The sequence below is a fragment of the Amblyomma maculatum genome, chromosome 11 (genome assembly GCF_055883805.1).
Source record: "Amblyomma maculatum isolate TAMU_Amacu chromosome 11, ASM5588380v1, whole genome shotgun sequence".
Lineage (NCBI taxonomy): Eukaryota > Metazoa > Arthropoda > Arachnida > Ixodida > Ixodidae > Amblyomma > Amblyomma maculatum.
Genome location: NC_139354.1, coordinates 46,303,963 through 46,448,141, shown reverse-complemented (window position 1 = coordinate 46,448,141; position 144,179 = coordinate 46,303,963). Strand labels below are relative to the sequence as shown.

The following is a 144,179-nucleotide window of genomic DNA, read 5'->3' as shown; positions in this document are numbered from 1 at the left end:
AGGGCTTTCAAGCGTCGTTTCCACACTGAAACATAGTCAAGAACATTTACGTGAAACGTGACACAATCTCCCCAGTACTATTCACAGGTTGTTTAGAGGAAGTATTCAGAGACTTGGAATGGGAGCAGTTAGGGATAAGGGTAGATGGAGAATACCTCAGTAATCTGCGATTTGCTGATGACATTGCCTTGCTAAGCAACTCGGGGGATGAACTTCAAATAATGATTGATGACCTAGACAGGAAAAGTAGAAAGGTAGGCTTGAAAATCAATATGCAGAAGACTAAGGTAATGTTCAACAGCCTCGGGAAGGAACAGCAGTTTACATTAGGTAGCGAAATACTGGAAGTAGTAGGCGAATATGTCTACTTAGGACAGGTAGTAACCGCAGATCCGGACCATGAAAAGGAAATAACAAGAAGAATAAGATTGGGATGGAGCGCATTTGGCAAGCACTCGCAGATTATGACTAGCAGCTTACCGGTATCGCTCAAGAGGAAAGTATACAACAGTTGCATCTTGCCTGTACTCACCTATGGGGCTGAAACGTGGAGGCTAACCAAGAGAGTTCTACTTAAGTTGAGGACAACCCAGAGGGCTATGGAACGAAAAATGGTAGGGGTAACATTAAGAGATAGAAAGCGTGCAGAGTGGGTCAGAGAAATAACTCAAGTTACCGACATTCTAGTAGAAATTAAGAAGAAGAAATGGGCACGGGCAGGACATGTAGTGCGAAGAGAGGATAATCGATGGTCGCTAAGGGTAACAAACTGGATTCCAAGGGAAGGAAAGCGTAGCAGGGGGCGGCAGAAAGTTAGGTGGGCGGATGAGATTAAGAAGTTCGTAGGGGTTAAGTGGATGCAGCTAGCACAGAACCGGGTTAAGTGGAGAAATATGGGAGAGGCCTTCGCCCTGCAGTTATTATAATCAGGCTGATGATGATGATGATGATGACGTGAAAGTGTTTGATTTCTGCTAGACAAACCTTACTAGAAAACGACAATAAAGCGTCCGCTAGAAATAGCTTTTTAACCGGTTTGTATCGCGAAGTTAATGCGTAACGCTGCGAAATGAGGCGCATGGGCTGCAAACGATGCGGGCACTAATGTAAGGGTTTGGTGAATATCGGTATGAAGGGCCCGTGATCCGTTTCGACGATCACATCTGCCTGACCGAAAATATAATCATAGAACTTCACTTCGGGCACCCATGTACTATTACAATGGTTTCTTTTAAGATCTGCGCATATGCTGCAGCGTTTCTCTTACAGATCTGGGTGAGAAGCTACGGGATGGCCTTATAACATCAATATAGCCCATACGCTCGACTGGCTGGCATCAGCAGAAAGTGTGCCGCCTTTCTGCAGGTCCCGGTTGGAAACAACTGGCGTTGTTATCAGTGTCTTTCGCAGCGCTTCAAAGCTGGACTGCTGTTTTTTCTGTAAAAAAACATTAGTTGTCTTTGCACATTAGCTCTCTTCGCGGCTCGGTCCAGACAGAAAAGTTGGGAATGAAATATTACACATAGTTCAATGTGCCGAGAGAAATGTTCTGTTGCTTACTTGTTTTAGCCTCGGGCATTTTTAGGATGTCCTGAACAAGGTTTCGTCTATGAGCATATCTTCTGTAGTGAGGATGTTTCCCAAGTAACAAAGCTCCATCAGCAGGAAGGTTCATTTTTGAAGGTTAAGTTGCAGATTGTGCTTCCGGCAGCGCGTTAACAAGTGCGCCAGGTTGTGGTCATGCTAGTCTTTTGTCTTTTCCCAGACTAGTTTATTATACATTCCTACTTATACACAGGGCATATATTCTAACATTCGATGCATCGCAGCTTGAAAAGATTCTCGGGTCGTCGATATTGCAAAAGGCAGTTGGAGGAAGAGACAGCGACCGTATGGTGGATAAAAAAAAAAAGGTCTGCCCATATCGTGCAGATCATCGAACCTTCCTCCGTTAGCTTAATTTTCCAAAATCGCGATTCCGCATCAAGCGTAGAAAACATCGTGCCCTAGACATAGGCATTAAATATATACTTTTGTTATGTATGAAATTAACGCGTCTGATGTACAATTGTAAGTCTTGCTTGATATTTTGAATATACATTTAAAATCTGTCAACGATTTCAGGCCTGGAAATATGCTCGAGCATATTTCAAATACCTGAAAAATACGTACGTTCTTTAAAATGTTGGCAATGTATTGAAAGTGTACTTTACAGTACAAAATTATTTCGTCTCAAGTACATTTCAAGTATGACCCGATGTCAGAAATGTATTTTTAACATCTTTCTAGAATGGTCATCTTGAAAGCACGCTTAATAGATATTTCGAATACGTGTGAAAAAATACAAATGTGTTTTTAACATGTTGGCAACGTATTCGAAATGTACTTTGGATATAAGAAATTAGTTCCTCTGAAGCACGCTTTAAGTATTGCTCACACTAAAACTTGTATTTTAAATGCGCAAATATTCTTTCAGCTCTCATCTCTATCGCAAGTTGCGCGTTACTTTACTGATAGCTGTATGCTATTTTAAACGCTTTGTCGTATGGCAGTACTCAGAACGCTTTGCTAAGATAGGTCTCGAGAAACAAATGATGTGAAAATTCTCATAACTGGTGCCATATTGATGTCCGCGACGGATGACATCAATTGCTACACAGTACCTATTGCTCTATAAAGCATATACCCGCTACCGGTAGGTGGTGAAGGGTGACTGTTCCTGGCCCTATAGGGGGCTGGGACGGGTAGGCGACGCCGCTTGCGGAGGGGGCTAGCCTGCCACTGAATTTTTATTTGTGGTAGGTCGTGATTTTACACGCCCCTGCTCGGTGGTGGACGACAATAGGTGTGACGTGCGTATTTCTCACGCTCTTCTTTTTCTTTCTTCTCTATTTTCTCTACTATCCTCACGAGGCAGCGGAGGTGACTTAGCTGCAGAGCCTGTAGCAAGCCCGAGCAGTTTCTTTTCCTTCTTCCTACAGTCGCAACAACAACCTATTGCTCCCGTTGAGTGTCGGAGTCTTCACACGCACGTACAGAGACGGATATTTATCGTGTAATGAAATGTATAAAATGTCCACACGTGTAAACTTTACAAAGCCTAATAGCTAGGGCACTCAAATGACTACAAAAAACATCTATGGGTACATTGGTGAATACTCGCATTTTTTTTTTGTTTCTTGTTAGGCAGGTCTCAAATTGCTTAGTACATTGCTATTTTCTTAGAATATTGCGAAGTTTATTTTTGGTGTATTTTTTGGAGTATTTTTTGGAGAATTTTTTCATTTGTAAAAGTGCATCGTAATTCTTTTGCATTGTCAATGCATTCGAAGGACGTTGGAAATATATAGTGATGACATATTATTATTATTCGTGTATTTTCTGCTAGCCTGATCGAAAACGTCATGAGTAAATTTTTTAAGCCTTAAAAGTAAACCGTCAGTCTATTTGGGGAACAATTTTCATCCCTGCATAGAAAGCCGTACTGGATGAAGTTCTATTTTAGCGTGTTAGAAATGTACTAAGCGGGCAAAATGTACTTTAACATACCTTTAATTATAGGGCCTGTATTACGCTTTTTATGTATATATTGTATTTGGTCTTCATTTTAGATAGAGGGGCCATATAACATAAAATTAACATTAAAAAATACAATGCAGTTTAAATACTTTTTTGGCCCAGTCGTTTTTCTCTCTGGTCTCAGAGCTCGACAGGAAATTTTGAATGCCATAGCACGATAGGTTAGCCATATTCTATCAATTTTTCGCATTTTCAACATGGTTGTTTGATTCTGTACAGAAACATGAATGCGGTAGATGAATGTTAGCATTGGCAGTGTTTGCAGACATATAGATTAATTAGCTTCGACCAGTTCGTTTTTTTTAGCTTCACTTCTAGACATGGCCATGCGTTCTTGCACTCCGCACTTATGTGTGTGGGCCAGCGGTCTGATCAAATGAGAAGTTTACATTACAGCTTTTTGGCACTCGTTTTGCCAAGAAAATAGCCTGGACGCCCCCAGAGCCTCGCTTAGTACACGAGGATATTTTTGTGACAGTCATCTATGATACCTGTGAAAGGAATCCTTGACCACCTCTCAGGGGTAATAGGCGTTCAATGGCACCACGTATGCCTTAAAAAGAAAGTTACACTTGAACGTGCGAGGGTGAGGACAGAGCGCGAAAGTAGGAACACCGAGTGACACCGGAGTAATCTACCACATATTGTTTACCTACGCATGCGCTGCACCCGGAGCGCTGTTTTTCTGTATACAAATATCCCTAATTTTATTTGCTCTTCTTATTCTGAGTGCTGGAGCCAAACCCAGCGTTTAGAGGAACAACGAATGAGCAAAGTGTTCCATTTCAAGCACAGATTGGTTCTTCTCAAAGAATTGCAATCAATGATTTCGATCTCAACGGCAAGAAGGGCACATAAAAGCTGATACCGGCCAGCGCTGCACTGAGTCAACATGTTGGATTTACCTTTTGCTCTAGCATCCCCAGTAGCACCGGAAAATCCGAAGTTACGACAGGTGCGTCATCTACCGTAGTGCTTTAGGAATTTGAGGTACTGCGTCGCATTGCGCATTATTCTACAGTGCATGAATTCGACAGCGGTAATGTCTAGGATGATAGAGAATGTCAAATAGCCAATAGAATGTTTCGTTTCTACCGGTGTTCGAACCTATATTTGTATCTTCGAGGGCCATAGTAATGGCTACATGATCTAACGTGTCCTTGAAACAGCTCCAGGCTTCTAGTTTAGTCCATTAACTTGCGTTTACAGACGTCATTGAAAAATTCTGAGGAGGCTAATTGAAAGTGTTTTGACTATGGCCTCAAAAATTGATAACAATTCTGTACGATGTATAAGTCCAGCTTCCATAGACATCAGTTTGATTTGGTAAAACGTTTAATATTGGAGGAAATTTATAGTGCTGGTCCAAACTTGTAAAGCGTACCAAATCCATACTTTTCAAGTTCGTTCTTTGCTCCGAATTAAGGAGATTAGACTGCCTTTAAAACATTGGGAGTGTTTTTCTGTTATTCCCGGGAATTTCTAAATAACTATGCCACGTTCCTTTACTCTGTATACCTCACCTACAAGTTTGTGGGGCTTGCATCAGTCAGCCAGTCGCTCATTGGTACAGTGAGTTGTGACTGCTCCCGTTTTCCTGATGGAGCAATGTTTTTTCTTAGAAAATGTACTGCACACTTTCAAGGCAAATCGTCCCCCAGGTTTGTGGAGAAACTGAGGGCCCTCTTCATCGTTACTGTTTACTGATTGTTCGTGTCATAACAAAGTCGACAACGGCAAATTCATCCGGAACTGAAGGAATGTCTAAATTTAGAGGAATGCTCGATGATGCAATTAGTGTTGTAACTGATCCTTACTTCAGCTAATACGTTCACATATAGATTTCTTTTCAGCCCTCGTAACAACTGGCTTTTAGAATGCTGGCAAAGGATGGGAGAGCCTAATCACAATGCTCTTTGTATGAATGAACACAGCCTTCGGTTCTATATGAGGATGCCATTTCGCCGCTTAGTTAAAAGGACTGTAATACCAATTGGGAATTAACGTTTTGCTTAGAAAAGCATAGTAATAATACAGATCAGTAATATTAGTTATTGCTTGTTTTCATGTGCTGGCTGAAATTGAGCTGCAGTTATGAGCAAATGCAGTAATCCAGAAATATTTTATCATGAAATGGTTTCTCTTTTATCCCATGTGTTTACGGAACGAAACTTGACATGATTACAGCCGGAGTCACATAAGCGCATAGTGGTTGTGCTTTAGGAAGAAAATATTCTCGTATGAGATCGAGAATGGAAACTCCTTAAACAAAATGACCGCTAGCTTTACTTCTTCTTCTAAATTATGCAAATTTTGAAGAGGAAGAGGTGCACGAGAAACATTTCAGGCAGTGACATCGTGATCGCTGCGCGTGTTGGACCTGACTGTGTTCGCTGTCGCTGTGCACGCCGCTTATCGGCCCAGTCCTGCTGATCGAGTCCTGCGGATCTGCTAAATAAACCCCATCTTACAAAAGATTTAGCTTGAACTTTTTCTTTTCGGAGTTAATAGCAGCTGAGGGAAAAGAGAAAATTGGTTTCGCTGCTACTGTCCAGGGCTCCGCTCACTTCGTGTAATTTGAAATTGATACTCTTCCATGGAAACTTTGTTTCCAATATTTAAAATTACAACATTTATAAAGGTGGGTCATTGTAATTTGCTAGTGCAGAGGGTGAATGAGGACGATTCTTACATTAAACCTACATTTTAATCTAAACTCGCCGCTGTGTACAAAAGTTAACATTACACTGAGGCTGTCAGTAAACTGAGATAGGGCACTCTCATAAATCCACATCAGTCTTAAATAAAACATTTTGCTTTAGAGGATGGCTTCGTGAATAAGTGTGCATCACAATGCCACTCCATTTGCACACATAACCTTCTTTTACCACTGTTTCAATCGCGTGTTGCAAAGACAGACATGATTATTACCTTCTATTTATGGTGTCAATCTGGTATTATGAATTTCAAAAATGAATGGTAAGCTGACATTTATCCTCACCTCTGTTTGCATCTTTCAACACACACACACACACACACACACACACACACACACACACACACACACACACACACACACACACACACACACACACACACACACACACACACACACACACACACACACACACACACACACACACACACACACACACACACACACACACACACACACACACACACACACACACACACACACACACACACACACACACACACACACACACACACACACACACACACACACACACACACACACACACACACACACACACACACACACACATACACACACACACACACACACACACACACACACACACACACACACACACACACACACACACGCACGCACGCACGCACGCACGCACGCACACACACACACACACACACACACACACGCACACACACACGCACGCACACACACACACACACTCACACACACACACACGCACGCACACACAAACACACACACACACACACTCACACACACGCACGCACGCACGCACACACAAACACACACACACACACGCACGCACGCACGCACGCACGCACGCACGCACGCACACACACACACACACACACACACACACACACACACACACACACACACACACACACACACACACACACACACACACACACACACACACACACACACACACACACACACACACACACACACACACACACACACACACACACACACACACACACATATATATATATATATATATATAATTTAGAAATGAATCACCAGTAATATAAAAACATAATGACTGATTTATTTCAATGTTTCAATCGGGGCCTGGCCTATGTTGCAATAAGCGTTCATGCTTGATAAAGATCGGTCCCCGTTCGCAACGTTGAAATAAATCTTGCCTTTTCTAACTCCCGGTAATTCATTTCAGTATTTAATATTCAGCTGCACACCTGCTTGCAATATATATATATATATCAGACCAGTCCCCAATCGAAACGTCAGTATAACTTTGTTATGTTTTTAAGCGCGTGTCAGTCTACTTTATAATAATATTACGTCTGGTTCATAGTGCTTTCTTCGAACCGCTAAATACACACACACACACACATATATATATATATATATATATATATATATATATATATATATATATATATATATATATATATATATATATATATATATATATATATACTTGAAAGTCCATCCAAGGAGACAATAAAGATACTAAGGAGAGATAATCAGAGAAATGATAAATGAGATAATAAGGAGATGTTCGAAAACCACTTCTTTCTTTTTGTAGCGATATTTTTTTATATGCCCAATGTAATACTAGACTTTACTACCCACCTTTTTTTCTAACCTAAATTATATCTTTTATTTTTTTTTAGTTTCCTCAGCATTGCTTGCTGACCAGAACTGGATTTAAACCAGCAACAGACAAGGGTAGACGGCTTTTCCTTGGTTTTTAAAAAAACAAAGTTTCGTCATTAGTAAGTCCAGACCGAAGAAACGGGGCAAGGTGTGTGCACCGCTCAATAAGTAGATTCCTATCTCGCTTAACCTACGTTATATTCTACGGCTTCACCTACGGTCGGTACAAAAAACTGGCTCTAGATCGCCCGGCAACAGTAGTCGCAAATATATGGGGCTTACTCATACAATAAACGGCGCGTACGAAGTGCGCAAAAAATAACCAACAACCAGGCGTCACTTGGGCACGGACATTTTATCTGGAATGAGGCTTGTGCATAAATAAAGCACTCGACATCTCTGAATAAGGCAAGGCTGACATCGCGTCACCATAGCAGCGGCTGCCTTTAACCACGCCCCTGTGGCGGGATGCATGTGGCTCCATTCAGACTTCCGTTGATAGCCTAGGGGTGACTGTGCGTCACATCGCGTGACCTCTACTAACGGGACTGTGGAACTCTACTTACAGGACCGTGAAAGTGGTAAATGCTTCTAAAAGGTTTCGGTGGAGGCAGTTGTAATCGTTAGCGTTGTCAGGGTTTTCACCTTAGTCGCATCTAGTGCAAGGGGAAAAGATTACAAGGAGAGGTGAGTGTTGTCACGTTATTGTGCTTATTTGGAGCGCTCATGACAGCACCGTCCTGAGATAACGGCACTGGCTGTGGATATACGGCATGCACTTTGCCACAAAAGGAGACCCTTGCTGTTGGTACCCGCTGTGAAGCCATTGCCACAAGAATTCCGTCTCTGATAGAAGTTTTGAAGACCTACTTATACCAAATAGCCTTAGAAAAAAATCAGCATATATATTTCAGCCTATTACTTGCCTGCTGAAAAGGACACCTCGAAGCCGACACAGTGAAGGTATTTTTCATCAATATTATCTTTGCATTGCAGAACATAGTGACATCCAGGGTCATATCCTGTTTCTGAAAAACAAGTGTATTTTATTAAATAATTGATTTTCTTCAAGCGTCCTGAAAGCAAACCTTTATTTACGTGTTTATATAAGACGCGCTTTATTATAGTTTGATCTTTGGCACAGCTTCATATTTGTTTCATGCACAGCTAGTCAGTGAGAATGCAAATCTCATGCTTCTTTTGTCAAAAGTTTAGCTTTCATCTGTCTGTATGCTTTATACTGTCTAAAATTTTGCTTTGTCATATTGTTTTTATCGCTCAAACTCGCTTCATATATTACCAAAATTGTTTCAAGATAGTGAAATTCCACTGCTATATAAAATTTTATCTAAGACATCCCATGCTTAGGTTCCTCTAAATTGAATTTTAGAAATAACGCTACAAACGGCACCAGCCAATTTTACAAAGAATTACATAAAGAAAAATATGGACAATCTTAAGTGTATCATATATCCTTTACTCTTGAACGTTGAAGGAATCTTAAGGGGCTATTTCAGTTAAATCTACCAAAGAGCTGGTTTCATTCTGCACTGAGATATAGTGCAGTATTTGGGGAGTATAGTCGTCCAGAGACGGGTGGGGAGGAACGCTGCAAACGTTTCAATTATGGTGGTAAATACCATGAATCTCTACATTTTAAAATGAAAGTTGTGAACATTTGTATAAATGGCTATTTTCCTTTGTTTTTGCAGAATAAAATGTGTTGTACAAGACAAAAATGTTATGTCTGTAAGATATAAATTCTGTTCCTGAAATGTGTATTAGCAGTAAAAGGAAGAGCTTTCATTAGGGGTATATTTAAGAGCTTTAGCCAAATTCGTTGCGCTTTATATTTTATATTGCTGTCACTTTGTGTTGGTGATTTTTAAATATACTGCACTATGTTATACTGTCTGGCCTTGACTACAGGTGAATAATAAGTAGATGGGGAAGATATATTTTCGCGACAAAGAATGTGTAAAGGAAGATACCAGGAAGAAGTAAATCAAGAATAGTTCGGAGGAGAGAATACATATGTTGTGGGTATAATAGTAAGCACAGTAAAATAATTTTAAGATAAACACTTTTGAAAAGCAGCTTCCCAACACCTTTTGTAAAAGTATTAAAATATTGTCACGTGCGTGCTAATTAAGTTTCGGAAGCGAATAGGAGGAGAAAGAGGTGAAGAAAAAGGAAGAAGCGGTAGCTGCTGAACATTGGACTGGCGGTTACCCCAACTGAGAATAGACGCCTTGTTAAGTACTCAGTACGTAACAGTAAAGTGGAGCGTGCGGGATAGCCCAAAACGGATCCCTCTGACCTCCGACGCAGCCGTTCCTCACTGATACCCCCGCTGCTCTTGAATATCAATTAAAAGGCAACGCACAACAAACGCCACTAAGAGTGAGCAAAAACTAGCAGCACAATCTGGAGTCTAAGATTCACAAGGTTCCGCTGCCTCTTTTTTCTTTCACCTCTTTCTCCTCCTCTCTGCTTCCGAACTTTAATTAGCACGCATGTGACAGTAGACCAACGAGAAACACCAAAATAATATTGTTACGTACTGAGTAGGTAAAAATGTTATTTTGGGGATTCTCGTTTGATGTGCTTCTGGGTAAGTGTTACTATCCTATGACGCAGAAGACTAATAAGTGAAGAAAATTACCAGCATCTGCCTGAAACTGTTTCTTGAACCTGACATTGTAAAACATCCCATTTGCGTTCATGTGAATTTATACATCATTCATAAAAAAGCATCAACGGCGGTTCTGAAGCTATTTTGCATCTCAGCATAGTGTATACTGAGAGTTTGTCCGATATGCTGAAAAGGTAAATCTGCAGTTTCACTGAAAGCAAGGAACGATGAAGAAAAAATAGAAACATTGATGAATTTTTAACAATAATCTTGAGAAGTAAGGAACATACTTGCATTGTACTGCGAGTTATTGAATCATTGCTTTTATAGCAAAAGCAAAACTGCAAATTTCGCAAGACGGTATTTATGAATTTCTTCTTTTCTAACATATCTTTTTTTAAAATACTGCTCATACGAACATGCTGCAATACTTTAAAAATAATTTGCAACTCGTTGTAAATACTCCTGACCTGAAACTTTAAGGAACCATGTAGTTATCAGTGTGAAGAAATTATTTGTTTAAATATATAGCCTTTGGTTGACAGCTATTGAGAGTAAAGGTTTAATTTCTACACCGTGCAAGCATAATCCAATCTTTGTTAGGTTAGTTTTTAGGCAGATAAAAGTTCGCAAAGGCGGTCAAGATTGATGGGCATACAATTTTCACTTATACATAGAAGACGCATACATACATTTCGATAACTAAGGATACTATCGGGCTCTCTATTACACAAAGAGCAATCGACCTTGCTAAAAACTAATGCGCCGTTATAGGGCCGCAAGAAATATTAATACACTAATGTTTGAAAATAAGGTCTGCAGGAGTCATTGCGATAGAGTCATATACCCCATTAAATCTGTGTGAATTCGTTTCAACGTCCGCTTAGATTGGAAGTACCAGCGTTATTATTTCCCCCGTTTTAACATTTAGTTTAAAACCTACAAGATGCTTTAATAATTTTAATCTCTCTCCAGGCGTGAGCGTGTCATGCATGAATTAATATCGTTATTATTTCTCCAAAATGGCTGTTAGGAAAACATGGCCAGCCTCGTCAGTAAGTTTGAAACAATAGTAAATATTGCAGCCTACAGCCTGGCGTGCTCATAAAGCCACCCGGAGATTTTGTTTTCATTTTGGCTTGAAATGTACACTTGGCTGCTATGAAAGTTAACTGCCCAATTCTTCAAACATCCCCTTTATGGCATTCGCTGTAAATGGCTGCTGGATCATTGCGAAGGCAAGGTGCCAGCAACACACGTAAATACGCACCTCCCAACGTTCGTGCTTAGGCTCGCAACCCCTGGTAAAAAAAGGCTTCTGCACCGACATCTGCGCCCTTTACTTTCATCATTTTATTATTATTACCTCAATATTTCCCATATTCAAAAAATTTCATTTATTCCTTGCGTTATATGCGCTATGGCACATGCAGACATGTGCGAATAAAGCCTACATAAAAGCGATAGCTATTACCAATAGTATACACACTTCCTTGCTACAGTGGTGTCAAGTACAGTTCAAAAACTTTCAAAATAAAAAAAAAGAACTTCTATGAAAAGGGTATATCAGTTAAAAATGTGCTGTAATGCTTTTATCATGATAAAGCTGGCTAAACCTTCTCATACATATTTATTATGACACCCAAACTCTCCGTTACAACACTGGCAGAGAAGCGTACAGATGAAGAACACTTGTCATATATCTTGTCTGCAGGTATCAGCACAAGAGCTAAAATGAAGGCATCAGCGTATGATGTAATGATGGCGAAGCTCACTACAAAAGGCCCCACCGCCGTTGAAGTAGTGCCCACCATTGGTGACAACAGCGGCTACCGCAAAGAGGACAAGCACAAAGCATCGCGATATAGCAACATGCTCAGAAGCTTTGCCCTTCAAGCCCGCCTTTATCGTCTCTGTGGCTGCCTCTTCGTCAAGGACATGCTTTCCAAGCCTCCAAGGTAAATGCTCGGAAGGGATGAATGTTTGCTTTATATTGCACTGCAAGACTACGTAGGATGAATAAGGAAAAGTTAATAACTCGCAAACTCGGCAGCGGAGTTGCATGATTTCCGTATTTTGTACTTAAAAACATGCGAGTATGAAAAAACAAACAAAATATTTAACGTTAGCCCTGTTATTCATTCTAATCGAACGCCATTCAAGCATAAATGTGATCTATTTTATGTGATTAATAACTAAATTTTATTGCTTCTTACGCTTCATATTTAATCACCTGCTATCTTTAGCAGTGAAGGTACCGTATTGTAACCGCGAAGAGTATCTGAAAATTTTGAATGACCTTCAGTTTGTGAGCAGCATATGTTACCGAAGAGTAGTCATTTTCTGTTTCCTACAACTTGATACCCGTACATGCGAACGGCCTAATTCAGTGGCAAAGCTTAGTGCTACAATACATTAATACCGTTCATGATGATAATAAAAGCGAAAACATAAAAACCTTACTGAAACATTCTGAAATCAAGTTGTAATCTACGAATCAAATCATTTGGATTTATTTTACTTTGCGGTTACGAAACTTTCTTTGCAAATAGTCACTCTGATCAAGCTTTTAGTATGAAATGTTTAATAATCTCAACGTTCTATTTAATTCACAGACGCTGCTTCTATGCTTGCAGGTCTCCTAAAGTAGTCTGGGTCCACTGGTACAGCCTTTACTCAGCTGCATGCTTCACCTTCTACCTGTGGTTCGAGATCGACGTTGTTACCCGTGGCGCGATTTTACTGAGCGACACATACCGATTCTTAACCAAGTCCCTTCTCGTTCTCCTTCATGTCGTCATCGTTGTCAATGCCTGCAGCAACGTCTTGACAATGGTATTTAGCTGCCGAAAGATTCTCGACTTCTTTATGAAAGCCAACAGTTTCGAGAAGGAAATAAATATTCCAACATGCAAGTGCTGTAGCCAGAGGCACTTCTTGTGGTCCGACCTCACAGCAGTAATGATGTTTGTCGTTTATTTCTCAAGCTACACGATGGCACTCTTCCACCAACAACTGAAGGTTAACATCGACGGTGTACTAACTGTTCGAGAGATCATTGACAGAGTTTGCTGCTTTTTTGCAGCTGTCCTCTTCTTTGCGTACGACAGTGCCAACTTTCTAACTCTGCGACACTCGGCAGAGGTGCTGGAAAGTTACGTAACCTTCCTCAAGGAACAGTTGGAAGGATATGTAGGACATAATGTCCTGCCCTGCGAAGAGGAGGCTGCGAAGAAGGTTCAGTCAATGAGGATTCAACTTTTGACCCTTTTAGAGATGAAGAACGACATCAACGGTATCTGGCAGAAGTCGGTTGTAGTATCAGGCATAGGAATTCTTCTGGTGACATGTATCTCTCTGTACACCATCGCCACTCAAGGGATGAAGAGGACTGAACTTTGGATAGCGATCGGCTACTCGGCGTTTGCTTTCTACGAGTTTTTGAGGCTCGCTTACGTCAGCCAGTCATTGTCCAGTGCTGTGAGTGATTATATATTTGTACACACCTTTAAACGTTTGTGATACCACAGTCTGTGCTCGTGGAGGCTGGAATGAACGGTCAGCTACTCATCGTGCACAATTCACTCAACATGCTGCATTCAATAAAATACCCGACATCACTTTTTAGTATTTTCAGTTTTACATGCATTCAGACCCTATGTTTTTCTAAGGAGATGCGGGATACAAACGCTACACAAATTATTAAAGGGTACTGCATGTCTTAGGCGTTCTGTAGAACAAATAAATGTATTTCTAAAGGATTCGATCTCTAAATTACACCTAATAACCTTGAAAAATGTGTGTGTGGCACGGCAGTATTATATTATGGTAAATAATCAATTAATGCGCTTTGATGCAGCTTCACCGTTAAAATAAATACTGAGTAATTTTAGTGTCATAAGCTTCCTACGTAACGAAGCTGCTAACCAGCCATTATATGTTTCTTTAAAGAATGAATAATGAATTTAAGCAGATATCATTGAATGTTTAACCATAGCTTCCCGTATTATTCCATGTCATTCAAGGGCGTATCAGTTGTCTGTGAGAAGTTAAATGACTTCAAAGGCATGCGGTAAAGGTAAATATTTTAAACAATTTGCGTTTTGAAACTGTGGGCATTTGGAGAAAATTATCACGTTAGTTATCCACTGTTTTGATAGAAAGCAAGGAAATTCTGTGTATTTTATAAACCGCAACTTGTCAAATCAGAAATTATGATGATTCACTGGGTATTGACAGTATCTGTATTACTATATGTATCCTCTCGAATTCGCTTATCTGGTTTCAGGTTCAAAATATCAAGAATTTATGCCGACGAACGCTGACTCTGGATTGCACAATTGCTTATAGCCTCCAGGTAAAAAGCTTTGCTCTTTGCATTTGGAAAATAGAACGATTAAACAATACGCAACACTAGAAACTGAGCGCTTACGATGAGCGTGTAGTCATCTTAATTTTCAAGGAGGAAAACGATATACATTATTTTAAAGTGTCCTTGCATAAAATAAGAATGCAATTTTTGGTCAAGCAACACGGCCTTTGGTTTGAAATTATGAGTGAACTATTAGGCTCTATCTTCCAGTACAAAGGTTTAGTTATGAGTGTGACAGGAAATCTCCAAACGTTTTCCATAAGTTAAAAAAGCGTTTTAAAGCAAAATTCTTTCTATGATCATGGTGATGCTCGTGTACAATTTTTAGATGTGCCAGCAGCAAGAATAAAAAATCTGTCTCCACAGGAAATGGCACGACTATAGTTCCGGTCCCCATGCAGTCGAGTGCGCTAAATATTGTGCCACTCCAGGCTCGTGAGGAGCCGCTCGTAATCCTTTTCTAGCGCGAGGAAGATAGTAGCGATGACAACGGCCATGCAATTTGTGATAATGGTAATGGGGATGGTAGGATAATACTAACGCTGCAGTTAGTGATGATGATAATAATTTTGACCAGAATGACGGCGCATTTTTGTAATAATGATAATCGCTAGTGATGATCAAGGTAGTGACGGTGCAGGTATTGAAAACCGTCCTGTAATGCGGCTTCTGACATTTTGTTTCTTAAGCAGACTTCAACGCAGTCTTGTAATTTTTATTTTAGGAACTCCCAGCAATTTCCTTATGCATTTATTCTCAAAATCTTTCTGGGAAATTTCCTTAACTTGATTTCGCTATCCGCTTCCACTCTATTAATTTCAGTGAGCCTTAGGTAAAATTATTGTGATTGAAACATTTGCAACCCGTGCATAATGTTTGCTATATTGTATATTATAAATTATTATACTTTGTTTCTCCAGATCCATTATTTAGACCAGAGCCTCAACCCAGAAGACATCAGCCTCCACGGCAATGATTTCTTCAAAATCAACCTCGCGTTGCTAGTTTCCGTAAGTCACTGAAAACATATGGTGCTTACAATGTCAGAGTAAAAATCCTGTTTGTTTTCACAATTTTTTTCTTGCAGTCATGTCAGGAGTATTTTACTTCAAAATGGTTAGGATCACAGTGATATAGGTATCACCATCCCTGCTGTTGATTAGATCCGTTTAGAACAGCACCATTATTCAATATTTTGACAGCCACCAGCCAAAGAGTCATTTATAGGTGACAATAAGTTGTATCACTGTTGACTCTTAAAATATTACAAACATAATTCAGGAGGAATGGGATACTTGGAGAGGGCCCGTTTGCTGCACTGCACATATAAAGCATATGGCGCCGCTGAGAATCTAGATTATGATAACTATTGTACAGGCACTTCCACGACTAGGCTTTTCATGTTTGTCCGCAATAAAAACACGCCAGCTATAAGAACAGACCCTTTTTGCACAGTGGACTGAGAGGTAAGCACAATGTTTCTACGACATTGACAAACCCTTCTCAGTTATTTTTAATATAATGTTTGCTTTTGTATGACTCACTATGAAAATTGGCTGAAGGCCTCCGTTTGATTCGTTTCGTTCAAGCGGTCTTCAAGAAGTCCACGCACTGGAGAAGTCCAGTCAAGAAGTCGATTCACAAGCGCCAGTTGGGCAGAATCTGATTAATCTAGACTGCTGTAAAGCAACGGCGCAAAATGTGACTTGCACCGCGCCCTGCATGAAATTGTGAAATTGCAGAAATCGTTCAAAATGAGTAATTCTCTTCGGAAAATTAGTTGCTGCGGTACGGACTGCTGTAGCCTGGGCGCTTGGATTGAAGGCATAAAATATAGGCAATAAACTATTATTTCCACAAGTGCGGTACTGTACAGACAACAATAAATGTTCTCTATCTCGCGCCTGTTTTGTATGTTAAGCGTTTAAAGGCTGCTGCAGGCTTCACCCAGAGGGTACAAAGCTATGCTGTGATGCCACAAATGCCTGTTATGTAATTTTTTGTTTAACTTTATGCCTTCTTTGCAACGAGCATAAACTGTTTCAAATTAATTTTTATTCTTCAGGTCACTCTTGGCCCTAGAAAGAAGGACAATAAAAACAATTCGAACAACATTATGACAAAAGTGGCATTAACAGTAGTACAAATAGCAACCAAAATATACAATACATAATGTAAGAAAGGATCAAATTCTGTTAAACAAATAATCCGAGCCCTGTTATAAAATTCGATAGCACAGACCATGCCGGAAAGTGTTTCAGAAGAAACATTTCTACGCACTAGTGCGGTAAACATGGCATAGTATATGATTCTAGCAATGCAAACAAAAGCTTCGTGTGTGATAAGTTTTCCATGTTAATTTATTTCGCCAAATTTCGTTTTTCAGATGACGGGATCCATCATAACGTACACGGTCATTCTAGTGCAGACAACCCCAGACTTGGAGGGCACAACGGAATGCTTGTCTGGTACCACGAGAACAAATATCACAGTATAAATACGCTCAAGCCACATCTTACCAATCTTACTGGAGCAATATACCACAACGTGTTTACCTATGCATTCGCTACACCCTTCACGCTGTTTTTCTGGGTACAAATATCTCCTAAATTTATTTGCACTTCCTATTCTATTTGCTCGAGCCAAGCTCTGGGTATAGAGCAACAACTAATCAGCAAAGTGTTTCTTTCGAAGCACACATTGATTTCTCTGAAAGAACAGCAATCAATGATTTCAATCTTAGCTACAGGAAGTGGACAATAAAAGCTCATACCGACCAGCTCTGCACTTAGTCGACCGGTTGGACACACCATTCGCGTTAGAGCCACTTGTATCACCGAAATATCCGAAGTTGCGACAGGTACATCATCTCCCGTACAGCTATAGGAATTTGAGGGGCAGCATCGCATTCTCCATAATTCCACAGAGCATGCGTTCTACAGCGGTAATGAGTAGGGCGACAGGGAACGCCTAAAATTCATCAGAATGTTTCGCTTCCAGCGGTGTTCGAGCCTTTATTTGTATCTTCTGGGGCCATAAAAATGAATACATGTTCTTAAGTATCCTGGAAAGAGCTCCGGCTGTTGAGCTTAGTCTATTATCTTGCGTACCCCGATGTCATTTATAAATTCTAAGAAGACGAACTGAAAATGTTTTGACTATGGTATTAACATTTATAACATTTCTGTAAGATGTAGAAGACCAGCTTCCATAGACATCAGTTTATTTGAAGATCGTACATTACTGCAGGCTCTTATAGAGCACATATACGACTTTTTTAGACTTGTAACACGTGCTAAGGTCACACTTTTCAAGTTCGTCTTTTGCTCCCAATAAAGGAGATCAGACTGCCTTTAAAACATTCCGAGTATTTTTCTCTATATTTCGCGGGAATTACTGAAAGGTGTAATATAACGTTATGAGTTGCAATCCACGTTCTTTCGGTAAAGTAAAAGCTGTATTTGTAATGTTCTGGCACTGAAACGTCGAAACTTTTATTAGTGGCATTAGTGGTCATTTTTGAAAGCCAATAGAAGAAGACTACAAGTGTCCAGAGCGAAAACGTGTGAACATTGTTATTGTCTGGGTGCATTTTTGCGATACGCGTAAATTCCTTCCCAGAATAAATGTACAGCTGAAAACGCAGCTTTTCTGAAATTCTGTATATGATAGGAATGATTATTTTAGGCAATATAAAATAATACAACCTCACTCGTACTACAGGTAATGGATAACGATTAGAATGTCATTTGTTCTTAGTGGTGATTTAATTTGCGGTGATAACACTGCTAAAGGGTACATCTCGCTCTTCCCCAGCAAGATTCGTAGCCGTTCACTACCGCGAGATTTTTCCGATGGGGTTCGTTTTGATTGTGGGGTTTAACGTACTAATGCGACTGAGGCTTCAAATTTAAAGTATGTACTGCGGCGTGAAGAAAATAGCAATATGTAACACTCGTTATTGGCGCAATAGTTCCTTGTGTTAGCAGTAATGGTCTTATTGACTTTGTACTCAACGGCTTTGCGGACGACGCGAGAATGCGCATAAAAATATTCTATTTGGTCATCACAATAAACATTTGTCAATTTTATTTCGCTTTGATACAAGGTGATTGTGGCGCTGTAGTACAGAACACGACTGTAGTAAAATGAAGTAATATAATGCGTACGCATAAAACAATATGAAAACCAAGTTTCTTTTGCAGTTCTAGGACGCACTTTGTTTTTATTCAGATTTTCCAAGTGGAACGCTCTGAGCCACAAAGATGGTGACGGGAAAGAGTGATCTACTCTGGCGAAACCTTTTTACATCTATTGAAGGTCCCCAGGAAGAGCACAGAAATGTCTATACGCCACACAAACCTGTGGGCTGCCCGTCCCTCATGGCAAGAAGTTTCCGAATACATGCTTGGTTCTGCCGTGTGTGTGGCTTCTTCATCAGATCTTTTCGGTGGTAAAAGAAAGCGTTGGCATCATAGAGTTTCTTACTATTACCTAGAGGGAAAACTCTGCTGCTATCTATGGGAGTTTACATGGAGTTTCCAGACGACCAGTTAAGCCACCATGGGCGCTCAAAGCATCATGGGCTGGAGAACTACCGAGTGCAGAACTACAACTTTTGGCCAAAACTAATGCAAAGATAAACGTTGTTCTACCGTAAATAATGTCCTATCATTCAATATTGTGACTGTAAAGTTGAAAAAGGGATAGAAACAGCATGTCAGTGTGAGATTTATCCAATATAAGCGATGGCTCTTTCTCTTATTGGCTTTGTTTTAAGCAGCACAAATACCAATATTTCGCAATTAGTAGGCACTTTTTAAAAGGAAAAAAAAAAACCTTTTGGAAATATTTATGGTTGCGCAATTACTTAAGAAAGTTTTTAGTGGCATTTAAGGAAACAGAAACCTTTTATTGGCGACGTCTGCTTTTGCGCCTTCGCTACTATGGCTTTTGCGGTCTATGTACGCACCTTGAAATGATGATGATGAAAAAAAATATCATAGTAACAGCACTTCATGCATCTGAGAAAAACCGACTGTCCCGCAACAAGTAGCACACCGGCCCATGATTCTTAGCGCGCCCATGGTGGCTGAAGCGCAGCGCCCTCAGCGTTCCCTCTAGTTAGTGTAAGAAACATTTGCTCTGGATAGTCGCGGAAACCTGCATGCACGCTAGGCGCCGAGCAACACGAGAGAGAGAGAGAGAGAAATAACATTTATTGCACCCGTCAAAAGGTTGGTGAGGATCCAACTATGTCCTCCCCCTCAGCCGTCGACCTGGATCCCTTGGAACTTAGCAGCGTCCAGGGCAAGACGGGTGACTTCTCGTTGCAATTTTTCGTCCTGCTTGAGAAGTAGTGCCTCCCAGGACTCATCTGTTCGGTCAGGTTCTCCAAATCTAGGACACGTCCATATCATATGGATCATGTCCGCTATGCCATCGCAACGTTTCCACCTGGGGCTAAAAATTTCCGGGTGCCACATGCTGTAAAGCTGGGGGTTCGGGAATACTCCAGTCTGTAGCTTACGCCACATAACCTCCTCGCTTTTGGTGAGTTGCTTACACGCTTTCGGTAGTACTGATCTGTCTAATTTGTAATGATTTAGGATATCTTGGTAGGTGTTAAGGTCATCGTCGAACTGCAGGGGCTCCTCATCGCGCAAGGGGTACGGGGTTTCGCATAAGTAGTCACTGGGATCCCGGAATGTAGCTAATCCTCGGGCCAGTACGTGCGCTTTCTCGTTCCCCCTCAACCACTGGTGTCCAAATGAGCGCGACCTGCTCTGCCGGTGGTGAACCACTGGCCAACACTCTTGCTGCTATGGCCGAAATGCGGCCCGTGTCAAAGTTTCTAATCGCTGATTTCGAGTCTGTGACTATAATTTTGACCTGTTGCTGTGTTAGAGCTAGCGCGATGGCCACCTCTTCCGCCTCTGTTGTGGTCGAATTTCGGGTGCTGCAGCAAACTAACCAGTCCCCGTCTTCTCTAGTCGCTACTGAAACACGTCCCCTACCATTCGCGCATTGTGCGGCATCTGTGTATAAGACGTCCTGTCTTCCCTCAAAACGGGCTTGCTCTTCTCATCTCCGTAACACCGATGAAATTCGCGGGAGGAGCCAACGCGTTGCCATTGGTGGTCGTCTATGGGCATTCGCAAAACAGATCTTGCGCGGGCAAACCTTCTGATATTTCAACTTATACTGTCAAAATCATATGTGTAGTGCTTCTAGAAACGGTAGCTCCAATATGCAGAGCTCATAACCGCGTGATCCTACAATCTTTCCGCATCATTTATTCGACCTTCGCGCCTGTCTGAACAAAGATTGACGGATTCCCGCTTGTTTTTTAGTCGTGATTTTCAGTGCGACTAGCTGCGAACCCTCTACACCACTCACGGACGTTTTTACCATCCATGCATAACTCACCATACACTTCCATCAAATCGCGATGAATTTCGATTGGTTGAACGCCGTTTGCGTTCTAAAATCGAATAACTGCTCAAATTTCGCACCTGGCGGTACTTTGGTACTTTAAACTTCAAAGGAGCAAGACGAAATTAAAGGCAACCATACAGCTTTCTCCTACCAAGCACTGTCTTCACACCGTTGTTTGTGAGAGGTCTTTCAAGCTCTATTTTAAACGCCTGTCGGGGAACACATGTAGATGACGCCACTCTGTAGGGGCCACCGGAACTCTCTATAGTGTATGTATTTACAGATAAAGAAGGCGTCTTCAATCACTTCAGATCGGTTGCTGATTGGTTAGCTGTTTGCGACAAGTAGTGGTAAGGTTGGAAAGCTGTGCAGTGTTCGACTGGCCTACTAAGGTTTCTTTTCGACCTATGCGACCATTTGCGAAAGTCGCTTTAAAACCAAAACAGTCGCACGACATGTGTAGGCCGCATGTGTGAAGGGCATTTAAGCGTGCAGAGGAAGCTGAGTTAGAAGGTAAACAAGCTGCCTAATATCGAATGCGCTGGGCAATTCAGCTGCGTAAAGCGAACGATGTCGAGCTGGAGCGTTGGCGTTGTTTAAAAATATGCAAGGAAGCGGGTGGTATTGAAGTAGCATCAGAGTAGCAACGGTGGAGAAAATGAGCATCCACACTATCGCGTCTACTCATACGACGAACCTTATGCTTCCTCCTAGTTTTTACGAATAGAAAGAACTATTTCTTGAGGAAATATAGAGTATAACTTGCCGTATCTTTGTGTTGATTTGAATTTACTGCATAATTTCATTGTTAAATTTCAAGTGGTCGTTTCCCACATCTCTGGAGCAGATTTCGAACAAGTATTCTTAGCAAGCAGCTGATTCCACTGGAAGCAAGAAAACATGGCAAATGGCAGGCACGACAAGTAGCTGCATTCTTCTTGCTTGCCTGAAAGAAGCCAAGCGTCAGGTAGCGTCCGATGCTCGTCGAAGGTATATATTTTTTTCTAGATCATTTTCCTTCCTGGGGTTTTGGTTGGCTGCGAGCACGCCGGCTGTGCCAGGACCATATAGCGCATTCACAGTAGCGATGGGCGGGCTGCCGGCACCCCGATAGTGCGAGTCGCAACACGGCACACTTCATGCTTAATTTTATAGGCATTAACAAAGATTGCACTGCAGGTTTAAAGAACTTGCTGTCATAATGAGGGGGCTTGGTTCAATATTTCATTTGCTCTCATATGTACTAGTCTTCAATTTAAATCACTTTCTGCCAGTGTTGTCTTCGCTTGAGCCTCAGCCCCAATTTGGCTTGTCTGCAGGAGAACGACTGCGTAGGTTGCTATAGTTGAAAGAATCTGAAAGAGAGATGCCGAGGAAACATTACTTATTTCATTTCCAGCTTGAAAGCACGTTTACGCTCTAAATGATTAGTTATCCTTATTTAGCTGTGAAGCCTAACTCGAGAAAAAGGACTGTGACGGGCAAAACATTTTAGCGTCTAATCCGACATCAAATTCGAGCCAGATCTATGTGGATCAAAGCAGCTTGAAGGATGTGGTAAAACTTCTTCCTCTGCATTTCTGCAAATTCTAATACACCAGCGTGGACGTGAATATATATATACCAAACTTCTTGCTAATCCTTCATAAAATATATCATATTTAATTAAGCTTACGTGGCATATGAGGATGTTTCTGAATCCGTATCAAGCTTTGCTCCGTTTCGTTTTTAATCTGCCGGTTCATCACGATGGGCTATGAGAGAGCCCTAAGCAAATCCGTTGCAAATATAATGTCAGTCTATATAGCTATATATATAGTTGCCCTTTTTAATCAATGTCACTTTGTCGATGACACCTGTCCGATTGAAGGAGAGCAAGGCGGAACTTTCTGCTCCTTCACCCGCAAGCGTTTTATCCTCCTGCTTATTCATGTTTGTGCTACCGAATATTCAGCTGAGCTTATTTGAACGATCGTTTCTGTTAATTTGGTCCCAGACATTGACGATGCCAACGGGGAAATCATTTCACTTTTGGATGTAATGTAAAAAATCCAAAAGGCATCATCATCAAATATGAAAAGCGGGAGCTCTGTTTTTCACCTAATTTTTATGTGCTGCTTAGAGAAAGAATTGACGGTGACGTGGCGACAAGACGTTAGCGTTCTTCATAAGAAGATGAAGATAGCAATCTTTAGACAATAAAGATGGAAAAAAGAGCAAAATGAAGAGAGAAAGATGTAAAACAAAAACGTAAAAAGTGGAAACAAGCAAAAACTACTTATGCAAAAACAAGTGTATTGATCACTTGCGGAAACAGTAACCTGCAAGTCATTAATGGAACTGAGTTACAAATAGTGACAACTACAATTTATAAGAGTAGTGTAAAGTTTTTAGAAAAAGAAGAACAACTGGCGCAGGCAAATGAATTAATGTTCCCGACAGCAGACTACGTAGTCTGGGTGGCGAACGAATTTTCGTGCGCGTGTGGAAGGAAGATGGAATAATTCTGTAGAAACTGTAGGGCTATCTAAGTAGCTGCGAAAAGCAAGCTACGCTGGCCGGGAGAAGCTTTAATTATGCAAATGTCGGAATGTAAGTTGATTTGTATGAAGTATATATGAAAGAATGGCGCTCAGTTTCGGGTGGTACTGGGGATGTCGAGCTTCACAATAATGTAAGCTCTTTAGAGAGGGAAAACTAACAGAGTCCATATTTGTGGTGTTTCCCACCGTTACACATTAAAATGTTACAGGAGTAGGTTTTTCTTTTATTGAGAAAGCAGCTAATGCTTACGAAGCTGTTTCGTAGGAACCTCATGTTCAATTTAACTGGGTTGTGTGCTTAGGGAGCGGAATTCAAGAAATTAAACAGAGGATTTGAGTTAGCATGCGTTCACTGGTAAATAAATCCAATTCACAATGAAATATCCGTCCATGTAAGTATTACACTCGTCTTCCGGTGAGAGATTAAATGTTAAAAAAGTATGCGCTATAACTTTGTTTTCATGAAAAAAAAAAAATGTTTAAACTCTATAGTGAGCTTTGATCAAGTAACGATGTTTTCTTGCGGTTCCTTTGCCTAAAGGAACAGAACAGTAGTAGCTGTTTGGTTAACAGCCTCTAATCTTGATCTCCTTCCTTGTACGTTAAAGCAGTATACGGAGGGAAAGTTCCGCGTGCGCCTTCGCACTTTTTGTTGGGCTCAGAATTTAAATAGGCTGAGATTGCAGGCGCCAGCTCTAGCGCCGGACACAAAAGAGCCACGGCTCAACCTCAAGCGCGCTCCGGACAACTGTGTGGTGCTCAGTATATTTTGTCAGAGTTAGTGTATGCACTCAATTTTTTTTTGCCTTATTTACTGTTTAATTTTATTGTGAAAGCAATACTACACTAGGTTTTGAGCCTTCAGTGTGGCGCGGCCGCACCCACGGGACGCTGTGACGTCTCACCCCATGTGACACTAAGGTGAGAGCTGGGGTACCAACTCAAGCGGTCGGCGTAGTGCGGCCGCACCCACGGGACGCTGTCACGTTACACCCCACGTGACACCAGGGTGAGAGCTGGTCTACCAACTCAAGCGTAAGGCGTAGCGCTTTCGCAGCCATGGCGCAGCGCGTGAAATCACACCCCACGCGACATAAAAGCGAGACATCGGCTGGCAGCAGCTGCCAACTTGGGTCTCTCGTTTCACATGGGACGATTATGTCAGCATACGCCTTCTAGACACTGGCATTCACGTTACCCCTATAGGCCACTAAGGCACGTTCATACGGCTTGGATAAAGCGAGGCTTTTTATGTGGGCTGAGGAAGAAGAAAAACGCTCAGACACCCGCAGCTAATGCTTTCGCTCAATATTTGGTTCAGCAGCGTTGAACCCTTGTAATTTTTATTTACACTCTCCCTCCCGCTTCGCCTTATTCTAACGTTTCAATCAGCGCGCTGCTTCCTGACCAGAAGTCCCCATGAAATCAGAGTTCTAGAAACGTTTTCATAAAAATCGTTTTTAGCTTTTCTGCCTACTTTATTTGAAATTGACTACAATATTTTTTGCTCGAATTTCAATGGTCCAGTAGAGTATAGATGGCAGAACGTTACGATAACCGATAAAGTTTTTTTGAAATTATGTTTTTGAATTTAAAATATATTAAAATAGGCAGCAGTTTAGTGAACGTACTCCCTTCGTTCCGGAAGGTTTACCTCTGCAATACTCTAAATATTACTCTAGTTTTGAATTAGCAGCAAATATTATGGTAAATGTTTGATATATATGAGAGTGGGGTCTGGGTATTACAGAGGAAACGTTTTCTGAACCAACACCACCGGTCCCGCATTAAACGCATCGTAACCTTCTAACAATTTTGTACATACCGAAACCATTAGCGAGCACTTCAGTGTGCAAAAGTCGGAACATTTGAGGCCCATCTCCTCAGGGTCGATAGATGCATGAAGTCGCTGTATCTGTAAACAGCAGAATAAAATTGTTTTAAGTAATTAAGCAACAAGTTCGGCAAGGGAGGAGTTTTAGTGATCATGACTAGTGACAAATTCGGAGCAGGTTACTGATATTTCTACATATTGAAGGACAATTTGTACTGGTTCGTGGTGCAACCTAATGATCCCTGTTTATGTAGGTTCGACGCTTTACAGAACTATTAGGCGTATTACATTGTACTTATATTTGTTTACTAAAAAGTGCAAAAATGTTTGGTCAAAAACGAATAGAGCCCTGAAATTTAGCTGTATGAAAACCTATGATATAAACAATATATAATATATGAACCGTCTGGTGGCTCACATCCCGCACAGAGCTATAATTGAGTGGGTTCTGCGTGAGCTACTCAGTTCGCCAAGCTTTGCATATTCTACATCCGGTCAGGCTACTCTACCCTCATCAATGCCACGCTTCTTCACTATGGATGTTGTCACCCTCCTTCTTCACAGGAAAGGAACGCCTCCGGCGCCGCACACGTGCTCTTGTCCCTCCGTATGCAGTAACCCTCCCCAGCGGAGGATGCGTTGCGAAGGATCCGGGTCCTGGTTGCCCTCACACCTGCTGTGGCCTTAATGCCGATAATTACATGGCCTCAATACCGATAATTATATCCACATCCAGGCTGTCCTGTCTGCAACTCACAAAATATTGAAGCAGATATTTACCGCCTGCTGTAGATATGGACTACACTGAAGCCGACGAGAGTTCGGCACCTGACAGAAGTGGGCCTTTCGGCGAACAATCCAACTTCTTACATACTATGTACGCAGGGGCCTAATATCGTTCCCTCTTGAACGTTATTAGAACACCCAAACATTTATTTTCCTTTACCACCCGTTTTAATTTTCTATTTATAGTTTGTTTTATGCCCTTGGGCTATAAACAATGTTAATAAAAAATAAACTTTAAATGCAAGTTCAGCGAACATGTTGTTACTACACTTACCTGGCTCAAGCAGATTTCGTTGTTACCTTGAATTTTCATGCACACTCTCTTTATCTTCTTCGCCTGAAAAATTATCTGAAGTTGTTTGCACTCATCTTCTGATGTGCGACTGTTAACATTGTTACTAAAGTGACGGCCATGAAATGTGCAATGTTATCGACGAGTGATAGAATACCTAACAATTAAATTTTAACGGTTATTTGTCTCTGGGTAACCTAAACAAATATATTGGCGGAACGTGTATTCAGCTCACAGAGAATGAAAGAAAGAAAAGTGCTGCTTTTTTGGAACTGCTTTGAATTCTGAGGGAGCACTGCAATATTCCGCAGCACTGCTACAAAGATACTGGCAGGAACACTGGACTGTTTGATGCAATGCATGTAAACAAATTTTTAGGTTTCTGTGGCTTGCAGGTGTTACCGCACGACCATCACAAAAACCACGTCATATTAGTTTTTAGCAGCTATTACAAAAATATACGACGGTGCGTAGCGACGAAATGCGAATATATTGTCTGTCATGGTGCAATATTACCCCCATGCTATATTATACGCAAAAAAATCCTTGGCGTTTACAATTTATTTTACCAGAACTGTTCGGTCTCTCTAAAATACCGAACGGCTTGGCAGGTAACAAAGCGACAATTCTAGCGAATGTCAGTTTTCAGAACAAAGGAGGCAATTTTGGAAACATCTACAGCAGTTTTCTCACAGTGAATCTATATGGTCAGACATTTTGTTTTTTAAATCTAAAATACCTAAAAAACTCAAAACCAAACCTTCTGCTGAAAGGACTCTTGCATGCTTGAACTTCGCCGCATTCCTCGAAACCTGATTGTGTTTTTCTAATAATTCCTCATAGAGCATTACAAATGCAAATGTTTGGATAGAGTGATTGCCAAAGCCGAAAAAGCAAAAGTTTGATTGTCTCGTACAAGCGTAACAGTTCACAGTTTATTCACTGCGAACCGTTTGCCCTGCTAACTCCCAAGGAATGCAATACCTGCGGGCATTGGGGAGCAAAAAAAAAAGAGGACAAAAATGCGCTGAACAAAATAATGGAAAATGCGAGTTCTTAGCTGATGCCTAATCTAGATTTCTAACTGTTTCATACGCGAAGGCTTGAAGTGAGATAACTTGTAAATTTTAAAGATTAGCTCGCACACAGCTCTTAAAACGAAAGTGCGTGTTATTATACTTGTGCATTAACGCATCCATGATTTAGCGTGAAGACTCACTGCGTTTATGAGTGATTGACTTGACGAAGCGAGCATCACTGTTTCATGTGCCAAGACTGCGACGTAAACGAGAAGACTCAAGCGTGCCTTCCAGTGAATTGACTCGAAGCAAGCATTGTAGATGAATGAAGTAGACACCATCAGTAGGCTCATGATCGAGATCACCAAAGACCAACTCCACAAAGAGTTAATTTCTTCTTTCAGCTGGCGAATCATGCAAAAGTTGGTCATTATAGCATTCAGGCGTTTGGAAACCTGAACCTTACGAATGGGCGTCCAGACTTCAGAGCTCATGCAGTCTTGCAGGGCTTGGAGCTCACTTTCCATGTATGCGGTGAGAACAACTGACGATGACTTAAGGGCCGTAAAGTGGATTGTAGCGTAACTGAAGAGTAGAAACCTTCCGCAAACTTCCTTACCAAATGATAAAGCACATTTTACTACTGATCTTGTCGCCAAGGCACATAGATTTTGCTGCCAAAGGAAAGGAATGGTGAAGGACACTAGAACAGAATCCAGCAAACATGCAAACGCCCACTGAACGTCAAATAGGAGAAACCATCTTGGAGCTTTATAGCTGCGATGCGCAAACCCAACAGATTTTTCGAAGCCAGAAGCCCGCTTGTAGAAAGTGAGAATCTTTGGTGCGTGGAGGAAAACGCAGGCAAAATTGAACAGGGCCCTGAAAAAAGTCACGAGACGAAGTAAGAAAAATAAACTGATGATAAACAAATGTGACATGTAAAAGGTAAAAAGAAAGGGTGTTTAAATGTTTCCTTGAAGCAATCCTCAAGTGAGATCAGAACGCTTTAGAGCCGTCTACGTACTCTACCTTTTAATAAAAGTCGATTTCTGAGGACCTACTGCGAGTTAATTATGTAGGGTTATCTTATACATGAAAATAGCTTATCGCTAAACGTAAGCGATGAATTTAATGCCAGTCAGAAACAATACGTAAATCAATACTGTCTGAATTCAAGCAAGATATTTATTCTGCTAGAGTTTAACTCTGTAGAATACGGTGGTTGATTAACACCCAGTCTGCTAGGGAAACAGGAAATATACCTTATATTCATAACAAACATGAAAGTATCTTATATTTTGTGCTACTTTTCAGAAGCTACCTACACCGTTCTTCAACCTCAGCAAGCCGCTCATGAAGCGCTGATGCCAATAAAGAACGTCATGCTGATGCTAAATCTTTACTGCAGCTCTGCGGTAAAAAATACATGGGTGTGGTGTGCACAACTTACGTATTCACAAAAAAAAGAACATCTAAGGGTGCGTTCTTCAAGCTATAAAGAAGGCCCATTCTTGTCCGCGGCTGCATAGTTTAATATTTTGTTACATATTTCTTTGTTTTAACAATCAACTATTTTAATACAAGCGAAAAATTAAGAAATGTGCTCTACTCGCAAGCACAATTACCTTGTAGTGACAGCAGCGCCTGTCATGATGTTCAGCCACTTTGACATTGAATGTGTGGTCCCACTGTGAACATAAATAGATCGCTCTGCGTTCGCGATGATCTTGGAAAAGTAGTGCCAGATCATGAAGGCCAGGCATCCACAGCTGTAAATTGTGTACCAGCTCTTCCACACCACCCGAGGTGCTTCCTTCGTCTTGTCGCCACCGAATCCACTGATGGCAAAGCCGCCGCATAGGCGGAGAATCCTAGCGTGGAACATGAAGCTCCGTGTCATCAGAGCTGCCCTCGGTCACATCATTTCTGCTGTTCGCGAACCCAGCCATGATCCAATGGAATTATTTTTGGATTTGTTAGGCTTCGCTTGTGCGTTTATTCAGGAACGAGGTTTTTACTCTTAGGAGCTGCAAAAGTATGCTAAAAATTGCATGCCCATATTTAGAAAAAATTGAACTCAAACCAAAGTCTATGTGCATTGCGTGACTGGCCATTGTATTGAATGTAGGTCGCACATAGACCGTGATAGTGGGTGTCAGATAGCTACTAATATACCACGAATAGGCCGTTATTAACAATTCGATGTCATCTTATTAGTAGGAGTGATAGATAGTGTTGCCTTCCGCTGCTGATACCACATTCTCGGGTTCAGTCAAGGCCGAGGTGGACGCTTTTCGCTGGAGGCGAAAAGCAATCATAACGAACACCGCCTTCTGCGCTTAAATTCGTCCGTACTCATACTTGAAGATTTCATATTAAGTAGTGCAAAATGCGCACATAGTCTCTTATACCAATTAATTTCAGGTGATTTGTATAGGACGTAGAAAGATGGGCTTTTAGTATTTATTTTGGTTAATGAAAATGCGGAGTTAAAAGGCTGGAAGCATATAAGGTTCAATGAGACTTTCCACGATCATAAAAATTTCTTTCGCATTACAATCAGGGGGCGTACCTGGGACTCGTTCTTACATCTAACTCTTGATTATGAACCCTGATTAAATCGATTTGTTCTAAAGCTGAAGGTAAATTAGTTTATATATGGAGCAAAGTGCATAACACGAAATACCATAATAAATTCAGGGCTTATAGAACTCTTATCGGATCTAACCTAGAATATGAAGATATATTCTAGAGAACCGATCAAAAATCTTCATTCAGCCAATTAGAGCACATCCAGAAACTTCAATAAAGTTTAGTTGCTCAAAGTACTTAAGCAAAACTAGTTCTCTCGGTCTAACCATTCAATACAATTTGCAAATCCTGGCAAAACAAGAAATAATTTAAGATTAAAGTCTCGTTCCAGCAGTTTCACGGCTGCATCAGTATAATAAATTCAAGATACTTCCCTTCATTCAAATACTCATGTAGAACTAATCAGAGTATAATATTTCGTCAAAAAGACAGCCGTGCAAATATCCACAAGTACTCCTGTTCCTAGATCAGTTCAGTTCAGTTCAGTTTAGGCGTTCAGTCGTGTCCGACTCTTCGTGACCCTATGGACCATGTCAAGCCACGCTTTCCGGTCTCTCACTATCTTCTTAACATCACATAGCTTCATCTGCAATGCCTCGAGAATGCCATCTAACCATCGCGTTCGCTGCCTACCCCTTCTCCGGCGACCCTCAACCTTTCCCAACATCAAATCTTTCTCCAGCGACTCCTCTCTTCTCATCAGATGACCAAAGTAGCTGAGCTTTAACTTTAGAATTTGACCCTCCAATGAGCAGTCAGGGTTTATGGTCGACAATATTGACTGATTTGATCTTCTGGCAGTCCAAGGAACTCTTAAGAGTCTTCGCGAGCACCACAATTCAAACGCGTCCATTCTTCGGTGGTCAGCCTTTTTCACAGTCCAACTCTCGCATCCATACATCACAACTGGAAAGACCATAGCACGGGTTATACGGATCTTGGTTGGCAGACTAATGTCTCTGCTCTTTACTAGGCGGTCAAGGCTAACCATTGCTCTCTTTCCCAGAAGCAGGCGTCTCCTAATTTCATGGCTGCAGTCTCCTTCCGAGGTAATCTTGGCGCCCAAGAACAGAAAATCTGTCACAGCTTCCACTTCTTGTCCCTTGATGCTCCAGGACTTGATAGGGCAAGACGCCATGATCTTCGTCTTTTTAATGTTCAGTTTAAGCCCAAACTTCTCACTCTCTTCTTGCACGCGCATCAGTAGTCTCTTGAGTTCCACTTCACTTTCTGCCATTAAAGTGGTATCATCCGCATATCTAAGGTTGTTGATACGTTTTCCAGCAATCTTCACTCCAGCTGATGACTCGTCCAGACCGGCCTTCCTCATGATGCACTCTGCATATAGGTTAAATAGGCAGGGCGACAGTATGCAGCCTTGCCTCACCCCTTTCTCAGTCGGAAACCAATCAGTAAGACCATGCCCAGTTCTGACTGTGGCCTCTTGCCCTTCATAAAGGTTCCTGAGGAGACAGATGAGGTGAATTGGAACTCCCATCTCTTGGAGAGCTTGCCACAATCTGCTGTGATCTACGCAGTCAAACGCTTTCGCATAATCAATAAAGCAGAAGTAAATAGGTTTCTGGAACTCTTGCTTTTTCCATGATCCAGCGAAGGTTGGCAATTTGGTCTCTAGTTCCTCTGCCCTTGCGAAACCCAGCTTGCACGTCCGGAAGCTCCCGATCCACATACTGCTGCAGCCTACCTTGCAGGATTTTTAACATCACCTTGCTAGCATGCGAAATAAGCGCAATCGTGCGGTAGTTGGAACAATCTTTGGCACTGCCTTTCTTTGGAATGGGGATGTAAACTGACCTTCTCCAATCCTGTGGCCATTGCAGGGTTGTCCAAATCTTTTGACATAATGTATGCAGTGTGTTAACAGCGTCGTGGTTGAGGTTTTGAAGCAACTCAGCTAGAATACCATCAATTCCGCTAGCTTTGTTCTTAGCAAGGCTGGCTAAGGCCCATTCAACTTCACTCTTCAGGATGCCCGGCTCGACATCAGTAATCACAACCATCCTATGTTGGGTTTGCACATCCGGGTCCTTCTTGTACAGTTCTTCTGTGTATTCCTGCCACCTCTTCTTTATCTCTGAGGCTTCAGTGAGGTCCTTGCCTCGTTTGTCCTTTATCACGCCCAGGTTAGCACAGAAGATTCCTTTGATATCCTTGATTGTCTTATACAGAGCTCTTGTGTTCCTTAATTGGCTGTTGTCCTCAACTGCTTGACACTGCATGTTCAGGAAGGCATTCTTATCTCTCCTTGCTATTTTCTGAAAATCCGCATTGAGAACCTTGTATCTTTCTCTTTCCCCCATACCTTTTGCCATCCTCCTTTCCTCAGCTATTTGCAAAGCCTCTTCAGATAACCAGTTTGCTTTTTTGCATTTCTTTTGCTTTGGAACTACCTTAGTAGCAACTTCTTGTATTATATCACGAACATCAGTCCACATCTCTTCGGGCTCTTTGTCTTCTAGATCTAATTCTTGAAATCAGAAACTTCCTAGATACCATTTCCTATTGGAATGAATTGCCTGAAGACAAGGTGAACTGCCCGTCTGTAGAATGTTTTGTTAAATATAGTCAGAAAGTTAACTTGTCTGTTTAATTGTCTCTTATTTCGTGCCTGGGTGATAAAATATGTTTCTATTGTAATTTTAATGGTTCTTATGTTGACCCCATGAATGCCTTGTAAACATTCCTGAATGGACCCGAAAAGGGTCTGCAATATGTTTAAACAGGAATGGAAATAAATAATACCTAAATAAATATATTGCCATAGAAGTTACAGGTGGCTAGACGTTTTTTACCTGCCCCAAAAAATGAGGTATTTATCAGATTAGCTCGAGAGTACGCGATAGACAAAGTACGCAGTCACGTCCTTTCTTCAGCATGAATAGAGAAACATAGAGGAGGAGCAAAAAGCTTCGCTCCCATCGGTTGTAATTCCTAAATTCCCTAAATAGTGGTCGAGAGACATCCCTTATATTCTAAAATAAATTTATTCATCCGTTATCTTCCGCTTATTGTTGAAATCATGATTAAGTTTCCGAAATTCGTTTGTGATTTTTAGTACGCATTTTATGATTGCAAAAACCTAGAAGCACCTTTTTTTTTGGTCTATAGATATGGCTTGCATCGTTTTCTTGATGATGCCAGCAGTGCTCTCTGCCCTCTTACGTCGTAGGCAACTATGGGCTATCTGTCGCTCTCGGCGAAAGGAGGCGCTACCGACAGAGCAAGGCGAGGTTTTGTACCATAGTTTCTACTCACAAAGCCATTTTCAAAATATGCATCCACACGTCAGTGTGAGAGTGGGATAACAAGCGGCCCCATGAAAATCTCGTTTATTAAATTAATGCAGGTGCTCTCATGGCCTGTTCACGCCCACGCAACGGTATTTGCTGTAAAAAGAGGGCTTCTGTTTCTAGGTCAAAAAGTCAGATGTGTATGCAACTTGAAAATGACAGCCACAAACCTAGCTTCGCGCTGCTTTAGAACAGTGACTGGAGGCTTGCTTACAAGTCATTTTATTTATATGGTAAATGTCTCGACGTTATGAAGTCATTGTCCGCTTCCTTCGTTTGATACCGAAAACCCTTGACTGTGTATCTTGTTTATATGTATTTCACGCAGAGCAATTTGTAAATATTTCGTGAGATGTGCTGCTTTTCTATTTATAATCTTATGTTACTTTGAGTTAAGTAATGCGCTCGACCCCTCAATTCTTTACACTTTTCTGCTCAGTATAGCTGTCCTCATTGTTGGGCTTAAGGTACCGTACGTGGAAGTAAATTAGTGATCTATGCACAGCTTCACTTCCTGCAGAGTACATATATTTACCGTACCCTTCCACTTCATTCCAAACATCTAGAATGGCAGAATAAGGCACGCAAAACCCTCTTTTATATATTGTTACGCCCTTAGCGTCGCGACGGAGACGTTCTAGTCGGTTCAGTACGCTAGGTACACACGACTAGCGGGAACGACACAAGTGCACAAGACAAAGGTCGAACGGGCGTGCACACTTCTTCTTCCTCTTCCTTCTTTCTTCCGCGTGCTCTGTTTGAGAACAAGTCCGTAACACTTCCCCCGTCGCAGGCGAAGCCCTCCGGGCGAGTCAATCATCAGCACGAGGATGACAGGGTTTCAGACGCGCGACGTGGGCAAGCTCAGTTCGTGAAGAACGTCGGCCACTTTTGGTAAGGCGTGCAATCCGATAGGTGAGGTCACTTATTGCCTCGAGGATAACATAGGGACCGATATAGTGCGCGAGCAGTTTCTGACTTAAGCCACGCTTCCTTAGTGGACGCCAAAGCCAGACCATATCTCCAGGAAGGTAGGTGACGTGGCGATGGTGGTCGTCGTAGCGGGATTTCGAGCGCTTTTGTGAGGCGAGAGTTCTCAGGCGGGCTATCCGGCGGGCTTCTTCAGCCCGGCACAGGATCTCAGCAATCTCAGGTTCGTCGTCTGTGGAGAACGGAAGGATGGTGTCGAGGATGTGTCAAGGAGACCGGGCATAGAGGAGAAAGAATGAACTGTAACTTGTTGTTTCCTGTTGGGCGGTGTTGTATGCGTATGTTATAAATGGTAGCACAGTGTCCCAGTCCTTGTGGTCGGCGGCGACGTACATTGAAAGCATGTTGGTGAGTGTCCGGTTGGTTCGCTCGGTCAACCCATTTGTTTGCGGATGATACGGGGTAGAATGTCGGAAATGCGTTTGGCACAAACGAAGGAGTTCTTCGACATCAGCGGTGAACTGACGCCCTCGGTCGCTGATCAACAGTCGGGGAGGCCCATGGCGCAGTATAACAAAGTGCAGCAGGAAGAGGGAGTCTTGGTGTGCAGTAGCCGATGGAAGGGCTGCCGTCTCACAGTAACGAGTGTGGTAATCAGTGCAGATGACGATCCAGCGGTTGCAACAATGAGACTTGGGAAAGGGTCCCAAGAGGTCTATCCCGACTTTCTCAAATGGGGATCTTGGAGGCGTCACCGGATGAAGAAGACCAGGAAGAGTGCCGGCGGGGCGTTTGTGACTCGCACATTGAGCACAGCTAGCCACATACTTCTCAGTGGTTTCACGCATCCGGGGCCAGTAGAAACGTTCTTGGATGCGATAGAGCGTCCGCGCAGGTCCCAGGTGTCCCGAAGTGGGGTCGTCGTGCATAACGCGCAAAACAGAGGAGCGTAGGCTGACGGGCACGACCAGAAGGTAGCGGAGACCAGTGGGAGAATAGTCTTTTTTGTACAAAAGACCACTCCGTATACAATAGGGACTAGAAGCTGTAGGGTCCCTTGCAGCGGTAAAGAATGGTTGGAGATTCCCATCTTTCCTCTGCTCAGTGCGGAACGTACGGGTATCGGGGAATGGAGGTAAAACCGCAGCGATGTAATGATCAAAATTGTCGGCGTCACATTCCGTTGTGGGAAGCGGTAAACGTGAGAGACAGTCCGCGTCAGCGTGCCGGCGTCCACTCTTGTACGAAACTGTATAATCAAACTCTTGTAAACGGATTGCCCACCGTGCAAGACGGCCAGATGGGTCACGGAGGTTTATCAGCCAGCACAGGGAATGATGATCAGTGACCACTGTGAAGGGCCGCCCGTATAGATAACAGCGAAACCGCTGAACGGCGAAAACTACCGCGAGGCATTCTTGCTCAGTGATTGTGTAATTGCGTTCAGGTTTGCTTAAGGAACGACTGGCGTAAGCAATAACATGTTCCTTGTCGCCGTAACGCTGAATCAGCACAGCACCAATGCCAACACCACTGGCGTCCGTGTGCAGTTCCGTTGGAGCAGAAGGGTTGAAATGTCGCAGAATCGGATGTGACGTTAGTAAAAACTTGAGCTGGCAAAAAGAAGAGTCACACTCCGATGTCCACTCGAAGGGAGCGTCTTTGTGTAGAAAGCACGTAAGCGGGTTAGCAATGTCAGCAAAACGGGGAATGAAGCGGCGGAAATATGAGCACAGTCCTAGGAAACTTCGGAGTTCCTTCACGTTCTGAGGTGTTGGAAACGATGCAATGGCCGCGGTCTTTTGAGGGTCAGGTCTGACGCCTTCACGATCGACGAGGTGTCCTAGTACCAAAATCTGACGCTCACCGAAGCGACACTTCTTCAAATTAAGTACTAGACCGGCGTTTTTGAAGCAGTCAAGCACGAGAGCGAGGCGTTCGTTGTGCTCTTCGAATGTCCGGCCAAAATGACGACATCATCGAGGTAGCACATACGTATTTGCCATTTTATTCCCCGTAGAATAGCGTCCATAAATCTCTCGAAAGTTGCAGGAGCATTGCAGAGCCCGAAAGGCATTACATTAAATTCAAACAGGCCATCGGGTGTGATAAATGCCGTTTTTTCCTTGTCGTCAGGGTGCATAGGGATCTGCCAATATCCCGATGGCAGATCGACGGATGAAAAATATGATGCCGAGAACAGACAATCTATGGCGTCATCGATCCGCGGAAGGGGATACACATCCTTCTTTGTTGCAGCATTCAGACTGCGATAGTCGACGCAAAAGCGCCATGTACCATCTTTCTTCTTCACCAGAATTACAGGGGCGGCCCAGGGACTGCATGACTCTTGAATAACACCCTTTTCCAGCATATCCCGAACCTGCTCACTGATGACTTGGCGTTCTGTTGGTGACACTCTGTACGGCTTCTGTCGAATTAGGTGTGAGTAGCCTGTGTCAATGCGGTGCCGGGTACGTGTCACGGGAATGCACCGTGAGCCGCTAGGCTCGGAAAAATCAAATATGGAAGAATACTTGACCAGTAAGGCCTCCAAAGCGTCACGCTGGTCCCTGGTTAGAGAGCGGCTGATCATCTGATGTAGTTGCGAGTCAGGGGCTGGAGCGGCAGCACTTTCGCCAGGTGTATCAGTAACCAAAGCCACCGACGGGGCGTCGTCTTGGCTACAGGTCGCAATCTTCATATTCACAGGCAAAACTACTGGTTGAGAAGAACAATTAATGGCCCACAGCCGTGAGCAGCCCTTGACCACCGACAGTAGGCAATGAGGAACCAGAATGTATTTCTTTGAACAGTTAGAATGAAGCGGTGCCACTGTAGCGTCGAAGGTGTCGGAAGCACGGCTGGGGCACAAAACTGGGACGCACACCATAGACAAGGCTGGCACATTGGTATCCTCTGTTACACAGAACACATCCTCACGCACGTGTGGCTTCTCTAAGAGTCCAGAAAGAAGGGAACCATCAACGCAGAGTTCCCCAGAGCGGCAGTCGACCGTAGCGCCACACATTCTCAAAAAGTCAGTACCTAGAATTATGTCATGCGTGCATCGCGAAAGCACTGCAAACTCCGCTGCGAATACCGTTCACCCAGGGACACCGAAGCACTACACATTCCCAGGGGACACAACACCTCACCACCCGCGCCATGAAAATTCACATTTCTGTCCTAAACAAACATAACTTTGCGTCCTAACCGCTTCTTAAACGATAAACTCATTATTGAAATGGTTGCCCCGGTATCCACTAAAGCCATTGTCGCCACGCCATCCACAAGCACATAGACCGTGTTCTTTAACATAACAACAGATGGAGGAATTTCTTCAGGCAGCGCACAGTCTCCAGCGGCCTGACCTCCAGCGGCCGCGCTGACTAGTTTTCCGGCAAAGGCGATGCCGACCGCCGTCGTGGCCGTGGTGACGGAAAGCGGCGAGCAGAAGAGGCAGGTGGTGGTGAGACACTTCGTTCAGAAGCAGGAGAGTGGTTGCGCGGTCCATTGGTCTGGGGATATTCATACGAAGATGGGGGCCATTGCCAATTAGAGTCGTAGAAACGGTTACGTGGCGGAGCATTTTGGACGGGCCGGTCGTAACGGGTGAGTGGGCGGCTGCGGCAGTATCGAGCTATGTGCCCCTCAATGCCGCAGCGTCGGCACACGGGGGCTGTGCGACGAAAAACTTGTTTCCTGGAGGGCTCCGAGGAGACAGGGTGCATTGGGTAGCGAAACTCATTCAGGTCTTCGGGTTGGACGCCGGAAATAGCGAGCAGGTGGTGGTTGAGGATGGTACTCATAGTGCTGATCATAGTGCGACAAGAAGTTAGTCGGGCGCGAGTCGTAGCGAGGCGGGTGACCAGGGCTATCGGACCTTGGCGTCGGGCTGTTGGAGCAAGCGTCCGCGTGTGCCGTATTGATAGAATTCACAACGGGCGTCGAAGGGAGCAAGGAGGGAGGCCCTCGAGAGCCGACAACTTCAGAGGGCAAAGATGATGGAGACCGTACAGGGGGCTCAAACCGCTGCAGTTCCTCGCGAACTATTTGTCGGATCGTCGACGACAAGTCCATGAAGTTGTCTTCAATGCTCGCCACAGATGAAACGTTGGCGAGCCGCCCAAATTTTGGCGTTATGCGACGAGTCTTCAATGTCTCGAATGTGCGAACATGCCGAATTACATCCCAGACGGCGTTCAGATCACCTTTGGCAATTAGAAAATGATAAACATCATCTGCGATGCCCTTCAGAAGATGTCCTACTTTATCTTCCTCGGTCATATTAGCGCTTGCAGTTTTGCATAGCTTCAGGACCTCCTCTATGTAAGTTGTGCATGTTTCCCCAGGTAGCTGAGCTCTGTGCGTAAGCGTGTGTTCAGCTCGCTTCCTTCGTGCAAGACAGTCTCCGAAGCACTGCCGCAATTCGGTAACGAAACAGTCCCAGGTGGTAAGAGAGTCTTCGTGGTTTTCGAACCAAACAAGAGCGGTATGGGTTAGAAAGAAAACCACGTTTGCGAGCTTAGCTGCGGTGTCCCATCGATTGTAGCGGCTCACCCGTTGGTAGTGGGTCAACCACTCGTCAACGTCCTCGCCTGCCGCTCCCGCGAAAGTCCGGGGCTCCCGATAGTGATGCGAAGAACTGTTCGCTGCGCCCGCAGGCCGGTCTTCAGCCTGGATCACCGCGTCACCACGGGCTGCTTGCGGGTCATCGGCCGATTGCATGGCGCTGGTTTGCGGTTCGAGGCCCGCAAGGCGACGACTCCGGCGAGGCTCCAGTTGTGTAGCGCCAGGAATCGTTACCCGGCTTCTCCACCACAATGTTACACCCTTAGCGTCGCGACGGAGACGTTCTAGTCGGTTCAGTACGCTAGGTACACACGACTAGCGGGAACGACACAAGTGCCACAAGACAAAGGTCGAACGGGCGCGCACACTTCTTCCTCTTCCTTCTTTCTTCCTGCGTGCTCTGTTTGAGAACGAGTCCATAACAATATAATAACTGATGTTTTAGTGATATTTTATGGAGAGTTCTTTGGTGCTCGTAGTAAGAAGACTGCTGGAATGAACTTCAACTTATAAAACATAATGAGCGGGAACTGTACTTTAATATGCTTAATAAAATTTCTCTACATACCAACAATAAAGTACAGTAAATCTTTTCAACATTTGTTCTCTGGGTTTATACCAGTGGATGCAATACCCACTGACAGCACGAAAAGCGGAGGCGATACATTTTGGGCATACATGTATAAGAGATGTTAGATTATTTATGAGGTCTCCTGAATACAACTTAGAAACAAAAATATACCACAAGCCAGAGTTGGGATCTGAACTTATGGGTTGGTTTTTCTTTATGAGAGGAGCTATAAAGCAGTTATTGGCAATTGATGCAATCAAGTGATGCCTGCATTAAGGCAGAATGCAAATGATAGCTCATTATAGGGGAAGAAATGAAGCTTACTTTAGGCGGCTGATCTTGATGCAAGATTAGGGGCTGTAATCGAGCTGTACGACACGGGCAACCTATTCGAAAGCAGCTACATTTCAATATGTTGGAGATAAAAATTTCTTCTCCTGATAAGGAAAGGCAAGGGAAAGTTCTTCGTTACCATGGTGCGCCGAGTCTGTTTTGATTAAATGCAAGCACACAAAGGAAAGCGGCAGCGATAGACAGCTGTTTGCAAGAAGTACTTTGTTGAAAAATAGATTTTTTTTTCCGCGTATTTTCAAGATTCCACTTTTGGTTACGCCCTTTAATCAGTAGGCTGCTATTTCAATCATATAATCCTAGTTCAAGCCCTACATTTCGACAAATACGGTACCGGCCCGTGTTATTCAAGTACTGCGACACATCGCGAGCAATTTCCGGTCCACGAAGAACACACTCAAGGGGCCTAGGCCGGCTTCTGATTATTGAATGTACTACGACCTCGTTGTAGAAGGACACAGCGTTTCAATCGTACAGGAAGTTTTTAAAGCCGCGACATAAATAATCGCAAAACTGAGTCTCTGTATGCACTGAATAAACCTATTTCTACTCTTACCAGCGGCAAAACTCCGCTTCAGAACAATAGTGCGCATATTACTTCACCCCTTTTTAGCACTGCGCCGCCATCTGAGAACCTGTCTGTGAAAACAAAAGACCTGGAACTGAATTTTTCACACCAATGGACATTTTTTTCTCAACGTTCTGGAGTGTGCTTAATCACGGCAACTGCGACAGATACCGGGGCAGCTATTCTGCGAACCCAACATTTCACCGACGAAAATATTTTTCCGAGCTAGTTTTCCAAAGAGAGAAATATATTACGTGCTTTTATACTAGGTGTCCAAGCTCATTTTAGCCACGAGTTAAAAAATGAAACACTTGAGATAGGCCGGAGTGATCGCTTGTAGAAGTTTGTCAGCCATCTGGCGCATCACAGGTAATTTTTTATTTTGCAATTAACTAATTACGCGTTTTTATTTTCTAAGTACTGCCTTCAAGCAATAAATGTGATTTGCAAAGTTGGAGAGCATCTTCTGAAACCCAATTATATTGACTTCCGATAAAGAAAGCCTCGCTTGAATCAGTTTTGCAAAGCAGGGGAGGGTAGAGGAGGCGAGTAGCGTAAAAGATGAAAGAGTCTTGAAGACGATGGTTTCAGAACTGGGACATTGTGATCCTATGAGCGCAAGAATATAAAAATAGGGAGCAGCAAGGAAATGAATAGCGTGATAAGCTTGATGAACTGCCACAAGAAGCAAGGTGGATGTTGGCGTATATTTGTTGGACTGGATAATTGATTTCAAAGGAAAGTAATAAAAGTAAAACTACAGCAGAATTTTCTGGAGTGATCTGAAAACACTGAAATATCAGTATACGATGTTCAAGAGTGCTAACGTGAAACATGAACTATACAGAACAGAAGTCTGCTGGTGAACTGTTAAGAAATGCACGTACAGTGGATTACAGGAGAGTGTACCAAACGCCCAATCAGCATGCTAAACTTGCCCTTGATGAAAATACAAGTAGGTGCTGTCAAATCTTGAGGTTAAATAAATGCGTTGTTGAGGCGTCTTGGTGAGCTGACTGTCAGAAAGAAATAAATAAAGGGAAAAGAGAAACTGAAAAGAAAAATATAGTACGCCACAAATTCAAAACGGAAGAATATCAAAAAGAAGGGTTTAAGAAAAAATCGACTTAAAAAGCGAAACTTATTCTAAAGGTGCATTCTAGAATATTGCATGAGAATAAAATATATGGGGCGGGGGGGAAACAAATGCCTCTCAAATTGTATTTAAATGATGCGGCATACATTTGCCACTAAGAGTACTCCGGGCAAAAGGAATTATTTTTTATTTTAGTTGTCCTTTCAAGACATTCATGCCAGTTGCAATTATCTGGAGCTGGCAGGAATGTCTTAAAAGGACAAATTCGCAGGCATTTCTAATTCATGAATTAGAAATGCCAGTTTTCCCGCAATAAGAATAACGCCTCGGTGAAGAATCTATAATTAGTGGTTGAAATCAAGAGAAAAATGCAGCTTCCAGAATTTCAATTGGGATCGACATAAAATTTATGAAAACCATTTCCAAGTATTCATCAAATATACTCTCAAACACTTCGGCAAGCAATAAATCCTTCAGTAAAATTGTATGCTGACTAGTCCTCAGCTTGCTGTTGGATGACTGGTGTACGGTTATACCCGTGGTCATGTCGGGTGACCACTCAAACAAGCCAGGCAAGCTACCCATGTGCAGTACGAACCCAGTGAGTGCTGTTTCGTAGCCCAGATTTTGCCATAATGACTCTGCTCTATGATTATCAGTATAGAGTAGGTTAATAAGTACGTCAGAGCTTTTGGCAATGTTCAGTGCCCTAACATAAATGACGAATCCCCAAAACGCAGGCAGACAGTCGCTGGTAAAGAGCCATATCGTGCTTTACAGGCAGGCACTTCTACATATTAACATCACGCTGACTACAATTACACATGTGTTGCAAATACAGGACCTCAGCATCAATTTGTCCTCCGTTAAAAAAAAGCTTAAGTAACAGCACAGGTATGAAAACAAGAATTTCGGTTATGACAGTCCTATACACCACCATAGCAATGTCATAACCGAAATATATGGAGCTGAAACGTGGAGGCTAACCAAAAGAGTTCTACTTAAGGACAATCCAGAGGGCTATGGAACGAAAAATGGTAGGGGTAACATTAAGAGATAGGAAGCGTGCAGAGTGGGTCAGAGAAATAACTCAGGTTACCGACATTCTAGAGGAAATTAAGAAGAAGAAATGTACATGGGCAGGACATGTAGTGCGAAGAGAGGATAACCGATGGTCGCTTAGGGTAACAAACTGGATTCCAAGGGAAGGAAAGCGTAGAAGGGGGCGGCAGAAAGTTAGGTGGACGGATGAGGTTAAGAAGTTCGCAGGGGTCAAGTGGATGCAGCTAGCACAGAACCGGGTTAATTGGAAAAATATAGGAGAGGCCTCCGCCCTGCAGTGGGTATAGTCAGGCTGATGATGATGATGATGATGATGATGATGATGATGATGATGATACACCACCAGGGTGGCCGAATGCTTGTAGCCCCCAATGGACGACGCCATCGCTCGGCAGCATTTTTGTTCCGAAACCAAAATTCGAAAGCAGTTTCATGATCAGCAGCATCAATTAAGGACTTTGGCTCAGGCTTTAAATCTTCAAAGACCAAAAAACACAGGAAGGCATTTGTGATCTATAACTGAAACAATGCCACAAATAAATTCTTTTCTGAGATGTCTAAAATATACGACACCTCTTCATTGGATTTCTGGGAGGCAACGGCGTACAGCGTGAACTGCAGGTTTTTACAGTATTTGTTCCCTCATTTATAATATGCTCCCCGTCCTTTTCGAAATATTTTGTTTCTCAATTTTGATTATATTTGGTTCTTTCCTTTTATATTTTATTCATTTGAATGTGCGGCATACGTTATTGTGGTCTTTTTAAGTCTTTCCTTTTTCTTTATTTATTCTTTTCTTAATATATCCCATTCAAGACTGCTATGCCTTCCAAGAACCGGTCAATTGTTTTTCTTCCTGTCTTCCTTGATATCTTCCTCTCAGCACCTACTTGTATTTTCTGCTCAGTCGACATGGCGACTCACTATCTGGTAGTCACGGTCCTCTATAAACAGCATGTGTATTTGTTACCAAGCCATCCACTCATCTTCTATTCTTCAAACTTTCTTTTTCTCATTAACATTGTTTGCCAGCATATTTTGGTATTTAACATTTTCGGTGTACGCTCTTCTCATATTCTGCTGCAGCAGCATTTTTCATCAGGCTATTTTGAAATCATCAATCCTCTTCTCCAAACTATTGCAAAATTTAACCAGCTTCTTGTGCCTATACGCCTATACGGGCAATCATTGCTTGTATGTCACATCATTCATTGCTGGGCCTGTCACAGCTAGTAAGCAACATCGAGATAAATAATACTAAATAAAATGTTGTTACGGTTGGAGGGCGATGAGGACGAAGTGGCGTGCTGGTTTGTGAAAGATTAACTAAAAGAAGTGCGTAGAATGAGGGGGCCCTCATTGCCTGGCTCCTTGGCTCTCTCTCATTGCATATATCTTAAATATATTTCTCCCTGTTACAATATTATGTCACAATTTCAAACTCGTGGGCGATTCACACATGCCTTAGAATCTGCAGATCTTTTTTTTTTCTTCAGATCTGCGTGGTGCGCTATGCCTTGCACAAGAGCGGTATTGAAATAGCCGCAATTACTAGCGCAACTAAAATATTTAGGATGTTTTTATTTATTTGGAGAGCTGAGGTATTGGAGAATAGTTGGAAAAATTTAAACAATGTTAAGACTGTTTTTTGTTATTTTGCTAAGAAATTAGCGCGATCGTATCTCTGTATTGAAACGTTATATAAATATAAGCTTTAGCTGTTTGATACATAAATATGCTGAGAACATAGTGTGCAGCTATTGCTGCTATTCCTCAAACGTTTTTGGAAATGAAGGTCTGGATATAAAGAAAAGAGGAAATATTTCGTTTCTTGAGCCGATTTTGAGAAATATGTTAAATATATCTGCACTACCCAGAAAAGCGAAAAACAACAGAATATAAATAAAAACATGCATATATTTAGTGGGATAATTTCCGCTAACTCTAACATATTTTGTGTAATTCATAACCAAATTTGTTCAAAAGAGCAGAGAAAATAAGCGCGGAACTCCACCTCTTCATTATATTTTTCGTGTGCCCGAAAATATTTGCAGATCTCTTGATTTGCAGACATCAGGCAATAATATATTACATTTTGAACTTCTTAACTTCATCTGCCCACCTAACTTTCATTGCCTTGAAATCAAATATGTCACTCTAACCAACCATCGGTTTTCCTCTCTAGGCACTACAAGCCCTGCCCATGCCCATTTCTTTTTGATTTCCACTATAATGTGATTGGATCTAGTTATTTATTTGAATCATTCCACATTCGTCCTATCTCTAATCGTCACACCTACCATTCTTCGTTCCATAGCTCAGTGAGTTGTTCTCAACGTAAGTAGAAACCTCTTCGTTAGCATCCACGCTTCAGGCCCATAGGTGAGTAGGTCAGATGTAACTGTTCTATACTTTCCTCTTGTGCGATGCCAATAAGCTGCTAGTTATAACCTGCCAATACTTGCCAAATATGCTCCATCCCAATCTTAGCAATCTTACCGGAGTAATCTACCCCAACTTGTTTACATACGCATGTTTGCACCCTGCACGCTGTTTTTCTGGGTGCAAATATCAACTAAATTTATTTGCGTTTCCTATGCTATTTGCTCGAGCCAATCTGCGGGTATATGGCAACAACTAATCAGCAAAGTGTGGGTTCTTCTAGAAGAATTGCAATCAATGATTTCAATCTCAGCTACAGGAAGTGGACAATAAAAGCTCATACCGGCCAGCGCTCCACTTAGTCGACAGGTTGGACATACCTTTTGCGCTAGAATCACTAGTATCGCAGGAAAAGCTTAAGTTGCTACAGGTACGTCCTCTCCTATAGAGCTATAGGAATTTGTGGTGCCGCATCGCAATCTTCATCATTCCTAAGTAAATGAGTTCTACAGCGGTAATACGTAGGGCGACAGGAGAGAGAGACAGAAAGCCTTTAATGAAAAAACAGAGATTGAAGCCGGCGTTTAAATTTCACTGACATGCTATCTTTGTAGGAAGGGGATTTGGGGAGAGATAGAGAGAAAAAGAATGGTGAGATGAGTAAAAGAAAGGAAGGTGAGCTAAAATGCGGCCATTAAATACGTTGTAAAGTGCATCGTGAAGTAATGGTTTGAAATGAAATCATGAAATGCATAGAACGCCTAATAGACAATACAATGTCTCGTTTCTAGCAGTGTTCGAGTCTTTTGTTGTACATAAGGGGCCATAAAAGGAATACATTGTCTGACGTTGTCTTGGAAAGAGCTCCGGCTGTCAAGTTTAAGCTATCATCTCGCATTTCCCAACGTCATTTATAAATTTTGAGAAGACTAACTGAAAGTGCTTTAACTATGGTCTTGAAAATTTATAACATTTCTGTAACAGTTAAAAGCCAAGCTTCCATACAGATCAGTTTATTTGGTGAATATCGTGCAATACTGCAGGCCTTTTTTGAGCACATATGTACGACTGGTCTAGACTTGTAACGCGTGCTATGGTCATACTTTTCAAGTTTGTTCTTCCAAGAAACGAGATCAGGCTGCGTTTTAAACACTGGGAGTGTTTTTCTCTATATTTCGCGGGAACTACTGAAGGGGGTAGTATAATGTTATGAATTGTAATACACGTTCTTTCGTTAAAGTGAAAGCTGCATTTTTATAGTTTGTACTGCTCTGGCGCCGAGATGTCGTAACTCTTATATAGAGGGATTAGTGGTCATTTTTCAAAGCTAATAGGAGAAAAGTACAAGTGTCCTGAGAAAAATGGGAATATAGTTAATGTTTGGGTGTACTTTTGAAATACGCTTAAATGTTTTTCCCAGAATGAATCTCCAGTTTGAACCGCAGCTTTTCTGGAATTCTCTGTATGATAGGAGTGTTTTTGTTATGCAATATTAACATAATACAACCTCACTCGTACTACAGGTACCAGATGACGATAAATATGTTTTACCTTCTTTTTGGTGATTTGATTTAAAGTGATGACACTGCTAAAGGGTCCATGCCGCTCTTCCCCAGTCAGATTCGTAGCCGTTCACTACTGCGAGATTTCTCAGATAGGTTTGGATTTGTCTGTGGGGGGTTACCGTACTAAAGTGACTCAAGTTTCAAACTTAAATTAGATGTTGCAGCGAGAAGAGAATAGCAGTATGGAGCACTCTTTATTGGCGCGGTAGATTCTGCTGTTAGGAGTAATTGTCTTATTGACCTTGTACTCAATATCTCTGCGGAGAATGCAACAAAGCACTCAAAAATATTTTTATTTGATAATGGCAATACACATTTGTCGATTTCGTTTGGCGTTGATAGGAGGTGATTGTGGCGCTGTCGTACAGAACACGACCGCAGTAAAACAAAGTATTACAATGTGCACGCATAAAAACTATATCAAAACCATGTTTCTTTTGCAAATCTTGCATGCACTTTGCTTTTTAACCAGATTTTCGAAGTGGAGAACACTCAGCCACAAAGATGTGGATAGGGAAGAGCAATCTACTGCGGCGAAAACTTTTTACATCTACTGATGGTCACCAGGAACAGCGCAGAAAGTTTTATATGTCTCACAAACCTACGGGCTGTCCATCCCTCATGGCAAGAAGTTTCCGAATGCATGCTTGGTTCTGCCGTGTGTGTGGCTTCTTCTTCATCACGAATCTTTTTGGTGGTAAGAGGCAGCGTCGGCCCAGGGTTGTCTGGAGGAGCTGGTATACGTTCTACTCTATTTGTTGCCTCAGCTTCCTGCTGTGGATGGTCGCGGAAACCTGCATCCACGCTAGGCGCCGAGCCACACGAAACCACTACCGCTTTGATGGTTCCCTCTACCTTATCGCGACCTCGGTCCTCTTCGTCAAAGTCTTCGCAAACATCGTTGCCATACTTTGTGGTTCTTCCAAGATGCTTGAATTTTACGTGCGCTGTGTGAAGTTTGAGAGTCGCATAGCTATTCCTCTCTGCTCATGCTGCTCCCCAAGGCGTTACTTCTGGTCTGACCTCAGACGCTGTTTTCTTCTTGTTTTGTACTGCGTAGCCTTTGGAGCCGCAGTGCCACTGAAACCCGAGTCGAATATTTTTGTGGATCAGAGAGATCGCCCAATATGGAAGCAAGTTTACATTTGGCTGAAGATCATTTTGCTCATCATTTTTTATTTCGTCTTTGACAGCATCCACATCGTCGCGCTACGAGCAGCAGGACAGGTCTTTGTTGAGTACCTTAAAATCCAGCTCGAGGTCCTCCATGACTGCACTGCTCGCTTATCCTCAGTGCCGCCCTTATCACCCGAATCAAGGAATGCTCTCATGCGTCTAGTAGCTGTGCGATTGAATTTTTGTGAAATCCTAGATCTAACGGCTGCGGTAAATCGGGTTTGGAATTCATCCTTGGTGATTTCCACTGCTTGCACACTTCTCGTGCTTTGCACCAGCGCGTACGAAGTTTGCAAAAACGGTCCAGCCGACTGGGAGGACTATGCCGCGTTCCTTTACTCTGTATACCTCAGCTACGAGTTTGTGGGGCTTGCATCAGTGAGCCAGTCGCTCATTGATACGGTGAGTTGTGATTATTCCCGTTTTCTTGAGCGTTGAAAGTTTTCCTTCGCAGGTGTTCTACGCACCTTCAAAGCACATCGCCTTCTAGGTTTTTGGGGAACTTGAGGGCCTTCATTGTTATTGTTTATTGATTGTTATATTATAAGGCGGTGCACAGCCGCGAATTAATCCGGCATGTTTAGGTTTAGAGGAATGCTTGGTGATGCAAATAAAGTTCCAACTGATTCTTATAAATCAGCTAATACGTTCACATATAGATATGTTCACAGCACTCGTAGCAAATGACTCTTGTAGACAAAGGATGGGAGAGCCTAATCTCTATAATTTTTGTTTGCATGAGCACAGCCTAGTGATCAGTATAAGGGTGCCCTTTCAAATATGAATTATTGCGTGGTCAAACTCATAGTAGTTATTTCTTGTGTTCATGCGTTGGTCGAAATCTAGCCTCAGTTGTGAGCAAATCTATTGACCGAGAAATCTTTTTTATGAAATGGTTTGTCTTTCATTCCATGTGCTAAGGGAACGAAGATGAAAGCAGTGTGCAAAACTACATGCAACTCCACCGACAGCAATGTTCAATATCAAGTAAGTTTTAACTACTGTGTCTATATGACCAAATAAAATTATGGGGCGGTTAATCTCCGGTTTTAAGTGCAATGCGCGATAGCTTGCGCTACCAACCTCGTGTGCAAAGCCCCGCGTTATCAAAATCGTATGAATGTGGCCGCGTAGCCAAGAAGTAACATGGATTCAAATATACTGGCAAGTTGGCTCATATATTACCCTCCCATATGAAATGTGAGGCCGAATATGCAGCTTTGCCAAACATAACGTCAGGCAAACATAAGGCCTTTTAGTAAGCGGCCATGTCAGCACGAGCTACAACCCGGCAGTGCCTGAATTTTCTCTCACAAAGCCTGCGCCAACGACAGTGCCGGTGCCAAATGCGGAGATTCGTTGAACGATGCCTTTAACACTATAGCGTTATAATCAAGGCACGAGAGCAGTTAAAGGGGAAGCAGGCATAAAGCTCTTGGACTAAATGAGCGTCCGTGCGGACTTGAAACCTGCCTAAACAAAACGTTAAATTAAAGAAAAAAGACCATGTGCGCACATTTTTTTGACGCAGCCCACGGTAAAAGTCAGAATTTTCAACAAAAAAAAAAAACACTCGAAGGAGACCAGCAGCCAGAAGAGCCATTCCAGCAAGAGTGCCCCTATTCCCCTTGGGTTTGCCGGGGTGCGCTGTGGTTGGTGCGCTCAACTACTGTGCCTAAGGATGCGGGATCGAATCCCCGGCGTCGGTGGGCGCCTCTAGATGAAGGCGTAAAGCTAGGTACTTGTGTGCTGTACGGTGTCAGTGCAAGTTAAGAAAGAACCCCAAGTGGTTCAAATTTTCGGAGCCGACCACAACGCGGTTTCTCATAGCCTGTGTCAGTTTGGGACGGTAAAGCCAAAGCCAAACCACACCTTTTCCCCTTGGCAATTACTGTAAAGCTATGGCTTTCAGAGGGAGGGGAGTTGCACTGCTAAAATTGGCTCTGAGGTTAGGGAAGAAGTTATATTTGTTTTATCTTATCAGATTCGACGCGCGTTTCAAGCCTTTCTGGAGGGCCCTCGCACTCCGGCTTGTAATTGTATGAAAAGAGCTCTACATGCTGATGTCATTCTTAGGATGTCAACCCGGATGCCGGGCTGAGCATTGGTTACTTAAGGTTTGTGCCAAAAAAGACAGCAGACTTCGACGATTCAAAACTGGAATTGCATCATTCCGTTGCGGGTTCTGAATTTTTATGCCAAAAACATACTTACACTGCTGTATACTTATATACGGGGTGACGCAGGATACGAGACACCAAAGGATTACATAGTTTCATCTGCAAGCGCCCATATCTCACAGTTCAAAATTGAAGTAAAATGAGGTCAGTATTTCAGCTGATCTAAGAATTTAACAAGAAGCTAGAAGTGAATGGAGATAAAAATAAATTTTCACTGTGTACATCACACCTAGCTAAGCTTCCTAATTTATACGGCAAGAATGTGTTAGGCAAGCACTTTTTTTTTAGTCGATATTTATTGCCTCAGGGCATCACTTGTCACAGTAAGATGAGCGCATTGCAACGAAAGCACTTTCTTGATTCTAGTCATTAAATTGCCGGGCAATATGCACTTATCACTGCTCGATGCGCTGCACATTTAGTTTGACGCGCACAGCGCAGCAGATTTAAGGGTCATTTGTTTTTCATGTTTTAGTCGGTTTGCTGGCACTAAAATCACATTTAAAGAAGAAGACATAAATGATTACTTGCAAATTTGTAGGAAAAGCGAATGCAGTTGTGCAGTAATGTTTTCTCTAACTTCTCTATCGGGCTAATATGCGAAAATTGTTCGCGGTTGTACTGGATTAAGAAAAAGGGCATATTGAGTGACTAACTACATTGTAATTTACTCTACTTCAGAATATAGCGTCCGTCTTCACGAAATAAACTATTTTGACACACGTATTTTGTATATGCATTACCCTAGTGAAATGTAAAAAGGGCTATTGGTTTCCCTCTCATATCAACAAAAAGTTTTACAAAGGGAAGACTTTCTGGCATATTTATTTCTAATAATATACTTCATAATTCTTGAACGCATTGTTAGGTCTGCATTTCCAGCTTTTTAAATACCAACTTATGACCCTTTTCAGAAAATATACTGAACAGGTGGAGCAGAATAAGCATCGCAGTTTAGGTTACTATAGCGGTAAGGATTATTTAGAGTACAATTAAAGCCCTGCATTAAAAGGTGGCCATTTTGCGCTTAATACTGTTGTGCTACATGGAATCCTAGATTTAACGAATTACTTGTGCATTTCGTTCGGGTGTTTAGCATTTTTCTGAAATTCAATAGCACGTATACATTTTGGCATTTTGGTATTTTAAAAGATTTATGACACTCCTGCAAGCTCATATTCTGCTGTCACTTAAATAGCTGTGATGTTTGCGCTCTTACGCAGGCCTGTACTTTGCAGCATATTCTCAAAGCTTGAAGCGCATGAAGTCTTATATTTAGCCAAACTAAGCTCATACATGTACCTCCGCAGCCTTGGCTTCCGGCTGATAACACAGAGGGTCCTAGTTTAGTTCTGGCCACAATCCTTCTGCATTTCTATCTTTGCAAATATTAGAAATAACTGCATTGTGGACAATAAGATACTCATATAAGGAGCGCTAGGTAGTCCTACTTCGCCCAGTTCCCTCCAAACTTAGACTTTTCTTAACCAGGGTTTTTTAGACAATGTGCCGCATCGAGACAAAAGGCAATAACGTCCGATAAAATCGCGATAAAATCGGGAACCATCCAGCCACAAAAGAAATCTTACGTGGTCCAAAATTCTTACAGTAAGTTTGAATTTAGCAAAGCATCATGTGACAGGGAACAAAGGAAACGAAACAAAGGGGCACCATATGCAGTATCGTCGGAGGATGTATCATAAATGCCGAGATGAGCTTCGTTAAGAGCCCATTCGCTCATCAGATGGCCATTTTTGGAAGCATTAGCTGCACCTTGACACAGAAGCTCGATAAGTAAAAGTAATACTGATGGTTTCTGCATATGCAACTTCATTAGAGAATACAGCGATTTGGCTTGGAAGTTCAACGTTTCTCAGTAATCATTATTGACCATGACGGGCGAAATAGTGAATGGATGACCATAACTGAAATGATTCTAAAATTTAGCACAATATCGGCATCTTATCTTTCTACCACGACTTACAGTAAAATGGATGTCGTATCATTTTAAATAATGAGATTGGCATATTTTATATTATAAAACATTGTTTTCTTTTCATTCTTTAGATTGAGTATCTTCATGGCTGCATCGAACCCGAGCAGCTCTGCCTGTCAGGAGGGCCTTTTTTCAAACTAAACATGTCCCTGCTTGTGTCGGTAAGAACTCGTCGACATGATTATGGGCAAAGTCGTGTAAACGCATGATAGGTGTGTTTCAGGAAGAAATTATTTTGGCATGAGTTAGAGAATCGCAACTCTTAAACAATTACAGCTCACTTTATTACGATAGGCTTCTAAACTATGAAAACATTAGCTTGCACGTTTTTCTTCGAAACTATAGGCAGCTGAGGGGAAAAAGGAAAATTGTTTTGGCTGCGCTCACTAGGTGTGATTTGAAATTCGTAATTAATACTGAAATTTTTATTTTAATAATTTCAGATTCGAAAAGGATAGTTAATCGGAATTGGCTGGTGCAGTAGGCGAAAGGAAACGATTATCTCATTATTCCTCATTTTTAGTCTAAACTTGTGGTTGTTTCCACGAGTTTCGCAAAGTTAACAATGCGCCGAGGCTGTCAGTAAATCGAAACGGCGCATTCCCGTAAAGGCGTAACAGTCTGAAATCAAACTCTTGTTTACAGCCTGCGGCTACGTGAATAACGTTACACCAATGCCACTCAATTCTCACACATGCCTTTCTTTTACTGCTCTTCCAGATGGCTTCTGCGATAATCACTTACACCGTCATACTTTTACAGTCGAGTCAAAGTTAGATGTTTGCCTGCAAAACTGCATATGGTTTGCAGACGCAGATTTCAGTGCATAGTTGACCACTCTATGGGCTGCTGATTGAAATGGTTTCTCCAAGTTGACGACGGTGACAACGAAGACGACGTGCACAACTCACAAGTTTTCACTGAATCTGTAACAATTATGCATAGTATATATATTGGAAATAAAAAGACAATAAAACTGGTTATTTTTGTCTCGTCGTGAAAGCAAATGCCTTTTTACTAATTTCCGCTGTTTGGGTAGAGGAGGGAAGCCTTTGTTAGCAAGTCGAGCCAACGTTTCGACAATTGGACTTGTCATCGTCTGGGCCAGACGAAGACAAGTCCGCTTGACGAAACGTTGGTATGGACTGCGAACTGAGGCTTCCCCCCTCCATCCTTGTTCAGTGCTTATTCATACTTGTTGCCATCTTCTTCCTCTCTACTTCAAAAGGTCGTAATTTGAGCTCAGATACTGCACCAAACTCTTAATTTCACCAAATATGCACATAAAGGCGCGCGATAGCCAGCCCGCCAATGAGATAAAACGTCTTCCCTTCGAAAAATGAACTTGTGGATTCCGGCTCACCCTTTAGGAATTGCACGCTTTATAAACTGACATGTTATCAGCTTCTCTCTACTGTATGAATGAGGTATTAGGAATTTGAAACTAAGGAGGCATTTACCATCAACCTTTTTTTATCCCTCAACTCTGACTTGGAGGCAAGCAGATGAAGATAAAAATTTAACCTCTTCGCAGTCAGACAATTCACACACCTATTTTGGAAGTCAAAGCGTGGAAAGTTTCTTTTGTGGTCGACTTTTAATTCGGTCACCGCGGTGCGGCTACATGTACCTAGTTCGCTGTAGAAAGTCAGGTTGTGCAATATATTAGTTATTGAGCAGTCAGTTCGACAACCATTTGCTTGATAAGCACCCCGCCTAAGCGCAAGTCCTAGCATTAAGACCCGTATTATATTCATTGTAGCAAACATTTCGTTGACATGTTCATAAAATTCCCTTGTCTAAACCTAGACGTTGTTGCTTCCCACCATTTCTTTTAATTTTGTAGTTTTCTCACAATGCTCCAGTCACGCGATCTCAAACGACAGCAACAGGCAAGGGGTAACAGCCTTTCCTTAGTTTTCGAAATAAAATGAAGTTCCATCATTTGTGCAGTGCAGACCAATGCAACGGGGTATGGCTTGTGCAACACTCAATAAGTAGATTCCTATCTCGACTATACTACGGTATACATTTACTGTTTGACATAAGATTCGTACATTACCCTGTCTTTAGAGCGGCAGCAACAGCGGTCGCAAATATGTGGGCCTTACGCACACAAGGAATGGTAAAGTTCCCCGCACCAACTAAGTGCTCGATAAATAAGCAACAACCAGGTATCACTTAGACATGGGTATTTTTCCTTGAATGAGGCTTGTGCATAAATAAAGCACGCGATGCCTCCGCGTAGCAAGGTTGACTCTGCGCGTCACCATGGCAACGGCTGCTTTTAACCACGCCACTTGGTGGGCCGACAGCGAGATGTATGTGGATGTGGCTTCATTTAGACCTCCATTAATAGCCTAGAGGTTACTGTAGGCCACATCGCATGGTCTGTACTTACAGGACAGCGGTTTCAGCGGGCAGTGTCAAAGGCTTGCAAAAGGTTTCGCCTAAAACAGTAATCATCGTTAGCGTGGGACAAGATTTTCTCCTTAGCCGCACCTACTGCAAGAGGAAAAGATTACGGGCACAGGGGAGTGTTCTCACGCGATTCTGCTATTTTGTAGGCACTCATGATAGCACCGCCATCAGCTAGACGGCGCTGGCGGTGGATATACGGCATACACGTTGCTTCAAAAGGTGAACTGTTGTTGTTGGTGCCCGCTCTGACGCCCTTCCCATAGGAATTCTGGCTCTGACAGAAATTCCGAGTACCTGTTTGTACCAAAGAGCCTTAATGAAAAGACGGGATTTATATTTCAGCACATTAACTGCGTACTCAGAGGACATCCTGAAGCCAACTAAGCGAAGGTATTGTCAACCAATATTATCTTTGCATTGCAGAACCCAGTGGCATCCTATGCGACTGCCGGTATAGCTTCATATTTTGTATTGCACAGGACGGGTGTAACAATGCAAGTCTGATGCTTCCTTTGAAAGGATTAGCTTTCATTCATCTCTAGGCCCTATTTTGTCTAACATTTTGATTTGTCATATTCAATTTTTTCGCACTAACTAACCTCGCCATATAAAATCAAAATTGTTTCAGGATAGTGAAATTCCACTGCAATATAAAACTTTCTTCAAGCCATCCATGCTTGGGTTCCTGTAACTAGTAATTCGAAAAGAAAGTCCGATGCGGTACCAGGTAATTTACAAAGAATTATATAAACATAAATATGGACATATCTTAAGTGCATCGCATATCTGTTGCTCTTATTTTAAGGTTAATGGACTCTTAGGAGGTATTTCAGGATAAATCTACTATTGAGCTTCTTCATATTCTGCATTAATATATAATGCGCTTTGTGGGGAGTTTGTCTTATGGTTTATGGGGTTTAACGTCCCGATGCGACCTAGGCTATGACAACAACTATATCGGGAGTATAGTCGTGCAGTGACAAGTAGGGATTAACGCAGCAATGTTTTAAATTCTGGTGTTAGATTTTGTGAATCCTAGCATTTTAAAATGAAAGACACTAACATTTCTTTATATGCTGTTTTTATCTATGTTTGCAGGATATTATGTGTGGTACAGGACAAATGCCTGTGTGTAAAATCTATTTTTTTTTTTCCTGAGACATACCAGCAGGACCTGAAAAGGCTTTCACTGGGTCTATTTTTGAGAGCTGTGAATCGAATTTGTTGCGTTTTTATTTTCCGTGTTACTGCCGTTTCGTGTTAGCGATTATTAAATATCGCAGCAAATAGCAAATTATTAAATACATTACGCTGCGTTACACCACCCGACCTTGACTTTATGAATAATAAGTAGATAGAGAAGACATATTTCTGCCAGCAACAATCCCTAAATGAAGGTACCAGCAGGGAGCCAATCAAGAATGGTTCCTAGGGGAGAATAAAATATTGTTGGTAGAACTGTAAACCAAATAAAGAAATCCTAAGTTATATTCCTTTGAAAACAGATGCCCAACTGCTTTTGTTGGAGCAATAAACTATTATTTCTCATTTTCTGGTTGCGATTTCTTCTGGATAAACTTATAGCGCAGAAGGCGAATCGTTAAATGGAGGATGTAAACTGCGGCCCGGCCCTAAAGCGTCTATTGAGGCCGGCATTGCAAAACGTCTCACTTACGGTCAATTGAATTGCTACACAATGCATAATAATACATTAATTGCAGTTCTGAAGCCATTTTTTATGTCGTCGGGTGTATTTTGAGATTTTTCCCAATAGGATCGAGAACGCAGAGCTGAAGGTTCACATAAACTAAGCAACGATGGAGAAAGAAGAAAAAACATGAAGGCTAATTAGAAATGATCTCGAGAGGTCAGGATAAAAATTTTCATTATACTGCAATGTGCTGTTGTAGCGAAAAGACAACGACGTTTCTGAATTCTTTTATCTCTAAAGTATTGCTTTTTTAAAGACTGCTTAAACGAAAGTGCTTCAATATTTTCATCTTAAATCACAATTTATTGTCAATAATCTCAATCTAAAACTTAATAAACGATGCCCTTATCGACGATAGAGAAATTACATCTTTGAAGTTTCCTACTTGGTCCTTGGAAACAAACCCATACCTATTTAAGGTTGATTTCCACTTATACATACAAGATGCATACAAATTTCGATTACTAAGACTAGTATCCAGCTCCCTGCTACCAAAAGGGCCCACGGCAAGGGAAAAACACACGCGGCTATAAAGTCGCAAGCATTATAATTACACATTGTGTTTCAAAATAAGATCAGCAGTTGTGTTCGAGATAAAAAGTATCCATAGCCCATTAAATACGCGTGAATTCTTTTCACCACCTTTTTAGACAGGAACCACCAGCGGTATTGATTATAATGTTCTTAAGTTTAGTTTCAAACCTAAAAGATGTCTCATAATTGCGTAAACATTTCAAATCTCTCTAGAGGCGTGCACGTGACATGAGTGAATAAGTGCCATTATTATATCTTCAAAATGGTTGTTCGCAGGGAAACGTGACTTGGCTCATCAGTAACTTGAAGCAATTATAAACAAGGCACGCTTATGTAATAAAATGTACATTACACCTATCAGACGCATTCTGTTTAAGCTGCGACATGAAATTTTTCTTTGCGTGCTGTGAAAGTTAACTACCCAATTGTTCATACCTCCCATTATGGTATTTCCTATAATAACACTGTAAACAGCAGATGAATCAAAGGCATTGTGCCAACGACACTCATAAATGCACGCCTTCTAACCTTCGTATTTATGCTCCCAACCCTCAAGTAAGAACAAAGAAACTTCCGCAGCGACATGTGCGCACTCTCTTTGTTTTCACCTAATTTTGCAAGGTCATTACTTCATGGTTTCAAAATTTGCACTCATCCCCTGCTTTATAAGCGCCATTGATCGTGTAGACATGCTGACAATAAAGCCTAACTGCCATTAACTAATAGCGGCTATAAGTACAGCTCTTTCCGACAGTGGCTCTGGGTACCGATCAAAAACGTTCAAAATTAAACAAAAAAATTTTATGAAAGATTTGCAGTTGAAAACTTGTGCAAGGTCTTTTATAATGATGACTGAGCTAAATATATTCCTATATATATCTCCTACAAAAACCGAACGCTGTCCGTTAAGACAATGCAAGAGAAGCATGCAACAAAAGAGCTCTTGTCACATATCTTGTCTGCAGGTAATCAACAGGAGCGCTAAAATGAACGCATCGCCGTGTGACGTAACGCGGGAGAATCTCACTGCAATAGGCCCCATTGCCATTGAAGTAGCACCTACTGATGGTGACAACCACGGCTACTGCAGAGATGACAATCACAAATCATCACAATATAGCAACATGCTCAGAAGCTTTGCTCTTCAAGCCCGCCTTTATCGTCTGTGCGGTTGCCTCTTCGTCGAGGACATGCTTGCCAAGCCTCCAAGGTATTTATGCTCGGAAGGGTTGAGTGTTCGCTGCACATGACGCTGCTAGACTACGTATAATAGTTGAACAAAATCCAGACTGCACAATCTTGGCCGTGGAGTGGAAGTGTTATTAAATATTGCACTTGAAAAACTACAAGTGTGAAAAAACAACCAACTTTAAGAAATCAATAAGTGCTTTTTCATACAGGTAGCTCTGTTGTCTTTGTATTTTCCAACTTCCTTCAGGCTTACGCATTCTATGTGGTTAATTACTGCTTTTTGTTTCTTCCTAAACTTCATATTACTGACCTGATATCTTTTTGCAGTGAAGTTAGCATATTGTGTATGTGAAGAGTATCACTGAAACGTTTGGAATTACCAGATTGTGACCAGCCTATGTTCCATTCGGATGTTTATTTTTATTTATAAAAACAGAGAACCCATCTTAGGAGGTATTGCTTAAATAAATGCCATAGCGTGTGACTATCATATACTACTGTTGATTATTACAAAAGTGAAAGCACAAAAAACTTGCTCAAAGATTCTGCACTGAGGGGGAAATCTACTGCTGAATCAATTTGCTTTACATTTACTGTAGGGTTACGTAACTGCGTTAATAAATGATTATTCTAATCCCGATTTCAGTGTAAAATGTTTTATAATCTAGACATTGCTGTTTAATGCGCAGACGTTTCTTTTATATTTACAGATCCCCTAAGGTGGTCTGGGCCCACTGGTACAGCCTTTACGCAGCTGCATGCTTCACCTTCTACCTGTGGTTCGAGATCGACGTTGTTACCCGTGGCGCGATTTCACTGAGCGACACATACCGATTCTTCACCAAGTCCCTTCTCGTTCTCCTTCACGTCGTTATAGTTGTCAACGCATGCAGTAACTTCTTGACATTAGTTTTTAGCTGCCGAAAGATTCTTGATTTCTATTTAAAAGCCGGCCGTTTCGAGAAAGAAATTAGAATTACAACATGTAAGTGCTGCGGCCAGAGGCACTTCCTATGGTCCGACCTCTCAGCAGTAATGATGTTCGTCGTTTACTTCGCAAGCTACACGATAGCGCTCTTCCACCAGGAACAGAAGGTTGACGTCGACGGCCTACTGAATGCTCGGGAGATCATTGACAGAGTTTGCGGCATTTTTGCTGCTGTCCTCTTCTTTGCGTACGACAGTGCCAACATTCTCACCTTACGACACTCGGCAGAGGTCCTGGAAAGATACGTTACCTTCCTTAAGGAACAGTTGGAAGAATATATAAGCCATAATCTCCTACCCTGCCAAGTGGCGGCGAAGAAAGTTCAATCGATTAGGATCCAGCTTACGACTGTTTTGGAGCTGAAGAATGACATCAATGGTATCTGGGAGAAATCGATTGTAGTGTCCAGCATAGGAATCCTTCTGGTGACTTGTATCTCTCTGTTCACCATCATTACTCAAGGAATGAAAAGGACTGAGCTGTGGATTGCGATCGGCTACTCAGCATTTGCTTCCTACGAGTTTTTGAGACTTGCTAATGTCAGCCAGTCTTTGTCCAATGCTGTACGTAATACCATCTTGTACATGTTTTTAAACATTTGTTAGATCCCCATCTGTGCTATAGGGGCCGATGCTCTGATCTGTTACTAATGATGCATTTTTAACTCAACATGCTGCGTTATATGAAGCCCCCGATCTTTAATAATGATAAGCATTACTTCTCTATGTTCATAGATTTCTGTCCGCAGACCACGTCCGCGCACCGCGTCCGCAGAACTTGTCTCAAACATTCTGTCTGCTGCAGTTGTGAGAAATTGAGACGTGATAGAGGTTAATTGGTGATGTCACTAGGTAGAGGGTAACATAATGTTGCGTCTGAAAAAATTATTAAGCCGGGAAAGTAATTAGGTAATTAATTAAAGGGAAAACATGTATAAAGAAGTAATAGAGGTTAACGAGTGTTGTCAATCGATATACGGTGACGTAATGTTGTGTCCGAAAAAAATAAGTAATAAGTTAATGAGTTATATAATTAGAGCCAAAACATGCAAATGGAAAGGCGGAAATGGTCGCATTAGCCAATGACTTCGCGCCACATTTAAATGTGTCAAATACAAAAATAGTTATTTAAATCTGTCAATTAAGGTGACGTCAAAAATGTGACCTCACGCAACCTTAAGTTGAGCCAAAAAAGAACATAGGGAGGGCAATTTGAAAGTACCAGAGACTAAAATGGGTAAACAAGAAGTGAATGATGTGATGTAGAGAATGTGAAGGCACACAACCGGAAGTAGAGCAGAAAAATGGCATTGGAAGTGATTCGCGGGAAATTTGAGAGTACCAAACACTAAAATGAGTAAACAAGAAGGGAATTAAGCAATTAGAAGTAACCAATAGCAGCATTCGTGTTTTCGCATTACTTCAATGCAGATTCTGCAACGCTTTATATTTTTTTCTGGTGCATTAGATTTTACATGCATGAATGATATGTCTTTCTTAGGAGATGCGGGCTGAAAGCGCTACACAATATGCCAAACTTTTATTGCATGTATTTCGTGTTCTGTAGCACTAAATTGATAGAGATGACCACGGCGATCCCCACTGGAGTAAAGGGGAAGCACTGGCCATGCTCCATACATGTCGCCTGCCTTTGCTTCACTTGGAACTCTTTGTGACTGATTGCTTTACATGGGACTCTTTCCCACTCTTTGCTTTACTTGGAAGTCTTTCCTCCCTTTACTTTACTTTGTACTCTTTGCCCTATGCTTTAACAAGCACCGACAGCAAAGCGACGGCTGGCGTAATCCACGCGGAAGCGGAGGCGCCGGCATTTCTACCATGGCGTAACATTGCACTCAGGCACTCTACGGTATCAATGGCGCAATGTTTTTTTTTTCGAGCACATCACCCTCAAAAGCGTGCCGCCATTGTTCTCCATTGTGCCGCCGCCCTCTCTTTTGGTGTCAAGCTTTGATGGAAGCGCCATAAAGTGTCACAAGTGGCAATCCGCATGGCAACCACTTCGTTGCCACGTCAACACAAGCGTATAGATATTTGGTATTTGGACAAATTATGCCTTAATTATTTTTTGCGCAATTGATATAAATAATCACTTTCTAATAATTTGTCATGTTCCTCCTTTTATTTTATCAATTTCGATGATTTCTGCTTTGCTCTGGCGCCACTACTTGTCTGCACGTTCCCTCGCTATATACACGTCCACGGTATTTTGAAGTCTGATTGACATTTTTGCTCTAAATAATTACATCATCTATTCACATAGACAAAACTTTGGCACCTAGAAATATTTCGTAATTTTCTGTCTCGAACAGGCATTCATTTTCTCTTAGCTTTTTACTGAACGACAGAGTCAACCTGATAAAAATTTAATGACACGAAAGTGTGAGAGTAGTCACTTAATTCGGTCGCATATACAAATGAATCTCAACGAATTCGTTTTGATGACACGAATGGGCGAACATAGGCATTTATGCTTTCGCATTAAAAAATGTATGTGTAATGAATCCGCTTTTTAAAATAGACTTAATACCCTTAAGAAATGTGCTTGCAGCCGCCACAACCAGACGTAATGGTAAATTACCAATTCATGCGCTTCGACGAAGCTTTAATGTCAAACTAAAAACTCACTGCTTATAGCGTATACAGCTTACTACTTAAGAAAGCTGTTTGGCCAGTCTTTAGATGATGATGTAAAACATGAATAATGAATTTAAGAATCGATATAATTGGATGTTTAACTATCGCATTTCCATGGTATTGTTTGTTGCCTATGGGGGCTTCAGCCGTCTGTGTGATCGTAAGTGACTTCATAGTGCCTTATCTGCTTTCAGGTTCAAAATGTCAAGATTTTATGCAGAAGAACGCTGACTTTCGATCGCACGATTGCTTATAGCCTTCAGGTAAGAAAGTTTGTTTTGTAACGGGTGAAAAATATTGCTAAATAACAAATAAACTTTAAGGCCGAACCACACGGCAGCGTTTCTTACCCCCCCCCCCCCCCCCCCCCCTCAGCGTCTCGGTTATCGGCGTCGCCGAAGCGCAGTTCTGGTCCTTGAAGAGAGGCGACGCTGAAAGACGGAGCTATCTGGAAGTGCCAGATCTCAGCGTCAACGCCGGAAATGCTTCGCAGGCGGTGACCAAGGTGCAGCACATGCCGCCACAGGCGCAACTCGTTTCCGCGGAAGCGAGATGCTCCTCTTTTGTCCGCTCGCATGCCTGTGCCTTTGTTCCCCTTGCCTTCCCCACCCTCCCCAGTATGTTCCCGTCGTCGCTGAATAGGACGATTTCAGCTACGGACGGGGGACAATTCTTTGAACTTCCAGGTTTTTCCCATGCCTTGGCTTGCAGACGCCAGTTCGTACGCAGGTATGTGTTTGGCCTCCTTCTCCGGCGCGCGCCGAGGAACAACACTCATAAACTAGACGCCTAGGCGGCGCCGAAGAAACGCTGCCATGTGGTTCGGCTTTTAAGCAACCCTAGAATAACAGAGCTTGCAGTGAGCATTGAAGCTTCTCGAGTTTCAAAAGGGAACAGATTGACATAATTTGACGATTATTTGTACAAAATGCGAGTGTAATACTTTTTATAAGCAACGTCGCTCTAGGTTAGAAATAATGATTCCACTATTAAGCTCTGTCTTCCAATACCAACGTTCGGTTTTAAATATTCCTGAGACACAAAAACCTTTTAGGACGAAAGACCTTCTAGGCATATGGTGACGTTCGTGTCCATTCGCTGGATGTGTCCACTCGGAGTGTCCGCCGCATGAAGAAAAAAATTGTCTCCACTGGAAATCGAACCACTGTCCCTTCGATTTCCATGCAGCAGACCATGTTTGCGCCTTGACGGGATTATGAGAAAGCAATCGTAATTTCGTTTGTCTATAGTGAGAATGATAGCAACGATTACAATGACGATTAAATTAGTGATAATGGTAATGACGATAATATAATAGATAATGACAATGCATTTAGGATAATAATAGTAGTAGTAATGAATAAGACAGCACATTTATTTGATAATGATGATATTAGCACTAGTGATGATGAATATAATAGGAATAAAATGAAAATGAAGTTAGGTGCGAAAACAGTCCTGTAAATTGGCTTGCCCCATTTCTCCTCTTAAGCAGACTTAGCTCAGTCTGGCAATGGTTTCTTTTAAGAACTCTGAAAATACACAGAGAATGAATTTCTTCACAAAATTTTGTATAAAGTCCTCTAAACCTGATTCCGTTATCTGCTCCCGAGCCACCAATTTCGGAGTGCATTAGTAAATCAGTAAAATTGTTATGACTGCAACCTTTGGAACGGGAATATAACAATTGCTGTTTTATAAGTTACGAAAAATAAATTATTTTATTTCTCCAGGTGCAATATTTGGACAACAGCCTCAACCCAGACGACATCAGCCTCCACGGCAATGATTTCTTCAAAATAAACCTCGGGCTACTGGTTTCCGTAAGTCTGTAAACACATATGATGCTTACAGTTTGGGTGCACAAATTTTGTTTGTTTGCAGAAATGTTTATCGCGCAGTCATATCAGCAGTATTTACAGAAAAAACGGTCGGTACTCAAGTAAATTATATATATATATATATATATATATACATGTATATATATAGTACTCACTACTTAAGATTAGTCTTTTTATCTATCTAAACTGGAACGCACACTATTCAATAATGCGACAGTCACCTTCCACAAAGTTATTGGTCCCACTAACTAGCACCACTAATCATGCAGCCATTTTTCATTGCCACATTTTCATATTCATGTTTTTTCACCGCGAGAATCCGACAACTATCTAAGCATAGCGCTTCTGGACTAGAAAACAGTGAGTGCGAAGAGAGTATAATATTAGTAGAGGTTTAACTAATCTTGCTGATTTATTTTATTATAACGTTGAATTAGCTGAAAATTATCTTAAGGTCTCCGTTTGATTCCTCAGGTTTAACCGGCCTTTATTGTGTGCCTGGCAGTCAAGAAGCCCATGTACAAGCGTAAGCTGGGCCCCATCTGATCTGCCGTACGAAAACGTATGCTAAGCAAATTTACTATGTATTAATATGGTAAACACGGTATACTAGGTGACTCTATCATTGCCACAAACTAATTCTTCGTGTATGATCAGTTCTGCATGCTCATTTATTTTGCCATGTTTTATCTTCAGATGGCGGGATCCATCATAACATACACGGTTATACTGGTGCAAACAAGTCCGGACTTGGAGGGCACAACGGATTGCCTGTCTGGTATCGTCAGAACGAACGTCACGATATCAGCTTGAAAATTACGACGAATAAAGACATAAATCTGGAATTATTTTCGCTGCCAATAAAGAGTACTACGCCACCTACGAAGAATGCTCCAGAAGCACGCACTGGGTTTAGAAACGGAGCCCGTAAGTAAATTGTTTTTATCAGGCAATGTTTTCACATAACACCATGATACCAAAGGCTCACATACCCATTTGCTCAAATGTATCGCCTTAGGAACCACGTGCTTGTGATAAAACGCAGATTTTCTACAGAAATGTATGTTAACCAAGTTGCCGATGACACATGTTTTTATACTAAGTGTCATTTTCTTTCCAACCTTTAGAATATCTTCCACAAATGGTAATTCGGGGGATAGAAGGTCAATACTGGTAGCTGTACTACTAGAACAACGTTTTTCACAGATTTGTTATTCTAATGTTATTGTTCTCGTAGCCGGAAGCATAACACGTAGTGTGATGTGCGGGTGGCACCGTGAAAATCTGAGGTGATCATCCCAATCGAAAAAATTGCGTGGATGCGATGACGTGGCCAACCCACTAGGAAATATTTAAAGCCCTCATCAGGCGCGTAGTAAGAGCGCCCTTGCACGATCTAGAGTCAACACGTCTGACTGAGTAACCAACCGTTTTGGACGGCTGGAATGTGACCTCACCCGCTCGTGTTAGCAGTGTCCTTGTAGGCACACGTGTCGCTGGAGAGACGACGGCGCAGGCAGACCTAGTAGGGATTAGTGAGCCATCCGTAAAGATGGTCTGTGATCCGTGAGCACAGTCTGTGATTTTAAAGTTGCATTACAATGTCTTCAATTTTTCTTGAGCCAATGCGAACATAAGCAACTTGTAGCGGAGGTACTACATGTGCACCAGCAGGCACCACCAGGCATCATTTTCCAGGGGCTACCACGTCATTTGGAATTGTTGACAACTACATAGCCGATTGCCACGCCGTGGTGGTGCAGTGGTTGAGATGTTTGATTTCTGTGCCGGGGTAGCCGGGTTCGAACCCGACCATCGGCGGCTGCGTTTCGGTGGAGGCGAAACTGAGAAGAGTCCATGCACTGTGCGATGTCAATGCACGTTGAAGATTCCCAGATGGTCGAAATCACTTCGTAGTCTTCTACTACACCTCCTTCTTCTCTCTGTCCTCTTCACTCCCACCTTATTTCCTTCCTCTACAGCGCGGTTCAGGTGTCGACAGAAACAAGTGTAACGGATGCTGCGGTTTCCTTTCCTGTGAACTAATTATCATTATTTCATTATCGTCGTCGGCGGATGATGCTGCTCGATCGGCTCACGATACAGCTAACATTGTCCAGATACTATTGAGAAGAACCGACGGAGCAAGGCGCTTTCAACTGCTCGCCCGAAACGTGACTAGACAATCATGGTCAACTCTTAGAGGCTGGACACCCCGCTCGTAGTGCTTTGACCAATTACTTGAATTGCAGATATCACTCAGCCTCACTCAATGTGACGCTACAATGTTGAGCCGTATGTGGCCAGGAGTGCCATGGCGTCTGCAAACGCGTATTCCTATCTCATTGCAAAGGCAAACTCTCCAACGTGTCAGCAGTGCGGGCATGATCAAAATGATTGAGCACATACTTTGGGACTGCCTACAGTTCTAGCAAGAGCGTGTCTTCCTGGCTGCTACACTTCACCGCTTGGACTCTTGCACTCTACAAAAGCTACGATTCTGGGCCCTTGGATGACACCATCATCAGAAAGGTAGGCGGCAGGGGCGCTCCTTAAGCTTTAAAGGAGTCGGGGTTGAGGTTTAGACTTTTATTGTACGTCCTCTACCCGCTTTTACTAGTTATCTGGACATGTGAGAAACTTCCTTCCTTGCCACTTTTTCTTTTCTTTTTCTTCTTTGTTTCTCCTCCTCAGGTAGAGGGTAGCCTAATCGGCGTCGCCTAGTTAACATCCTTGCATTTGTATTCTTCTATTTCTCTCTCACTCTCTCTTTCTGCCCGCTAGGCGCAGCGAAACACACATAGAATTGATCGAGCCGCTATACCTCGTGAAGTAGGGCTATCTTAAAAGGTTCTTTAAAAATCATAATACGAAATTATTTTGGTACCGATTGTTTGCAGTTAAAGCTTTGCTTTACAGTTTATTTTATTTTTACAGATAGATTTACCTTGTACAATGTCAGCAGGTTTTCAAAATGGTAGACATTTTCAAATGAAGTACACACGAACGAAAAAAAAAAACAATAATGCTCAAGTGACTTCAGAAAGAAGAATGAAAATTGCGCTAGCAGCGTCACATGCGGGACTGCACAAAGTATAACTGGCGAAAATATCGGCGGTAACGTCACATGAAACACATAAGGCACATATGTTTACTTAATAGCGCTACAAGCCCCCTTAAAAGCCACGCTTACCAATCTACCAGACCTCCTGACACAAGAGTATGGACACATAGGCCGAACCACCGAGAGCTGTTCACATTCATTGGGGCCACAGGCCTGCATCAATATATTTAGACCCTAATGCCAAAGGGCATATTTGCACAATAAAAAAAAGTTTACTAAAATATGGAATACCACTGGCGAACCTCACCAAAGTTGTGGACAGAGTCGGAAAGAGTTGCCTTCCCGCAAGTAATTGATCACAGTGCTATGTCACGCCTGCTTTGTTTTTCAGAAGCGAATTTCTGCACATTACAATAATGACTAGGGACACCCTTGCTGGACCTTTCGCCTTGTAACGGGGCATAAATAATTTGTGTTACTGATGAGACTCTTCCCATCGCCCTGCAGCCGGTGACAAGTAAGCAATTTATGCGCCGTCTACTTTTACCCGGGGTCAGAAATGAGTCTCTAGGCACCAGCGCAAACAAACGCTGCATACATATTCAGCCCGTAGGTGGCGCTCTCGGAGTTCTCATACTGCGCCAGCAGCCAGTTTCAGAAACTGTGAGGTGAGTCCTCAGTTTTTATTTTTTTAAACATCGGTTTTAACACTAGTTATTCATGCACTGAAACATTGGCAAACATACTGACAAGGAATATAGCCGGCATGCCAGCAAAACGAACTTTAAATGAATTACCAGCGCTTGCGGACTTGGTCATTGAGTAAATAGAACAACTTAATAGGTCCACAAGTAGGCGGTGTCGTGTAATGCGCGCAAGGATTGCGTGGAAAATTTATGCATCTCAAACTGAAGTGAAGCCAAACAAAATACTCAGGGTTGCCTGTGTCCTGATAACATTGAGACGTTCCCGCTGGGGATAAAATGAAATAACCTGAATCATATTAACTGCTACAGTTAGTTCGTCTATATGACTAGTTTTTAAGGTGAAAACAATTTGAGACCCGCTGTATAATGATGTCTTTCCTTAGAATATTTCTTTGCTTTTTTGGCTAGCAGCATACTCAGTCCACATTAAAAAATGTGTTCTGTGCGTCACGCTGTGGCAAATGTTTTGGAGCTTCAAAAATTTCACAAATTGTCTATTCAAATGCTGTTCACGTGATGAAGTTACCTCAGTCAGTAGAAGAAAAAACATTCGGCTTCTAAGCCTTGCCACAGCCCTTCCCTAAGATGCGCGATATTTAAAGTTACTGCTTCATCGACTTCTCAACACAGAATTTTTAACAGCCGCTTGTTTCAACTTGCGCTATTCACTAAATTCAACAATTCTTGTCTTGTGACTTTTGTATGCACTGAAAGGCAAGATACTCTGGCACATGGCTAGGGTTTGTGCCGCATAATGAACATTTATGACATTCTTCATACTGCACATTTCTGTAATGTGAAGAGGAACACAGCCTGTATACCTTTAAAACTTATTTAGGCAGTTGAAGGATCTGCAAATATCCATATTCTTTTCTTTCCGTTGCAAATATCTCTTTTTCGCGCGTACTAACCTTTTAGAGTACAGTTGTTTTCCTCTACAAATGAAGCTTGGAATTTTTACAGGCAACATTCGCTCATTATCATTGCAGGAATTCTTAAAAGCCTGTGCATAGGGTTGCATATTTTCATTGTGTTTTCATATTTTCATATTTTCTCTTGCTTATACAGTACGCCACTCCTGCAATAGCCGGCCGTTGCTGAAGTATAGAAACATGAATAAATAAATAAACCTCTAAATGTGTAATTTTATGGCGCAATGCTAGGGGCACGAAAGACATTGGGCAACGCTGAAGCGGAACGATAATATTATGCCGGCTATGATGTGCGTTTCAAAAATGCATTGTTCGTGCGTCATTTCTCTCTATCATGCTCTCCCCTAAGAACAGCACTGCTCTGACTTCCCGATTAGTGAAGACAATTACCGTTTTCATTCAATAAATAATAACATATAATAACGTGGTTCAGTAGTCTGACGGCTATTATTTAACAAGACAATATAAAATGAACAAGTACTGTTTGGTTGAGTTTATAGGGTTTAACGTCCCAAAGTGACTACGGCTATGAGAGACGCCGTAGCGGATAGCAACGGAGTAATTTCGACCACCTGGGCATTTTTAGCGTGCACTGAAACCACACAGCACACAGACGCCTATGTGTTGAGCCTTCAGCGAAAAGCGGCTGTCGCAGCCGGGATTCGATCCCGCATGCATGGGCACAGCAGTCGAGCGCCCTAACCACTGCCCCACCTCGGAGGGGGCAAATGAACAGCAATGACAGATCAAAACTTCGGGAGCTAAAACATAAAGGACACCCCAGTTCAGATATGGTATTCAATTGTTTGGGTAACGCGCCATAACAGTGGGGTAACCAAATTTTTATGAATCCAACTACCTTCTGTTGAAATATACAGCTCGTCTCTTTGCAGGGTCTGGTGACTGCCTCGTCTGGAACGACATCCACCATGGGTAGCTGGATGGCCGAGCACTTCAAAATATACGGCTGGCTGTGCCGAGCCACGGGCGTGTTCTTCGTAAAGAACTTGCAAGCAGCTGATATCGATGAACTGGTGGTGACCTGGAAGTCCTGGTACACTCTGTACTCAATGGCTTGCTTGCTTGTCTTCGCTTCTATGAATATTGCCTTCGTCGCACCAAAAATGGTGCGATTCTCAGTCGACGCGCGCTTCTTCACGAGGTCACTATTCCTAGTCGTTCCTGCGGCAGTGGCCATAAAGGTTACTGTCAACGTCTGCAGTGCAATCCTCGGCTCTTGGACGATGCTAGAGTTTTTCAGGAAATCTGCTAAGTACGAGAAGAGGACCTCATTCTTGAGTGAGAAATATCGCTACAAGTCCTGGACCTCCTACTCTCTCAGGTATCCCAACAGGTCTCCTTTTTTGTGCCTCTTTCAAGCGCACTAGCAATGAAAATCAGAGGGTCGCTTGTATTCGCAATATATTTCAGCATAAAATTGAAGTTATTTTTTAAAAATGCTAGTTTTTACATGACGACTAAAGAATGCATTAGCTGAATTTGAATTTTTTAAGAGTAACCCCTGCTCCCCCTGCAGCATACAGGGTGTTTTTAAGAAAGACAGTTTATTTTGTCTTCAGTGAATGGCTTTGAAATTTTAATTCACGACATGCGACAGTGAACTGCCGCTGGTAGGCAAGAGCCAAACGCCTCCTAAAACGGTGTCTACCTAAATATAATCACCTTTGTTTGGAATATATGCATAGAGCTGACAGTGACTATAGCTGTTCAGAAGGGTCGAATGGCTACTTGCTATGGAAATATGTCTTCTTGTGATAAATTCTTCAAAATAACAAAAGAAATATACAACCATTTTGGATTCTTTGCAGTTCTTTTCTGCATGATCGCTTTGTGGTGTACGACATATTTAAATTGGCTAATTTTATGTTCATTCATCATGATGTATATGCAACAATTCTGCGATGTAATGCGGGAGGAAGAAATTTCTCGGCTTGAAAAATTTGCGACACCAAGAATGCTTCACCCGCAGCTTTCATGACACTTCGATGAAGACCAACAAATGGCTTTGAAGGGATGTGTGTATTTTAGGGAGAAAAACACGAACTAACCCAGAAAATTTCAATAGTTAATGCAGCCCGTCTGTGAAATTCTAGAGATGTCATTTAGGACTGTATAATTTGCGAGTCTACGCATTTATTGGCGCACTATTATTGGGACACGATCAGCAAATGAATCATATGTACAAGCGGCAGGAAGTTTAAGGGGTCATTTCTGTATTCAGGTAAAAGCGATGTTGCGAGTACAGATACTCGAAGGACGCCGATGTTGATCATTTTAGTGGCCAAAACAAAGGTAGAGATATACCACCTATTTCAGTTTAAATATATGTTATGTATCACAATACACAATATATACACAGTATACACAACATATACTAATCTGAACTGCTCGTATTGTGAAAAACATTTATTTATGACAAAATCAATACGTTCGGAAGAGTGAACAATTGATGCTGCGCCACACATGTAGCGTCAATTAAAATTTTCAGTTCATCGTTGCACGTGATCAGAGTAAGTTCGGTTAGAATATTGACCCCTAATGCCAAATGCTAAGTTTTTTTTACAAATTTTGATGTTGCTGAGTAAAGCAATAACGATAGAATTGAGATGATTGTGCCAATTTCGCCAAAGCTTGCTTCAATTCCAAATTCACCGGCCAACAAGATCACAGCAAGCTAGGTAGAAATTCCTGCTCGAGAGTCAAGCCAATTCACGTGAGGTGAGAATAAATACATTGCCGCGATTTTTGTCTTTGGTATATAGTAGCCCAATTTTTAAATAAAGTAATTACCATATTTAAGGATCCCATTACCGAGAAGAAAACTTTTGTCATCTTATTCGATGAATCTTCAGCTCCCTGAAGTTCGTTGCGAACACCTGTTTTCAAATAGAGGTCACGTAATGAGAAAGCATATAAGAAGAAGAGGGACACTAATTTCTTACAACAGCGAAACAATATATCGGTTCTAGAGGCCGACTCGTAATTAAGCAAGCTGAGTATGACTTCAACAATTGATCAGGAGATACCGCTAGACTTAAACGATATTGTCTTAAGACTGACGATAGAAGGCCTGCTCACATGTAGCCAAGGAATCTTACTTTACAAAAAATTAATACTCCTGAGGTGTATTGAAATCTGTTTATGAGGACGCATCATTAAGAAACCCCATTAAGATGTACATAGAAACTTGTGTGGTAAACGACACATTTGGAGTTTGTTTAGACGGAAATCTTGCTCTTCAGCTGGTCAGCTGTTGGTGGGTTGTTATGATCTTGCATTCCGTCGAAACCTACCCTATTTAGGTGAATTATTCTGCTAATGCCGTACAAACATGCTTCCTTCTGACCCAGGCTCTTTATGGTAGTGGCATTCTCAGCCAACCTCGCTGCCACCGCCCACCTCACCATGAGTACGCCGGACTCTGACCTCTACTACTACCTGGATCTGGTGCTCAAGGTCAGCACAATTAGCGTCAACTTTCTCTTCTTTTTCTACGACATGCTGCACTCTGTCGTCATGAGACCCTGCTGCGAAGTGCTCATCACCTACGTTCGCCACCAACACGACGTCCTCAAGACGGTGCTGCCCATAACGGGCAACGCTGCGATGAATTCCGGCGGTATCGCGGAACTGCAAATAGTGAGGCTCAATCTGCGATCTATCGGAAAACTGCGAAGACTGCTGAACACCAATTGGCATTACTCCCTGATGGCTTCTTCCGCCGTTCTGCTGGTTGTGGGCTGCATATCTGTCTACTGCATTTTCGACAAGGGTGTCCCCGGAAACCAACTGCTCTTGACATTGTCTTATTGTTCTTATTCAACCTTGGATTTGATCGACCTGGCACATCTTAGTCACGTCTTGAGCTACGAGGTGAGTACTCGCATCAAATGTAATTACTTTATACACTATAGCCGCAAGAGCACGGTCCTCAATGATTTTTGTGTCTTGGTGCTGAGGCTAAGCTCGAGGTATAAGCCTCTTGTCGTCGCAGGAGCTCCAGTGACATAATAAAATGCTCACATTGTTCGGCCCTATGCACCTGAAGTGTTTCTCAAACAACTCTGAGCACCTAAAATAGTTTCAGCACTCCTTCACGCTTTACGGATACCTCTGGCAGAGTAGTGGCAGTATGGTAAAACCTTTATGCTGCAAATGATGCAGCGAGAAGTCATCAACCTTTTCTCGTTCGCTGAGCCGCCTCATGTTCCATCGATACCCTGAGCCGCTCATGCTAGGACAACATGGACGGATTATCAAAATTTGAGCAAACATTTAATAAACTGAGTCACATCCTAACGTACGGCGCTACGGCCTACTACCACACGGCTAGCTAAATTTCGCGATAGGCAGAAAGGTCTAGATCTAGAGCTGCTTCAAACTTTCGTAGCGATATTTTCACTGCCAGCTCTGCGTGTGACATGAATTTTTGACGAGCCGTCGAGCATTTAAATGACTGGTGCTTCTTCCTCTCTTTTTGAAGGTCCAGGAAATAAAGGACAACTTAGCCAGAACACCTATGCACCAAACCTCACCGGAGCAACTTCGCCAGGTATATTGGTACATCAACTTTATCCCAGTTACAAAAGTCGTAAAATGTCGCCTAATATGATTGGAGAAATACCATCACTGTCATTAACCAAGTACTTTTATTATCGAAAGCTAAAAAGATTCATGACTTCCACACTGTGTATCAGATGCATGAAGGAACAATATTTACAAACGCACGCAGGTTGCCTATTTGCACAACTCCCTACGTCCAGAAGAACTGTCACTGTGCGGCGGAAACTTCTTCACTCTTGACTTGCCGCTCCTGGTTTCGGTGAGTACCCAGGAATAAAGCTCGCTAGAGCACTATTGCTGAAATGTGTTGTACGGTTAGTTGTGAGATTCCAGTACCATAAATTGCTCACTGCCCATTTTTGAAACCAGGGTACCATAGTTTTTCTAAATGTCTCTTCTGCTACACTCTCTGCAGCTCGCTGGGTCCATCATCACCTACTCCGTAATTCTGGTGCAAACGAGCGACAGTGTGGAGACAACGGAAACTTCAACTACCAACCAGGGTGGCATGATCGCGCAGTAAAGCTTTTTAGCCCTCTGAGATGAGGAGGTAGTGTTTTATGTCCTGAACTAATTGACAATAGAGGCATGTAAACTAGAAACTCATCCTGCTTGACCCGTTTTGCACGTCTCACTGAAACAGCTTCCGCTAATAAATCTGAAACTTCCCTTATGTGCCTACTCGCAAAAGCAACAAACTTTCCTCATATGCGTAGACGTTTTTGTGCTGTCGTTATTGTGGATTTATGTTACCTTTTAAAGAAAGAAATTTTCTACCATGTCCAAAACTAAAATGCTACCGTTCTTACTGTTTGGGACCAATATTATGATATTCTCCAACAAGCACAGGACAAAAGCTGCATAACAATTATTCGCAATAGCAAATGAACTTGTAAAAATGGGAATAAACAGAAGAGTAACTGCTATCCCTGTGGCCTGTGTGTGACAGTGTTGTTTCTGCTTACTGATTTGCTTTGCTGCTCCTGCTTCACTCTTTCAATTTGCAGTTTTGATCATGCAGCAACTAAGTACACTAAGCGGGAGTTCTCGTCGAAAGTTTTAAACACGTGCCGACCATCCAACTCGAGCTATTGTTTAATGCTTCAAAAATATTTTATTTTTCTCTCCAACTCCCTTCCTAATAAACGGTACCCCAGTTAGTAAGTTCCTTTTTAGGAAATAAAAATGTACCTAGTGCGCATAGCTTGCATCTTCTTATGTAACATCCTCTCCCTCAAACCGAAGGTATAAAGCCCTCGCAGAAATTAAATTATTTGGATGTCTCACCACATGGTTGGCGTTCCCTTATTCGTGCAGGTAGTAAGTTCTGGGAACATAATGATTTTAAAAAGTACAAATTTATTACGTTGACGCTGAAATGTCAGCCTTATATCAGTTTTCTTACTTTTCATAGAATGAGCTTAGGGACTGTTTCGTATCTATCCCAACCTTCACCCCCACCCTTAACCGCTCCCCCACCCCTACGTCCATGAAGCAACTTAGTTCTGCCGCAAGGTAAACGCCTACCGTAAGCAGAAATAAAGACGTAATAAAAAAAGGAACTGTTTCGAACTAGAAAACTGTGCATTGATAAAACTGGTAGCCATTCTTCAGTACGACTATGGCGATTGAAGGTTTATGACTTCTGTATTAGATGCGGACAAGTAACCTCGGTGACAATGATCAGTTCTTTTTAGCTATAATGTGAAAGGTCAGCAATCTGGCTGCTTCATTCCTACAGCCATTCGCCTATTCCGTTTTGCTGCTAAGATTCCACCAGGCCTATTTGTTATCATCTACTGTCTACAAGAATAAATATAGGAAGGCTAGCCTTTGGCAGAATGAAGAGATGAAAATCATATTTTTTCATTGAGGGAAAAGCGGAGATGATGAGAGCAAATGGGCGGCTTCGACTTGAGACTATTTCGAGAGGATAGACATTTGGAATCAGAGAATGCCTTCCATTGGAAGAACCGTTAGGGCGCCTAGCTCGGACGAGGTATATTACGAAGGCTGAATAATGAGCAACCTTAAAGGGGCCCAAAGAGATGCCGGCGTTTATAGCAAGAATGTAGGAATACGCAACCAGAAGGTGAGATAAAAGGCATAGGAAGGATGTGCTGGTTGCCAGTTATGAGGACTCCGCCTTAGAAACTAAAATTAGAAGCGGAAGGTGGAAAGTGAATAAGTGTGCTGCAAAGAAAATGTAGTGGGGCTCGCTATGTTTCCGCTGGCTGGTCCGTAGTATGCCGCAATTATTTATCATCGCGATTGAGAGGAGTCCATCATCTAGCCGATGCACCATTTGCGACGAGGCCGATGAGGCACTTTGTGCGGACGCCTCGTTTATAACAATCAACAGCTGGAAACGAATGTCCATTTAAATATTGGTATGTGCAGAAAATTATGGATCACACTTCAAGTGCGCATATATACGCCTTTCTATAAAATTGTTCTAGCTCATCATACTGTGAACCGAAATATCTGAATAGCAACGTTCAAACTCCGCAATCACTTGTCGTAATCATCGACCCCTTTTTCTTCGAAGCTAAATATTGTATATCGTCCTATGTATATTTAATGTCGCTTACTGCTCATCATAATAAATACCTGAACACCATGGAGCGCGCATATGTCCATGACACAAGTAATATGCTCTTGCAATCATGCCTTACTGCGCGTAGTCATATCCAGTGGCCTGAGCCTTCGAAATTGCCCTCTCAATATGTATGAAGCATGCCTTTAAGCCCTAATGTATTTGAGTGTTACACGCTCGTATGACGCACAGCTCGCGTGCAAAGCTCCAAACATACCTTGCCATTTGTGTATGCACAAACCATGAGCAATCGTTCAATGCTGAGGCACCGAATGAGACTGGCCATATGATCAGTGACACGAACGACCTCCAGCATGTGAGAAAGCAGTGAGAAATTAATGCACAGACTGACGAAGTAGAACGAGCGCAATAACTGAAATCGTGTGGGGAATTCTGAACGTAGTGCATCGCGGAAGGTATAAACGGAGTTCAATAATCACACCCCCAAAATGGATAACATCTGCCCATCACCCTAGTAGTAAACACCCATAGCATAACAATGTGTGCGTTTTCATTGAATGTGCACCATTTAGTCGACGCAAGCCAGTGCCTTCTGGTGTAGTTTTCAGCGCCATACACGCTATGTACTTTCTAAAAGGCGAGTATGTCTCTTCCCTGTTGCTGTGCGGTATCTTATTATAGAGCGGAACGCGCTCATGTGTTCAAGAACACCGATCGTGACCGTATTTACAAGTCGCTTGTGAGGGTTCTGCAGCAGAGCTTCAATGCCACTCCAGTTTTTGTATGAAAAATCAGCTTATAGATTATGTACAAGAAACAAATACAGTTAATTTGGCCTAGTTCATCCCAATAAGACCAAAATCCAGGAACCTGTGCTTGGAACATGAACACACTAAAGGGTCATGCGTTTTGTTATCACCTTCAATGCCCCTAATTAGCTCCCTTATACGCATTGTTACTCGCCTTATGAGCCAAGAAACGGTAACAGTGTGCTAAAGCTGTGACATAAACTATCCGCAACGTTGCCACAAATCAATCTGTTTACTTCATTTACCACAAAAGTAGACTTTGGAGACTGATTTTTCTAACATAATTATTAAATCTTGAATGTTTGAACCAACAGTCAATGGCAGGTTGCAATATTTATATAAGTCAAATGCATGGATAAGTTAGTATATCCACCACGGTAATCATACGCAGCCTTTTTCTCGTAGGTATTCTTCTCTTAGAGAAATACCTTCGGGTGCAACAGGCATAATATAGCGTAGATGCTCTAAACTATCAATCTGCAACCAGGTAACAAATGCATATGCAGATGTAATCATGGGAAGCACTTATGTAAAATTTAAAATATTAGGAAGACTTGCACGTGTAATTTTCAATTGTTTGGTGTCAGAGTAGATATTAAAATAAAAATCATTTGAGCAGAAAAGGAAGCACCTGTACGTTTTGGGATCCATGTGCCACTCAATCCATTTAGCGTTAATTGCTCGACATATTGTGTTTGAAAAGTGCTGCGAGTGGGCGGAGAGCATGATATGCAATTCGTTACCGAAAACCAGGCACTCATCGCTTTGATTAACACAATGGTGTCATCAATGTCTCCTCGTTGATAGTGCATGCTACTGTGGAATAATAGCTTCGAAACTGTTCTGAATGCAGCAAATATGTGCTCTAAAATAGTAACGAACTTTCCGAACATATTAACCCATGAAGGCAACAACATCAAAACGTTGCAGTTTAGGTTGACGAGCAACAGCGACGATCCTCACTTCTTTAGAGATGATGCGAAAAGAAAGAGTAATCATAGATTCAATCTGCACCATTTGCTTAAATATTATTTGTGCTGTTAAAATTCGAAATTAGCTATAGATGTATCTATTGCCATTTATTCCCTCTCGTACTAAACAAGTACAATTAATTGATCAGGTGTCATAGAACGCTAAAAATGTGCTTTCATTGTATAATTAAGGCCAACTAATGGTGACATTTGGAGAGCGTTGGCCTTCAGTAGGGACCCAATAATATGCATTCGTATTGCCATTAGGATTAATATTCTTGCTTTCTATATGCCAACACAGCGCGTGTTTTGTATCTGGGCCGCCACATTTGCCATATCACTTCAATATTCAACCAAGCAGAGCGATCCCTCGGACTGCAGTCATCAAGAGCCAGTCGGTCATTATAATCCCTGCCACGATGAATCTCCAACTAGCGACAATAAAGATGACAAATTATTCCACTGACTGCCGAGTCCAAACGGGCAAAGTATTCAGAGGACATAAAGAAAATATAAAGTCTATTTTATTAATGGACTGAAACTTCTGCACACGCTCTTTGACATTTTCTTATCTCAATGGTGTGTACGGTGGCAAGCACGTGTACCGTGAAGGCGGGCACGAATGTCTTTCACATGCATTATTTTTTCAGACAAGCGTAGCTTTATCGCTGGATGTGCTTTATAATTGCACTGTATCTCTTCTTAATCTCGCTGTAAGCCCGCTATAGGCAGAATAAGAACACTCTCCATTATTCGGATAACATAACTCTGATCGCCGGGTATGTGTATCAGTGGCGGGTTCAGCAACACAGCATAAGGGCTTTGAATTTCATTTGGCTAGTGCAATCGACGAATTAGGCATAGGAAATGAAGAGTGCAAATTTTCGCTAGTTCCTTCCGCTCAGAGCTAAGCGAAGGAAACACACCTTACGACAAAGAAAAAGAAAACAGTCGTAGGATTTTTTGGAAACATTGAAAGTCGCCCCGCCAGCACTCAGATTTCCAGATTTCTAGATCTTGAAAGCCACCCCGTCAGGTCAGAGGTATTCATGGACCATGGTTGAACCTAACATGAAAAAACGTTCAAGAGAACAGAGACGGTGCCTATATTGCGGCAGCAAGATGACAAATAAACACCCGAGCTTCTGCGCTGTTGAAAAAGCAAAAGCCAAACACGAGATAGAAAATAATGCAAAAAGCATACGGAAGCTGTACGGAGTAGTTCTGACAGGTACTTACATAAAATGCGATCGAAGTTTATGCGAAGGGAGCCCAGAAGAGAGCCCTGCGTTTATAAAGTATATACGTATGTAGCCATCGTATAAGCCAATTCTTTACGAAGCTTTTGTTCTGGCAGCCTTGAAGCAACAGGTAGCGTAACAGGGCTATCACAAAGCTCCCACCCACTCCTTCAGACCACATTTCACGTGATACAGGTGGATCATTAGATATTTAACGTCCATTGCTAACGAATATGGTGGACCGGGCGAACACTCTCTAGGATAGGTTATATCAAGCATATATACCCAAGGAAATAGAATATCGAGCAGCTGCCGCCGTAGCTCAGTCGGAGGTTGTGGGCTCGGATCTCACCGTCGTCATTTGATTGTTCTTTCTTCTCAATTATTTCTACTATTGATTAATTCGCAATGAGTAACGCTAAACTATCCCTCATGCTTTGCGTTTGGTGAGGGGCTATTGTTGACTTTGGTGCGTATCTCATAACGAAGGCCCGCATTTTCCCTACATATTTCGAAGCAATCCAACTAGCAAAAAAGGACCCCCAGCTATTGTTTCTTTGTGCTCATATAAAGCGTGGAGTACGCGCCTCTCAGTTGGATTTCCGTGTTCTACGCATACCTAGTATGCACACGCGGGCCGAGCGGTCCAGAATCTTTCGTGACCACTTTTCAGGCACGGTAGTCAGCGCTGCTGACTACCATTTAAATTGTTTTTTAGCAGAGCCACCTGGTGTTCCTGGAAAAAATTATTGCTGAATTTTATTATTTTACTGTTCTCTGAAGCAGCCGCCAGATGGCGGGAGGTGTCTGTAAGGATGTTAGTGTTGTGAAAAACGCGCCTTTGTACCCGCCATATCAATACCAGCATGGTGGTCAGCTACACGTACCACCATGCATGAATGGCGTTATAGACAAGACTCTTTTATCATCCAAATTCACCATGAATGTAAATTTCGCGTTCAAACCTGCCTTTCAGATGTTGAATATGAGGATATTCCATTTCCAGGATATTCTGCAGGATATTGAGAGATAAATAGAGTGATGAAGGTGTGCCATAAAGAGACCCTTCAAGCATGGTGGTCAGCAGCACTGACCACCTCATAAGTTCTAAAGAGCAATAAGTAATTTTTTCTACTTTCTGCAATATTGTTTTTTGATGATTTTTTACCCTTTATGCAATAAAATGGAAAATTTATTGAAAAATCAAATTCTGTGCTTGAAAGAGGTAATGCTTTCATATGCCCCGTTTCTCCCCCTATGCGCTAGGTAACAGTGTGTCGAAGCTAAGTTACATGCGTTATGTTCAGTTCAGTTCAGTTCAGGCGTTCAGTCGTGTCCGACTCTTCGTGACCCTATGGACCATGTCACGCCACGCTTTCCGGTCTCTCACTATCTTCTTAACATCACATAGCTTCATCTGCAATGCCTCGAGAATGCCATCTAACCATCGCGATCGCTGCCTACCCCTTCTCCGGCGACCCTCAACCTTTCCCAACATCAAATCTTTCTCCAGCGACTCCTCTCTTCTCATCAGATGACCAAAGTAGCTGAGCTTTAACTTTAGAATTTGACCCTCCAATGAGCAAGACTCTTTTATCATCCAAATTCACCATGAATGTAAATTTCGCGTTCAAACCTGCCTTTCAGATGTTGAATATGAGGATATTCCATTTCCAGGATATCCTGCAGGATATTCAGCGGCCGGTTAATTTCTTTTGACGATAAACGAGGATTATGTATACAGGTATTTTATCCTTAGAATACCGGCAATGACAATGCTCTAATGGCTTACATACATGAAAAAATTCCTCGGAGAGTTACTTGTATTGATGCGCACCATACTGCCGAACGTGAGCTGTGTTTTTACCGCCTCAAGGGGTGTAACCATAGGCAGCCTACTGTTTTGCACAATCCCCTCTGTTGGAGAATTTTGTGTGCGTATAAAATATAAAAAGCATTTGCGTTGAACGCAAATGCTTTGTGATTTAAGATACAGGTGGGTACAGTTAATCACTGTGGTATCACTGAAGCGCTGTTTCAGATTTTAAACCACGAGTAATGTTATCATTAATGGAAGTAAAGCTTAGGATAGGGCTCTTGAGATCAGTCTGCCTTCGATAAAGTAATCATTTTTTAAGACGCATTCATTTCCAGAAGAAAGTTGTGTAGAATTTGTCTGATTCAGTATTACCAAACTTCTGCTGGGAACAGAAGAACAGCTAGTGAATCACAGGCCTGCGTTTACGGAAAAGGAGAAAATCACATTTTGCACAACACAATGGCGTTAGCATACTTACCTGTTCGTTTGTATGCCTTTCAGAGGCTTTGAAAGGATTGCACTCTTTGCCTATTTATTTTTTATGAATACTTCAATCAAACGAGAGATTTTCGCAGGGAGCGTACGTGAAACCAAGATACTTGATAAACTTTCTTGCCCTTACGCCTTCGGGATAGGACCATTATTCGAAGTGAGGGAGTGTATGTATCTTGGCGTCACGCAAACAAATAACCTAAACTGGAATACTCACATATCTGACGTGACACAGCCTTTTGGAAACTGCCTTTACCATGCATTGGGGCACGCCCGCACTGAAACTAAACATTTAGCTTATACATAATTAGTAAAGCCAAAACCTAAATACGTATGCATACTATAGAATACTTGAACCAAAATTAACATTCACGCCCTCGAAAGAATAAAGCGTAAGGCAATTAGGTTTATGTATCGAAAGTACCGTACAACTGTATCCCCGAGAGCGCTAATGAAACAACATGGAATAGCGACACTGGAAATGGGAAGAAAAATTCAGCGCTTGAAATTTACGTTTCTTCTTAGAACTAACCTTCTTACTCTCACTGCTGACCCGTACATAACGCCACTTACGGCACGCCGAACAGCACATCGACCCGGTGACTCTTTAACACCCATATAGCATCAGAACTAACATTTTTAAAAATTCATTTTTTTTCCACTCACGATAACAGATTGGAACTTACCTCTACTTCTTCAACCAGCATTGATTAAATTGAAAACTTCAAATGCTGATGTGAAATGTTTTTATTCTGCTTTTTGTTGCCCAAATTGATCGTTTTACTTTTCTCTTCTTTACTGTCTTTGCTGTTTTCTCTTCGCGGTTTTTTGCTGCATATTTGCGCATCATTTTTAGATATTTCATTACTTGGCTTACTTTTCTTTTCTTATAATTTTTGATTTCGAAATCTGAGAATTCGGTTTTCGTTTCATTTAAGGCTTGTTGTACTTATTTTGTATTGCCCTAAGAACATGCTTTTAGGAGTTATTTGCAATTTTCATTCTATACTGATTTTGTTTGCATGCCTCTCCTGCTTAGGCCATAAAGGCTTACAGAATTGAATAAATAATTAAATAGAGACAAAGAAATATTACAAGCACAGCTGTCCGAAATTCGAGACAAAAAGACAAGAAATGAAAGTGAAAATAATAAACACCAGCTCATCATCAATCAGCAGCGAACATAATGCACTGTGCGGTAATTATAATCAGCCAGTAAAAAAAAAATATTTTAACCAGATGAGGAAATAGAACGTAATGTAAAAACCAAGCAGGCATTTGGCCAAACATACTTCCAATAAATAAGGCCACAAATTGCTGCAAAATGTCGTCGTCGGTAAGCAGATTCCAGCAAGGTGACTCTTAGAAAAAATAAATATTTGAAACAACTATTACAAGGGCTTAAAGCGGTAAATGCGAAAGTGTACCGCTGTGAAATGTTATATAAGAGAAAAATTATTTCACTAATGTTAATCATGTAGTGACCGTTCACAATTTTCTACATTATTGACACCTTTATTGCACAAAGTGCTATTTCAACAGTAGTCAATACAATTTCTTGAATAAAAAAGAGGGCGAAAGAGTGGTGTTGGTACCAGCCATTTGCATGATGCTACTTCACACTTTGACTTGTTTGCACGAGGATGACCGTGTACGTGATGACTGATCCTGCAAGCTGGAAAGGACAGAAAGAATTATAGCTCACCGACCAATAATTGGCTAATTATTCTTATAAAAAGTCACATTCCAGGCATCCTAACAACAGTCGCACGTATTATACAAGGTAAGTACACTTTATCTGGTCATTGCCAGTCCACCATGGATATTGTTAGTTTAAAAAAAGCAAGCACCTGCTTGCTTTGCGCGGAAGAGACCCGATAACTATTTTGAAGCGTGCCGTTAGTATGTGCCTAAATGTACTTGCAAAAAGCACAAAGAATAAAAATTCTCATGATGGAAGCGAAGGCAGAGGCACTGGACAAAGTATTCCTTAAAGGAGCAATAACTATGAGCACCGTTTTTTGCTTATCATAAGATTAAGTACGTAAAAACCTAAATATTGCAGATGTTCCTTCCATTAGGGCTTTTGTCTATGTTGTGAGAAACGCTCCCTATTCATTTCGCATGACAGTTTTAAACACTAGGCAGGAGCTGAACTTAAACTTTCAAAATAAAATTTCGTAAACAATTCAAATTTAGGTTTAATCAGTATTCCATAACACTATTCTAAAATATTACGCAATCCCGCCAAATAAAAGGAATCCAAGAAACCTGGATTTGAGCAACTTCTTGAGCCTGTTCATTCATCGCCGATTTTAATTTATTTGCAGCGGTAAAACGGAGAAAGATAGATGTGCTTGAGCGCGAGCCATTTTGTTATATTGCCTTTTTTCTGCCGTTGCTTGGTTTAAAAAATGGCGTCTCGGTGTCATGCTACAAAATAGTGTGGACCTGCGTGTTTCACTATCAGCAGTATTTTAAGCTGGTCTTGTTGTTGCACGGTTTGTTCTCATATTGTTTCGCAACGATAATAATGACGACGCACACTTACAGAAGGAAAGAAATTTTGAATGTCTTGTTTTTTACGGTTTTAATTTACTTCGTATATGTTTTTTTTCGCTGATGCCTTCAATTATATAACCAATCACTGTGCCTTCGTGACACGGCGTCAATATCTTAATTCCAACTCATATTTTATTAGTTCTTCACGAAGCGGTTACCCCCAAAATTACTTCTTCAGTGAAAGGTAGTGCTATTCGGAAGAGGTAAACAATATTGCGTTTGCAAACAAAAACAAAATGGCTATCACAGAGCTGTGCACCTGGCCGGAGTTATTCATTTCCATTACTAAGAATTGCTCGTTGGTTCTTTCCTACGCTCGGTTATTTTGTAGATGAGCACGGCAGCAGAGTTCACGCTGTGGAGAAGACTTCTATAAAAATAAATTATTTCTTTGAAAACATTGCTTTTAATAGGATTTGAGCTCCCCAGTGCGTAAGTGTGGGGCATGAGTGTTGCTATAACGTTTTAAGCATTCAGTGAATTCTGAGAGATACATTTTTCAGACACAACCGAAAATTACTGTCATAATGAAGATGAATCGGGCTATGAACCTGCCAAACATGGCAGAAATAACATATGAAATCTTTTAATTCACATAGCAATCAGGTGGTCAGTGGTAGTCGGCGTAAGCGGTTTCTCACGTTAGTCGTGCCACTTGGATAATGTGCAAAATGGATAAGAAGAGTTCGTTAGCAGAGATGCACAGTTTTTAGTAATGTCTGGATTTAGAATGTTAATTTTGTTTTTAAATTCTATCAATGAAATCGGATTGTTCATATTTATCGCAAATGCAAGTAAATATTTTGGTTGGTTGCAGCACTGGCAATAGCTGCGCACACAGCAGCACGGCGGCAATATGCCTAGTCAAAACATTTCCAAATAAGAGGAATAGAGTACTGCACGTGGTCGCAAAGGTCGAAAAAAATGTCTCATACCCACACCGGGGCCGTGCGCAGGGCTTGAAATTTCTTGCGTGAGCCGGAATTATGCTTGAAATTGCAGATCCGAACTGGACTCCAGTCAGTATATAAAGGGAATGCCTACAAACGTATTACTTGGGGCGTTCTAGCAGCGACCGTGATGCAGTAAGGCCGTGGTATTGAGAAAAAAAAACGCATGTGGACGGCAATTATCCTATTTTTTGTTATCTGCTAATGCAATGCTTTCCTGAAGGGAGATAAACTGCAAACAATATTTTTTGCTCTTGCCCGAAACATCTCACAATTATCGGAACCCCGTTGCTACAATCTTTGCAATATTTTCTTAACCCGTATTGGTACTTAATTATGAATGCGGAATGATAGAGAGAGCTTAATCTGGAGTTTGGGATCATTCGCACCTACTTATAGAGATATACTAAAGTAACTTCGGATTCGTACGCCTGGCCTTGTATAACGATACAAGGTGAGATAAAAAGAAGCGCGCTGAACTGCAGCGGCCGGTCCCAACTACGGTAGAGGTCATAACGGCGCGCTATAATGCGTGAGACACAGCTCAACTGCACAAGTTCGTTTTTCTATATTAAGCAGCAGGCTTATGCAGTCGAAGGCGTTTAACCTATCAGCTACGACACGCATTCAGGTCAGCCAGAAGGCTCTCGCCTCTGTCGTTGATTTGTGCTATTGCTTTTGACTGGACGTTTAAAGTCTCCGGAGAACAACTTGAAAAGGGCCCGAAATTGAGTGCTCGATGGGACAGTGCCTGTTTTTAAGGTACCCTTTGACTGCCTCCATTAATTCCCCTAAATTAAAGCTCGACGCATAGAGAAACGCAATTGGAAAGCACATCTATTAAGGGTACTTAGGGTTTCAAGCATATACAAGAAGTATCCATGTGCTTTTCTTTTTAGTCTTCGCAAGAAACGGTCCAGTGCCGCCATGAATTTACCACATCCCCTTCGTTAAGAATTTATCCCTGCAGTTAGTAGGAGGACTTTTTAATATGTGCATATTACAAGACCATAAATATTCACAGATTTTTGTAGTTATAAAGCAAAATTTACCGTCCTCAATTCTAACGCTGTTTGTTTGGATCTCGGGTATCGAACAGAATGAGACCAGGTAAACTGGCCGACGAATCGGCGATTTTTTGGACTGTTTCGTGGTGTCAATAGTAAATGAAGTTTTAAACCATTATCTCGATAGCAACTATTTTGGCCATATATTCACTTCTGTAGGAAGGGGAACTTTGCACTCTGTACTGAGAAAACGGCCATGAGGCTTGAACCGTACCATGTCTCACGTGTTGCCTGTAGGGCCGGTCCCGGGTTCAGTAGAGTGATATTGTCAAGTGCTCGAACCGAGCCTGCCCCAGTCTTTAATTATGCTCTAAGAGGGTGTGGGTCTCGCTGCAACTTTCAGTATCGAGCTCTGGCTAGACTGTGCTTTCTCAATTCAACCATTGTTTTGTGCTAACAATGACAAAGCAGGGGTAAACAAATGGAGAAAATGAAAACTTATAGCACATGAAAGAAGGCAAGGCGTTAGGAGATTGAGCAAAAGTACGCTACTTATTTACTGAGTCGTATTTTAAAAAAGTACAGTGAAATATTTAGGCAACGTAGTCCGATCGTTTTCTGAGCCGATAAAATTTAAAACAACTCGGAACGTGTGTGCGCTTGGGCATGACATCCTCTGAAAACGTACGAAAATCATTTTTTTCAGGATGCACAGTATTTACCCCTTGCTGTATATGAGAGATATATCCACACCAATGTTCTAATAATTATGCACTCTTTCTGCAGTACTTTGTTATTATTTAATTTCTATTCAAATTAGGCCAGACAGTTCACAAAGTGTTTGTCTTGATATATTAAGAAGAAATAATACATTTCTCGCTCGCCTTTTAATCAGCTGCAACCGTGGCGGCCCCTAAAGACCTTAAGGAAATCAATGCATTCTTTATTGCATGCCACAGCAACTAAAAAGTCTTCATCTTTATGCCTGTTTGGTCATCATGGGTTAATAGGCACTGGTAATTTTAACTTTATATTTGGAAGGTAAATTTTCTTACCATGACAACCACCGGCTGAGTCAAGGAAAAAAAGCCAGCCCCTGACAATGCAATTTCCTTCGGCTTGATGGAGTCGCGAAGGTAGCAAATCTGTAATGCGTAGATTACAAACGTTGAGCATTCATCTCTGAATACTTTGAACCATACTTTCCAACAAACAAGAAAGAATGCGTACTTGATTAAAATATGCTTCGTCTTCAAAGTAGATAGGAGTTGCTTGCAATGAAAGCCTTAATTTTCTGAGCTGGAACAAGCAAAAAAGAACAACCACGGATCAGATAATTTCGCATAGCAGATAAGGCAAGCCAGTACTAGTGAACAGATTTTTGTAACTCTTAAAAATATGAGCTGATATCTTTACCAAACACGGTAATAGGGGCAGTGCGTAGCTTTGAATTAAAGGTAAAAACTCTCTAGAAATACTCTCTACTTGTTGCTCAGTCTCGTCCCTGTTCTGGTAATACAAAATCACGAAGTAAATTTGCGTTTTTATCGCGAGCTCGAAACAGCAATCAATGTCTTCTTTCGGCGTTTTCTAGTCTCCATTATGCTGCTCAGAATGAACGAAACATCTTGCAGATAAAACGCGTTGCAATTTTTTTCGTACAATCTTAGGTCTAGGGCGCATGCATTTAGGAAGTAGACCCTTTTCATAAAATTCACAGCCGCCTGCCTACACAATAGTTTAAGGTCGATCAGAATCATCGCATTCAATGCATCTCCGGCATCTAAATGCCAGCCTACGGTAAGTAATAATTTTACTATGACACATGTTACTGGCTAATTGAAACATAAAGGGCTTTATAATATATAATAGGAAAGGATAAAATCTTACACAAAAATAATATTCGTTTTTTATACATAAAAGCAGAGGTGAGTTTGCACAATTTAACGTGCTATCACATACAGAGAAACAAGTGGTTATTAATTTTTCTCCATCGCTTTTTAGCCGAATCTACACTACTGCATAAAAATCAATCTTACAAACATTGTTTTGCTCGGCTAAATAAAAATATCATGTCATTTATTTTGTATGTTCTCTTGAGCTAGCCCTAACCATATGACTCAGAGGGAATAAAAATACTCTTAGAAATTGCATCACCCACTCGCAGCAAAGTGCAATGGTTCAAACATAATCTGTGCTGCATTTTGAAAATACGCAGTTTTGTATCTTGTTCCGACGAGGTACGCACATTGTCATTTAGAGAAGGGACATTGTTTTCTAAGATATATAAAAACAACTTACTTCTCTTACCATTGCTTGGCTCAAACCAGCGATGTCAACGAAATCGACGCATGAAGAAACAGTGTAGAAAATGGAAACCAGGTGCTGCGCAGTTGAGAACCCTTTCTCCACGAATGACGTATAGAGACATATGCACGATATCAAGAGTGTGCTTGCGCCACAGACACAGATTGACCACCCCCATATCCGGTTAAGCTTATTCTTTAGGCCAGTAATTGTGCAGAGGTTCATTCTGATTTCTTCAATCCTTCTGGATTTTTTGCCGAAAGCAGTGACTTGGTCATCATCCATGACAAACGCCACAACTTCGTGCTGATGCCTGATGTATAGCCGGAGTACTTCAATGCAAGGCCTCACGACGACAAAATGGACCATGTCGTACACATAGAACAGCCAGTTGCCAGCCACGGAAAAAACTTTCATTAACAGGTTGAAGGCTATGTTGCACTGAAGGCTATCAATAAACAGGAAAAAGATGTACGAATTGACGGCTACATTTGCCAATAATGCAAGCACCACAATAAATCGACCGATGTAACAAATTCTACTCTGGCCGCATTTCTTTGGTGCCGAGAATCGCACTTGTGTTTCGTACTTCGCTGATTCTTTGAAAAATTCGAGCAGACACGGCGACTTCACGGTTAGGAAATATATGTTAATCAGCACTTTCAGAGTAACAACTAAAAACACAAATACGAACACCATTTTTGTAAAATCTTGGATATTACTGAACAATTCGACAGCAACTTGGTAACAGAAAAAGGTTTGCATCATTGCAAAAGCGGCCAGGCATGTCATAGCGTAGATTAGGTAGGGTGTTTTCCATGTCGTTTTCATCTTATCTTCATGACTGCTCTGAAGATTTTGAAGGAAAAACACGCCAGAAACTTTGCAGATCCAGCCATACCACCTGAAGTAGTAAGCCATGAAAGAGCCCATATTATGCTTGTCGAATTTGTTGTTAAAAACAGGATACGCTGTGTTATTCACCAGACGAAGGCATGTTTATAACCTTGGCTCAAGCTGAGGCGTTTACCTGAAAGAAATCAAATTACGAAATATGATATAATCTCTGCATGATACAAAGTAATATCTTTCTTTTATTCCTCTACTCACTACTGTACTGCTCTGGAATAATATATATTCGCGACACCAGCGAACAACAGTAACAGCTGCCACAATATAAAAAAGTCAGTCCACTTCGCGAAACATGTATTGGATAAAGGTTTCTTTAAGAGCGCGCGAATTAAAATTTGATTTCTGCTTTGTTCATTGCTGTTTACGATGAAATTGGTCTAGCAATAAAATCTATAGAAGTTCACTTTATTCTTAAGGCCCGAACGTTGAAATTTGTGATAAAGCAGCAGTAAGTGTCACTGTTGTGAACGTGAAGAAGCCATTTTGAAAAGCAATCCCCAGTGTTGGACATAATGAATTGGCGCAACCGATAGAGCTAGAAAATGCTTTCACCTTTAAAAATGGCGCTTACTATGCTAGAATAGTTGATTCTAGAACGTCATTCTTTACTACAAACTCACCTCCAGCTAATAACCTGATTTCTGATGTCGCCGCCATGTAACGTACGGCTTGATTTGAGTGCTCCGAAGCAAAAGCAGTTATGCAAGATTAGAGTGGCCTTGCATACTTACCCAATGTCGTGTACACGACTGTGATCAGCGCTGGCGCTGAGAAGAGCTTTATTTTACGACGTTCCGTTCAGCACCTTGACTTTCCAAAAAGAGTTCTCCCCTGAGAGTAAACGGCCAATACGACACGTATCCAACGTAACGCTTCCGAGTGGGCGCCTATGCACGTTCGAATGTCAACAGCGCCGTAAGTGTGAGGCGAAGCGTATGTGTAGCCCTTTCCACTGGACGCAATTACGTCAAAAGCGACAAGCGTATTGATCTACTGGGCGAAGGGTGGTTGGTTGCATTGCTGTTGATGCAGTAATGTTTGCCGTTTTGTATCAAACGTCCAGCCCAAAGCTCCAGCCCTTATCGGTAGCTGTAAATGATTTACGGCACGGGAGGCACAACGACACGCGTCTAAATGTCCTGCTGCGGGCATTCGTATAAAAAATTCACCATCTCGGCACCATTAATGGCGTGAAGCATCAACGCGAGTCAGCACATTCGATCAGACTGGATGTTTGATTGATACAAATTATTTGCTCCATTCCGTTCTCCCCTAATGAAACTCATGCTATAAGGCCTCGAGGTATGGACATAGCAACAAGTACTGATCCTTTGACAATGGGGTGAAAGTCGCAGCCATGTCGGAAATGGCTGTGACATCTGCTTTACGAAGTTCGTGAAGAGGACGGCGATTGATGTGATGACATTGGATGCAGACCTCATTACTCTGTCAGAAGAAGAAAATAGCAACCAGAAATCAATTCAGAAATTGTAACCAACTTATGCACATATAACTTATCCTGGAAGCTGATTGCGCATATTATATCGTTTTTTCAACAGTTTTTTTCGCAACTCGTTATTTTTTACTAAGTGCGTGCTGGCGCACCTGAGGTGCATTGGCTCAACTCGATACATGCTTCCCTAGAAAAAGGAAAGTCAGCAAAATGAACTAGTTTTTAGTGTTAGATAGATGTGGTTGGGGGGGGGGGGGGGGGTCGCTTATTAAGACATGCCCGAACGTCTATTAATAGTATTATAATGGGTAAAAGGCTATGAGCAGAATAACGTAACATGCCACGCCACAGCACAAAAGTCTCGGAATTAGATTAGTATTAAAGATTCGTATTATCGCGAATCTCTGCGCGAAAGAACCAGAAGGTTGTCATCCAACACGAAATGGTCTAAAAATAGGGGCGTGGGGTGCTCAGATGCTTGAAACAAGGCAAACAAATTTCGCATTATGAATGCACAGGCATAAAGGCAGCGTGCTGCACCTCTCAGTGTTTCTCATTATTTTTATCTTTCTCGTTGTAGAGCTAAAAAATATTTATACTTTTTATACATCAAGAACCCAAATTTTGGCAGAAACAACGAAATCACTACCAGGTGCATCACGCTCCCTGAAAGATTGCATACAATGCTATTTATGATATAAACCAACTATTGTACGGATGCCACGGTATATGGTAAAAGGCGCGTATTGAGGGCATGAAAAATGACATGCATGATGTTTCACATAGCTTGAACCAAAGACTGAAAAACCACTGGTACAGCGAAGCTTGGCGAAATCAATGCCATATAATGTTCTGTCATGTAGGCCTCCTCAGAGTATGTGCACTATGCGCTGAAATAACCGAGATCAATTTTGTAATTTATTTGTTATTCCCTTTGGGACCAAGTTGCGGTGGAGGTACGGAAACATGCCCCGTTTTTTCTACCAACGTACCTATGGCATAGCAGTTTTGTCCGCCATTTGAAGAAAGCCCGGAAAATATAAAAAAGCTTCACCAAAATGGTCATGCATTATAAAATTGGAGCCGTTTAGGAACGTTTGGACGAGTGAAACCTACGCGGTGACGATGCCCAAGTTTGCGGCTGCCGCTGCACCATGACACATATGAACAAAAAAGCCGAGCCTGCAATAAATTAGGTGACTGGAGTGACTTTTCTTCCTTTTTGTTTAATCAGTGTGATAACTCAATAAAATCTCCTTCCATGATTTCTGCCTGTGGCCTGCCCATCGCTGATCTCTGATCATGGCTCGGCCTTTTCGTGCTCCGGCAAAATGTGCTGCCACAGTTTTGAGATTAGGCTGTTGATAGTAGCGTCCGTCAGCCGTTCATTTCAAGACGGAGAGCGTTCACGCTTTGTTAATTCAAAACGACTTTGGCAGTGCTATAATGCGGTAGCGCCAGGCTGCCGTCACGTGGTTTTTTTCATATTTCACAGGCTTTCTTTAAATTCTGGAAGAAACGACCACGAAGGCGGTAGGCTGAAAGAAAGAACCTGGGTTGGTTGTAACTTAAGCCCCTCTACAACTTAATAATGTGCACTTGGCCCCAAGGGAATAATAAAGTTTGTGCATCCTGGTTAATAAGGTAATTGTGTAGAATAAAAAATACTCTGAGGAGCACTACATGAACACAAATAATATATCGTTGGTCTCACCCAGCTACAAGTTTCGCTTTTTTTATAATTCTCGCTTCAAGTACGGGAAACGCTATCTATTTTAATACGTTGAAAGGTGGACTTGCCCTGCACTGAAGCCGGCGAGAATTCGGCACCTGACAGCAGTGGGTCTCTAGCCAAGCAACCCGTCAGCTTATATTGCTTGGACAAAAGGTCCTAATCGTCGTTCCTTCTTGGACCTTACTAGAACTGCCAGCCTTTTGTCTTTCATTTGTAGCCCCTTTTATATATTAATTCATACCCTATCTTTTGCTACTTCTTTCGGATCTGAGTGGAATAAATGAAACGTTGCACATGGTGTGGGAAGAGTGAACAATCATGTGCTTTGTAAACGCAGTGAAACCACAGCTTCTGATCAAAGGTGTCGGTGAATAATAGCTGACCCGATTAGCAATGCAAGCTCAAAAGAATGGAAACTATGCCATTATTGTGGGAACTGTAAAAAGAAGCAAAATTCTTGATGAACTTAAGAATCTTAAGAGCGATAAGGGGAAAGCCTTTGGGGCTGGCTCTACTGTAGTGTTTATTTCACAAAAACCCGCCGATCATAGAGTGTAGGACAGCGGATTTTTTCATGCTGGATTCGAGGTGAGCAGCACCACTCGACGGCAATGGCACGCGCTCGTTGCGGCACTTGTGCTTCATTGCTGGCGGCAGATGGCGTCCTCTACGCTACCTCCTGAAGACCGAGGTGAAGGCGTGGCTGTCGGGCTCCTAAGTTTTCATGGAGACGGCAGTAACGGTAGATAAAGGGGGCAAAGTTATGTTTCACGTGCCCGAAATGGCATAGTCGGTTAATGTGTTCTATTGGGAATCGATGAGGTCGCAGTTCGATCTCCGTTAAAGGACCATTTTTTCTGGCAGGTTGGACAGAACCCCGCCAATATCTAATAGAATCCCGCGGACACACCCTGCACACGTGAAATGTTCGTCATGAGTCAAGTAAGGTGTTCACATTGAAATAAATATCCGCGCTTTGGCGAGGTTAGAAAAGGGAAAGCTCTAGTAGGACGATAGAAAATGCCTATCCAGGAAACCATATGGATGCTCAATGCAACCGCTCAGAAAAGCAATCGGGTCACATGTAATTTGAGTAGGTTCTCGTCCCACAGATGTTTCCAAGTCCCTCAAGCGATTGTTCTTACCTGTGCTTATTAGGCAAGGTGTACGCACCTTTCTGTCACTCCTGTGGAAAGGCCACGTTTGTACGCTCCACGCACATTAAGACAAGAGCAAACAGGCCGTGAAGTCTACAGTATACGCTCCGTTTCTCTTCTTACACCCCAGATAACCAGCAAATGTGCGCTAAGTTACAGGAATTATGGCGAACGGTGACTGGAAGCAGCCGTATAATTATTTACAGCAACGGACAGTTACGGATGCATGTTTTAAACCCTTAGATTAACGGCCTCAGCGAAATGCTCAGCTAGTTTCAATCTCTTATAAGAAGTTTGTCTAGAGCGAGCTAACGTTTTATAATGCCTAGTGCTGTAATCAAAGGCAGCCTGCTACTTGCGCATTCATATCTGTTACAGAATTACGTGTTCATATCAGGTACAAGTACTTGCAGCTGCGTTGAATTTGAAATCTTCAGCCTTGAATTCATGTGGAATGAAACAGGTCGGGGCCAGCATATGGGCGAGTGCAATGTATTAGGTGTGGCACCATGGGAAGAGCCCCTTAGGGTTTTAAAATAGGAGTTAGGTTTGCATAAATTATTCTATGGCTTATGCTAGTGCTTTGAAATCAGCCTACTGTCCAGAAAGCATATATTTATTTATGGTGAATACGTCCGCAAAACAAGATCGTTTACTATTGATCCAACCTGCGGGAGGAAATCAAAGGTCTTTAGAATCAAACAAGGAGGATATTATATTTTGCATTTAACAATGGCGTCAAGATATTAACAAGCCTATCTGCATGTTGTTCAATGATTTCAAAATTACTGTATTATTTACAACTTTATTTCATCAAATGGAATGTTTTAAGTACTCAACGTCATTTTGTATCAAAACAATGGGATGACGCCGGCCAAAGTTATACCTGCCGTTAGGACAGCGCTACTACACACTTTGACTTGTTTGCACGAGGATGACCGTGTACGTGAGGACTGATCCTGCAAACTAGAAGAAGGACCGAAAAAAATATAATCTGCCGATCCTCACATATAAAATAAAAGGAATAGCTTTACAATCGTTCATAAATGTACATGTATTCTCAAGATAGGTACACCTAATTTGGTAAAGCCCATTCCAGGCAGGCAATTTTAGGTGTCAAACAGACCCTCATGCCTGATTTGCTCCAAACAGACACTGGTAAATACTTTAGGGTATCGCAATATTATGCACCTAAGAGTACTTGGAAATAAGCGCACAGAATTAGAAATTCCAGTGATATTTCAAGCAAAGCATTGTTCAAAAGAGGAATTTGTTTAAAAGCGCAATTTTTCTCGTATCATAATGTTACGCCAAAACAGCCAAAACCCCAGCAAACTTTTCCGAGGATATCATACGAAGAGATGTTGTATAAAATGCCACGTATTTGTTCGTATCACAGTCTTAAGCAGAAGGCATAAATGTGTGTCAAATTTCGAAATACGAAATGTCCGTACACATAGGAAACTGATTCAGTCGATTGCATTTATAACACTATCCTGCAATAATTCGCAAGCGTCCAGGAAAGCGCAAACTCACCAACGTCTTGAGGCTGCTCACTCATCACTGGTTTGTAATTTAATTTCAAGGGTAAATGAGGAGTTCCGATCCTCCGGCGTGGGTCGCTTCGTTATATTGCCTGTTCTTCGATTGATACCTGCTTTGAAAAGGGTGTTTCGTTGCCATATATTACAAAATAGGGCGACCTAGTTGTTGTACCTAAGAAATATTTAAGCTTTGTTTGTTGGTACAAGGCATTGGCTTATAATCTTTCGCAGCGGAACAACAACGACGCCCAATCAGAATGCTGTTGTGTCTGGCAAGCTACCCGGATTCCGCTCAGCTGAAAGTCAAGCTTTTCCTACTGACCCCCTCTTTGCGAGCCTTGTTACTGCTCCGCAAAAGAGCGCCACATCGCGAGGAAGCATCGGTGAGGGACGTGCTGAAACACGCCCTCTAAATCCCAGACGTGCCTGTGCCGGAACCCTAGCGGCGAGTCACCTTCGCGCCGCGCAGGTTTGAAGAGAGCGATCAGATGGCTCGCTGACTGGTCCTCACGGACTGCCGTCACGTGATGCCTCCGGATTAGACAATTTCAGTGTTAACGGCTTTCTAGGTTATATAAGCGAGCACAGTGCCTCTGGAGACCGAGACTTTCACGAGCGTTAGCAGAGTGCAGCTCCGCTTGCAAGAATGGGACGCGTCGTAGTCTCCCCGGCCGCCTCTGTGAGACTACAGTTGAGTCTAGCTTGTAGACATCAGAGCCCATGCCGATTTGCTGTAAATAATGCCCCGTAAATAGTGTTTGAAGTCGGCTTTCTTTATATCCTCGACGCTCATATAAAACGCTCCAGGGCTTCTAATAAAGTGACACCGCGCCTCAGCCATTATAATCTTACGCAGCTTCTGGCCTGAAGTGCAGCTACTTGGTCCTATAAGAGCCAGGTGAGAAATAGCTCGATACTATAATATAATCTGCTACTGTCTCAGTTTCCTATTGCCTGGTTAGTGCGCATTGCTCGACCTGTGTAAACATGTGAGCTATCTGATGGGCAGGCCATCAACGCATATATACAGGGTCTCCCGGCTGAATGTAACCGAGGTTCTAAATACTACCGTGAACCACAGCGCAGTCAAATCAGTTAAGATCTGTTCTGAGTCGCATGTGCTAATATGCGTTTTTTTTTCGCTCACTGAAGTCAAACAATTAGTAAATACTAATTACCTATTTTAAATAATTTGCTTGAGAAGAAAAGTGTCAAAGCAAAAGTTGTAGATCTCGGAAAACGCCTAACTACGTTGTTACTGCTGCGGAAAGGGGTTCTAAGAAATGACCGGACCATGCCTAATGTCTTACTTGTATATCTATAGGGAGGCTCTTGAGCTAAGCAGAGTAGTAATGTTAAAGAACTCAGCCTGACCAGACCCAGGTTTTAATTATGCTCAGAGAGGGTATGGGCCTCGTTCGAGTTTTAAGTCTCTGGCACTGGCTAGGCTATGCCTTCTGAATTCAGTCCTATAGTTGTGTTCTAATGATCACCATGCAGAGGTAAAAAACAAAACAAAGGAAACCTGTTGTGTATTAAAAAAATGAAGGAGTCAGATATTTCTTAGTGAAAAAACAACATTCTAAGGACTGTTACGATGCTCCGTAATGCTAAATTTTAGCGCGACTATTTAAGATCTGTCGTGATATATTGAGGCAAAGAATTAGAGAAATTTTTTTATGCATGTGTACTTACGAAGCGCTCTTTATTTTTCTCACGAGACAAAGAGAATTTTTCAGAAGCGAGCGGCGCAGAGGTCGTGGCTCTTCTTTCATTTCTTATGAGAAATTTTCTTTGCCTTGTGACTCTCTTGTGACTCGGTTACACGGGCAACGGCTCCGACGGCGAACGACTCCACCGCCAAAAAGAAGCAGGAGATTTGGGCTCTACATTCTTAGGCAGTAGTGCAAAACTCAAAGCGATGTAGTCAAAAACTTCCTGAGTCGGGAGAATTTATCACGAGTCGAGCGACTGTGCGCTCGGGCCTGCCTGCTCTGTACATTTATGATAAGCATACCTGCAGGCTGCACAGAGCTTTACCGTCCTGGTGTAGCGTTATAATAATAGCTACATAAATATTCTTTAAAATTTGCGCTCGTTTCCTGACCTTTGTTATTGTGTTGATGTGGGGTGAAACGAGGTCCGAATATAGTTTAAGCGTTTGTCTTACTTGTATGAGAAATATTTCTTTTTTCGGCTCCTTGTCGAAAGCTGCAAATGTCGCACTGAATAAATGCCGTAGGGAAATAAATAAATTGTTTAATGTAGACAACAGAAAAGAAATACATTATGATTCTTTATGCTATTCGAGCAGGATGGCGTAATTGACACTATAATTTTGTCCTTTAAAAATTTAAATTCAATCTCCTTACCCAGACAACCGCTGGATGGGTCATTGAAAAAAAAAGTTAGCTCCAGACAACGCAATTTCCTTAGGCTTGATGGAGTCCCGCAGGCAACGGATCTGTAACGCGTGAATAACAAATGTTAAGCATTGGTCTCTGAAAGCTTCGACACATACGTCCCGAAAAAAGTGCAGAGAAGGGATGCGTACTTGGTTAAAGTACGCTTCGTTCCCAAGGTAGGCAGGAGCTGTTTGCATTGTCTGCCTTAAGTTTCTGAGCTGAAGCAAAGAAAAAAGGACAAACACGAATCAGTTAATTCCCAGTTAAATGTAGGTAACGAAAGTATTGGTTAGCAGATTTTATGGCTTGTAAAAATACGAGCTGATATATTTACCTGCCCCTATAAGAGAGAATGCATCGTTTTCAAGTAAATTTAAAACTCTCCCGAAACACTCGTGGCTGGTTGCTAAGTCTTTTTCCTTTTTTGGCACCAAATAAATTTGAGAAATTGAGTTTTTGTTCCGATGTCGAAATATTAAGTCATCTTTTGGCGTTTTCTAGTCTCTATTATGTATTCACCTTACCCGAAAGATCTTTCAGATAAAACGCGTCGCAGCCTTTTTTACAAGGTTCTGACTAATCCACGTACTTGTACATTCATAGCAACTCTATGATAAATTTACAACTTCCTTCCAACACCATGTATTTGTTGTGGAGCTACAAAACGCATACATGATCCCGTAGGCAGGTAAATGCTAACTTTGGGTAAGTAATAACAGTAAATATGACACATGTTTGCCTTGATTTGGTTTGTTCATGGGGTTTAACGTCTCAATGCGGCTGATGCTATTCGGGATGCCGTAATGAATGAGTCCGGAATTTGGACCACCCGGGGTTCTTTAACATGGACAGACATTGCACAGCGCACAGGTGTTTTGCTTTTCACCACCATCATAAAGGGGCCGCCTCAGCAGGGACAATTGTGCACTCCGGTTCTGTAGTTGAGCGCACTAGCCACTGAGCCACCACTCTGGATCACATAACTCATGTTAGTGTCTAAGTGAAATAAGAATAGCTTTAAAGCAAGCTGTCCTAAAATTTAATATAGAATAAAACATGCGTCCTTGTTTTCAAACATAACAGCAGTCTAAAGTTTGCAGACGTTCACGATCTATAATATCCAGCGATAAGAGTAGTAATCAAATTTTCTTACTTGCTTTTGCCTACTCTAGAACTACAGTGCTTCCAAAATCCGTCTGTCATTACCAAGCTCGTACAGCATGCCTAAGAAAAACTATGCCCTAATCTTTTTTCGTACATACGCTGAACACTTACCCTAACCCAAATCCGATGATTAAAAGAGAACATATTGTCACCTAATCTATCTTCCAAAGTACCAAATTTTAAATTTAATTTACAGATTATTTTAACACGATGCAGATTTTTATTTACTACGTACGAGCTACGCGAATTACCATCTAGACAAGGAGCATTTATTTAGACGACATAAAAAGAAAAATCCATCTTATTTCTCTCGCCGTTCCTTGGCCCAAGCCAGCGACGTCGAAGAAGTCGAGGCACAAAGAAAAGGTGCAGAATGTTAAAACCAGCTGCTGTGCAGTCGAGAAGTAAGTTTCAACGAAAGTTGTATAGACGCATACATAATACCAATAGTGTGCTTGCACCAGGGACGCCGATTGACCACCCCCATATTAAATTAAGCCTATGCTTTGGTTCAAAGATTGCGCGTAGGTTAATTCTGATCTCTTCAATCTCTGTGGCTTCCTTGGCAAATGTCGTTCCTGAAGCACCATCGACGACAACGTCAAGAACTTCGTGCTGATGCCTGATGTACAGCCAGAGTACTTCAATGCAGAGCCTCATGACGACAAAATGGACCATGTCATACACGTAGAAGAGCCAGTTGCCAGCTACAAAAAGTGTTTTCGTGAATCCGCTCAAAACAACGTTGCACTGAAGGCTATCGATGAATTAGAAAGAGAACTACGAATTAACAGCGACACTTGCCGCGAGTGCAAGGACCAGAATAAATCGAACGACGTAGCGATTGCAATTCTGGTTGCATTGTTTTGGGGCTGGGAACCTCGATAGTCTTTCGTAGTTGGCTGAGTGTTTGAAAAATCCCAGCGGGCCTGGTGACTTCACAGTTATAAAAGATATGCTAATCAGCACTTTCAGAGAAACAACAATAAACACAAATACGAACACAGTTTTTGTAAAATCTTGGATATTGCTGAACAGTTAAACAGCCGCTTGGCAAGAAAAAAAAAAGGTTTGCGTTACCGCAAACACGGCAAGGTATGGCAAAGTTTAGATTAGATGCGGTGTTTTCCATGTCGTTGCCATATTATCTTCATTGCTGCTCTGAAGATTTTGAAAGAAAAACACACCAGAAATTTTGAAGATCCAGTCGTACAACCTGAAGCGATAAACCATGAAGGATGCCATGTTGGGTTTGTCGAATATCTTTGGTAAAAACAGGAGACGCCTATATTATTCACCAAAAAATGGCATCTTTATCATTTCTGCCTAAGCTTCGGCATTTACAAATACCACAATTAGTCACCCAACCTCTAAATATAATGCTTTCATTTATTTTCTTGATTTCTATATCCATTTCTGTACTACCTTGAAGTGTTAAGCCTTTGTGGCCACAAGAAGAAAAGGCAAGAGCTGCTACAATATTCAAAAGTCAGTGCAAATTGAGTAGTACATTCTAGCTGCTCGTTTTTCCTAAAAGTACAGCAGAAAAGATTTCTGTTTGTGCAATGCATTATATGCGCCTGGTATCAAAATTTCGCTATAAAATTAAAATCAAAAAGTTTACTTTATATTGAGCAGACACCAACGATGAAAGTTGTTATGGGGCAAGAATCGGTTTTTCTGTTATAAATATAACTGGATACTTTGGCAAAATAATTGACAATGCTTCACATGTAGGATTTGTACACCTGACGGCGCCATAAAATGTTTATATATCTTAAAATGAAGGGTACCATGCTGTGACACTTAACTCCCGAACACTTTCCTTCACTGCGTACCCTCTTAAGCTAAAATGTGATTCCTGATGCCACAGCAATCGTAATTTCAGTCCCCAAATAGATGCCGTAAATTAGAAATAATAATGCAATATGGCAGTGGCCCTGCCTACTTAACCAATAATGTTTACGCAACTGTGAGCAGCGCTTGCGCTTAGAAGGGCTTCGATTGACTAAACATATTTAGCCTTCTGATAACCTGAACAGAGCTTTGACCAGCATATGACTGCCCAATATGAAACACCTGAAATGAGGCTTGCACGAGCGCACCTAAGCAAGATCGAATATCAACAAAGCCGTCAGTGTGAGAAATAATGCATATGCGTCCTTACCGCTGGACGCAATTACATCAGAAGCCGCAGTATGTATTGATCCCCTGCGTTTAGGATGCGGGGTTCTGTTCTCCTCGGTGTAGCAATGTTTGTATGCATGTATCAAATGCGTAGCCCGGAGCTCTGTCGCCGATCTGTAGCGATAAATGATGTACGGCACGGGAGGCTCAGCGGTGAACGTCCAAAGGCTCTGTTAGCGGAATTTATATAAGTAACCTGTCATCCTGTAGGCACACATAATGGTGTTATTATAGTTGCATATAATATAATATGAAAAGCTATTTTTTATTGCTTGAGATTACTTTTTTATATTTTGAGAGCAATAAAAAGAAGACAACTTTGAGCAACATAAAGTTGCTAATCGTTTTCGGTGCAAGGCTGTTCGCTAGCTTCGATGAGAACATGTGACAACATCAACGTTCTTTTTCGCCTTCGTACCATTACTATAAGCTCAGTAGCAGTTCGTTGTGCATGAGATTGTTTACGAAACATACATCTTTCTTGGGATGCAGAGCGGATCATAATGTATCAATATTTCTGCATTATGTTTTGATGCAGTTAGAAACTTGACCACAATTCCTTGGCTTCCAGTAAAATTCGGAGAATGAAGGAAATCGGCTGAATGGCAATTAATGCCCAGCCATCTTGATGTCTCAAATATTTAAAAGAAGAACAGTGTGCTGTCCTGTACTCTCTCTATCTGTTTTCACTGCCACCAGCGCGATGACGAAATAGTGTAGTCTTCGCGTCATCGCGCGTGTCATTTCGCTTTGTGCGATTGTGAACCTTAATTTAGCAATGTAAGCGACTTGAGGACTGCTTATAGCCTTTGAAGAGTGTGATGTGTTCGCGGCTGGTTTGCATCGTGTGCGCATGAATGAAAGTTAAGTGCGACATATGCAATTCAAACCAGAATACAGTGACAGCTGATCACGGGAGTAGCTCAGCTGGGATGATGGCGTTGGGCTGTCATGCAGTGAGCATTGAAGCTCACCTGTTTAAGTGGCGACGCGTTATAGAAACCTAGTTGGGACAAACCACGGGCATATTCACTTTCTTTCTAGATCAAACAGACCGCATAAATTAACAAAGGCAAACAACGACGTTTCGGCTTTGTGGAATCCTCTAGCGCCAGCGCACTAAAATGAAAACAAATCAAGCAAACTTCCTGCAAGATGAGAACTAAGGAATATATGAGCTAGCTTCCGCTTTGAAAGATAAAACTTCCTAAATTAAAATAATTTTGCCGAATTTTACTGTAGTTCTGAGTCTGACTTTACGGCAACGAATTTCAGTAGAAAGGTTCTAGGTATTACTAAGTCTTTCCGTGCGCCGTTTAATAAAAGAGTATTTAGTTTTCACTGCTTCCTCTGAGACTTTTACCCTCTTATTTAAAATTCTTAATTTTACCCTATTGTTGTGTTGCCTTACTTATCACTCCTTCGTTGGCTGAAGTTTTTTTACCTAATTACTTGCTTGTTTTGATGTCAGAACTATTTTCTCCATCGATAATATTGTGCGCCTAATAGTAGCGGGCAAATTTTCAATAATGCTACAAAAGATTACTAAGTTTCTTTGGAGCCATGTCAGTGCTTTCTTCTGCAAACAGCTGTACTGAACAGCTATTTTGTGTCAACAAGTGCGAAACTAATCTTACACCCAAGAAACAGCATAACGTGTACGCGGTTGCACCCCGCTGCTTCTGTTTTAACGAATAATAGCTGTTGAAAGCAAGATTTAGTGGCCCGGAATTTATGCTTCGCGGGCCTTAGCAGTTTAGAGCAGTTGTTCGTTTTAACCAAAGAGAATTTTTTTATGCGATGGTAAAATCAAAATAAAACATTTTGAGCAGGTGATGCTTAGGCAACAAACTGTGCTTAAATAGTAGAATAAATCAGCCAGCGTGTAATGATTGTTATTATAGTGAATGCGTCACAATAATCAGGGCGTCAGTAACATGCGATATTCTAGCTTATGAGAGTAAATTATAGTTATTAAATGCTCACAGCAGCCTACAATAATTTTATAACTTTATTTTGTCTGTTCTGAAACAACTGGCTCCGTTTGCTTAATGATCAAACTTGTTAATATTAGAAAGGGGATAAAAGTAATTCGTAACCCATACAAGCCTAATGCACAATGCGTTTAAACAAATAAGGACTGTAAAAGTGTGCAACAAGAAAGCATAAAAAATCTCTAAACTTCCTACAAAGCAATTACGATGTACGCAGAGCGCACCAGGTGACTGCTATAATTCAATCAATAGTTATGTTTGTGCTAATAGGAAAATAAGGAATCCTTATGTCCTGTGCTCTTTCGTGCTAAAAGGCAGAATATAAAATCAATTTTTGGAAGACAATACCGTGTTTTTCGAATGAGTATCGTATAAAAGTAATACAGAGAGTGTTTCTTGTCGTTCTAGGTGTTAGCGCGAATAACCACTAGGAATCACCAACTAGTCCCAATTCTCTCCATTTTTAATATAGAGGGCAATATAACATTGTTGCCATGTTTACGTTACCGTTTAGCTGGCCAGGCTAGCGACATCTGAGCATGAGTGACCATTACCGTGGTGGAAGCAGAGTTAGCGGCCAAACATGGCAACACGCTGCTCTCCGTCTTCAGACCACACAAAGAATCGCCGCCGCATTATTTGGTGTTTATATCGCTCTATACCACTGCATTCGTTTTTATGCCGTTGTTTCTAACTTATAACACCAAGTACAAGGCAACAGCATCTATTTTCCAAGATAATCTGAACTAATGAACGCCTTCTATCTTTGAATGACGAAGCAGTTGCGCATACGCCAGCAGACCGATTCATTACAGAATGACAGCCGTGTTACAAGCAAGACAACAGGAAGAACGGCACGCTTGCCGCATACTTACATACAATACCGCCCTTACGATCCTGCCGGATGTGTCGAGAGAGCGAGGAACGGATGGACGGTGATGAGATAAGATATGAAGGCAGATAGAGCGGCATCCTTGCTGTGCTTCCCCAGTGGCGCAATTGGTTAGCGCACGGTACTTATACGACAGTGCTTCGTGAGCTATGCCGGGGTTGTGAGTTCGAGCCTCACCTGGGGAATGTTATTTTTTGGTAATTTGTTTATTGAATTAGTTTTACCCCGCAAAAGAATGCTACGAAGCTTTGTAATGCCACTGACATTAAAAGAAGACTAAACAAGTTATCGAGGCTGTCGTTCAACGAATGCGCACCTAGTGCAGTTATTGACGGTTATGTTTACTGTGCAACACGGCTACGGGTCTGACGCTCCAGGTGCGGGTTATGCAGGTTACTGTGGGAGATTACAATTCAGACGAAATGAGGTCTCTCGGAAGGACAAACACTTCCTCCAGAATGTTTCACACAACTATATCACCATATCAAGTACATGTTAAAGACTTTCTCCTCTTTGTTACACGTTAAATTGAAATGTGAAGACCATTCTGGTCTGCCTTTAAGGTCGTGACACGTCAAATTCCATGGCCCACGTTAGCCGGTTCCCATTGCGAATCACTTTTTCCGCGTATGCCCTTTGTTAGCCGTCGTTATTCATTAATATATAAATAATTGGCCCTCTGTTATTCCAAGCATGCTCACTAGTATACTGCCGTTTCTGTTGAAGTGCACAAAAGCCCTCTACCCAATTTCTGCTCGAAGCCGTTAACAGTTTTGAAAGATATTTTGATGTCTCGGACGTCCAAAAGAAACATATTTACTAACATTTGCTGAAAACTTGCAGATGGAGGATATATGCTTTATCTACAGGTTACGGAATCTAAAGATTGCTTCTTTTAAATTGAATTGTGGTGCGATAAACGCAGATAAGGCTTCCCATGCTCCTCTTAACGCCATAAACAAGAAAAACAATAAAATAAAGTATTATTGAAGTCGGCCATATGTAAGCGTTATGTGTTTCGCGAAAGCTTAGAAAGGAATATGCAAGAGTTGTCGGGATAGTTGGCGATCATGCGTAGTTGTCATGGGCAAAATGCGCTTGTGTGTCGTGTTTGTAGCGACTTTTCTGATGGATTCTGTCTTGCAAAGAGATCTATGACTGAGTTCTAAAATTGTGCAACAATTGTTTGCACATCCACAAAATATCAACTAATTTTACGAGTAAAAAAAAAAACATACCTTTTTTTTTGTCGAGAGCTGCAACCACGGAGCTGCCATGCCAGGACAAAAAAGAAGAGTTCGTTCTTGGAAGTATAAAGACGTTTTTTCAGTGGAGCTGCTATTTTGTGAAGGTGGTGTCCTCTAGTGGATAAGCAGAGAACAACCGACATGCTGCTATGAGCAGCCGCATCCGAGGGAGAGGGTGAGTGCCAGATATCGACATTTCATCGTGGCCGCATTCAATGTTTTTCGTTTTGAAAGCACGTTGCTGATAAGAAAAAGTTTTCAACAGACGTTAAGCTGCTTGGTCAAAAATGACCAGACTTGAAGCGCCTGATGGGATCAGATCTGCTAGCCCTATAGGGCCTGACTACAAACTGTAACTTTACGTGATACTCAGTGGCAGTGGCGCTCCACTGGCCGATACGTTAATGAAGCAAGCAATGCAGGAGAACTTTCGATCTTCTTTTATCTTTTATTGAATTCTATGTACGAACTACAATGCAGCTTGAGCAGCGGAAGCAAGGGAATGTAGCTGGTTCAAGTGACAGTTCTAATACCAAACCTAACCGCTCTAGAGAGATTTGCTGGGCACACCTATCATGTATTCTGTTTATATTTTGAGCAGATACTTTGCGAGATCATGAGGCCTCCATTACCTTTATTTTATAAGAATCTATTATTCATTCAGACCAATGCGGTCTGAATTCTAGCGTCGGTCATGGTTGCTGGGTGACAATTACGCTATTTATAGTGTATAATATTGACTGTTTGGGAACGGGTTTCTACACTGGTCGTATGACGCAGCACCTTGTTTGCCGAGGCGTGCGGTGAATAATAAAGGTTTTCGTCAACTGCAGCACCTGCTATCCAGAAATTCCCGTTACTGGTCGCTAGCTGATTTCGTCTGAGCGGTGGTCATCCTGAAGTCCGGCGACATGAAACCGAAAGGGACAATTGACCAAAATTGAATAATGAACAATAAAGACTTGAGCAAGAGCTGCTTTATGAACGGGTATTTCATTCGGTCGAATAATGCCCTTATTTTGAGGAATGGCTATTTTTACCATTGCCACGTTCATATTGATTATGGGCTACAAAACTATCGAGATGCGTGTTCTAAGAAAAAAAAAATTCTAGCCATGTTGCTCTTCACAACCTAATAATTAAGTATTGTCGCCTTCCGGCTACACGCGCATGGATGCTTTTTCATACCTTTAATATATGTTCATGACTTTAAGGTGACTCCGCTAAAATCGGTTTGCTGTGCCAGTCGGCATCTCGTATATATTTGCAGCCAATAGTATTATCTTTTCATATTACCGTTTATGTCTTGGTATTCAGTTTTTAAGCGTCCTTTCTCTGCCAGCAAAGCGTTCATAGCCCACACGAGCACCCTCAGCTGATGCGTGCTATTCAAAGAGGCGCACGCCGGAAAAGAATTGGACAAGGAGGATATAGAAAGAAGCAGGAAAGAAGTAAAGAGGTGAAAAAAAGAATACGCAAGTTGGGGTTGGGGTGTATAGAACAGGATAGAGAGAGAGAGAGACAAACATTGATTATGAGCAGGCGTGAAATATTCAGCCCTAGGTGGGCAGCCTCCTCAGTCCAGGAAGCTGTGGACCCGAGCCATCTCCCGAGATCGGCTGACCAGACTACGCTGATCCTCCAGGCTGGGGCTTGACAGCAGAGTCTCCCACTGCTCTTCGGTTATGGCCATGGTGGTTATAGTACCAGTTGGTCCCTTGCATCCCAACACCATATGTTGTAGGGTGTTTGGTACGTTGCAAAATGCGCATTCATATCTGTAGGTGGTGGACGAGATTCTGTAGTAAGGTGCCGCGGACGTGGCTGCTGGTTTAGAGTAGCAAATATTGGATAAAATTGCAGCGGCCGCCCGCTGTTATCGCTGCAGTTTAACACTGCAAGGAGGCGGTGGTTCTGGAGTTAGTTTCCCGCTTTTAACCGCTGTTACTGCAAACAAGACCACTGCAGCGGTAGCTTGCCGGACGGCCTTGTGTTCCAGTGCGCTTTTCGGATGTTCAAAATGATTGGTGTGCAAAAGACTGTGTAGCTCATATGTATTCTGCGTAGCATGCCTTGGCGCCTCTTCTGCTGTTACCGCGTCCGCAAATACTAGAGATGAGAGGCGGGGAACCGCGCCCCGAGTTCAAAGCAATTTTCCTCCTCACCGCTAAAACTGTCTATACGCTACCCATGAAATAAGCTCATTTTTAGAAAAAAATAAGCAGACTACGTTACAGACTGACTAGCGTTTATATGCATTGCAATGGTCTGCGACGCCTCATAGCTAGAGGCTGCTTACCTCATCAAAGTTCATTCCCATTCCGTAAGCTCACATTTAATTTAAGCGCAGAAGTCAGTGGGACTGTTTTAGGGACTGCTGAATGAAGTCCGGCGATCGGACAACCACTGACTTTTTTTGCTAGCTGCGACAGTGTGTACGCTTTTAAATCGTTATAAATCTAGTATGGTAACCTGTACTGGCACAAAAACGCGCTGACGGCTACTGACAGTCCAAGTGGCAAGGGGAGCTGGAGTCGAGTTGGTAGCAGCCGGAATAGCGGAGTGGCCTTCTTGTGTCATGACGATGGTGGTCGGGGTCAAACGGCGGCCAGAACGAAGCTCCAGGTGGATGCAGGTGACGAAGCAACGGGGAAATCAAGGCGCACCTCCACCACGTGTAAGGTAACGCGAAGGTCGGACTTGGGGAATCAGGCTTTATTACAGACCTGAAGCCTTGGTCGCACACTGCAGCCAAACACACTCCGCGATGACGATGGGTATCTACAAGAGGGAGCAGGATGAAGATGAAGCAGCACGTTCAGCAGTGTGGAAGATGAAGCGCCACACAGTGCTCACACTATATACAAAGAGCAAGCAGTGCTAGATTCGCGTAACAAATAATTTTGAAATAAAGTATGAAGCTACAATGTCATGCCATTTGACTTCCTTACATGCCTCATAGTTGGAAATAAATTTAAATTTCCTTGAGACGTACAACGAGAAAAAATGCAAAAATTATCTGAACTGCGTATCGTTTTTTTTTCTCTCTTGAGGTAAACTTGCTCGGTCTTTATCTTTCGAAAAATAGAGGTGTTTAAATAGGTCCTGAAAAAAGAAGTTTCGCCTTCAAAAACGTTCAGCTGATTCAATGCCGGCAAATTGGAGCTGCCTGATACAATTATATATACTTTTAATTAGAATTTACAAATAGAATGCGTAATGCAGAATGTATAAAGTGTTATCAGCACAGCCACATTACCGCAAGCAATGTATTATTAGCCTGGCCGAACTGCGGTGCTCTGATTTTTTAACTTCAGCTCCTGTTCCGTCAGACAACTTGTGGAGCACAACAGGAGAAATTCATGTATATAGGACATTTTGTCGCATAGGATTGAAACAGCCTGTGCAAGCAACATAATGAAATCACAAATTTGAAAATGAGTCATGCGTGCATAGGGCGTGAAGAAGTGAATCCACGCCAAGTTTTATTTTTCAGCGCTATTATTTATTTGGAGCCCACACTCAACAGAAGTCTGAAGTTATTGACAAATGCAAGTTCATATCTTCGGTAGATAATAGCCTAGGCTCGAGAACATAAGCGACCGTGATCAGTGCCTTTAGAGATTAAAAGTGAGGATAAAGAACCTCCATTGGTTCCCTATACGTTCATTTTCTTACTGTTTCCTTTTCTTGCGGACAAATGACAAAACAAATGATTGGTGCATTAATAAAGGCATGCTACCTAGCCTAATAAAGCATAGCGCTGCTGTTGATGTGTTTTCTCAGAATAACACCGCGTTATTGAGCGATGTCACATGCAGCAGCTTTGACCTTCAGCAGTTGCCACATCCTGTGCATGGGGATTGTCATTAAGGCCTAATGTGTTGCGTGCTGCAGGCCCATATGACGCGCCTCCCGCATGCAAAGTGGCACACCTGCCTCCCCGCTTCAGTATGCATCAAAGGTGAGTGATTGTCGAATACCGAGCCATTAAATGGGAGCTGTCAATATTAACAGCGGCATGACCGTCCTTCAGCTCAAAACAACATTGCGAAAAATAATTCACGCACTTTCGAACCAGACCATGGGTAATAACATAATTTGACGAAAATAGGCAATGCAGCGTTTTGAAGAGAATATTAGAAGAGAATATTAGACTTTGCACAACTTCAACCGGTCATACTTGCATAGAGAACACGCTCTTTGTGTTTCTCTTTCGCTTGCACGATTTCTGAGAGCTCTGTACAACATTATCCACTTGAAGTGTTTTCTAAATACGTGCTATACATCTTCAACCTCAATATAAAGCCCCACAGAATACAAAAACCTCCTTCTAATTTGTCTTTGTTGCAGCAAAGCATTGCTTTTGTCCGAGAAGGAGAAAAGGTTTAAGTCGCCGATTGCATCACACTGAATACAAAAGGCAGGTTAAATGCTTAGAACACGTAGACAGAAAACAATCATACGTTCTTGAAGCAACTCAGTGTCCCGCCGCGAGCACGTTTAAACCTTATGCTCGACAGTATGATTTGTACGTAGACCAGTTCTGTGCAGCGTTGCCCGCCTATAAGACGAGACAATGCTTTGCCTATGTATATGCGGTGGCTGATCGAGTGAAGCTGGAGCGCAATTAATTTGACGTCTCTATCGCGTCTGTGCGACTGACGGGATTAGTGTATGCCTTTGACCTAGCCGTCTTGCGCCGTTTCATTGCGGCTGCTCCCTAACGTTCGTATAGAAAATGCAGTGCAGTTTGCGGATCTGTGAAACTCAACATGGTCGGCTGCTGTTCAGGTACCTTCCGAGTTTTTCCTCATACAGATAGATAAATGGAGTTAGAGAAAAATTGGATAGCGAGACTGAGAAAAAATAAATAAAAATCCTAAACAACTTTAGCGGCCACATTTATATTTTACCCAGAATTAGAAGCACTACTAACCTTAGTTTTGCTTGGTTTTTTAATTTTTATTTTACCATTTGATCATACATACTCCAAAGAAAAGCTAATCAAATTTTCTCGACTTCTCACCGGCCCGCCGCTAATATACTGGGATTATTGCCCCGTCCCCAGCGTCCGAAGATTCACGGCACTGTAGTTAATCTAGGGCATCCTTCCCAGCACTCGTGTTAAGCGTGCTAACAGTGACACGTGCTTCACGGTCTTTACGCACTGTTCCGTCGTGCTATGGAGGCCAGTGAACAGCGCCATCTCCGAGCGGCTCCTCGAAACATATCGGACAGGCCGACTCGCTATAACACTGCGTGCGTCTGCGGTGTCTGCACGTGAAAGAAACGTGTTCCGCGCGCCGGCATGTGCTTTCTCCCTAGTGCTGTAAGCTGCTGCGAAGTATTTACTTTGTGCGCGCCCCTGTAGTTTAATGATTTGGTATTTTGAGCTTATCTTGTCAGCCATATTTTTCTTCTTGAGGGAATAATTTGGTGGTATACGATGTGAAAATTAAGTCTACCCCAAAGGAACCTGCAGCATTTATGCGTTTCCTCTCTTCATGTCTTCAAATTGTACTTGCTCGGCTCAGGGCGGTTGCTTCCGGCGTGTTCTAGTCTTGGTTACTTTTCCCTGGCACTTTTCGTGTTATGATTTCAGAGGTACTTTGACTTCAGGCTGCTGCTTAGCCCATTCCTGATTAACACTAACAAAATACAAAACAATAAAACATATTTTTGTGATGTCGCTGCACGCGAGTCAACAGAGGTGGCTAAAATTCGGGAGTGAAGTTTCTACCATTTGTCCGCATCGAGACACCAGTGCTGAGTCGGACGCGTCCGCTTGACAGAAAAAATTTGACGCAACTGCCTGAGTTCGCACGGTATGAACAACTGAGGACGCGGCATCGCAATTCTACGTCGTCAGCTGAAAATTTCCTAGTTGTTCTTGGGAAAAGTCTTGGGCCACACTGACTGAAGATTTCCACCGGCCGTGAGTTCGCTCCGCATGAGCCACCAGGACTCGGCGGCATGGTGGTGCGAGTTGATGAGCGTCAGTAACAGTGTCCCCATTTTTGATTTCGTGGAGTCGGCGGCGCTAGCCAATTGACCCACGGCTAGAAACAGCTATGTCTTTCAAACCACACACAAGGCGCCATGCAGCGTGTTCGCGTCTTTAAGACATCATCTCGTGTCCATCTCGTTATCCCTAAGCAACGACTATTTTGCATGGGTGTTGCGATGTGAGCGATTATGAGGAATAGCGATACTTATTTGCAAGCTCGTCATAACTTTTCCCGGGTCAGCATCTTGCCGGAAGAAAAAAGATCGCGCCAAGAGGATCTCTCTTTGGCGCTTCGTTAATGCCGCCACGTGACAGCACCGAAGCGTTAACTGCTTAAGCTATATATAAAAAGAAAATCTCCACCCAGGAACCGGTGCAATGGGGATGCTTTAAAAGTTATCCGCTTCAGTGCTCATCTTATAATAAACATGTTAAGTTCTCTCTAAATTTCGGTCCGTTTCTGCTTCGGCGACCACCACCCTATGTTCAAGTGCTAGAAACCGACACTTAGAACAGGACTACCTTGTAATATTACCCGGTGCGGCCTAAATTAATGGTCGTGGGTAGCGTATTTAGCATTCGGGCTGCTCTATCAAATCTCTACTAATCTAGAGACCTGCAATGCAGCTTTGACCGCCTGTTGTAATTCTTTTTGGAGCGTTATTCGCAAAAACTAATGAAATTCCTCAATATGCGTAATATGGCATCGCTTTGGAGCGATCACTCCGAAGTCTATAGATTGCAAGAGTTGTAAACTCTAGCGCTTCGCTACTTGCTACCCCATGTGTAGGACAGAACTTTGCGTATGAGATGTTATCTGTCATTTTCAACTTTGAAATTGCACGCACTGGCGGTTCACAGGAGCCGCAGGTGTGCAAACTGAAAAACCAGTGGTGCGCTTTTTCTTGTTGTCGAAGGCAATATATCAGTCTAATTAGTTTCTAGTTACAGCTGTAAAGTCGTGGCCTACTGGTTTTAATAGTTCACTCACATATGCAAATCATGCTACCTGCCTAGAGTTTATGTGCATTGCACGCAAGCCAGTAGGCGAATGCGTCATTTGACGAAAGCTAGACACAAGGGATGAAAACAAGATGCATCCCCACTTTTAGGCAGCCGTAACGCCACTTCAAGCATAACAAAACTGACTACTGACCAACGTAATCGGTGCGGGGTGCTGCCACCGGGCTTCTGCTAGCACCCGCTGCGGTTGATAGGGGTCGACCGCAACGGGCGCTTGCAGCACTAGGAGAAAATGGGCGCAGTCCGTGTTGCACAGCTAGTCATGGCGGCGCGCCGGCGTCACGCCAGATGAGCGCCGCAGAATTTCGTCGCTAGGAGAGAAACGCTCGCTACAGTCGCGAAGCCATACTTCAAACCTCGGGCAGGGGTCATTTCACAGCTCTGTGCGGCAGTGAATTCCATGGAGAGTTAAAAAAAACGTTTTTCCAAAAAAGATTTTGTCTTTCAGGCTCAGGAACAAAAAACAATTAGCTGTGGTATAGCCTGTGGTTAAACCTGCAGTTAGGCGAGATCAATCTTTATGACTACCCTTAGGTTCGACTTGAAAGTAAAGACATGGCTTTTGTTCATAGTAGTTTACTCTAGTTTCTGCTTCATTTATGATATAGGGTAATCACATCACGTAGGAACACCCCTTGCCTCTCGTCGTTGACCATTCTCACTCGGGTGTAGAAGACATCTAGTGGCATGACATCGTCCCTACGTCAAACTCGAAGAAATGTTCGAACGAACCTTCCGTCCTAGCAACTCGCTGTTGTCGTTCGCCTCTACTAACTACCGAGTTATCAGTCATCTTCATTTCTTCCGCTTCTTTACGTTCTTCTTTACTCCTTATTCTCTTTATCTTCTTTTCCTTCTCCTGTTTCTTGTGTTTTTTTCTTCTTTTCCTTTTCTCCTCCTTCTCCTTTTTCTTGTTCGCTCTTCGAACGGGCACGGCGAAATGCCGAGAGTGTGACTAATGTAGCTCTCGCTACAATACAAAAATGAGAAACGCCATTTTAGTGAAATGCAGCATTTCTTCATACTCCCGTGCGCATCTGCTGCGTCGTCTCTCACACGTCTTTCTGTGCGCGGGCTGCGCGCTCCGCCAGAACACAAGCTCTAGTGTTGTAGAGAAAGCTTCAGCGTGGGTTCCCTCTTATGGTTCTGTGTGTTTTTTTATGACATGAGCAGTATGGTCGGTAAGGACAGAAACAAATAGAATAATTTCTGATGACCGCAAAGATAATTTTGGAATCTAATTTTTTAATCGAAGAATAAACTCCCATTGTTGAACAAATAGGGATTGGAAATGCTTATTCATGAGAAATTCTCTGGCAAGCTTCCTATATTATTGAAACCTACATTCTGAACGCCAACTAACCTTTTTTTCTCGTCCAGCAGGGTAACCAACAGCAGTCTCCTATTAGCACAAATCTCAACACTGGAGAAATAAATAGGGATATTAAAGGCGCCATATTAAGGCAGATATCTCGTACTGAGAGCAATCAACGTTGCAAGAAATGTATGAAACAAAAACGGCGACATATGAGCACATGGATACTTAAAATGTCCTCTTTGGCGACATGAAAGCGCTTATAAATAAATTTTTAAAGCACGAGTAACGTTACCTGGAATGGAACTACCAGTTTAACTGGGGCTCCTAATATGAATGCGCTTTCAAGAAAGCAACCTCAAAAGCTGGGACGCCGCGATTTGCCTCAGCAAGTAGAACAGGTCTTAAGGAAGAGGAGAGCAAGAGGTATTTCATAATGAATATAAGCAGCAACTTTAACAGGGCAGTGGTGTAAGTATCTTGTCGTCTTTGATTTGCATGTTAATGTTCTGGTGAAATAAAAGGACTTTCTTGCTTACAGCTTTACAGAATAAACTGTGATTTTTCTTGAATTCATTTTATTTTGTTTTTAGTCAAATGAACAACTTGACAAGACAAGATTGTCGCAAACGTGTAGAAGGTGCTATTTCACATTTTGACTTGTTTGAACGAGGATGACAGTGTACGTGATGATCGACCCTGCAAGCTGGAAGAAAACAGTAAAAACCAAGACCACATATTTTTTGGTGCTTGCAAACATATATTTTAAATGCTATTAGATATGTCATAATAAGGTATGTGCCGGTGGCTTGTAAAGCAGTGCAGAGATATAAGTACCGTCTTTGCCAAAAGTAAACAGGCTGCTTGTTTCGCTTCTCGCTTGTATTCTATAGCCAACGTTGACTCCCAGAGGATCACAACTTGTTAAGTGAGAACAGGAGCTCTCCTTTGTTTGCACTGATTACAGCTTCAGATGCGGTACGAAGTTTCTGCTACACGTCCGAGAAGCGGAACACACACCCTGGTTACTTTTGGCAAAGAGGGCACGTTACAGAGAGATTAAGAAAGAAGAAATAACTTTTCTTAGAAACTGCATTTTCAATTGCAAGGGACAATTATAAATTAAAGAATTTTATTGTAATAAACATAGGTTGCAACTCATATTTTTGAACTTCAGTATCTCTAGTGTGGCTTAAGATGTCTAATGTCTAAAACACGCATGTGAAGTTTGGTAAATTGTATTCGCCACATCTCTCGTTTATAAAATGATTTCACTGCGCATGTTCTTGTGGACAGAACCGTGTTACCTTCATCATCATCAAATACACAAGAGGCCTCTATAACTGATCCATAAATATGCAAGTGACGTTATTATATAAATATGCAATGCCTGAAAACGAGCTCAATGAGAGTCCGGATGCGTACTTCTGGTTATCGATGTCTCGAGCCACATTGCCGATTAAGAAAACTTCAAAATGGGACTCCCACTGTTTATTAAGGGCATTGATTTCGCGATATATTGTTGTCGCTATAAAAAGCATTTACAGAAATTTTATCTATTTGCATAACGACTAGGGTCTACAATGTACTGCATAAGGTCAACTTTGTTGCACAATCAACCTGCACAGACCTTATCGAAGAGTCTCCCACAGCTTTTAAAATAGAATTCTCTGCACAGTAAAACAATGGGTCTAATATACCGATCAATGTTGCCCCTATCAAAAAATGGTGTTCTCAATAATCGTCCCTTTCGGTGTACTGCCCACTTTCCGGGATCAAAGTCATCAGAACAAATATATGTTTCATGGCCAAACAGTAGCGTCTATGACTAAGCTGCGTAAAAATATTTCTGGCTAAAACGGTCTCTTGTCATAGCAAGCCATGTCAAGTTGACCTTGGAAGTAAACAGTATGAAATGCGAATTCCCTTAAAAAATTCTATATCTAGTCGTTTTCGACGAAATTTATGGACGCATTTCCTCACATGTCGTAAGACCTCACTGTAAGAGCCAATATCTCCACAGTTCTTCGCTCGGAGTGCTTTATGGTTAAGGCTCTGTGTTCCCAGAAGCACACACTATTAGGTTTTCATGCGAGTCCTACTCATTTGGCGCGAGCCAATGAAAGACATTATAAGACGAGATTTTATTAGGCGGAAAAGAAGGATATATAATTACCGTGAATATGTTAGCAACGTAACAATATTGTAGCTTTTTTCACAATTAGATATCATGTATAAAAAAGTTGAACTTTTATGAAGCCCTCATAACTCTTTACTAATAATGCTACTCTCTGCGTCAGTCAACGGATTCTTTAAACTATAGCAAAATATTGCATTTATGCCCGTGGCTTTGCCTTTCGTTCACTGAAAGGTATGAGCTGTATTTCATGCTTGACTTCTTCGCAGAAGCCGTAACTTGCACATCAGCGTCTTTTTTTGTGGCAATAATAAATCCTTCGCTGTGAACCACAGCGAGTAAGTGGTGCACCCGATATAAAATGGTGGAACATTTGTATTCTAAGCAGGAGCTAGTGTTGCAATAAGGAATAAAACTTTGATCGTTAAGAAGAAGAAGGTAAACCCTTACCGACACAACAAGCGGCTGATTCATGCGGAAGAAATCAGCACCGGACAACGCCATTTCCACAGGCTTTATAGAGTCCCATAGGAAGCTGATCTATAAAACGTAAATCATTCATTTGAATATTTCCAATCAAAATGATATGACCAATGTTGTCATAAGTAAACAAATGAACGTGAGGCTTACTTGGTTAAAGTACGCTTCGTTTTCAGTGCATATAGGTGCTGCATGCAAAGTCAGCCTGAATTTTCTGAGCTGGAACAAAAGTAAAAATACAATAACATTATTTCATATGAAAGCAAGGGGTAGCATAATGAACAGCATATTTAGCGCCACAAAATATACATGAGGGGACATATTAGGCCAGAAATTCAATACCATTGAATCCCATTGCAAACTGGAAAATATTTGATTTATATTTGCTTAGATTTGCCGCAGTTGGCAATATTCAATCATCTGTACCAATTGCTGCTTTTGTACGTTTCAAGAATACATAATTTAACGTAATTTGTAATGCGTCTTCTCGTCGCCATTATAGTATTATACAGAAACGCTAAGTGCACCAGGTTACGGCCAATTCCGCAGGTTTCACACTTCTGCACTGCAATGCATACAGTGTCACTGCTATCACGAATGTACAGTGAACCGGGGGATGTCGTATCTCATTTTTAAGCTATGTTTCGAGTCACTTCCGGGCCGCCTTAGCCCAATAGAAAGATAAATGCGGGCCGAAGTAAAACTTGAAACTTGACCAATGTTACACAATAGTTTATGAAGAAAGGCTGTCAGAATCCAGAATGTTATGAATAAATGTTACACGTTTTAAGGAAATATTTCTATCAAATAGTTTGAATCCCTCTCATGCATATCAAAAGGCAAAGCATTATAACAAGAGGCGATAAAAAGATGAAGATTTTTTTCATCGTTTTTTTTTGCTCAGGTTCAAACTCGGTACAAGAACACAAATTTATTTTGTGAATGGTAATATTGCGCATGTCCCCTTATACAGCCGCCATGTTTAGCAGCGATGCGAAGATAAAGGAGTAATACAAACGTTCTCCCTTCTTCCGGCTATTATATGATGCAGCCCAACTTCGAGCAACTCTAGATGTGATTTGTTATGGCGCGTACAATGAGCAGTGTTTCAGAAATGCATTGTGAAAATGTACTTACTTCTTTTACCATTGCCTGACTCAATCCAGCGATGTCAACGAAGTCGAGGCATGACGAAAGAGTGTAGAATAATGAAACCAAGTGTTGAATTGTTGAGAAGTCTTCCTCTAAAAATGTAGTGTAGAAACTTATGCAAGAAATTAAGAGCGTGCTTCCGGCAGAGATGGCAAGGGACCACCCCCATATGCGATTAAGTATGTGCTTTAGCCGAGCAATTGCGCAAATGTTTATTCTGATTTCTTGAAGCATTCTAGCCCGCTTCGCTACAGTGATGCCCGAGCCAGCATCGAAAATGGAAAGGAAAACTTCGTGTTGATGACCTATATACAACCAAAGCGTTTCAATACAGGGTCTAAGGATAATTATGTGGACCGTCTCATATATAAAAAACAACCCGTTTCCTGCTATGATAAATGTCTTTACGGATCCACTCAGTACTTCGTTGTACTGAAGTCTATCAATGGACTCGAAAGAGAGATACGAGTTAACTACTACATTACCGATGAACGACAGTACCAGCAGTAATCGAACAACGTAGCAACTGATTGTCTGTCTACATTGTTTTGGTGGGGAAAACCGCACTAGTTTCTCGTACTTCGCCGATTTTCTGAAAAAGTCAGCCAGAACGGGTGACTTAATAGCAATAAAATATATGTTGACCACCACTTTAAGATAAACAACTATAAACACAACCACATACAAGGATACGGTAAAAAAATGGATATTGATGACGAAATCTATTGCTATATCATAAAAGTACATGCTTGAAGTTGCTGCAAAGATCACTAAACATGTCAAGGAGTAGATCAGGTAAAGCGATTTCCAAGTCACTGTAATCTCATTTTGGTTGCAGCTCTGAAGATTCTTAAGATAAAAAATGCCAGACATTCTGCACAACCAGCCATGCCACCTGAGGTGGCGAGCCATGAAGGACACCATGCTATGTTCGTCAAGTTTGTTTGGTAAAGAAGGGGCAGTTTTGAGAACTATTCACGATACGACTGAATTTTGGAGCCCAATGATGACATTCAGCGGTGACCTGAAATAAATAAATGAAGAAAATAAGTCAAATTCGTTTCATGAACTGCATAAACACAAAATAAATTCCTGTAGGTTAATCCCGTTACTGCTTGTAAACCCTGTTAATCTTTGCACCAGCAAAATGAGAAAAATGATCGCGTATGAGTACTCAAAACTTTACTGTAGTACACATCATATATACGGTGATAGCTAGATTCTTCGAAGCTTGTTTCCTTTTAATACTTAATGTCAGGTACGTGCACAATGTTTAGTTGTTTACAATTTAGAATTTGCTGTGATCAAAAATGAACTTTTTAAGCGAATGTTTATTTTTATAAGTGCGGTTACACATTCAGATGCTATGTTTAGCACCAGTTTAGCCATGTTAAGGTTCTTATTAGCTTTGCTTTTTCACCACCTGCTACTTTTGCTATGCATTTAACGCAGGCTTTCGGCTTTTACTTGTGTGAAAAACGTAATTAAAGTGCGTAGTGAAACTTTGCCACAGGTGATGAAGATAGCAGAAACAATGACATCAGCCGCCTCTGCCCCCAATTCTTGGCAGAGCCACTGAGGGAGGAAAGAAACAGCTACAATAAAGACGCTTTGATGTAGCGCTGTGTCAAGTGAGACTGATTTCTCTTCATCGACATGGGTTTGAATCTCCATGAAGGTAATTTTTTGAGATTCGCAAAGGTGGCTTCTCAGGCGCATTGGTGAAATTCAGGTATATGGGTACTAGTGCATCTGCAACAAAACCTTTCTGCCACCGCACGAAGCTTCAAATTATTACTTGCTGCAAAAAACGATTGCACTACTGCAAACCTAGTATTACGTTCTAAAACTGGTTCATGATGTGAATTTTATAAACTTTATATCGTCGGTGCGCTACAACACTTTGAGAGGTTTCAATATGGCAGCTGCTACAACACAGTATAATAATTTTTGAAAATTTATCTGCTTTTTCTGGTAATGCCAATAATGGGATCTTCGAAATCATTACATATACATCAATTTCTAACGGCGGAGTTGATATACTGAAGAGAAGAACCCGTCGTACTAAATGCCAGTGACCATGCGTACTTAGTCGATCTCACCTACTAAGCTTTGATCGATGAAAGCGTATGCAAACATACCACTGCCCATTCGCAACTGCGGCAAACAGAAGACCTTATCATGTGACTTTAGATGACTCCTTAATGCAGGCCTTGCATGCTAGCGCCTGTGCAAGTTCTAATCCGCTTTGTGAGGGGGGAAACCAGCGGAGGTGCAAGCGTTTAAATACATGCAAGAAAGTTGCCACAGTGTTGATTGATCCACTTTGTTTAAAATGCTTGCCTGTCTGCGCGTTGATGAATGAATGGTTCTCTCATATTGTAAGTGCAGCCGGGATCCCTGACGTAGACTGGTAGTGATAAATAATGGGTAGTAGGGCAAGCTCACCTGGGGAGACTAAAGCCACTGCTAGTGGCGTTCGCATAAAGATGTTTGCGGCCGCGGACAGACTTAATGGAGTCAAAAAATTGACATGAGGGACACATTCGACTGAAACAAATGCGTTCGATACTACACAATTGTTGCGCGATTTGATATTCCTGCTCTAAAAATGCAGCAGTCAAAGAACGTTGCACTTCACCATGCTGATTGCCTCATGACAGCATCAGAAGACCAGGGCACGGGAAGAATTACAAACAGAAAGCTTTGAATTTTAAGTGAATATATATCTGGATAGAATTATTCCCCTAAAATCAGCACACTTCATTTGCATACGTTGAACTCAATTACAAGAAAAAGGAACATTAACTTGAATAAATCAGCACTCACCCGCGAGAATTCCTTTATGATATTTCTGTTCTACCGCGTCGGACACGAATAAGGGCTTCGCCAGACGAGAATGACCTGGCATTCACATATTGTTTAAATACTCATAAATATAAAATTGTTATATTTCAAGTTGATTTTTGCGCTTGTATATCATTAATGTGCGCCCCAACTACGACAAGCCGTCCGTACAAATATCGGTGCCTCACTCGTGGCGGCATACAGCTTAACGCGACTGCTGCTTCGGCGACACAGGGGGAGCTCGAAGTAGCGGCCAAGACACTGACACTGACAGGTTAAGGAGAAGCGGCGTTTTCTTCAGACCGAAAAATTGCATATGTAGGCAAACAGATGAACTATACTTCATTGCTAAAACGCCCACATTGGGTATCGCTAAAAGCTTGGTCGCGTTATGCACGATTAAACAGAAACATCTCTATGAGACTCGTGCTTTCTCATTGGATCATCGCACGTGTTGTGTGGGTTTTCAGTATACATTTTGCGTTATTTTGTTTCTCTCCTGTACTTCTGTGATACCGTGCTTTGAGTTTTGAGGCATTATAATCATTATACTTTCCAAATATCATTGATTTCATAGCCAGAGTTTCGTGCGCTTGTTTCGACTCATGTGCTGGTTCTTAACTAACAGGGTTAAAGTGATTTGAATTAGCATACATTTCACCAACCTGCTCAGTATGAAACATAGCAGCGATATAACATTTGAGGAGTGATGGGATTGCATGCCACCAATCGTCTGTTCTTCGAGGGGACTAAATACAATGTTGTTAAAAACCTACGATATATTTTTCGCAATATTGCATGATAAACAAACTAATTGTGGCATCAAAGATAATCAATTCAACTAACAAAAAGGAATGGCTTCATGTGCGGGACGCTACTATAAAATGGTCCAAGTTTGCATTGTACGAATGTAAATTGCGGGGTGAACTCCTTTAGTGATTAGACAACTGCCTTCAAAATGCCGGTGAGCGGTAAATATAGAAAAGGTGCAAAATGAAACATTTTGCTTGAGAACTGTAATTCTGTTTTATTTCGCTAGTTTTTTTCATGTTTTTACTAGTGCATTATCATCTAATTTACCTCCCTTCATTACCTGTAGTGGTCACAATTGATTGGGCTGTAACGATAGAATAGAGTACTTTCAACATTGCTACTAAACTTTAAGAGTATCTTTTTTTGCTGTATTTTCTTACCTCCGTGCTGCATTGCAGGCATGAAGAAGTTCGGAGACCACTTTTCAGGTTTCGTTTTATAAAATTCTGCCTCGATCTTGGGAGTTAACCTTCCAGCGCTGGACGCATCACCGGGCACACAACACACGCGTTAATAATCTCATTCCATTGCCAGGATCAACTATCGCACACCATGACGCTAGAAATAGAGTTCAACGCAATAGCTTGACCCCCGAAGTTACGCTGACCATTTGGCTCCTACGTTCTTGTTCTCTTCTCGTCGATGCATGACTGGGATCTGTACGTATTTTATTTCAACTGGATCTATTTGAGAGAATAGAAGTGGTTCTTTACTCATTTATGAGTCGGCTCACACGGAAACCTCTGGTCGAAGCTACTTCGAAAGGTATGTTTATGGGCCTCAGCGTCTCACTTGGCGACACGAACCTAATGACGACGCAGGAGAGTAATAAACAAATGACGACACATTCGATCGGGTCTGCTCTCGTTTGCATTTTAAAGTAATTGTCCTTTTCATATACCTTTGTTGAAAATCTTCAATCAACATGTGCCCCCATTGAAACTCCACCATGTTATAATTGTCTCGGGACATTGCCGATCATTATTTCTAACTTTAGTCTTGTACATGCATTTTCACGATTTTAGAATTCTAAGCCATTTTGGTAATGCAAACGTGGTCCTAAATCATCGACGTAAGTTTCCAAGGAGAAGCGCTTCACAAAAATATCTCAGCGCGTAAATGGCCACATAATCATGCTGTTTCCTTCAGTACAGGAAGAAACGTTTTGACGCAAGATATTTGCTAGCTGCTCATTTCGCCCCTGAACAAACCTCCTGCATCAAAGGGTATGGAGGTGTATGTCTTTGAAATTTAACTTCCGAAAGCAATTTAAGCCATGAGAAATACTGTAGTGAAGGGTTCCAATATTGTCGACCACCCTGGTTTTTTTTTAACTTGAACTGACATCGCATAGCACACGGGCGCCTTGCTGAGCATCTTCTTAGAAAAGCGGTCGCTAAGACCGGGGCTTGATCCTGCATTCTTGGGAACAGTATTGCAGCACCGTAACCACTCTTCATAAATTTGAGGGTAACTGAGTTAAATTTGAGGGTAACTGAGTTGCAAAGATGGCTGCTTTTTTCTTTGCTTTTGTCGCAAACAGATTTCGTGCGAATTGAAGCAGAGCGGAAAGCCTAGAAGATTTTGGGACATTTTTTAAAACATTTTTTTGGAGCTAACCTAGCTACTAACCTTTTGGCAGTGCTCAGCCATTCTAGAGGATTAATCGTGAACCGGTACGCAGTGATTGCAAAGCATTAACTGAAATTATTGTGTTTTATGGAGCTTCAGCGCATAGGTTATATTGTAGTACAGGTTTCGAAAAAATGTCAAATTAAATTGCACCATGTGCCATAAGCTTAACCTCGATAGGTACGCGAGGCTGCCCCTTGAAGGTGGTCACAATCACGGGGCTGCTGCCCCCTTCTCGGATGACGAACTCAGTTCTAATCATATGCAGAGGTTTTTTTAAGTGCTCTGGCGAAGAATGTTTTCTAATCGCACTTTCTATACACCGCCTGCATGATCCAAGAAAGGTTCTCGCCTTAAAAGGTGAGGAGAGGAACGCGGGGTTAACATTTGCGTTTAAATACAGGATAAAGAAATCTAGCTGCATCAGCAAATAGTTACCATCGAGCTGCCATTGCCATTGCCATATAAATGTGACCATTGTTGGGGCGGGCAACACAAGTCCATGAGGCTTCCAAAGTTTTAATGCCCCCAGCTGGAAAACGCTTTGACAAATGGATATCTCTTAGTTGTCTTCATAACATGAGATTCTTTTTGCCGATGCAGTTGAGCAACAACAATGATATTTGCAGTACACCTCTTATCTTTAAATGCAGAATAATAATGATATCGGCGGAAGCAAATTATCTCTTGTATCATGTTTCTTCTAAGTACACAGACTGCTTATCCTTCGTCGCCTGAAAATTAAGTGAGCAAACGTTTCCATTTGCAAACAGATAGCGGACCTCATTCATTAAAAGGGACAATTGAGAATGCACACTTCGCTTCCGCTTTCCATATCTACACGAAGGAGCAGTGTTAAACCAGTGCTTTTAGATAACACCAGTTGCGAAACTCACCTTCAAAAAGTGACCGGATTTTGTATAGATTTTCGTGTGCTTATGAATTTTCGCGCCATCTGGAAGCGGTCAACAAAGGCTGTTTGCAATTTAGAAGTCGTATTTTTCTCTTTTGTTTTTCATCTAAATTAAATGTATGACTCTAATCTTTAAGAAGTTTTGCTACTGCAAGTCTTCAACAAATTTTATATTTCATGGTGGTTGTGCATTTATCAACAATCTGAAAGTTTGCAATTGAGACGCAGTTTTCTTAATGGCCGCAGGCGGCGCTACCATTCGATTACACCCGACTATTGATCAATCAAAACCGCCGCTTTTTGATACATGGGCCCTATGGGAAGTTTCGGAACAGGTAATATTGAAGAGCTCTGGTTTTTAAATAAGACCCACCCCTGATAAACATAATCGACCTGCAGATGTGTATTCTCAACAGTGTGTAAGAGCCATTAAGGCAGCCCAATAGTGAAAATGTGACAAGGACCAAGGACACGGACTTCTTACCCATAGAAGTGATTAACGGCTTCACCAGCTTCACGAGGGTTGCAGTTCATAGCTGACGAAAAAGCCGAGTCAGCGGGTGCCTTTTGACAATTATGGTACAATTGCTCCTTTGCAATAAAAAGTCAAACCTTACAGTACATTAGTAATGTTTTATAAGAAAGTTTAAAAGGAGCCACGAAATCTCTACGGAAGCCGTAGTTAAGTGCTGAACGAAATGTTTTGATTCCACAGACGTTTATATGTTTCCATCACCTTTATGTTCACAATTCTAGGGGATATGTTTTGTATTTCATCTATATGTTTTCCTCTTTAACGATTTTACTCTTTTTGCTATATCATATATTTTCACCTATAGCAGCTGAAAGCAGCACAAGTTACATATATTGTTGCGATATTATTATCCCAATAATATCCGACATTGGAAGTTTATAGAGTTAGTTCAGTGCCCCGGGTATTTTCGCCCCTCACTAATCAGGTACAAGATTATGTTACAGGTCGTGAAATTAGGAATAAGGAAATATGGCTTTCGTCAGGAACGATCACGATAGAAAGCGCCATTCTGATGACCACGATGAAATGCTGTGCGGCTTTATTGATGCAAAGCATTTGTTCCCACTGCTGTGAAACAATTTGACCTGCTTTACACAGCTTTTGCGTTAGGAGATGCTGCATTTAGCTGTAGTTTTATAAAAACCATAACCTTATATTGAAATAAAGCTTCCAGCCTCTAACGAAACATTTTTTAGATTTCTGTGCGATGCTGCCAGTATTCGAATCTGAAAATCTTTCATTTTATTTTGCGAACAAAAGGCCCATCTATTTAATACACAGTATAGCTGCCAATAATTCATTTATTTGAGTTTTATCTATAGTAAAACAAGTTATAGCTTATGCAGACGGCGCACACAGCTTCACTACCAATGACTATCTTATTCAGTATGACTTTAAAGCACCATGAGTGCCTTGTTTGGCTTTTTTATTAGTTACATATATTTGATAAAATAAACCAAGTAAAAGTAGTCCCATTAATGTTAAAATGTGTAGCGTTCTAATATCAGTGTTCATCCATCGCGAGGTTCTCCCTCTTCTGTCTTCGTCCAAGCCCTTCGCGCCATTTAAAAACGCATAATAATCCAGCTAGTTAGCGCCTCTAAAAATGATATATTAATTTCTATCCCTGCTTTATGGATCTAAACCTACATAAAAAAAGAGGAACAAATAAGAAAGAGCAAACAACAAGAACAATAATTTACTCCAGACTTCTGCCATGTCGTGGAGTCGTTGTTTTCAAAATAACATATGGTACACACACAGTGAGATGGGCCATGAATTAGGCACCAAAGATTTTGAAGTATGCTTACATGTTAGGAAAGGAGTCAATTGCACAAAATGTATACGTTAATTTATTTCACTTTCCATATTTCCGGAGAGGAATCTCTTCAGGTACATAAATCTGGAATCGGGTAGATGAAAAACCTGTTCTTGCGTCTGAAAGAAGTCACCAATTGTTTTATTTGTTTGCACCAGAATAATTGGCACGGGGATGACCGGTTCTGTGCCCGGGCGGACAACGCGGATTCTGTCAACGAAACATCAAGCTTCTCTCGCTAATACCCCTTTTGCAAGCTTCGATGCTACTCTGCAAGGACGTGATCCATGAACAGGATGCAGAAGAATGTCTGCAACATTGGAGGCGCAGCTCGTAGGGATAGCTCTTGTTACAGTATACTGGGTAGTATAATAAGTCGCCACAGTAATCCATTTGTTTCCTGTAGTCGACTTGGAAAAAGGCCCAAACAGGTCGAGGTCCACGCGGGAAAATGCAAAAGTCGGCAAAGCAATTGGTTGCAGGGATCCACTAGGTTTAAGCGCGGTTGCCCTCCGGCATTGCCACAGCTCACAAGCGGGGATGTAGCGAAGGACGTGCGGTAGAGACCAGGTCCGAAGATTCGTCGTCGCAAGCTCTCGCTCGTGGCACTCCCAGGTTTCCTGTTGTAGGGGCCCGATTATGTTGTTAACTAGCTGCTTCATTTACGTATTTAACAATTTATTAAATATCTGCCTCCGACAGTAACATCTAGACTAACCTTATTGTGAATGATTGCGCACTCCACCCCTTCTATATTACGCCAACGACGTTGCTACCCTCAAAAACAATTTCTCAGCGTATAACAGCAATATATAATGTGGCAAATGTGCCTGAAAGTTCCAAATACTCTAGTGACTTCTGTTGGCCCCATCGGCATTGTCCTACATTGCATAAAAATATTATCACTGACATTACTTGCAGTAATATCTTAAATACATTGTCAATTACCCGTCTTACAATTTATTGCAATGATACCGTGTTAACCATAGCAAAATGGCATGTACTAGATAAACTGCGCACCCTCCGTCGTGGCCGGTACAGGAAAACGCCTCTCTTAGATATATTAACTTATCAAACATTTGGAACATTTAGCCTTAGGTAAGCTTAGACATCTTTGATTCACGCAAGTCTAACCTAATTTCAGCTTCTCAGATGGTTCACAATCATTCTACGTGCTCGCCTCTTTCAAAATACTTTGACCGCTGCAGCATATCTGCCTTTTGTTTATACTTCTTTCCAAGGTGTGGAAATTTCAGTTTCCGCGCCTAGAAGAGCTTAAATTCGAGCTGCAGCTGCCGTCGCCCGCTTGCTGTCACCTTATTTTACGCATCCGCCATCACGACAGGATATTTCCTGGTTCAGGCCTACAATAGGCCTCAGTTCAGTTCAGTCGTTCAGTCGTGTCCGACTGTTCGTAACTCTATGGACCATGTCACGCCACGCTTTCCGGTCTCTCACTATCTTCCTAACATCACATAACTTCATCTGCAGTGCCTCGAGGATGCAATCTAACCATCGCGTTCGCTGCCTACTCCTTCTCCGGCGACCCTCAACCTTTCCCAACATCAAATCTTTCTCCAGCGACTCCTCTCTTTTCATCAGATGACCAAAGTAGCTGAGCTTTAACTTTAGAATTTGACCCTCCAATGAGCAGTCAGGGTTTATGGTCGACAATATCGACTGATTTGATCTTCTGGCAGTCCAAGGAACTCTCAAGAGTCTTCGCCAGCACCACAATTCAAACGCGTCAATTCTTCGGCGGTCAGTCTTTTCACAGTCCAACTCTCGCATCCATACATCACAACTGGAAAGACCATAGCACGAGTTATACGGATCTTGGTTGGCAGACTAATGTCTCTGCACTTTACTAGGCGGTCAAGGCTAACCATTGCTCTCTATCCCAGAAGCAGGCGTCTCCTAAGTTCATGGCTGCAGTCTCCTTCCGAGGTAATTTTGGAGCCCAAGAAGAGAAAATCTGTCACAGCTTCCACTTCTTGTCCATTGATGCTCCAGGACTTGATAGGGCAAGACGCCATGATCTTTGTCTTTTTAATGTTCAGTTTAAGCCCAAACTTCTCACTCTCTTCTTGTACGCGGATCAGAAGTCTCTTGAGTTCCACTTCACTTTCTGCCATTAAAGTGGTATCATCCGCATATCTAAGGTTGTTGATACGTTTTCCAGCAATCTTCACTCCAGCTGAAGACTCGTCCAGACCGGCCTTCCTCATGATGCACTCTGCATATAGGTTAAATAGGCAGGGCGACAGTATGCAGCCTTGCCTCACTCCTTTCTCAATCGGAAACCAATCAGTAAGACCATGCCCAGTTGTGACTGTGGCCTCTTGTCCTTCATACAGGTTCCTGAGGAGACAGATGAGGTGAATTGGAACTCCCATCTCTTGGAGAGCTTGCCACAATCTGCTGTGATCTACGCAGTCAAACACTTTCGCATAATCAATAAAGCAGAAGTAGATGGGTTTCTGGAACTCTTTGCTTTTTCCATGATCCAGCGAAGGTTGGCAATTTGGTCTCTAGTTCCTCTGCCCTTGTGAAACCCAGCTTGCTCGTACGGAAGCTCCCGATCCACATACTGCTGCAGCCTTCCTTGGAGGATTTTCAACATCACCTTGCTAGCATGCGAAATAAGCGCGATCGTGCGGTAGTTGGAACAATCTTTGGCAATGCCTTTCTTTGGAATGGGGATATAAACTTACCTCCTCCAATCCTGTGGCCACTGCAGGGTTGTCCAAATCTTCTGGCATAAAGTACGCAGAATGTTAACAGCGTCATGGTTGAGGTTTTGAAGCAACTCAGCTGGAATGCCATCAATTCCGCTAGCTTTGTTCTTAGCAAGGCTGGCTAAGGCCCATTCAACTTCACTCTTCAGGATGCCCGGCTCGAGATCAGTAATCACAATCGTCTTATGTTGGGTTTGCATATTCCGGTCCTTCTTGTACAGTTCTTCTGTGTATTCCTGCCACCTATTCTTTATCTCTGAGGCTTCAGTGAGGTCCCTGCCTCGTTTGTCCTTTATCACGCCCAGCTTAGCACAGAAGCTTCTTTTGATATCTTTGATTGTCTTATAAAGAGCTCTTGTGTTCCTTAATTGGCTGTTGTCCTCAACTGCTTGGCACTGTATGTTCAGGAAGGCGTTCTTATCTCTCCTTGCTATTTTCTGAAAATCCGCATTGAGAACCTTGTATCTTTCTCTTTCCCCCATAACTTTTGTCATCCTCCTTTCCTCAGCTATTTGTAAAGCCTCTTCAGATAACCAATTTGCTTTCTTGCATTTCTTTTGCTTTGGAACTACCTTAGTAGCAACTTCTTGTATTATATCATGAACACCAGTCCACATCTCTTCGGGCTCTCTGTCTTCTAGACCTAATTCTTGAAATCGGTTCCTCACTTCCACAGCATATTCTAATGGAATTTGATCCAGATCATACCTGAAAGGCCTTCTAGTTTTCTGCGTTTTCCTCAATCGAAGCTTAATTTTGGCATCAAGAAGCTGTTGATCGGTGCCATAATCGGCCCCAGGCCTTGTGTTTACTGCTTGTATAGCGCTTCTCCATCTCTGCCGGCAAAGAATATAATCGAGCTGATTCCTGTACAGACCGTCCGCTGAAGTCCATGTGCACAGGCGCCTCTTGTGCTGTTGAAAATGGGTATTCGCTATGGTCAGGTTGTTTTCTTGACAAAAATCTACTAGCCTCTGCCCAGCTTCAATTGGCTCGCCAAGACCGAACTTGCCTATAATTCCGGATATTTCTTCACTCCCGGCCTTAGCATTTCAGTCTCCTATGAGAAAAACGACGTCTGATGATAGGGTGCGGTCTAAAAGGCATTGTAGGTCCGCATAAAATCTCTCAACGTCAGCTTCTTCAGCAGTAGTGGTCGGTGCATAGACCTGGATAACTGTTATGTTGAAAGGGTGACAATACAATAGGCACCTCGTTCAAAAAATGCGCTAAGGTATTCGCGCTCAAGATGCCAACAACGCCATCCCAGAATGTGGTGACACTGTTAAAAACCGCAAGTATTATATTCTACAGACATTTCACGACTTGAATGGCATTCCCAGCTACCAGCGCAAAACTTTCTGATTGCAAAATTTCTGTAAAGAAATAAATATGTACTGTTTATGATTTTTACGGAGCAGTGAATAATCGAATTCAAGATCCCATGCCTCATGTTAATCCCACACCTAATGAAACTAGATGTTCAAATAAAACTAATATTGCAAGCGCAGCACAGGTAACGCTGCACGTGCAGCATAAAGAACGAAGGCCCATAAAGAACTCTGGCGTCAACAACAAGGATGGGTCGCCCTTTTAGCTTCTTCAAAGCAGCTGCGTTGGCGGACAGGGCAGACTAACATTCAGTAGCCCGCCTTCCGCTTTACTCTTAAAGTAAGTTAATGAAACGTCATGCTAGACATATCCGGGTGTGAACGTGTCGACTGTGGAAAAAGTTCAGGACTCATGCATGCCCATGAAGCAGGCTGGAAGCCTAACAAAAAAACAAGACCCTGAAATTCAATATTCTTTACACTCTTAAACTTCTGGCGACCACACGGCGAGGTCCATATGCTTCACGTAACATATATTAGATCATCGTTAAAAAATATTTAAAAAGTATGTGGTGTTATTGGATCCTTCACATGCGAGCTTTATGGTCACTCTTTGTTTACTGTAGTGCACTTCGGGAAACAGTGCTATATGTGTAAAAGACAGAAGCAACTCCGCAAACGTCTCTGCTTACTGGATTAGAGCACCTGAAAGGCGAAAAAGACGTTAATATTCGGCCGCTTCAGTGCGCATTTAACGCCAACCATTGCCGACTACGCGTTCTGGTCTCCGACACATCCCCATAAAATGTTACTAATTTTAGTGTATTTTAAGCAGTTATGTCCGGTTCTCTTTCGTAACAGTCACAAAAAGGTGTCCTAGAGGTTGGATGGTCAATCAACATATATAAAAATGCGATGTATATGGAGTAACGGTGCCTGTTGTCTGGCATATTTTTCATTTGTTCTGAATACACACGGCACTTCTACTACCACCTTTGGTAGGGAAATCTCAGTTTTCACTCCTAGAATATATTACGTCTAAAGCTGACTTATCAGTAATTTCTCTTTATAGAAGTAAAATTTTTTATTAATGGTAATAATGACTACAGTAGATATTGTTTTGATTTGGTTTGTGATGTTTATTGTCCCGAAGCAACCCAGGCATTGAGAGACATCTATACTGAACAACTGTCGAATTATGCTATCCCAATATCTAGTCATCTTAATTCTGCTGCGTGACAGACGCCCACTAGAGAACGTAAGTTTAAGGTGAATTAGTTACTGCGAACTCAATTGTTTGCCAATAATTATAAAGCTAGCAGCTTGTAAGCGGCCATTCTGAAGCAGCTAGGTATCAATTGTACTTGGTGCGTCCGTTATCTGTATGGCCTCGTTATATTATCAACTGTTCGCAGATTATTTCTTCAGCAAAATTCGTTATCTCCGGGTAATTGGAGCGGCTGGTTTAACGGGCTCAATGAAAAAACCCCTCCGTTCTTTCTCAGCCTGTATACATTCAAACTGGTGGCTGCAATGAAGACCTCAATAAATAGGAGGGCATTGTTGATAAACTTCAGATTAGTTCTAAATGTGAATATTATTTTAAGCCTCCGCAAGCGTGCTTCATGAGTTATTTACCAGTATCGAAGGTCACAACCTGTTTGTCAAAAATGCCTTGATTCTGCGACGAACACCATGTTTTATGTCTAGCACCCTTGCATGCACACTTGGTTTCGAAAAATCCAACGTTCAGCTATGCTGGACCTCAATCACACCAATAATTGTGGACTGAATTTGAGTAATTCGCTTTGATTTGAGGTAAATTATGTAAGAAATACTATGCAAGGTTTCAGCCTGTCGCGGAAACCCGGCCGGTAGCCACGCCGCGCCGCCGATGGTGCGTCGTTGTCATAGCAACAAGAGCGAATACAGATGGGGCCCCTCTTCAAGCTGTCGGGCAAAACCGATCGGTAGCCACGCCGCGCCGCCGCCGCAGCAGCAGCAGCAAGCAGCAAGCAGCAAGTAGCAGTAGCAAGCAGCAGCAAACAACATCAAGCAGCAAGTAGCAGCAGCAAGTAGCAGCAGCAAGCAACAGCAGCAGCAGGCAAGAGCAGCAGCAAGCAGGAGCAGCAAACAACAGCAGCAAGCAGCAAGCAGCAATAAGCAGCAGAAGCAGTAGGCAGACGCAGCAAGCAGGAGCAGCAAGCAGTAGCAGCAAGCAGCAGCAGCATCAGCAAGCAACAGCAGCAGCAAGCAGGAGCAGCAAAGAGCAGCAGCAGGAGCAAGCAGCAGCGAGCAGCAAGCAGCAGCAAACAGCAGCAAGCAGCAGCAAGCAGGAGCAAGCAGCAGCAAACCGCAGCAAGCAGCAGCCGCAGTAAGCAGCAGGGGCAAGCAGCAGAGGCAAGCAGCAGCAGCAAGCAGCAGAAAGCAGCAGCAAGCAGCAGCAAGCAGCAGCAGTTGCAGCAAGCAGCTAGCAGCAGCCTCACGCAACAGCAAGCAACAGCAGCAGCAAGCAGCAGTGGCAAGCAGCAAGCAGCAAGCAGCCACAGCAAGTAGCAGCAGCAAGCAGCAGCATCAGCAACCAGCAGCAGCAAGCAGCAGCAGCAGCAGCGGCAGTAGCAGCAAGCAGCAGCAGTAGCAAGCAGCCGCAACAGCAAGCAGCCACAGCAAGTAGCAGCAGCGAGGAACAGCAGCAAGCAGAAGAAGCAGCAAGCAGCAGCAGGCAGCAGCAAGTAGCAACAGCAAGCAACAGCAGCAGTAAGCAGCAGCCACAGCAAGTAGCAGCAAGCAGCAGCAGCAAGTAGCAAACGGCAGCAGTAAGCAGCAAGCAGCAGCAGCAGCAAATAGCAGCAGCAGCAGCAGCAGCAGCAGCAGCAGCAGCAGCAGCAGCAGCAGCAGCAGCAGCAGCAGCAGCAGCAGCAGCAGCAGCAGCAGCAGCAGCAGCAGCAGCAGCAGCAGCAGCAGCAGCAGCAGCAGCAGCAGCAGCAGCAGCAGCAGCAGCAGCAGCAGCAGCAGCAGCAGCAGCAGCAGCAGCAGCAGCAGCAGCAGCAGCAGCAGCAGCAGCAGCAGCAGCAGCAGCAGCAGCAGCAGCAGCAGCAGCAGCAGCAGCAGCAGCAGCAGCAGCAGCAGCAGCAGCAGCAGCAGCAGCAGCAGCAGCAGCAGCAGCAGCAGCAGCAGCAGCAGCAGCAGCAGCAGCAGCAGCAGCAGCAGCAGCAGCAGCAGCAGCAGCAGCAGCAGCAGCAGCAGCAGCAGCAGCAGCAGCAGCAGCAGCAGCAGCAGCAGCAGCAGCAGCAGCAGCAGCAGCAGCAGCAGCAGCAGCAGCAGCAGCAGCAGCAGCAGCAGCAGCAGCAGCAGCAGCAGCAGCAGCAGCAGCAGCAGCAGCAGCAGCAGCAGCAGCAGCAGCAGCAGCAGCAGCAGCAGCAGCAGCAGCAGCAGCAGCAGCAGCAGCAGCAGCAGCAGCAGCAGCAGCAGCAGCAGCAGCAGCAGCAGCAGCAGCAGCAGCAGCAGCAGCAGCAGCAGCAGCAGCAGCAGCAGCAGCAGCAGCAGCAGCAGCAGCAGCAGCAGCAGCAGCAGCAGCAGCAGCAGCAGCAGCAGCAGCAGCAGCAGCAGCAGCAGCAGCAGCAGCAGCAGCAGCAGCAGCAGCAGCAGCAGCAGCAGCAGCAGCAGCAGCAGCAGCAGCAGCAGCAGCAGCAGCAGCAGCAGCAGCAGCAGCAGCAGCAGCAGCAGCAGCAGCAGCAGCAGCAGCAGCAGCAGCAGCAACAGCAGCAGCAGCAGCAGCAGCAGCAGCAGCAGCAGCAGCAGCAGCAGCAGCAGCAGCAGCAGCAGCAGCAGCAGCAGCAGCAGCAGCAGCAGCAGCAGCAGCAGCAGCAGCAGCAGCAGCAGCAGCAGCAGCAGCAGCAGCAGCAGCAGCAGCAGCAGCAGCAGCAGCAGCAGCAGCAGCAGCAGCAGCAGCAGCAGCAGCAGCAGCAGCAGCAGCATCAAGCAACACCATCAAGCAACAGCAGCAGCAAGCAGCAGTAGCAAGCAGCAGCACCAGCAAGCAGCCACAGCAAGTAGCAGCAGCAGCAGCAGCAAGCAGCAACAGCAAGCCGCAGCAGCAGCGGCAGCGGCAGCAGCAGCAACAGGAACATCAAGCAACAGCAAGCAACAGCAGCAGCAGCAGCAGCAGCAGCAGCAGCAGCAGCAGCAGCAGCAGCAGCAAGCAGCAGCAAGCAGCCACAGCAAGTAGCAGCAGCGAGCAACAGCAGCAGCAGCAACAGCGGCAGTGGCAGCGGCAGCGGCGGCAGCAGCAGAAGCAGCAGAAAAAGGAGAGCAAGACGAAAAAGAAGAAGAAGATAGAACTGAAAGAGAAGCTACTTTGCTTACGCAAGCTACCGGATTTAACTAAATCTACACCGGGCGCCTAGCCGAGTGTCCTTCAGGACCCCTACTGTGGTAAATAAAGTTTTGCCAAAGCAGACCAAAACCCAACTAATTTTTTCAAAAGCTTCATTTTTTGTGCCAAGAGTAAGCATTCCATTAATTAAATTCAAAAGCAATTATATCTCAATAAAATACGATTTGGTGTAAGATAGTAAATGACCACTTATGTTGCATTCTATCATAAGGTTAGTTTTTCAATTTCAAAATATTTCTCATGTACACATGAAGAGGATCCAAAGAAAAAAGCCAGAAATATTGGCTTCACATGCTTCTCGCGTCCAACCTTGCAGAGCAGCAGGCAACATTAAAATTGCATACACAAGCTGCATTGTGAAATTGAAACAATGGTTGTCAAAAATTGGCTTGCACATCTTTAGAGAAAACAAACACAGAATCGGAGCGCCCACAAAAATTCGTAACAAAAAGCAACAAAAACAATTAATAGAGAAACGGGTCTTTGGTTATACAAAACAGGAGAACACTTTATGGAGTGGAAGAGATAAAGCTGCAAACAAAGCATGAGGAAATCTAAAAAGTAGTTTATATATCCTGTATACATTTGGGTTGTGCTCGCGATGTATCAACTTTTGCAGCATGGTACTTATTCAAAAGACGAGGAAACGAGCCTTCTACGGTATATGTATCATATATTGTGCGGCATTTTGGAATACGCCATAGTTCGCTGTGTCTGCTAGGATAAAATTGGACATTAAGCGAGAGATGTGTCGTGTCACGCTATTAATTCACATTCTGTTTTATGTCCTTCTGATATCTTTCAGCTAGCCCGATATTGTTTATTTCTAATACATTTTCCGCGTTAAATTGACTGAATAAATCACATGGGTTGTTATCAGAATCGGCGTTTAGTATTGCACGTATAGCCTTCTTCTCGAAACGTCAATAATATTTTTATTGGTACCTGTAGGTGTTCCCCAACCAAAGTGCGCTTAGTTTACTGTGACATAAAAAGTGGATTATACAGGAGAGGTATAACTTGCCATAAAATTTATTGAGGATGCCGGTTAAAGATACCTGTGACACGAGAAAGCTTAAATGCGTACACAAGCAACATCGCAAAATGCAAACAACGATTGTCAAAAAAAAGAAAGGCTGGCGCATTATTAGAGGGTAAAACAAACAAGAAAATGAAGTGCACACAAAATTACAATCTTAAGAAATAATGTACCAATGCTTCTTTATTACAGAACTATCAGCAAGATGTTCAGGAATACGTTTACCAAAATGTTTTGGCGTGTTAGGAATTCGTAATACTACGACTAATTCGAATCATGCAACGGTGGTTCGCGAAAGTTATAGAAGCAGATTAACAACGTTGTCTTACACACACAGCAGACTAGCTTCCGTCAAGAAGTGCTTATTCAGGGACGGAGTGTAAAAGGGCAGGAATTGATTTGCTTTTACTGAAAAAGCCAGCGCCCATGTCTGAGCTTGCGACAGCCGCTGAGCCCCTTGCATACGCCGACACCCGTGACACTCCACGATTGACATGCGCCACTGATGTACGCTGCCGCCGCTGCCCGACCGAGACCAGCTAGCCCCCAGTTGGTGTACGCTAAGCCTCCATGGCCTACGCAGGAATTCCATCAGGCGCCGCAGCTTTTGTTCTAACTCGTCCTCAGCTCTCCAATCCTTTTCGAGCACGCGAAAACCGTCCCATCTGCTATTTCTGTGGATTTTCTGGCCATATTCCCTAGTACTGCAGAAACCACGCTCCCGACGATTTTATGCCACCGCGAATATCAGCTTCATGTCAGCCGCTAAATCAGTACGAAGCAGTCCATCCATCTTCAAGTTCCGTCGCGAATGACCGTGCCCCTTTTTCTCCTCTCCACTCAACTTCGCCGCCTCCCAACTTCATGTCTCCTTTGCGACAGCGTGCCAATATTGCTCAACAGGAAAACTGAATGCCGCAGTTCTTGAGGCAAGAACTGCGCAGTGAGCGAACTGTAAAAGGACTCGCTTAACTCCCGCAAATCTGGTTGAGGGTTCAGTTGAAGGCATTCTAGTACTGGTTCTGGTCGATACTGGCGCTGCTGTTTCTGCCAGGGCTGCTAGTCTTTGCTGTTCATTGCCCAAAGTAACAGCTATCTCAGGATTCTCGCTATGGACGGCGAGTGCCCAGCCTGTACAGCCTATAGCGGCATGCACTGCTCGAGTCATCATTAAGGAAGTTGTGTGCACAATAGAGTTGGGCGTTTTGTTCCCCTTCCAGCTGTCACGAACTTATTTTCGGTTGTGATTTTTTACCGCGTGATATTGCGGTGTTTAACTGTGTTCCCGCTGAACTGGGGTGCTTGCGCTTGGCGAATCGTCGCCGGACGCTACGATCTATCGATGCTAGTCTTCTTGGGACTAATCGCTCTAAACTTCTCGCGCTGCTTCATCAGTTCTTTTATTCATTTTGATCTCACCAACCAAATTTGAGCCGCGCATCGACTGTCAAACTACCACATTAGGATCGGTTCCCATGCAACCACGGCGTCAGCGCCAATATCGTGTGTCTGCCACCAAGCGCCGAGTTATTAAAGCCTAAGTTTGTACTATGGTTTAGAATGGCATGTTCGAGCGTTCTAACCGCCCAAGGCCTTCCCCTGTTGTCCTGGTAAAGAGGAAAGAGAATTTTTTTCGCTTCTGCGTTGACTGCCATCACCTAAATAATATCACGAGGAAAGTCATCTACCCCCTTCTGTGTATCGATGATGCACTGAATTGCTTATAAGGAGCTTAACTGTTTTATTTGCTCGATTTGTGATCTTGTTTCTGGTTGGTGCTCATGGCTGCGGAATATCGCCATAAAAGCGCATTTGTCACCCCTGATGGCCTGATGATTACCATCATGTCTTTCGGTCTCTGTAATGCCCCTGGTACGAGCGTGTGACGGATACAATTCTGAGCGGCCTGAAGTGGAAGACGTGTGTCTGTTATCTTGACGACGTCGTGGTTTTCTCGCCAGACTTTACGACCCACTTCTCTCGCCTGAAGCATGTCTTGACATTACTTGCGAACTGCGGTCTGCAGCTTGACTTGAAGTGTCGTTTTGCTACTCGTGAACTGACCATTTTAGGCCACGTTGTGTCCAAGGTGTGTATCCGCCTTGATCCCGCCAAACTTCTGGCTGCCTTCCTTAAACCTACTAGAATTGAGCAACTCAGGAGCTTGTTGGACCTGTGCTCATATTTTTGGCGCTTTAAACGAAGCTTTGTTTCCATTGTCGCCCCGTTGACTGAGCTCGTCGGAAAAAAATAAGGTTTTTCACTGTGGTATCAGCATGCCATGACGCCTACAACGCCTTGGGCCTTCTCCTCACAGCCCCGACCATCGTGCGTCATTTTGACCACCAAACGCCCACTGAAGTGCACGCAGAGGCCGGTAGTGTCGGCCTCGGAGCTGTGCTTGCGCAGTGCTCCTCTTACTTCGGTGAATACGTAGTCGCTTACGCCAGCTGTAATCTCACGAAATCCAAATCGAACAACTCCGTAAGGAAAAATAAGTGCTTGGTCATTGTCTGGGCCCTCCCAATGTTTCGTCCTTACCTTTAACCCCTCCCTTTTGATGTGGTCACGGGCCATCATGCTCTCTGGTGACTTTCATTGCTCAAGAACCCCTGCGGTCACTTGGCACGGTGGGCTCTATGTCTGCAAACCTATGATATCCATGTTATTTACAGATCTGGTCGCAAGCATCAAGACATTGATGCATTGTCTCGCTCGCCGCTCCCAAACTTGCCGGCTTTCTTCTAGGACTCCGTGCCACCTTCGTTCGATGTCAGTGACATGGATCCATGGATAGCCTTTCTTTTTCACTACCTTTCCAACTCTGCGACGATTATCTCTTCACACGCCCTTCACGTTCAAGCTTTCCACAATGAGATTCCGGATAACCTCATTCACAGGAACTACAACTCAAGTGTACAGAAATTCCTCCTCGTGATACCGCGCCATGTACGGACTCAAATATGTACCGTTTTCTATGCCGATACGTAGTGCGGTGACGCCACAGGTTTCGAGACGTATACTCAAATCCGCCTTCGCAACTGTTTGCGCGGTATGTACAACTCGGCTCTCAAGTACGTCCGGTCGTTTTAGCTGGCTTGTCAACGCTGCAAACCCGCCTCTCACCATTCGGCTGGCGAGTAACAGCCTCTCATAGTTGCGCTTACACCCTTGAACCGCATTGGTATTGACCTCTATGGCCCTCTTCCGTTCACTGATGATGGAGATCGCTGGGTATTTCTTGTAGTCGACCACCTGACACGATGTGTTGAAACGGCCGCGCTCCCAACTGCTCTGATGCTCCGGTTTCATATTAAACAACTTCATTCTCCGCAGCGGTTCTCCTTGTGAATTGCTCGGAGACAGAGGTGACGCTTTCTTATCTGATGCCCTGCAAACTCTGCTCGTTCAGTGCAATATCATTCCCCGGACTTACAACGCCTACCAGCCGAAAACAAACGGACTTATAGAACAATTTAATCGCACCCTCCGTTTTATTGTGACGTAAACCTGCATCTACAGCGCTTTCTTCCAGCCCTGCTTTCGTCAGCAGCCTTTAGGCTTCGGTGCTGTGCTGTGTGGGTCCACAAGCTTCAAATAGAGCATTTTCCAATATGTTGAAGCGCGAAGCCAGCGAACGCCGTCCTGCCGCCAGCGGCATCGTGACGACTCTACTGTGCTGTCAAATCTTCAGGCCATGCATGCGCAGGGCATTCTTCCTGGCGATGTTCAACGTGGCAGGACTATTCGCAAGCGTCACATACAGCAAAGGTCTTGTGGCATGGTCTTCAATTTTCGTCGCCAACCCCATGGCTCCGAGGGCACTTTTGGGACAACAAAGCTTAAGACTGGATCCTGAAAGCAAGAATTCCTCAGGCTCTCTGATAATGTCAAAGGAGGCAGCTCTTGCTAAACCTTCTGCTACCAATACCAGCCGCACCGGGAGCCGACTGCAACCAACCGCTCCACAGCCCAATGTCACCGGTCAGGCCCTCCATGATTTCGGCCGCATCAACGACATAGTTGCAGTAGCACAAGACCGAACAACACAGGTCCAAGAAATCGTTCCCAAGGACATTGTTATCAAGGCTCGCGACGATGTTGAGGAAGGTGCTGAAAAGTCAAGTGTGTCACTGGAGACAGGAGGTGACACAGCGAAGACGGAAGGCCTAGCAACACCATCCGGAGAGCCCTCGCCAAATCTGGGGTCTGGTGATACTGTTGCTGATACTGTTGCTAATGAGGTGGGAGCCGATGCCACAAAGCAGTTGGATATCACAACAAACCCTGCGAGTCAGCCTTCAGCATTAGGGGATTCTGCCAACACTGCTGCTAGTCAGGTGGACACTCATGATGCAGGGAATCTCGATATTACAAGGGACGAATCTCACGCTGCTGAAACTTCATCTGTAACTGCTGCTACTGGGGCAACACCCGGTGGTGGAGTGGACATGATGACTTTGGAGTCAGGAGAACCAGTGGCGTCGGTTTCCACCGAATTGCCGATATCCCCTGCTGGTGAAACTGCTTCCATAATGCATGAAGGTCAAGCATCGACCTCGAATTCTGCAAATATGTCAGAATCGCCCTCTGCCGAAGGACACTTGACGATGCTTGAAGGTGAAACAACAGCATCTGTTTCTGCCGAATCGTCGGAGACGCCTGCTGGCGGAGCTGGAAACGAAACAACAAAGTCGGCTTCCGCAGAATCGTCTATGTCACCTGCTGACAGTTCGGATCTAGCGAAGACTGAAGGAGGACCTGTAACAATGGAGTCAGCGTTAGCTTCCGCCGTACCGTCGGAATAGCAAACTTCACCTGATGGCGGAAAGACGGAAATGTCGACGGAATCCGGCATGGTGATGAATTATACCGCGCATGAAGAAGGAACAACGTCAGAGCCTGCCCTGCCGTTGACAAGACCTCGCAAGCATGTCAACAACACGCACTACGTCTGCAACAGCACATTCTGCCAGATAGAAGCAAAGTATCTTTCCGGGATACTCAAGTCTGGTCGAGACCCCTGCGACAACTTCTACAAGTTTGCCTGCACCGGTTGGGACTACATTTCCAGCGACTCTCAGCACTACAGCACTGTCGACGATGCTTTGACTGCCAGCATGGAAGACATGGTTATGGCTCTCTTGCAAGACAAGGGCCCTACTCAAGAAATGCCGGTGTTCCACATTTGGGAAGCGTGCACTTCTAATGCGAGCGAGAACGAAGAGATGTTGAACCAAACACTGGCTTCTCTCGGCTTGAGTTTGGCGAAGAAGGATTCGGCCACAATAGGGGACGTGCTAAAGGCGGCAGGAAATTTGATTTTCAAACTCAACTCGGCGCCCTTACTTTCGATTGAAGTTGTCATGGTTCCTGCCGACGAAAAGGAAAAAATGATTATATTGTCGACCATAAACCCTGACTGCTCATTGGAGGGTCAAATTCTAAAGTTAAAGCTCAGCTACTTTGGTCATCTGATGAGAAGAGAGGAGTCGCTGGAGAAAGATTTGATGTTGGGAAAGGTTGAGGGTCGCCGGAGAAGGGGTAGGCAGCGAACGCGATGGTTAGATGGCATTCTCGAGGCATTGCAGATGAAGCTATGTGATGTTAAGAAGATAGTGAGAGACCGGAAAGCGTGGCGTGACATGGTCCATAGGGTCACGAAGAGTCGGACACGACTGAACGCCTGAACTGAACTGAAACCTACCAAGAGGCAGAGGTTACTATATAGTGGCAGCAACAAGAAGAATCGGAATGGTTTATTTGCAGGCAAATTTATACAAACAGTGGGTGGTGCGGCGCTGCCATTGTAAGGTAGTACAGCGCATGTCCGATACCTCCCTGTAGGGTTAATTAAAATGAAAGAGTTCCGGCTACTTGATTAAACCCAGCGTCGTAATGAAGTCGCTATGGTGGCCTGACTGCACGAGTTGACCTTCTCGGGACAGCCTAGGCTGAGATGGTGGTGTATGGCCCACTGTACTTGCCAGTGCGGCGTTATCGGCGAAAGAATGTTACTGTGGTTTGAAAGTAGATCGTAAGGCCGATTAGCAGCAGACTGTTTGAAGCAGAAGTGCTGGGGTTCACTATCTCGCAATCTAGCGAAGCACAGTCGTCTCCCTCGTCCTTGGTGTCTGGTGCATATTCCCTGCGAGTTTGAAGAAGACACATTCTGTTGCATCTAAACATCCGATGATCTTCAGTTTGTACCACGTAGGACCTAGGAGCCGCAGTAGCGACAACAGCTGCTTTGTTGATCCACGTCTTGTTGCCGAGCTACACAATTTATACTTTATTCATAGATGGTAGGGAGTTACCACCACTTTTCTGATGGTACTTGCTTCAGTGTTTGATGCCGTACCGAAATCTGGAAGCTTAGCTCAAAGACGCCGGACCTGAAGAAATCCTCTTGGCGATCGGCCATCCTCCAAGAGTGCACAGAGGTAGGCCATGAGCCCTAGCCAGAAGTCATCCCCTGCGCATTCGCTTTTTTCATAATCCGCTTCACAACCTGTATGCCCTTCTCTGCCAATCCGTTGGATTGCGCATAATGAGGACTTGAAGTGACGCAAATGATATCATATTTTTCTGGCGCATACAGCGAGCTCCTAGCTTGTAAATTGGTGACGTTGCCTGCACACCTCAAGAGGTACACCGTACAGTCCGAACGAGGCGCTAAGTACTGAAATTTCACTCCTTGCTGTGGTGTCCCGATGTTGTTCGATTTCTGAGAAGTTTTGAAGTGCATCGTGTGCCACAATGTATGAATTTCTACCGAAGGGAAAAATAACCACATCAATTCAATACCATGCATGCTTAGGGACAGGTCGCATGAGCAACGGTTCTTGTAGTTCCTTGTATGAATACAGTTGGCAGGCGAGGCAACTCTGAATCAGTACAGTGATCTCACTGCTAAAACCATGCGAAAGAACCAGACGACGTGACTTTCCTTTGCATTTCTGCACACCCAGATGCCCCGCATTATTTCTTTCTAGCATTTCACTGGGAATAATTTTTGGTATGAGTACTTTTGTACGATTCAGCAGCACACCAGTCACCACATAAAGCTCAGATGAAAAGGGCTCTGTTCCCCTTGAAGCTTCTCATCGGCTGACAACCTGGTGATAACTTCCTGCAGGTACTAGTCCCGTGCAGTCTCATCAGCCAGCTTTTGGAGTGTTGCGTCCGTGACCATGTAGCCCACGACCGCGACTGCATATGCCTCCATGTCATCCGGGGAACCTGAATGGTCGCCTTTCCGAAGTGGAGACGATCGTGACAGCATGTCTGTCAAGATGAGATACTTCCCAGGAACGTACCAATCTGTTGCACCGTAGTCCTTCACAATGATGCCCGCACGCTTCATCATTCGCAGATCCTCCCGCAGAGGCTGTCGCAAGGACAGGGGGACCCGCTGTGCTGGTTGGACGACGGGCCTCGCATCTGGTTATATGACCATGCTGTAGCGTTGCTTCAGGCAACCTAATCCCTGGAAGAATTACCTGAACTTCAAAATTGCCACATACAGCGTAGAGTTTACAGTGGTCGCGGAATGCTGGAGATGTTGTATGGCTTCCCTTGCTTCCAGTTTTTTATGACTTGGCGCCCACGTTTGACAACAAAAAAACGTGATAGTAGTGGAACCATTACCAACAATCATCTCCTGTGTCTTCGTTCGGAAATGGGCTATGGCACCTCCGTTGCACGCTCGCAGTATCGCACTAGTAGGCGTCAATTTGTGTGCCTGCAACTTTTTGCGGTAAAGCGAGAATGGTAGTAGGCTGGCCTAAAACCTCATGTCTACCTTGAATAAAATGTTTTTCCCTGCAGCTTTAGCTTCCACTGTCCAGAACGTGCTGCTTCCTCTTTCAGATCCAACCTCCAGAACTTCAGGAATCGTCGAAGCTCTCTTTGCTGACTTGTAAACGAAAATTGATGAAGTTTGTGGCATTTGTTGCACTTTTTGTCATAGGTTGGACGCAATCAGTGATTGTGCCGTTGACTGCACTTTTTGCGACGGTGCTCCTTGCTGCCTTCTTCTCCCCTTTGCTTCTACCTTGAGGCGCATGCCTTGATGCAGCATCGACGAGGTCGTGCGCGTTCCAGACCTCTTTGTGATGTGCTAAAGAAGCTTCGACCTTGAAGAACTGTTCAGCTTTCGACAACCTTAAAGATTTTCTTGTAGCATTTTCTCAAGCAGTTTTCACCCATTTATGCCAAACTTCATCTGATCTCTTTCAAGAATCACGCTGGTGTCCTAAATTGCACTGCGGGGCCTGTTTCTTCAGGTCCAGAACATTTTAGAACGGCTGTTTATGTACATGCTTCCGCGCGCACTAGTAGCGTTCGTGAACTTTTGTGCTCACCTGGCCGTAGCAGGGCTCTAACTTCCCAACCAGCATTGAGTATTCCTCCTTGCGTTCTGAAGCCTCGAAAGTGAAAGTGTTGAAGACGTCCAGCGATTCATCGCCAGCTATGCACAGCAGGAGCGCTGCTTTTGCAGCTTTACTGCGTGGCTGTTCATTCGTCGTGCTTGCTTGCAGGAAGAAGTCAAACTTCTGCTTGAAGTGTCTCAAGTTTTCCTAGATGGTCCCTGTGATTTGCAATGGCGCTCTCAGAAGTTCCATCGCTGTCGCTCCGTCGCTCAACACTTGTTCAATACGAAGAGGCCTCACGTCTGACACTATGCACCGTGATGTGAAGCTACCAAGAAGCCGAGGCGAAAACCTAGTTGCAGGAACAAGAAAAACCCCAACCGTATATTTGCAGGCCTTTTTATATGAGCAGGGGGTAGTAAAATAGTAGAGTGCATGTCTCATACATCGCTGATATGCTAACGAAGTACGTCGGGTCAAACCACACGAACAGGGACATTGTCCTTCCTTCTGTCACCTGCGCTTAAAACCCTTCTGTGCAATCCAGCACGGATTTCTCTCTGTTCTTTTTGCTTTAAGGTCGACATCTATTCGCTCCCTTCAACCCTGGTGAATCTGAATGTACTATACTGTGACCGAAGCTGCACAGCACGCCGAAGAGTGCTGCCAGATTTCCCGCTAGTTCACAACCGACTCTCAGTGGCGCCAAAAACATCGCTATAACGCGTACCAGACGAATTCCACGCCCATAAATCCCGGATCACTCGTGGGGCTATAGGTTCTATCCGGCAGTCCCTGCCTCTCAACAAAACTGATCTCCAAGTACTATGGGCCGTACCGTGTCGCTGAGTGCGCTTCACCTGCGAATTGCATTGTTTAACCGCTTACGCCATCTTCCGATTTCCGGCACCGTAACCGAGAGACTGCACAGGTGCATAGCGCCTTCAGTCTTTCTACCATCTAACTGTTCCTTCTTCCTCTGAAGTCGCTATGATGGTTTTTTTTCTTTGGGGGGGGGGGGGGGGGGTTGTAAAGAAGTTGTACGCCTTACTAGACGCAGACAACAAGTCTGTCGCTCTGCTATCGCGCAGATTGTGCTGGTCTGGATCGTCAGACTTCTTCGCTGACCTCTACGGTGAATTAAACCTTCTACACACTACAGAACCGAAACAAATGACAGACTTTAATTGAGTTCTTATCCGTTTTAGTAATATGTCTTCCATTTGTTGCCAGGGGACGTTGCTCACAGGGCTCTACCTTTCATAGAACGGAATTATGCATCAAGTCAACGGCGGCTGCGTATTCATCAAAGAAAAATTGCAAGACCCTCAATGTGCCGACATTGTGAGGCCCGCGGCTGATGCCTGGTAGCTGAAAGATTCTTTAGGGTGCGTTTGTCCATACCATAATGCTCCTATGCATATTGAAACCTATTAACCTTGGCTAATGTTCCGGTACCCAGACCTTGCTTAAAGTGCACTCACGCAGCACCCACTAAGAAATAAATACGAATTTCCTGCCGTGTCACAGTGCGATTTTAACCTCTGTCGTGCTTCCAGTTGCCGTGTACTAATGCAAATGCGTTTCTTTACTAAATCGCTTCTTGGGAATATAATGCCATCATAGAATGAATTGTATTGATCATCCTAACCAGCCGAAAAACTCCACAGCAAACCAAAGGCCTTTCCTATGCCTCTCCAAATTATGCGCTGGTACATTCGCCGCAGCTACTACTTTCTCAATATTTTTTTTCTGCTCAATTGACCCTGTGCAACCGTTTTGTGCATTAGTCTTTGTTTAGTTGATCTCATAACAATGAGTGACCATCGGGTACTACCTGCCTACTATACAGGCCCTGCTCATCCCTATTCAGATCT

At 42.8% G+C, this 144,179-nt stretch overlaps 2 protein-coding genes, 1 non-coding gene and 1 pseudogene across 5 annotated transcripts; 2 read left to right on the top strand and 2 right to left on the bottom strand.

The window, feature by feature from the left end:
• The first annotated feature begins 64,322 nt into the window (after window positions 1-64,322).
• LOC146173732 (uncharacterized) lies at window positions 64,323-73,621 on the top strand. Its single transcript, XM_084583382.1, has 6 exons — window positions 64,323-64,483; window positions 69,153-69,601; window positions 71,631-72,153; window positions 72,764-72,832; window positions 73,013-73,102; window positions 73,259-73,621. Exons 1-6 carry the CDS (start codon window positions 64,445-64,447, stop codon window positions 73,364-73,366), a joined length of 1,278 nt encoding a protein of 425 aa, XP_084439508.1. The 5' UTR covers window positions 64,323-64,444; the 3' UTR covers window positions 73,367-73,621.
• A 20,100-nt stretch (window positions 73,622-93,721) lies between these two features.
• Window positions 93,722-99,173, bottom strand: LOC146173731 (uncharacterized; annotated as a pseudogene).
• A 3,920-nt stretch (window positions 99,174-103,093) lies between these two features.
• On the top strand, window positions 103,094-103,186 carry TRNAI-UAU (transfer RNA isoleucine (anticodon UAU)). The gene is given in 2 exon segments: window positions 103,094-103,131; window positions 103,151-103,186. It is a non-coding gene; the product is annotated as a tRNA-Ile (tRNA).
• A 9,953-nt stretch (window positions 103,187-113,139) lies between these two features.
• Window positions 113,140-119,056, bottom strand: LOC146173729 (gustatory receptor for sugar taste 64f-like). Of its 3 annotated transcripts, none has more exons than XR_014702403.1 (4): window positions 116,851-117,263; window positions 115,364-115,432; window positions 115,184-115,273; window positions 113,140-113,302 (listed from the first exon to the last, which is right to left on the bottom strand). XR_014702403.1 is itself a non-coding variant. In XM_084585702.1 (4 exons), the coding sequence occupies exons 1-4, from the start codon at window positions 119,007-119,009 to the stop codon at window positions 113,240-113,242; spliced, it is 225 nt and encodes a 74-aa protein (XP_084441828.1). In that variant the 5' UTR covers window positions 119,010-119,056; the 3' UTR covers window positions 113,140-113,239. The 3 variants fall into 3 exon arrangements, 2 of the variants coding, with proteins under 2 accessions (XP_084441828.1, XP_084441827.1); XM_084585702.1 differs by lacking the exon at window positions 116,851-117,263 and adding an exon at window positions 119,007-119,056; XM_084585701.1 differs by having other exon boundaries at window positions 113,148-113,302; window positions 116,351-117,289.
• Window positions 119,057-144,179: the final 25,123 nt, after the last annotated feature.

What these genes read in the sequence shown, in the direction of transcription:
- LOC146173732 (XM_084583382.1), top strand. Translation starts at nt 64,445, where the DNA reads ATGCTCCAGAAGCACGCACTGGGTTTAGAAACGGAGCCC. An exon ending in CACCGGAGCAACTTCGCCAG is followed by an intron (nt 72,833 to 73,012) that starts GTATATTGGTAC and finishes AAACGCACGCAG; the next exon opens with GTTGCCTATTTGCACAACTC. An exon ending in ACTTGCCGCTCCTGGTTTCG is followed by an intron (nt 73,103 to 73,258) that starts GTGAGTACCCAG and finishes CACTCTCTGCAG; the next exon opens with CTCGCTGGGTCCATCATCAC.
- LOC146173729 (XM_084585701.1), bottom strand. Translation starts at nt 117,289, where the DNA reads ATGGTGTCCTTCATGGCTCGCCACCTCAGGTGGCATGGCTGGTTGTGC. An exon ending in GTCAGGCAATGGTAAAAGAA is followed by an intron (nt 115,433 to 116,350) that starts GTAAGTACATTT and finishes CTTTTGTTCCAG; the next exon opens with CTCAGAAAATTCAGGCTGAC. An exon ending in ATCAGCCGCTTGTTGTGTCG is followed by an intron (nt 113,303 to 115,183) that starts GTAAGGGTTTAC and finishes GTTTTCTTCCAG; the next exon opens with CTTGCAGGGTCGATCATCAC.